The 144,179-nt window shown below is 40.2% G+C and overlaps 1 protein-coding gene across 1 annotated transcript; it reads right to left on the reverse strand.

Moving 5' to 3' along the window:
• Window positions 1-39,814: 39,814 nt before the first annotated feature.
• Window positions 39,815-41,134, reverse strand: PCED1B (PC-esterase domain containing 1B). The gene has a single exon (XM_060113787.1). It carries the CDS (start codon window positions 41,132-41,134, stop codon window positions 39,815-39,817), a length of 1,320 nt encoding a protein of 439 aa, XP_059969770.1.
• Window positions 41,135-144,179: the final 103,045 nt, after the last annotated feature.

Consider the following 144,179-nt stretch of genomic DNA (forward strand, 5'->3'; position numbering starts at 1 on the left):
TCTAATACTTTTTCTTACTTATTTTTTGATTAAGTGAATTTTCTAGTTTTATACTTTTTCAATTAAAATGTTTCATTGTAGTTCTGGGTAAGGTGAAATAAGCATATTCCATCCTGTGCCTCCACTAAATGTAGCTACGGAACCTGGACAGAATGCATGGTACAGATAGTTGGTGATTCTCAAAAGTAAATAGTGGTAGGAGGATCAGGAAAGAAGACCAGGATTCAAAGTACCGTTGAATAGGCTGTCAGTTTGCTATTTTAACCCTGGTATCTCCTTGGACTCAAGTAAGCCTGAACTTGGAAGGACGTAAAGAGAGAGAGCTCTAGGAGCCTTCTAGCTCAGCTCAAAGAGCAAGCAAGGGGGTTTCTCATGCTCAGAAAGAGATGGGGAACTCATGGTGTTTTGTTTGTTTGTTTGGTTTTGGTTTTTTTTTTTCTCTTTTCTTCATTTTCTTTCTCCCCAGTTCCCCAGCAATCCTGCAGCAGTGACAGGCCCAGGGACCTAAACTCTGAGGAAGAGAGAACTTTCTCTCCAAGTGAAGGAACTGAGGTCTCAAGAAAGGGAAAACAAGCCCCTGTTGTTTTCTTCATTCTTTCTCTCCTTCCACTTCTGCCCCATCTGTGCCAAATGTGGTACAGTCATGGCAAGTGCACGGTAGAACAGAATAACTAAAGCCCCAGGTTTCTGGCCTAAAGACTGTAAGGGGGAAGCCCAATGAACTTAAAAGTATCAGGGAGATTGCAAAGAGAGGAATTTTGGAACATAAGTCTATAAAAGTTCTTTATGAAATCCTAGGCTTACCTCTGAAAGTGGATCCAATCGTAAACACCACTAAAGACTTTGTGAACTGAACTAAAGAGTAGACCTCTATCCAGATCCTGGACTGGCTGCTACATGGTGCATCCACAGGACATATCTGAACAGCACAGCAAAGGCTTTGAAAGGAAAACTGATTGTGAAACCACAACCAAAATAACTTTCCGTCATAACCATTGTTTGCTGAAATAAAAATAACATAATCCACAGGATTTGGAAAAGACCCAGAGTCTCATAGCACAACATTTAAAGCATCCAGTGTATAATCCAAAATTACTGAGCATATGAAGAATCAGGAAAATCTCAACTCAGATGGGAAAATAATGATGAGTAGACATCAAAGCCAAGAAGGCCCAGATGTGGAAATTATCTGACAGACTTTAAAATGCTCCAAGCAATAAAGGCAAGTACTCATGAAATAGAAGATATAAAAAGAAAATTAAATGGAAATTTTAGAACTGAAAAATAGAATAACCATACAAGAAAATCTCACTGGATAGACTTAATAATGTAACAGGGGCAACGGAATAATGAGTCAAAATGTTAGTGGAATTGAAGATAGATCGATAGAAATTATCTATCTGTACAACAGAGGAAAAAGAAAAAGAACAGAGCCTCAGGGACTTGACTGTCCTGAGAGACAATACCAAAAGTTCTAACATTTATGTCATCAGAGTCCCAGAAGGAGAGGAGAGAGTATGGTGCAGAAAAATTGTTTGAAAAAATCATGGCTGAACACTTTCCAAATTTAGCAAATGACATAAACCTATAGGTTCAAGAAGCTCATAATTCCAAGTAGGATAAATTCAATGAAGTCTATACTCAGACATCATAATAAAACTAGTTGAAAGCGGACAGAGAGAAAAGATGCCTTACTTATGGAGGAACAGTAATTTGAACGACTGTGGATTTCTCATCAGAAATCATGAAGGCTAAAAGGAAGTATCACATTTTTTAAATGCTGAAACTAAAGAACCTAGAATTCTATATGTAGGTAAAATATCCTCCAGAAATGAAGGTGAAATAAAGACATTCTCAGATGAAGGAAAATTAAGAGAATTTATTGTTGGCAAACTGACTCTGATACCTGAAAGAAACTTGGAACATCAGTACTTTAAAAAGAGCAACATAGGGCTTCCCTGGTGGCGCTGTGGTTAAGAATCCGCCTGCCAATGCAGGAGACACGGGTTCGAGCCCTAGTCCAGGAAGATCCCACATGCCATGGAGCAACTAAGCCCGTGTGCCACAACTACTGAGCCTGTGCTCCAGAGCCAACAAGCCACAACTCCTGACGCCCACACGCCTAGAGCCCGTGCTCCGCAACAAGAGAAGCCACCGCAACAAGAAGCCCGCGCACCGCAACGAAGAGTAGCCCCCGCTTGCCGCAACTAGAGAAAGCCCGCGCACAGCAATGAAGACCCAACGCAGCCAAAAATAAATAAATAAAATAAATCTATGAAAAAAAAGAGCAACATAAATGAAAATTAACTGGGTATACATAATAGACTGAATTCTTTAAAAAGTGTTTGAAGTTCGAAAGCAAAAATTATGAAATTGTCTGATTAGTGTGAATGTATGTTGATATAATATGTAATAAAGTGCCAACGTAAAAGACGGGGGAGACAAAGGGACCTAAAAGATGGTAAGATTTCTACGTTCCATAAGAAGTGGTAAAATAATAATTCTAAGTAGACTGTCAAAAGTTAAGTATGTATATTGTAAGCCCTAAAGCAACACTTAAAAGCTATACAAAGAAGTATAGAAAAAATCAGAGTAGACAAATTAAAATGGAATACTATAAAATATTCAAATAGCTCAAGAGAATGCAGAAAAAGAGAAAGAGAAAAACAACAACAACAACAAAAAACAGAAGGAATAAACAGAAAATAAATATTAAACATATGTCTTAGGGGTGCATGTTTAGGTGGTGAAACTCTAAAGCAAAGTAAGGAACTGATTATTATTCAAGCCAGGATAGTGCTTACTCTGGGAAAGGAGGAAGAGAGGCGGTTGCAGTTGAGAAGGGGCACACAGGGGTCTTCTGGATACTGGAAATTGTCTGTTTTTTGACCTAATGGTGATTTCATGGGTGTTTACATCACAACAATTTGTTAAGTTGTATATTCGTCTTAGGCACTTTCCTGTATTTGCATATTTCTCAGTAAAATGTCATAGAAAAAGTGAATATTTAGATAATTTTAAATGCTACTTTCTTTAGAGAGAATTCTTTCTTTAGAAAGAATACTTTAATACCTTACTCCTCGTAACTTCTTATATTTTTAATATTAACACTAACAATTAATAAATAGGTGAAGTAAAGAATTGCCCTCTGGAGTTTTATTGTAATCAAACCAAAATCATGGTTTTAGCTACTCAGCATGGAACTTACTTAACTCCTGAGTTTTGGTTTTCTCATCTGCACAGTGAGGGGTGGGCTAGATAGTCTCTTCTAGCTGTGGATGGGGCCCTAGCACAGGGAATAACACAGGGCATCAGCCAGCAATCTCCTTAGTCTGTTCTCAGTTTCAATCCAAACACTTTCTGATTTAAAAAGTGTCAGAAATTGGCCTTAATTACCTAAAAGCTTTTTATATAAGTTCATTAGAAGATTATTTATAGTAAAGCCATTTAATATCATTAAGATAATTCCATGTGCGTTTTTTTTAAACTTATTTTAATTGCAGTGTCTTTTTTTTTTTAACATCTTTATTGGAGTATAATTGCTTCACAATGGTGTGCTAGTTTCTGCTTTATAACAGAGTGAATCAGCTATACGTATATGTATATCCCCATATCTCTTCTCTCTTTCATCTCCCTCCCACCCTCGCTATCCCACCCCTCTAGGTAGTCACAAAGCACCGAGCTGATCTCCCTGTGCTATGCGGCTGCTTCCCACTAGCTATCTATTTGACACTTGGTAGTATATGTAAGTCCATGTCACTCTCTCACTTCATCTCAGCTTACCCTTCCCCCTCCCCATGTCCTCAAGTTCATTCTTTACATCTGCATGTTTATTCTTGTTCTGCCCATAGGGTCTCAAAATGTCTTTCCTACATTTTTAGGTTTCATCTGCTTAAAATCGTGTTTAAAATAAAAATTTAAATCAAAGGGCCAATAAGAATTTGGATAAACAAGCGTGGATAGAAAATTAAAAGTGTGTAAATGTCCCATAACTAAATCCTTATTTATATCAGTACTGCGGAGAAAACATAAAGCTATGTAGACAGCCTTCAGCAAAAGTGAGTATAATCACCTCAACTCTTTTTTTCTAGAATTGGAAAAAATGACTTAAAGTTTGAATTTTTATTATAAGTACTCATGTATTCTAAAATTTTAAAAGGTCTTACTTTGGGAGAGATATGAGGTTTTTCTAAAATATATAGTATAGTAGCCTTTCTTTGTGTTCTATTATACATGATAAAGTTTTAAATTTGTATGTAGTACAATGTAGAATTCCCTACATTGTGATTTCTTTTAATCTTTTCTGTGCTTAGAAAGTAGTTCCTTATTCATTTCTCATTCACCTAATTATTCTCTTTCATTTATTTAATAAATGTTGAGCATCTAATATGTGAGACAATGTTCTAAGTATACATCAGAAAACAAAACAGACAATATTTCCTGCCCTCATGGATCTTACTTGTAGGGGTAGTAGACAGAAAACATAATTAATAAGTATATTATATGATGTATTAGAGGGTAATAAGGGCCATGGGGTAAAAACCAGAGTGGGGTTATGGAAACCAATAGTGTCGGGACAAGGACTGGGAGGTGGGAGCTTGTAATTATAAACAAGGTGATCAGAGTAGAACTCATTAGAAGAGGTGACATTTGAAGAAGATGCTTAAAGGAGGCCATGAATAAGCCATGTAGATATTTGAGGGAAGAACATTCTAGGTGAACGGAACAGCATGTGCAAAGGCTCTGAGGTCAGAGGGTGCCTGGAGTGTTCAAGGAACAGCATGGAGTCCACCATGGCTGGAGGAGAGTGAGAATGTGGGAGATTAACCAGAGATGTGGTCAGAGAGGTAGGGGGTCTCTTATGTGACATTGTAAGGACTCTGACATTTACTCTGAATAAAATGGGAGCCAATGGAAGGTTCATGATCTAAGTTGGGTTTTGACAAGGTCACTCTAGCTGTTCTTCTGGAAATAGACTGTAGGGAGACAAGATTAGAAGCAGACTGACCTGTTAAGAGGCTATTACAATAATCCTTGCAAGATGTGTTGTTGGCCCGGACCACAGTTAACAGTGGAAATGGTAACAAGTGGACAGATTTTGGATATATGGTCAAGGTAGGATTCCAATAGAAGAATGGATTTTTTTTTATCAACTGAGATGAAGAAGAGTATGGGTGGAGGAGGGATGGATAAGATTAGTTCAGTTTTTGACATCTTAATTTAGATGCCCATTTGATATTAAATGACAATGCTGAGTAGTATACTGGGCTGAATAGCAAAATCATGTCCACTCAGAACCTCAGAATATGGCCTAATTTGGAAATAGGACCTTTACAGGTTTAATTATTTAGATTAAATTAATCATACTGGTTTAGGACGAGTTCTAAGTCCAGTGACTGTTGTCCTTATAAGAAGGCCATGTGAACACACAGGGACACACAAGGAAGGATGCAATGTGAGGACAGAAGCAGAGATTGGAGTGATGTGTCTATAAACTAAGATATGACAAGGATTTTCTGCCACTACCAGATGCCTTGGGAGAGACATGGAACAGCTTCTCCCTCAACGCCTCCAGAAGGAACCAACCCTGCTGACACCTTGATTTCAGATGTCTGGCCTCTGAACTGTGAGAGAATAAATTTCAGTTTTATGCCACCCAGTTTGTGGTAATTTGCTAGGGTAGCCCTAAGAAACTAATAGAAGCAGGCAGGTGAAAACATGAGTGAAGTTTAGGGGAAAATACTTGGACTGGAGATATACATTTGTGTGTAGAGACCATATGGATAATATTTAGAGCCACAAAATTCAATTTCAAGCAAAATGATATAAATAGGCTGGAGAAGAGGACCAAATACTGAGCCCTGGGACACTCAATACTCAGTTTGAGAAGATGAGGATGAACCAGGTAAGGAAAGTGACCAATGCAGTAGGAAGAAAAGCATGAGTGTGGTATCCTCAAGTTAAATAGTCTTTTTAGATGGAGTGCCATCAGCTAAATCAAGCAAGACGAAAAACTGGAAATTAGCATTGAACTGGTTAATACAGTGGTCATTTGGAAAATTTAATGAAGAGAGTTTTGTTGGAGTTTTGGCAGATAAAGCTTGATTTGGAGTGGATTTAGGGGAGAATGTGGGAAAGAAATTGTAAACAATGATTGTAAACAAGACAAGTAGCAAAACAATGTCATTTTGCTTTAAAAAAGAGCAGTCAAAATAGGGTTTATGGAAAAATAAGTGGGGTCATGAGAGGGCTATTTTAAAATGGGAAAACTAACAGCATATTTATATGAAAAAGGGAGTGATCCAGGTGAGAGATGAAAACCGATCCGTGTAGGAGATTCAGGGTATGAGTGATGTCCTTGGATAGGGAAGAAGGGATGAGATCTGGGGCTACACTGTCCAGTATGGGAACCACAGGTGGCTTCTGAGCACTTGAAATGTGGCGAGTCCAAAGCACAAAATATACACCAGATTTCACAGACTTAGTATGAGCAAATGAATGTAAAATATCAGAGGCATTGTGACATCAACATGCGACAATATGCACAGAGTATTGCCAACCAGGGAAGCTCAGGTGTTTGGCTTTTACTGAGGTCCATTACATAGACGTGATTGATCAATTGCCCACGTGGTCGATCTCGGTGTTCAGGCCCCTGATCCCGGGAGACCCAAAGCCTCGGCCCTGAGCTCTGTGGTTGGTCTTTCTGGCGTGGCCTGCCCTACCCGAAATCACATTGTCAGACTATCTACTGCCCCAGGAGAAGAAAGACAACAGAGATCACCTCCCAGCAGCTGGGGACAAAGGTCAGACCTCTTGTGATGGAGGTTAATTCTTCACTACACAGGGCTGCTGACATCTCTTTGCTTCCTGTGCAGTGAAGAAGAGAACTCAAGAGTTTCAGCTCAGGGGATCAGACATTTTGCAGAGAGAGTTCACTTTGGCGGGGCCTGAAAGGCTCTGCTCTTCAGTTCTCCAAGGGGAAATGAACTCACCCCACATTGGAAAAGCCCTTAACCAATCAGTAGCACAAACAGCATACTCCAGGAGGCCTCAGTTCAACCTGAATCACACTGAGGAAATTGCTCTTAATGTGTCATCCAAATTTTATGTAGACCCAAATGTTTCATTTAAATGTAAAACAAAAATAACAGAGTGTATCTGAGTAAAATGTGCCTCTCTTCCAATCATGCTGTTCTTTCCCTAGCACTCAAAATTCAAACCCTGCTGAGAAGTTACCCTACATCACCTTCCCAGCCAGCAAAACTCCCATTAGAGAAAGCCAACTATTTTTGAATCATTTCTCCAGTACATTACAGATACAAAGACAATAAGTCAACGACCAAGAACTAACTTTGTGATAGGCACTAGACTAGCACGCTTGCAGGAAGGGGGACACCTTCCAGGGCCCGAGAGTGGGCTCTTGTCTAACACTCGGAAGTGAATTGTCCGAGGAGACACACATGCTGACAAAGCAAGAGACTTTATTGGGAAGGAGCACCCCGGTGGAGAGCAGCAGGGTGAGGGAACCCAGGAGGACTGCTCTGCCACGTGGTGGCTCACAGTCTCAGGTTTTATGGTGATGGGGTTAGTTTCCGGGTTGTCTCTGGCCAATCCCTCTGACTCAGGGTCCTTCCTGATGGCACGCACATCACTCAGCCAAGCTGGATTCCAGTGAGAAGCATTCCGGGAGGTGGGTAGGACATATGGACTGGGGTCTCCTCTCTCCTTTTGACCTTTCCTGAATTCTGCTGGTTGGTGGTAGCTTGTTAGTTCTGCATTCCTTACTAGTACCTCCTGTTTAAGATAATTCATGCAACTGGTTTCTATAAGGCCTGGCCAGGGTGGGCAGTTTGATTTAGTGATTCCCCTAACAGCACCATGAAAAACACAGGGGCAAATCAGTGCGGCATCCTGCCCTCTGGGATCTGACAGTCTAGAAAGGCAGGAAACACACACAAAAATAACCTGAGGGTAGAGGGAGAGGTGGTGCCACACAGACCTACAGGGAAGGGAAATGAGAATTTCTCCCTCAGAGCCTGGAACACAGGCCCATGCTTTGTCCTTTCCAAGCTGGAGAAGCCTTTCTCTCTGTGACCTAGTCCTAGAACATCTATTTTCCTTTTAAATTGAAACCAAGCCCAGGATGCTGCAGGGCCCTCCTGGGTACAAAAGCACCTAGGGGCCCTCCATTTCTGTTTGTATAAAAAGACTTTAGTCTCCTAGGTCTTTCCTGAGTTCTAAAGAGCAGACTTAAGCAGTTACTAACTAGGGACATGAGGGAATGCAGAAACAAAGGAAAAACAGGCAAGAAATAATAGTTCAGTGATAAAACAGAGTCCTAGTTCCTCCTCAAGGTGAAACCACACAGATTAGGACTTGAACCCACGGACTGGGACTCGAACCCAGACAGAACCCAGACTGGGACTTGAACCCACTGTCTTTTAATTGAGATCATACACCTAGTCTCTGGACTTAATGAAGCCCAGATTCTTTATGTCTCATCGCAGAAAGAATTCAGTGAGAGACAAAGTGATAGGTAAGAAGTGGATTTATTTAGAGAGATACACATTCCATTGACAGAATGCATTCCATCTCAAAAGATGAGAATGGCCTTGGGAGAGATATACTCCACAGGCAGAATATGGGCCATCTCAGAAGGCGAGAGGCCCTGAAATATGGGGTGGTTAGTTTTTATGGGCTGGGTAATTTCATACGCTGATGAGTAGAAGGATTATTCCAACTATTTTGGAGAAGGGGTGGGGATTTCCAGGATTTGGGCCACTGCCCACTTTTTGGCCTTTTATGGTCAGCCTTGGAACTGTCTTGGGGCCTGTGGGTGTGTCATTTAGCATATGCTAATGTATTACAACGAGCATATAATGAGGCTCAAGGTCTACTGGTAGTTGAATCTTCCACCATCTTGGACCTAGTTGATTCTAACCAGTTTATGTTGTATCCACAAGGGCTATGTCATTCTTTTAAAGGTTGTGCCCTGCCCGCTTCCCTCCTGTTTCAAAGGGATATACATAACACTCTGATACATATCTGAGTTGAGTTCCTGCGGAACTCAAAGATATATTATTATGCCTATCCCTTGAGGAGGAAATAGGACTCTGCTTTATCACTACACTATTGCTTGACTGCCTTTTTTTCCTGTTCTTGCATTCTTTTGTTCCCTTAAGATCATTAATTACTGAGACTTTTCAAGGGCAAGCATTGCAGCCAGGCTTAGATCACAAAAAGCCTTAGGCCAAAACACCTTCTCTTATGTCAAGAAAGCCATTCCTGGTTCTCTTTCTCCAGGGACCCGCTAACCTATCTGCTTACGGTTCTACTGTCCACCTTGCTTCTCTCCACCTTCAGCGGAAGCATTCTCACCTCTGTCAAACCCTGCCAGCGAGCACCACCAGCAACATCCTGCACAACTCAAGTGTGTTACTATTACTTTGAGCAGGTGAAACCGTGCAACTCAGATTGGGACTTGAACCTGCATGCCGCGACTGAGATCACACACCAGACCAGATACAGACACACTGAGACCGGTGATGGCATTCAGGACATGGACCTCAAAATATGGCTCCTTCTTATATTGAATCTTTTTTTTTTTTTCTTTTTGGGGGTGGTACGCGGGCCTCTCACTGTTATGGCCTCTCCCGTTGCGGAGCACAGGCTCCGGACGCGCAGGCTCAGCAGCCACGGCTCACGGGCCCAGCTGCTCCGCAGCATGTGGGATCTTCCCGCATCGGGGCACGAACCCGTGTCCCCTGCATCGGCAGGCGGACTCTCAACAACTGTGCCACCAGGGAAGCCCGTATACTGAATATTTTAAGGTGAAAGAGTTTGAGAAAATGGCAGAAACAGGAACGTTATTCTGAGCTCAGAGTAACATTCACCTCACCCTGCTTCCCTGAAACAGGTCATAAACCTCTCATGTGAAACATCCTCTCCCTGTACCTGGAGGAAAGGAACATCCTTATCTCTAAAACAAGACAAAAGGACGCCAAGAAGAATCCTAACAGATTGGTCTTGCTAAGTTGCCCCATTTACTACACTTACCTCATACTCCTTGCCCTATCGTACCCCCCATGACTGTCCAATCTTCTCAAACCTGGCGTTAAAATACTCAAGTCTAACTCTTTCTTCGGGTCTCCATTTCCTTACAAAGACCTCCGTGTCCCATAAAACTTATATTAAATACATTTGCATACTTTTCTCCTGTTAATCTGTCTTTGTCAGTTTAATTTTCAGACCCAACCAAGGACCCTAATAGGGTCCAGGAAAACTTTTCCTCTTCTACACCAGAGTCACTTGCTCCTATCTGACTGTGGGTGCTCCATGGTCATCATGGTCATCACCCCATAGTGTAGCCCCTAATTATTTGCTAATTGCTTCATGTGGATGTGGTTGGTTTCTCCAATTGCACTGTGTAGGTCTTAGCCTGACTAGTTCTTTCTCATCATTCATGTCTCCGCTTCAATGGGACCCTGAGGAAGGACTTCCCAGCCCACCCTAACTAAAATACACCCACCCCCAGGCATTCTCTCCCTTTAGCTTGTGACATTTTCTTCATTCATTGATCACTATCTGAAATGATTTTTATTTATTCATTTACATGTTATTTTCTGTCTTCACCAGCCACCCCAATGTTAGTTGTTTATAAAAAGCAACTATCTTGTCTGTCTTATTCATCCCTGTATCTCCAGGATCTCATCATGTTTTCAACAGTCCATATGCATACATTTCAAGTTCATGTATGAGATATAGTCAGTGCCCTGTGTGTATATGTTGGAGGAAAGGGAGGGGTGTTGGAATACAACAATGGGGTCCTCACCTCCATATGGTTTACTGCCCAAGTTTAACCCATACTTGAATGATTTTGGATTAAGCAAATAGGTGTTACAGATTAAAAGCACATGTTCCTATACACACTACCATATATAAAATAGATAACCAACAAGGACTTACTGTACAGCACAGGGAACTCTACTCAACATCTTGTAATAACCTATAAGGGAAAAGAATCTGGAAAGAATATATATATGTAAAAAAAAGCACATGTTCATATGTAAATAGTACTAAATGATGCCTTGATTGTTGATCATTTTAAAAGTCTCACAACCTTAATTAGAATACTTATAATTAGTAATTAAACTTTATTTATTTGTTTTTTAAAAATTTTTTTTAAAGAAATTGAGTATTTTTATATTATTCTTGGAAAGACATCGATAGTATGTAAAGTATTTTTTTTTAATTTATTTTTTGGTTGTGCTGGGTCTTCGTTGCTGCGTGAGGGGTTTCTCTAGTTGCAGCAAGCAGCGGCTACTCTTCGTTGCGGTGCGCAGGCTTCTTATTGCAGTGGCTTCTCCTGTTGTGGGGCGCGGGCTCTAGGCGCGTGGGCTTCAGTAGTTGTGGCACGCGGGCTCAGTAGTTGTGGCTCATGGGCTCTAGAGTGCAGGCTCAGTAGTTGTGGCACACGGGCTTAGTTGCTCCGCGGCATGTAGGATCTTCCCAGACAAGGGCTCGAGCCCATGTCTCCTGCATTGGCAGGTGGATTTTTAACCACTGTGCCACCAGGGAAGTCCCTATGGTTTTTTTTTAGCAACATTTTTTTTTAATTGGAGTAAAATTGCTTTACAATGTTGTGTTAGTTTCTGCTGTACAGTGAAGTGAATCAGCTATATGTATACATGTATCCCCTCCCTCTTGGACCTCCCTCCCACCCCCCACCACTCCATAAACTGCACTTTAGAAGAGAGAATTTTTATTTTTTAATTTTTATTTATTTTTTTAATTTTTGAACTTTATTTTTTTATACAGCAAGTCCTTATTAGTCATCAATTTTATACACATCAATGTATATATGTCAATCCCAATCAACCAATTGATCACACCACCACCACCACCTCCCCCTTGCTGTCCATACGTTTGTTCTAGAAGAGAGAATTTTTCAATTCTGGATTTTCTTTTCTAATTTTTCCAAATTCGTGAAGTTTTAAATCATAAATTGGTGAGAATTCTATGTAGGGTTAAATTCCTGATTCAACTCTCCTTTGAAGAATTTTATCTGATGAGGCTGGAATGGAAAAAACAACAATTGTGGGGAGAGGGAGGGCTATCAAATAAAATTTTCATTTGTTTATTTAGGTCTTCCCTTTCCTATTATCGTCTAGTGTGATTTTTTTATAGTTGTTTGTGTCCAGGAAGTTCCGTTTTCATCAGCTGACCCTGACCTCAATACTGGTTCAATTCAGCTGCTATTTATCAGGCAAATGTTTACAGAGTTCACAGCAGGAAACCAGGCAGGAGCCAAGCCATGGACAGAGAGTCTCTGCTCCTGAGATAAGGGGTCATATCATCCGGGTCATATCATCCGTGTGCCTTTTTACACTTTGACTAAATGATTCTTTTGGCCTTTGAATTATCTGCTTAATTGTTTAGCTTTTGCTGGCATTCAATATTTGTGAGTGGGGAATGGTTGCAGATATTTCTGAGATGTGAAAAATCTCACCTACCTACTTCAGTTTAAATGGGTCTAGATTGCACAGTACTAAATATGGCTGTTCATTCATACAAAACAATAAAATGGAACTCTCTATTCACATAGAAACAGGTCTGGAAGGATACCCAGAATGCTCTCTGGGGAAGAAGCAAGATTTGAAAAGGAGAGCGAAGGCTTTACCTTTGAAGTTTGAATTTTTCATAACTTTTGTATGTTATTTATATAATAATTTTAAATAATTTTAAAATAATATTTAAAAAATTTTAAATAATTTTAAAAAATATATTTTAAAATAATTTTAAAAAATAATTTTAAAAAATAAAATAATTTAAAAAATAAATTTGAGAGAGAAAAATACAAGATAAATGTCATATTCTCAGATTCTATACCAAGGTTGGAAATAAGAGAAAATCTCAACTCTCAATGAGATTGTACACATTTTCATGAAACTCAACAACCAGTAGAAAGGGGAGAAGTGATCCTGGCCGTCTTTAATGATTCCTTTGTAAGAAGCTGTCTGTTCCCAGCAGATGTTTTATTGATGACTCACAGTCTGCAGCTCATTCCCCAAGCACTCTCAATTCCCTACCGAGAGTCTTTCCATCTCTGCCTGACGCTGCCTGCCCCCTACTCTACGAAGCTAGCATCTGTGCCACTGAAAATTTGTGATCTTTCCTACGGCTGCTGACCCGATATTGATGGGAGATAAATTTTCATTCTTGCCAGTCACCCTGCCAGCCAAGCCCCTAGCCCCTCCTAAAGGAACTAGGTGTACTCACAACTCTTCTGGGGTGACTGGACCAGGCTGAATCCCTAACTCAAGGGCAGGCAAAACATATAGGCTGGTTCACTGTCCATGATATTCTGACATGAAAAGCCTTTCCAAACAAGGATCAGTTGGCTTCAGCCATCTAACTTTCAGGAGTTAGAATTAAGAAACACTGAGAAAAGGGGGCAGTTTGCAGTGAGAGTTGTTCAGATTACGTAAAAGAAAGAGGCCTTGAAGTAGAGCAGAGGCCATGAGGAGTCATGAGCAAGCTGAACTTGAGAGGAAGCAGAATCAATGTGCACATGGGTGCTTTAAGAAAATATTCTGAGTAAAATGTGGGAAAGGCCGTTGAGAGTGAAAGAGAATCAGAGATGCCTAGAGGAGCAAACCTGCTGAGAGTAAGCAGGGCACGTTCCAGAAGACCCAGAAACTCCACCACCTGAGCTCCCAGAAGATTCTCAGCATCTCAACGAGTTTCTCCTTGCAGTCCCCTTGAGCCTGGCTCTGACACCATTCTAACCTTCCTGAAACCTGGGTGTTCTGCTTTTCTGGGGCTCTCTGAGACTTGACCATGAGGCTGAGATCACTGTTTCCTCATTTCTGTAAGACTAGATATAGCACATTCTTCATTACTTGAGGTGACCTGAGTCTTTTTTTTTTGGCTGTGCCGCGCGGCATGTGGGATCTTAGTTCCCCAGCCGGGGATCAAACCCGCGTCCCCTGCATTGGAAGCATGGAATCTTAACCACTGGACAGCCAGGGAAGTCCCTGAGTCTTATTCTTAAAATTTAGAGAGCCTAACTCAAATGGTCCCCTCAGCACAGAAGGTGGAATGGACACAGCTGAGCATCATGGAAAAGGCATGGTCTTCCAAGCACACAAGTCTGAGCTGCAGGCCAGGATCTGCCACGTGTGTGTTGTGAAGCTTTGGGCAAGTTACTTACCTACTTACCTACTTCTGAGACTTGTCCTTCCTACCAGGAAATGCCTATTGTTCAGGACTGCTGTGAGGCCCAAGAATGGTTTGTGTCAACAGCTGGAGTAGTGCCCCCCGCAGCACTCAGTACAAGTTCATGCCCTTCCTTCTCTCTGGATGCTTCCTGTCTTGTGCAATAAAGCCTGACCTGCCCATCGCCCTTCAGGGACAAGAGCTATGGTTAAAATTGTCTGCTTCCTGTCTCCCTGGGCTCTGCTGTTTAACTCCTTTGTGCTCACACACTTAAAGGGTGAAAGTCAATCTGGTCTAAGCCATAAACATGGATTTGTGGTCAGAGTTTGGGCCCATTTCATTTGATAGCTACCAAGAGTTCATTAGAAGAATATGGTCAGGAGCCCACTATAATTCAATCAATTGCACAGGGCATAGGGGACCGGGAGTTACCTTTCTCATACCTACCTTCAGTCAGGCTGCCATCAAGAAATATTTCTGTGCAAGGTACTGCCAAGATCGGAGGACCACAGCATTGCATGTGATGAGTTGTGGCACAGTGATTGAGTCACAGTAAGTTTATTTCAAATTTCACTTATTTAGGATTTGCAAATGTATGCTGGTTATTTGAACAGTGTAATTAAACGTTGTAAAAATGGCACTTAACCCTCTTAACCAGATCTTAACTAGGACTAACTAAGATTTAATCTAAAAATGTCTCCTGCATGGGCCCATAGTGTCCTGCTCCTAGACAGGGCTCATTAAGGATTTATGGACAAGTGACTCAGTAGCTGCTCTGGCTGCTGCGGGAATCAGCAAACATCTGTAAAGCTTGCTGAGCTAAACAGGAGTATTACTATGTAGAAAAATATATGGTGGTATTGTGATTATGGTGGGACCAAATTGCCCTAAAATCATAACATTTAAGAGGCACCCAAACATATATTGTTCCTGAGAAACTAATCTGCTTATTTTCCCCGCTTGGACCTCTTTTTTCTGCAAGCCTTTAGACTATAATTTTTTTTAAGGGACATGTGTAAATCTCTCTGTATAAATCTCAGAGAAGTAGCTTTCTGTGCCCTGCTGACCTCTTTCTCTCAAAAACAAAACAAGCAAAAGAAAACACAGATCAGAAAACTGAGCATCCTCAATAATCTAACCAGGCAACATGAAATATGAACATTCCACAAACATCATCAATTATTTCTTAGGCATAAAAGACAAGTGCAAATGTAATTATTCCACCAACTTAAAGATCTGCCTTAAAAAAAAACAAACCACAGCATCAATAATTCTCTAACAACAATGTAATGAGGAAATCTTTTATGAAAAACCAATGAGCAAACTTGATAGATCATTCACCCTTGCACCCATGCACAGGTGCTGCTCCCAAATACATGTTAAGTAAGTCAGTATAAATCCCAATTTGAATAAAGAACAACATATCTTCTGCAGGAAGATCACTATGACTTTCTGTTCAGTAATGGAAAGTTAGATAAGATAGAGATAAATCTAGAACCTAAAATAATATTTACATCCTCTGGGAGCCCTTGTCATCTGTAATGTAATATACACATATGTTCTGTGCCTTTGTCTAGAGAGCTGTGCAGAACCTGTTTAAATCAGTAAAAGTGTTGTTAATTTAAAAAATAAAAGGATGGACTGACTTTTCAAATTGAAACCCTTCATATGAGAAGTTCCATATCAAGGAACAATCCATAAGAGCTTGCTTAGGTGGCATCCAAACGCCAGTACTCAAGGGGAGAAAAATGCACCATCAAGAAAAGGTCAAGTTAAACTTGAAGAATAGGAAGAAGAAGATATGGCATATAAATACCATCTCCCAACTTGATATTTAGTTGTTAGGTAAGTACCATCAGAGAAGATAATAGATGGAAAGGAACACCTTAAAGGGGAAGAATCAATATTACTAAAATTGTTCAAGAAAGAGAATGACTAGGAAACCGCCCTTAGAATCCATACCATGAATTTGGTGTCATTATAATGTTATGTTAAATAAAATCCAGTTATTTCTCATGATTAAATGACTTGGGATGGGGAACAAGATGCACCATTTTCTCAGATTTCCATTTTTAAGACATTTTTCTTCCATCACCATCGTCATCACCATCATTATCCAACACTGAAGAAATAACTGTGTGTTTCATAAGAGGAGGGGCCAGGAGGGCTACCTGCTAGCACAGTAAGGCTCTTTCCCTGCTGCTTCAGCTCATAGTGTTCTTTCTTTTCTTTGAGAAAAGACCCATTCTGTTCCCTTTGGCAATCCGTCCCGTCCTGTCCTAGTTTTGGCGTGCTTCATGGGACTGTCATGCCTAAAGCAATTCCCAGCCTTACACATACTTTCTACTTTTCTCAATTCCTCCAGGACAGCACTGAGCAGGTCTCAGACATTGATGGAAGTGAAATCAATCAAACATCCCAGTCACTCATGTTCTCCTTTCATGATAAGGATGTTTTCTGTCCAGAATCTCACTCTTCCCTCTCTGTGTCTCAGGCAATGGTAATGCCATCTTTCCCATCAAGAATCATTACAATGAACATTACAGATTTTTTTTCAGACAAATCATCCTGAGTTTTTCTCTGAAGTCCCTTTGTTTTCTTAGAATTCTTTTGGTTTCCTTCAAGTAGACTTAAATAACTGGTGGTGTGTGTGCCTGTTTATTGTGCTGTCTCTATGGCAACCATCTTGATGCTTCTTGGAGCTCCTTCTGAGCTGAACAGTGTCTCTATACAGAAAGAGTCATTGTGTGTGGACAGACACCCTGCCTAGCATGATGAAGAGCTCCTGGAAAAGGCAGCCTTTATTTTTACTCAGAGATTAATCTGATTAATTATAATGCCATCATTTTCAAACAGCATCTCAAGGAGACAAGCAGAATGAAATAAGTACCACTTTATGGAATTTTAGAGCTGCACAACATATTCATGGTACTAATTATAATCTCCAGAAAACTAAAGTTCAGAAAGCAGTCCTTTGCCTCCAAATTGCTGGATTTCCCCTCCATCAGACCATGTAGAACTTGCCCATTCCTCCCAAGTGTTCTTGGCAAATCTTGTTCATTAGTCTCTGCCTAGCTGTGGTTAGTAATTAACAAATTAGTTCCGTGATTTGTTCATTTATTCATTCAATACTATACCTGCTCCCAAATCCCACTGCTCATTCCAAAAAGGATTTAAGGTAGATTGCCATCCTTCTTGTGGAAAAACAAGGGGGGTGTCTTGTTCCTCAGCATTTTTTCACAAAGCCCTTTGTCTCCAAGCTGGACTTCTGCTCCTTAACTCTCTCAACCAAGAACCAAAGCCCGTTCTTTGGAGATGGGTCCCACTTTTCTCTTCTAGGACAGGTTTGAAGTATCTGGTTGAAACAGTGGCTGGGTTATGCCCCCCTCTCCATCTAGTACTTCACTCTGAAGAGAAATGGTTTGTAAGTATCTCCTCTGAGCTTAAAACCCACATACACAAAACATCTGATTAAAAAAAAAAAGGAAGAAATTTTAAGCGGCTTCCCTTGAAAAGAAACAGATTAATTGTCCATGCATTTAAAATGAATCCAAATCATGACAGGAAGTATCATGAGCTGGGCCCATGAGAGCTTGTTCACAGAAAGTGATAAATAAAAATGTATCCATACATTTTCCACTTATGCTTGTTCATTTCACGTGTGATGCTTCTAGAATGACTGATCTTACAGAAATAGGTGGCATTTTTTTACTTCACCCCTTTCAATTGCCATAGTGAGTTTTAAATTCCTCCCATCTGTGATCCAGCCATACCGTACAACTTTTTCTCATGTCCTCCTGTCTGCTTTAGGAAAATGCCTCTAGTTTTCCTGGGGATGTTTTTCCTATAGGAAGAATTCAAAGAAAGAAAATAACTCAGTTGATAAACGTGACCATCTTCCACTTCAAAATGGACATACTCTTTGCCATATGGTGGGAATTATGGAGAGATTCTTTATCATCCCATTATACTCAGCTGTTGTTTACTTTTTGTGAATTGAATGTTGACAATTATAGTTTGAGGGATTTTTTTAAACAGCATATGCTGAACAAGATAAAATATTTAGAACAACTTACTTTGGACTTAGTAATTACGCTACATTCTTCCAGCCTATTTATGACTAAATTAGAACATTTAGTAATGTTTGGAGACAACTCCCACACTTTGTAAGCACTAAGGGAAAAAAATATAATTTATTTAATTGGTTTTCATTTGAAAGGGAAATAACCCCATTTCAAGCGTCTTAGTGTTAGAAAAGGCACTGTGTATTCCCCATGAAAATACACAGATGCTCATACATTTGGGACATTAACATATATCTTCCACAAGGAAACGTATGAAGGCTATTTCATTACATTACAACCATTCCTTTCACGCACATGTTTTTGCAGAATCACTACCAGTCACCTCATCTTCCCCTCATATACTCTTTACAGAAGCCCTAAACTTCAGACCAGAGATGAGGCTATTAAATTATCATTGGTCTACAGTGTCACCATAGACAGGCATCATTCATTCGATATGCACTTAAGGAATGCCTCGCCTATTATGCCAAGCCTGTGCTGGGCACTGGGATTCTGAGATGAACTAAATATGGTCCCTTCTTCAAAGACCTCATGACTTAAAGGCAGAGTCAAGGAAGAAAATGCACAATTACAACTCTGTAGTGGAGAGGGGGTAGAGAGGGGGTAGAGAGGGGCACCTAAATCAGCCAGAATGGGAAGGAGTGGCAACAGGGCAGCTGAGAAATATTACCAAGAGCAGGCAACATCTGAGTGAGTGAGGGGGAGAGAGGAGCTTCATGCAGGGATGATCCCCGACTCAAAGGCTCAGAGACAGGAGAGAGTGCCCTTGAGTCAGTGATAGCTATGATTAGTTCATTGGCGAGCTGGGGGGAGAGGGGAATCAGACTGAAAAGTTAGGTGCAGAGCAAATGGTGCTGGGCTTTGCACTTGAACTTGACCCTGAAGGCAGTGGGGAGCCCATGAAGGATTCTGCATTTTCTCGGGTGTACCATCTGGGAGGGTGGAGGGGAGCTGGACAGAGGGCAGTCTATGCTGTATGAACCTGAACTAGGACTGTGGCAAAGGGGTGCAGACTTGAGTGAGCTCTCAGGGTGGATCGAATGTGTTTGAAGTGTGGGAAATCTTGTTTGCAGGAAAGCCTAGTCAGAAAAACTGGAGGAAAGAAAAAAATGCTTTGTCCCCTTTCCATGCTGCTATGGCTAGGCTCCAGGACTACAGTGGAAGGACACATTTTGCTCTAATAACAGGTAATTATCCAGCACTTACTGTGACCAGACCTCGTGCTAAGCACTTTACACTGAAGGGGACCAGAAAATGCCACTTTGGCATAAGGATTACTTTGAGCTGAAAGCAAATGAGAAGCAGCAGATATGGAAAGGGTTCTCTGCTCTCCCTTGTCTGCCTAAAAGCAGGGCATCAATTTCCCTTTATGAAGGTGTCCTCCCCCACCCCTCCCCCATCAGGAAGGGAAAAGCGACTCTGATCTCTGGAGCTGGAGAGTTAAAACCGAGATGAGTCTGCATAAACAGACCTTACTAAAATAACCCTTTCTCTTCCATTAGTTCCCCCATATATTTCCTAGTCACTTCCTCACAATTTATCGTCACTTGAAGCCCAAACCTCCTTTCCTTTCTTAAAATGGTATATAAGCCCTTGAGTCTAACCAATTCTTTGAGTTTCACTCCTTTTCTGTGAACTCATATACATGTAAATATTAATAAAAATTGTCTGTTTTTTCTCCTTTTAAACTACCTTCCTTTAATTGAACTTGCAGGGCCCCAAAGAGTAAACCTAAGAGAGTAGAAGAAAAGTTTTTCCTCTCTGACAATATACATCATCATCTCATTGAACCCTCATCCCTCTCAGTAAAGCAAGTCCTACTCTTATCCCACTATATCAATGCAGAAACTAAACTAAGAGATGTTAAGGAGCTGATTCAAGGTCAAGTAGCTGATAGGTAGCAGGTCTGGAATTAGGGCTCATGCCTATATGACTGCACTGCCTGATCATCAAACAATTATGCTGTAATCCCAGCATAATGGGAAGCCAGTCTAACAGAGCCAGCAGACACGGAATAGTGTTCCAGGAAATCTGTAACCTGCAACTATCAACAGTAAAGTTAACTGTGTAAATATTTGTGTTGTTCTCTGTAGTTCAGATGTTAATGTCGTGGTGTGAGATACAGTGTGACTTTGGATTATGTGCTGAATTTTGTTCCCCCCAAATTCATATGCTGAGGTCTTAACCCTGAGTACCTTAGGATGTCACCTTATTTGGAGATAAGCTCTTTAAAGAGGTAATTGAATTGAAAGAAAGTAATTGCGTGGGTCCTAATCTAATCTGACTGGTGTCCCTAGAAGAAGAGGAAATCAGGACACAGATTTACACAGAGGGAAGACCGTGTGAAGACACAGGGAGAGGACAACCATCTGCACACCAAAAGGAGAGGCCTCAGAACAAATTACCCCTGTGATACCTTGATCTCAGACTTCTAGCCTCCAGAATTGCGGGAAATAAATTCCTGTTATCTAAACCACTTTGTTAAAACAGCCTTAGTAAATGAATACAATCATATAATCTATCTGTGTCTTATCAACACACAGTTTTAAAATTCCTATTATGGGGCTTCCCTGGTGGCGCAGTGGTCGAGAGTCTGCCTGCTGATGCAGGGGACACGGGTTCGTGCCCCAGTCCAGGAAGATCCCACATGCCGCGGAGCGGCTGGGCCCGTGAGCCATGGCTGCTGAGCCTGCACGTCCGGAGCCTGTGCTCCTCAACGGGAGAGGCCACAACAGTGAGAGGCCCGCGTACTGCAAAAAATAAATAAATAAATAAATAAACCGTAACCACAATATAACTATCACACTAAAAAGAAAAAAAAAATTATTTTAATGACATAAGATATCTAGTCAATGTTTGTCTCTCCAAATTTTATTTTTAGAGGTATTTGATCAAATCAGTATATGTGCTGCCGAAGCGAGCACTAGAGGTATTTGATCAAATCAGGATCCAAATATGATGCATTACATTGCAATTAGTTTATACGAATCTTTTAATCTATAGGTTCCATCTCTCTTTTTCTTTCTCTCTCTCTCTCTTCTTTCTCTTAACTTACATGTGAAAGAAATGGTCTTTTTTTAAAATTTCCCCAGTCTGGATTTTGCTCATTGTGACCCCAAGGTGTCATGTGACATGTTTTTCAGATCTCCTGTTTTTTATCTCAAAGTGGTATTTGATTCAAGAATCCTGAAGAGATTTGATTCTTCTAGCAAAGAACACTTCATAAGAAGTAATAATGTGTACTTCTTTTAGGAAAAGTCTGGACATCCCTTTTTGAGAAGTTTTATCCTTTGATAATCATGGATTAGATTATTTCCTTGAGGGTGTCAAAATGAGAATATTCTAATTCTATCCCTCATTCATTTATTAGTTGAAATTCTCCTAAAATGAGAGATTTCCCCTCATAGTTATCCTGAGGTACAGTTTATACATATAAAGGCAGGATAAATGCTTGATTCTTTCTCTTTATTTGCCATTTAAAAAAAATAGATGCATGATTCTCTAGGATCGCGTCCAGAGGTTACCAGTGAAGGTGTTCATTGTGATTGTTATATTTGTTTGATTTTTGTTTTCTGAGAGCAGACTCTGAAGCCCAGTTTTGCCGCATGACTCTGAGCTAAGCATTTACCCTCACCTTCCTCGTTTGTCAATTGTAAACGTAATGGTGTCTTCATAACGGGGTTGTTCTGAGGATTAAATGAGAATATATACAGCACTTGGAAAAATGCTTGGCATACCCAAGTATAGGTGTTCCTGATCATTAGTGTTATCGTTGTTGTATTTAAATAGGCTGGAGTGGATTCTAGGCAATGGTATTTTGTTTGTGTGTGTGTTTGCTTTATTCTATGAACACAGAGACTGGTCCTTGGTATAAAAAAATGTATCATGGGGGCTTCCCTGGTGGCGCAGTGGTCGAGAGTCCGCCTGCCGATGCAGGGGACACGGGTTCATGCCCCATTCCGGGAAGATCCCACATGCCGCAGAGCGGCTGGGTCCGTGAGCCATGGCCACTGAGCCTGCGCATCCGGAGCCTGTGCTCCGCAACGGGAGAGGCCACAACAGTGAGAGGCCCGCGTACCGCAAAAAAAAAAAAAAAAAAAGGTAACATGGCTCAGAGTATCGAGCGGCATGTCAAATTTTTTTTTTCCTATTCTTTTTTTTCTATTTTTTTTATTAGTTTCTGCTTTATAACAAATTTAATCAGTTATACATATACATATGTTTCCATATCCCCTCCCTTTTGCGTCTCCCTCCCACCCTCCCCATCCCACCCCTCCAGGCGGTCACAAAGCACCGAGCTGATCTCCCTGTGCTCTGCGGCTACTTCCCACTAGCTATCTACCTTACGTTTGGTAGTGTATATATGTCCATGCCTCTCTTTCGCTTTACCTTACCCTTCCCCCTCCCCATATCCTCAAGTCCATTCTCAAGTAGGTCTGTGTCTTTATTCCCGTTTTACCCCTAGGTTCTTCATGACATTTTTTTTTCTTAGATTCCATATATATGTGTTAGCATACAGTATTTGTCTTTCTCTTTCTGACTTACTTCACTCTGTATGACAGACTCTAGGTCTATCCACCTCATTACAAATAGCTCAGTTTCGTTTCTTTTTATGGCTGAGTAATATTCCATTGTATATATGTGCCACATCTTCTTTATCCATTCATCTGTCAATAAACAGTTAGGTTGTTTCCATGTCCTGGCTATTGTAAATAGAGCTGCAATGAACATTTTGGTACATGTCTCTTTTTGAATTATGGTTTTCTCAGGGTATATGCCTAGTAGTGGGATTGCTGGGTCATATGGTAGTTCTATTTGTAGTTTTTAAAGAAACCTCCATACTGTTCTCCATAGTGGCTGTACCAATTCACATTCCCACCAGCAGTGCAAGAGTGTTCCCTTTTTTCCACAGCCTCTCCAGCATTTATTGTTTCTAGATTTTTTGATGATGGCCATTCTGACTGGTGTGAGATGATATCTCATTGTAGTTTTGATTTGCATTTCTCTAATGATTAATGATGTTGAGCATGCTTTCATGTGTTTGTTGGCAGTCTGTATATCTTCTGTGGAGAAATGTCTATTTAGGTCTTCTGCCCATTTTTGTATTGGGTTGTTTGTTTTTTTGCTATTGAGCTGCATGAGCTGCTTATAAATTTTGGAGATTAATCCTTTGTCAGTTGCTTCATTTGCACGTATTTTCTCCCGTTCTGAGGGTTGTTTTTGGTCTTGTTTATGGTTTCCTTTGCTGTGCAAAAGCTTTGAAGTTTCATTAGGTCCCATTTGTTTATTTTTGTTTTTATTTCCATTTCTCTAAGAGGTGGGTCAAAAAGGATCTTGCTGTGATTTATGTCATAGAGTGTTCTGCCTATGTTTTCCTCTAAGAGTTTGATAGTTTCTGGCCTTACATTTAGGTCTTTAATCCATTTTGAGCTTATTTTTGTGTATGGTGTTAGGGAGTGATCTAATCTCATACTTTTACATGTACCTGTCTAGTTTTCCCAGCACCACTTATTGAAGAGGCTGTCCTTTCTCCACTATACATTCCTGCCTCCTTTATCAAAGATAAGGTGACCATATATGTGTGGGTTTATCTCTGGGCTTTCTATCCTGTTCCATTGATCTATCTTTCTGTTTTTGTGCCAGTACCATACTGTCTTGATTACTGTAGCTTTGTAGCATAGTCTGAAGTCAGGGAGCCTGATTTCTCCAGCTGTTTTTCTTTCTCAAGATTGCTTTGGCTATTCGGGGTCTTTTGTGTTTCCACACAAATTGTGAAATTTTTTGTTCTAGTTCTGTGAAAAATGCCATTGGTAGTTTGATAGGGATTGCATTGAATCTGTAGATTGCTTTGGGTAGTAGAGTCATTTTCACAATGTTGATTCTTCCAATCAAGGTATATCTCTCCATCTATTTGTATCATCTTTAATTTCTTTCATCAGTGTCTTATAATTTTCTGCATACAGGTCTTTTGTCTCCTTAGGTAGGTTTATTCCTAGATATTTTATTCTTTTTGTTGCAATGGTAAATGGGAGTGTTTCCTTGATTTCACTTTCAGATTTTTCATCATTAGTATATAGGAATGCCAGAGATTTCTGTGCATTAATTTTGTATCCTGCAACTTTACCAAATTCATTGATTAGCTCTAGTAGTTTTCTGGTAGCATCTTTAGGATTCTCTATGTATAGTATCATGTCATCTGCAAACAGTGACAGCTTTACTTCTTCTTTTCCCATTTGGATTCCTTTTATTTCCTTTTCTTCTCTGATTGCTGTGGCTAAAACTTCCAAAACTAGGTTGACTAATAGTGGTGAGAGTGGGCAACCTTGTCATGTTCCTGATCTTAGTGGAAATGCTTTCAGTTTTTCACCATTGAGGACGATGTTGGCTGTGGGTTTGTCATATATGGCCTTTATTATGTTGAGGAAAGTTCCCTCTATGCCTACTTTCTGCAGGGTTTTTATCATAAATCGGTGTTGAATTTTGTTGAAAGCTTTCTCTGCATCTATTGAGATGACCATATGGTTTTTCTCCTTCAATTTGTTAATATGGTGTATCACGTTGATTGATTTGTTTATATTGAAGAATCCTTGCATTCCTGGAATAAACCCCACTTGACCATGGTGTATGATCCTTTTAATGTGCTGTTGGATTCTGTTTGCTAGTATTTTGTTGAGGATTTTTGCATCTATGTTCATCAGTGATATTGGCCTGTAGTTTTCTTTCTTTGTGACATCCTTGTCTGGTTTTGGTATCAAGGTGATGGTGGCCTCGTAGAATGAGTTTGGGAGTGTTCCTCCCTCTGCTATATTTTGGAAGAGTTTCAGAAGGATAGGTGTTAGCTCTTCTCTAAATGCTTGATAGAATTCGCCTGTGAAGCCATCTGGTCCTGGGCTTTTGTTTGTTGGAAGATTTTTAATCACAGTTTCAATTTCAGTGCTTCTGATTGGTCTGTTCATATTTTCTATTTCTTCCTGATTCAGTCTTGGCAGGTTGTATCACAGAATATTGAGTAGAGTTCCCTGTGCTATACAGTAGGTCTTTGTTGATTATCTATTTTATATAGTAGTGTGATATGTTAATCCCAAACTCCTAATTTATCCCTCCCCCCAGCAATGTTATTTTGTAACAGGTCCCCAAGTGAAGCCAAGGTAGAGAACCACAACACAGTGAAGTTTAAAGAAATAATGTTTACAAAGCAGGGTAGTGAAACAACTGCGTTTACATATGTATATATATTTTTCACGTTAGGGTTAAGGTTCTAAATTTGTATTTTTAAAAGACAGCCTGGGGTTGATACCCTGCTCCTTCACTCACCGACAGTGTGAGGTCTGACAAGCAAATTCATGTCTCCAAGCCTCAGTGTCTTCATCAGAAATAAGATTAATGGTAGTGCAGGGCTCATGGAGTGGCCATGAAGATCAGTAATCGTGCACAATGCCAGGTGCATAGGAAGTATTAGCTGTGATGAGTCAAAAAACTGCACCACAAACCACTGTCTGTGCCCAACTGACACTCCTCTCCCTGCCTAGATGTGTCTCTCCATAGAACTAGTTTGTTCTGCCTTCTCATCATTTCTTTATTCAAATCAAAAAGACAAGCACTAAAATTCTGAGAAAAATATATTCCACACAAACAGCTATACTAGAAAGGTGTTAATGTTCAGGGCAATGAACAGCTATATAAACTTATACTCCAGTAGTTCATAGTAGAACTTTTTTTTTTTCTTTAACATCTTTATTGGAGTATAATTGCTTCACAGTGGTGTGTTAGCTTCTGTTTTATAACAAAGTGAATCAGTTATACATATACATGTATCCCCATATCTCCTCCCTTCCCGCGTCTCCCTCCCACCCTCCCTATCCCACCCCTCTAGGTGGTCACAAAGTACCGAGCTGATCTCCCTGTGCTATGTGGCTGCTTCCCACTAGCTATCTATTTTACATTTGGTAGTGTATATATGTCCATGCCACTCTCTCACTTCGTCCCAGCTTACCCTTCCCACTTCCTGTGTCCTCAAGTCCATTCTCTACATCTGCGTCTTTATTCCTGTCCTGCCCCTACCCCTAGGTTCATAGTAGAACATTTTATTTTATTTTTATTTTTATTTTTTTTGCGGTACACAGGCCTCTCACTGTTGTGGCCTCTCCCGTTGCAGAGCACAGGCTCCGGACGCTTAGGCTCAGCAGCCATGGCTCACGGGCCCAGCCGCTCTGCGGCATGTGGGATCCTCCCGGACTGGGGCACAAACCCATGTCCCCTCCATCGGCAGGTGGACTCCCAACCACTGCGCCACCAGGGAAGCCCAGAACATTTTAATTTAAATGATATTTTTAAAGAGAGAATCTTCAGATTGGCTAAACACATAAATAAAGGCCCTTTGAACTGTTCAGTGCCCATGTCCAGATGGATCTTCTGTTATCTTATTTGTACTTCCTGCCTTATCAGATCTTTCTTCCCTCTGCCTGTTGCACAGTTTTAAGTCATTTGTTTTTGTAATTTACACACTATAAATTTCGGGCATTTCATTTGAGACGTTGCGTACTTTAAAAAAAAGACCTTTTGTTTCCCCAATATCCTAATTTTTCATCCATAAAGACAACAGACAAGATAGTCTTTTAGAGACAGATGTTAAGGGATGAATTATTGATCAAGCCATAAACAAGTTGGAAGATGAAATGTATTTGCTAAATCAGTTTTAATCTTTTCCAAACTTTTCATCCTCCAACCCTAGAGATGTGTCAATAATAGAGAAAAATGCCATATACACAGCGGAACCAACTGGAATAATCAGAGGCCATAATTTTTAAAGCAGTGGTTTCCAATACTGAGATCCTCTTTTATGACTTCCCATCCCCACGGGCCCTGTGTTTTGAAAAATCGAACACACCAAACTGCATTTACCAATATTTAATTTATCTTCCCATTTTTTTATTAATCAAAGTCATCTATAACTGCCAACCAGAACATCCAATCAGTATGAGACAACCTGGGTTACTACACAGAATTGCTATAATTCCAGTTAAAAGCAAGAAAATATCTGAAAGGAAAACATCTTTAATCTGAAAACAAGACATTGTGTTTTCTCCTTCAGCAGGAAGAATGGAGATGAGAATCTTACACTCAGGACCCTTTAGTCTTTGGTCCCAACTGTTGATGGGCAGAAAGCCTCCGCTCCCATCCCCACCAAATGTCCACGTACTATTCCCTGGAACTTGTGAATATGTTCGGTTTCATGGCAAAGGAAAATTAAGGTTGCAGATGGAATTATGGTTGCTAGTCAGTTGATTTGGAGATGGGCAGATTATCCTGAATTATCCAAGTGGGCCCAGTATAATCACAAGGCTCCTTAAATGTGGAAGAGAGAGGCAGAAGAGTCAGTGTAAGACTGATGTGATGTGATATGGTGTGAGAAAGACTCAATTGGCCATTGCTGGTTTTGAAGACGTATGGGGCCAGGAGCCAAAAAATGTGAGCAGCTTCTTGCTGGAAAAGGCAAGAAACTAGATTCTCCTCTAGAGCCTCCAGAGAGGAATGCAGCCTTGCCGACACCTTAATTTTTCCCCGTGAGAACAATTTCAGGCTTCTTGCCTCCAGAATTGTAAGATAACACATTTATGTTATCTGGACCCACCAGTTTGTGGCAATTTGTTACAGCAGCCAAGAAAACTACTGCACATCTCTTTCCTCAAGTCATTGACCTCTACTCTCCTTATGAGTCCTGTGTTCTGGGCAAACTGACCTTGTCCGTGGTGCCTGGCATGCTCTTCCAAATCCTCTGGATCCGTGTTTATCCTCTTCCTCATGAGGGCGTCATGCCACCTCGTTTCAGCGGAGTCAAATCCTGTCCCTCTTTCAGGATGCAGCTCAGATGCCTCCTCTGCCTCAACCTCCATTGTTACTGCAACTGCCAGTTGCCTGCAATCTCTCCTCCTTTGAACTCCTGCAGTGCTGTGTCTGTCTCTCCCTGTCCTGGGTTTACTGCATTTTCTGCTGAAAGAGTTATTCATTCACGTATTATATCTTCTTTACAAGATTTTAAGTTCCTTGATGACAGGTCTAGTGTTTGACTCATCTCTAAATCTTCTATAATGTTTAGCCCAATAGGTTTATGTCCTATGAACTTAACATATAATCACAGTCCTTTATATGTGTGTACATGTACATATATGCACGTGTGTATATGCATGTATGTGTGTACGTACATATGTGCATATATGTAAATGACATTATAGTATGTCATATAGAATCATATGCCCTCATAAGAATAAAGGGAAAAAGAAAACTAAGGTTTTTCACTAGCTGCCACACAAATGTCAAGCATCCCAGACCCATCTTTAAGACTAGACTGAGCACTCCTCCCTTCACAAGACGGCTATCGAAGCATGGAAGACTATGGTAAGTTTATCCCTTGGTGGAGGAGATGTGCAGTAAAAGTGGAGAGCTGTGCCTGAGATACCCGTGCATTCAGGCACAGGATATGAACAAATAGAGGAAGGTGAGGTCCATGAGCAGCAGTAAGGTCTTGGGCCAACAGCTTAATTTTTTATTTTATTTTGGATCCAGCTACCCACCAGAAAAGAATGCAAAACGCTTTTTTTTATGCAGATGTTGATCAATATCTTTCTCGAAAGAAAGAAACTAAGAATGAAACTAAACAAGCCACAACATCAAAGAGCTGATGGCACACTTGGCTTGTGCGTCTGTGAGACAGGGCCATTCTTTTTTTTTTTTTTACTTACGTGCAAAAGATTTATGAACATTACATCGTTTGACATATACATTATACCATTATGCAGTGAACAGTCTTTTACTTTTTTCCAGGAACTGAATCAGAGTCCCAATAAAATGGGGAAAGAGGGCCATTCTTTAAAAAAAAAAAATTAATGTTTTGTCTCTAAGATAAGCAGGTAGCTTTGTGGCACCATAATTTCCAGTTCTGTGAAAATAGAAAATTGTTGTTGTTCATATTTTGCATATTAAAGCAATTACTTTAGCTATTTTTTAGCTTTTGTCCTTCTAAAAGAAACATTAGACCCAAGAATACACATCCCTCCAAAGACTATTCTAATCCTGGTATATTTTTAGTTCTTTCCTCTTAGAGTCAGGAAATGATAGATCACAAATGCAGTTTTAATTGTCTGTATTTATTATTACTATATGCCAGACATTATGCTAAGTGTTTATAGATATTCTGCCATTTAAAACTAACAGTCCTCCCCAATGTTCCTAGCAGCACTTTTTTCAATTGCCAAGATATGGAAGCAACCTAACAGTCCATCAACAGATGGATGGATAAAGAAGATGTGCTATATATACACAATGGAATACTACTCAGTCATAAAAAAGAACAAAATTTTGCCATTTGCAGCAACATGGAGGGACTTGGAGAGCATTATGCTAAGTGAAATAAGTCAGACAGAGAAAGAAAAATACTGTATGATATCACTTATATGTGGAATCTAAAAAGTACAACAGACTAATGAATATAACAAAAAAAGAAGCAGACTCACAGACATAGAGAACAAACTAGTGGTTACCAGTGGGGAAGGGGGAGTGGGAGGTACAAACAATTGGCTGTAAGAGAGGCTACAAGGATGTATTATACAATATGGGGAATATAGCCAATATTTTGTAATAACTGGAAATGGAGTGTAACCTTTAAAAATTAAATAAAAAATAAAATTTTTTAAAATTAAAAAAAACAAAACTAACAATCCTGTGAGGTAGATATTATTATTTTTATTTTAAAGTTTAGGTAGCTGAGCCATAAAGAGTTTAGGTTCTTATACAAGCTCTCATCACCAGTAAGGGGCATAAGATGCCATTTACCCCAAGGTGTTTGCTTCCTTAATCCCATGTTCTTGACCTCAGTGCCATCCAGAACTTCCCTGTGGGCTACTTACCAGGCAGAGGAAGGAGCTACATCCCTCCTGTACACAGATGTCAGCTTCTAACCTTAGATATTAGAATTTAAAGAAACTCCAGGGCAGGACTTTCCAACTTTTTTGACAATAACCCATAATAAGAATCACGTTTAACATCTAATCATAGAACACACACACACACACACACACACACACACACACCCCATAATATCATTTCTACTCTATGTGTGCTCTGATATATTTTATTCTACTCTATTTCATTTTTTAAAATTCTGGTCAGGAACCACTAGATTGTTATCAGAATTCACTTATAGGTTATTATCTTTATTTTGAAAATCATGACACCAATACATAGCTAGTCTATCTTACACAATTACTTTTGGAAGAGAGGTCTACCATCTTAAGTAAGTTATTTCTGAGTCTCCAGTTTCCTCATCTGCAAAATGAGGAGGCTGGACCAGATTTGTGATTCTTAATCTTGGCTGCAAATTAGAAATATTTAAGAGCTTTTAAATACACTTTTGTCCAGGTTTTTGCCCCCAGAATCTCTGATTTAATTGTCTTCGGGTAGGGCCTGTGCCCTGGCTTTTGTTGTTGTCTTATTTTTTTGTTTTTGTTTTTGTTTTTTTCACTCCCCAGATTACACTAACAAGCCACCAGGGATAGGAATTACTGGATTAAATGATTGCTAAATTTTCTTCCAGCGAAAAATTCTAGGCTATTTTGACTGGTGAGTGGGTTGTATTTTTTAAAATTATTTTAAAATTTTATTTTTGTAAGAAGAAAAGGTCATTAACCCTGAGCAATATCCCTTACAAGAGTGCTTTTCACATTCTAGTTACAGAGGGATTGGGTTTGTTTAAAATCCTGATCCCTGGGCCCAGCCCCAGCAGTTCTGACCATGTACATCAGGGTGGTGCCACAAACGTTGTACATTTTTCACAAACACCTTAGTGATTCTGATGGAAGTGATCTCAGAAACACTGTTCTGCATCATTGTCTCACCAACTGCTTATAGTTTCCTCAGTCCAGTACTTAGCACCGGGCCTGTGGCCAGTGCTCTGAAATGTTTGCTAAGTGGCTGACCCACTAACCTGGCTGGCTGCTCCACTGCCCTCCACCAGCTGCATGGCTCCATGCCCATTTTCCTCTGTTCTTTGATCCCTTTTCTCTCTTAGCCCAAATAAATAACCACCTTCTCCTATTTATCCTACTCCAACCATACTTATGTCTTTCAATATTAAAAACACACTCAGGGGCTTACCTGGTGGCGCAGTGGTTGAGAGTCCGCCTGCCGATGCAGGGGACATGGGTTCATGCCCCGGTCCAAGAAGATCCCACATGCCACAGAGCGGCTGGGCCCGTGAGCCATGGCCGTTGAGCCTGCACGTCCAGAGCCTGTGCTCCTCAACGGGAGAGGCCACAACAGTGAGAGGCCCGTGTACCGCAAAAAACCCCAAAAAAACAAAAAAGAAAAAAAAAAACCCACACCATGAACTATACTCAATATTTTGTAATAACCTATTAGGGAAAAGAATCTGAAAAAAAAGTATATATATATATATATATATATATATGTGTGTGTGTGTAACTGAATCACTTTGCTGTACACCAGAAACTAACACAACATTGTAAATCAACTATACTTCAGTTAAAAATAAATAACTAAATAAGTAAAAAGAAAAATATACCAAACTAGGTTACTCATACCCTGAAGGTGATTATACAGTGGTAGCTAGAACAGTAGGATGAACTTGGAACAAATCTTTAATTTTATCTAACAAATATTTTCATAGTGCTAAGTATGTGCCAGTCACAGCTGTAAGGCTTTATAAACATTAACTTGGTTGATGTCCATCCATAATCATCCTATGAGGTAGGTGCTACCATCCTAATTTTACAAATTAGGACCCTAAATTCCACTGTATTTTTGTAGCACTGATACTACCCAGTTTTGAAGAGCATTATTTTTTAAATTAAACTGTACAGAGTTGAACATAGAATTTCAATTAATATTTAATTTTTTAATTTTTATTGAAGTATAGTTGATTTACAATGTTATGTTAGTTTCAGGTGTACAGCAAAGTGATTCAGTTATATATATATATATATTGATATTAACCCTGAGCAATATAATATATATTAACCCTGAGAATATATATATATGTGTGTGTGTGTGTATACATATATATATATTTTAATTTTCATACAAGGGTAACTTTATTAAAGCAAAGAACTGAACATAATTTTAATGGACATTTTTCAAAGGACTCCACTTGCATCATATCTTCTCCTAACTTTTATCTTCATTGAGAAATTGTGCAAGGTTAAGTTTACTTTTTTCTAGTGCTGCTGTTTGGCTTACTTTGGTAATCTCATCTGCATTTCTGGTCTGGCTCTGGAACTTCACGATAACTTTCAGAGTCAACTTCGGCCTCAATGCTTTGACATCTCCTGTTCGTTCTAACTGATATATATATTCTTCTTCAGATTCTTTTCCATGATAGGTTATTACAAGATACTGAATATAGTTCCCTGTGCTATACAGTAGGTCCTTGTTGTTTTTCCTATTTTATTTATAGTAGTGTGAATCTGTTAATCCCAAACTCCTAATTTATCTACCCACCCTCTTTCCCCTTTGGTAACCATAAGTTTGTTTTCTATGTCTGTGAGTCTATTTCTGTTTTGTAAATAAGTTCATTTGTATCATTTTTTTTAGATTCCATCCATTAATATTTTAATATGAGGCATGAAATAAATTTAATTTGGGGGGTAGGCTGCTGCAGGGAGACCTCCTGTAGATAAAGTTTCAGCCTCCTCCACCATTAGAGGTATTCCAGTGGAAAAGTGAGAACATGGTGTTAAGGAATTACTTAGTAAAGCATTCTTAAGTTAATTCACCCAGTAGTAATTTCCTCGAATAACCTTATATAATATGATTTCTTATCTAAATTTTATCTCTAGCCATGAAAATTTAATGTATTGCCTAATAAATATTTTTATTGAGTTAACAAATATGTATTTGTCAATAAACTAATTAGAGGCTAGTATATCATTTGCAAATTGACATAGACACATAAATACTCTCACTCTGATGTGTAATCATTTATTTATTGGTCAATTAAGAAAGATATAATACCAAAACGAAGATCACTTGACATGCAAAGGAGTTTTTCCACTTTATTGTCCCTTTATTAACTAACCCATTGGGTAGATTTTATAGAGTCTAAGCTAATCCCCAGACTTTGATTCTTTCCTATCTGCAAAATCAGGACAATTTGTCCACTGTTTGCAGGTTCATCTCCATCTGGTCTATATCTTTGGTATTGTTCTAGCTCCGAGCTTATTTCCCAGTGTTAATATTGGGTCTCTTTATGCTCTTTATGGGGTTGTTTCAAAAACCTGGCTTCTGTCTAGAATCACATTTCAGATGATCAGTGTTATGCCTTTCTCCCTGTGTCTGGGTCTGTGTCAGTAGAGCCCTAGATGATTGATGGGGGGCAGAGTGGATGAGGGGGTCTGAGAATAGAGTCCACCTGTATCCATTACCATATCTCATGGTGACCAGGCTTTTCTGTAGGAAGTGTATCTCAGAGTAAGCAAACAACTCCCGTAAATGAAGAAAATCTCTTCTTTACAAAAGAATGCCAAGCTAAGAAATGTGCAAGCAGTGGTAAAATCAGAAAATCACCATTTTTCCACCCCAGTGAAATCTCTGTTTCAAGCAAGAATCATCAATGTGTGTTAAAACCATTAAGTGAAAGATTGATGAGGAACGGGAATATTGACTTGGTACCAATGTACCACCCACAAGACACTTGCTGGTTACAAGTAGGAAAACATAACTTTGAAGTTGAGGAGTTCGACTGTCACCCTTTACTTGGTGATCAATCTTGTCATAGAATACTGGGAACCAGCTTATATGCCCTCTCCTGTGGTACAGTTGAAGCTCACTGCCTTGTCTGTGACGTGTTCTATCGAAAACATTTAACTTGCCTCTAAACCAAACCTTTGGATCTATCATTCACTTTATAGGAAACACAGGGGATAAAGTAAAAGTTAAATGACATTATGAAGAAATCATTAGACAAGCTCAGAAAGTGGAACATTCTGCAGGACAAATGTTTTCAAAGAGTCAATGCCATGAAAAAAAGAAGGGAGTGCTTTGGGTTCTCTTCTAGATTAAAAGAAATCCAGAGACATAATAAGCAATGCAATGTGTGATTCTTTAGTGGATCCCAATCTGAACAGGTGTCAAAAACATTTTGGGGACTGAATATCTGTCTTATTTCGGCTTCTGTATCAAGTCCAGTAGTTCACCCCTGTCTGCAGGTCATGTGTTCCAAGACCTCCAGTGGATACCCAAAACTTTGATTATTACTGAACCCTATATATACTATGTTTTTCCCTACACATACATACCTATGATGGAGTTTAATTTATAAATTAGGCACAGTAAGAGAATATCCAAATTGCCAGAATAGTTACTTTTGTGCTTTGGGTCTTTATTAAGTAAAATAAGAGATACTTGAACACAAGCACTGTGACAGAGTGACAGTGATCTGATAATCCAGACCTCTACTTAGTGACCAATGGGTGGGATCCACTGGACAAATGGACGATTCACATCCTGGGTCGGGTGGAGTGGGGGTAGGTGGGTGAGAGACTTCATTACATTACTCAGAGTGGTGCACAATTTAAAATTTATGACTTGTTTATTTCTGGAATTTTCCATTTAATATTTTTGGGCCACAATTGGCCACAGGTAACTGAAATCATGGAATGTGAAACTGTGGATAAGGGAGTCTACTGTACTGTAGACTGAGTGGCTTCTAAACAATAGAAATTTATTTCTCACAGTGCTGGATCCTGGATGTCTGAGATCAGGGTGTCAGCATGGCTGGATTCTGGCGAGGCCCCTCTTTTTCCAACTTCTTGTTGTGTCCTCACACGGCGAGGAGCAGAGAGAGGAAGCAAGCTCTCTTGTGAACCTTACAAGTGTACTAATGCCACTCATGAGGGATCCATCCTCATGCCCTCATCAAATCCTAATTATCTCCCCAAAGCCTCACCTCCTAATACCATGATATGGTGGGATAGGGTTTCAACATATGATTTGGGGTGGTGGGGGACACAAACATTCAGTCCATAACAGAAGCAGATGATTTCAACAAGCTGTCAGAGCAGCTTCTGCTGGTGCTCTTGTTCTTCACAGACAGACCTTTTCCTAGAGATTTAGTCTTGTTCTTAACCACGGTGTTGGCAGAGGGTGCTGTGTTGAATGACTATCTCTGCTCAGTTTCAGAATATTGTTTATTCTCCACTTCCCATTACCATGCTCCACTGGGATGTGTCTTAGGATGTTCTGTGACCCTGTGCTGGGCATCAAATACCTGGGGTGTGATACCTCCACTCCACGCCATACTCTGCAGGCTGGAGTAGACCCGCCCCCATGCTTGTTATCAAGGAAGGCTGTCCTGATGCCTCCCCCATCTTGGGGGAAGAAGAGGGCAACCATTCCTTGTACATTTCATCCCACTTTGATTAACTAGTTAATCTCGGACTTGTTCCAGGTTTACCTGATAAATTTTAGCTCATATTTGGGCACAGATTATTATAATGCTCCATTAAAAAAGGGCTTCATATATAAAGTGTCACCAACAAACCTTCTCTCTTCACTTAGCCCAATTATTTTATCTGGCCTTCTCTAGCATAATATTTCCCCAAACATGCTTTTAAAAGATGCTACATATGAAAGTGGTCTGTGGTTAAATAAATCTTGGAAATACTAGGTTAAATACATTTAATAAAGTTTATTTCATACAGAACTTCTCAGAGCCTCTAATCCGTTAAAAGCCATTGTGAGTTTCCATGTGGGGTGACTGTAGAGTGAATCCTTTTGTAAGCATCCTTACCCACAGAATGCATGAGGAGTAAAGATTATGGCTTAAAGGACATGTTTTAGAACATGTTTCTTTAAAGATTAATGGGTAAAGTCTCATGAAAAATTATATCTATAAATTAAGCATGCAGTGATAAAGGCTTTTCTTAAACTTGTGACAATGAGAATACTGTTTCTAGTTTATAGCAACAAACATACAGTAGCTGAAAACAATGGTAAGCCCTTTCTCTGACATGATCTAAGTTTTCAAAACAACTTACCTTTGCGGAATTCGTGAACTGAAAGCTCCAGAGATGGAGCTGCTGCTACATACAACTCCAGAATTTAAAATGAAAATTGTCCCTGGCTGTTATGCAATGCAGATGCGGGGGAGGGGTTGGGAGTGGGAAGTTGGAGGGGGGCACATGCAAACAAACAAGAGCTCTGTGGCTGACCAGGGATGGGGCTGATCCTGATCCTGTGGGAGGATGTAAGTTTCCATTTGTTTCCAAATGTTGGGCCTTGCTTTGCTTGTACTAAGGGAAAAAAAAAAAAAAAAGTTACAGCTTTAAAGTTTTGGCTTTTGGTATAACATAGTATACCTTACTATAGAATCTTGTGAGAAATATGCTGCACGGATGTTAATTTAATCATCAATTTTCCTCTTTTTTTTTTTTCCCCAGAAAACTGCAGACAAGAGTTAAATATAAAAAAGCTGTCATTTCTTGAGGCTGGAGAGAATAGGCCAAATGAACCCTGAATTCTAAGTCTTAACAATAGAGCAATAATTTCTCTCATAAAGGTTGAATAATTTTGGCTCTTTTTACCAGACAATAGCTTGATTGCATTGCTAGGTTTCTTGACTTAAGGAGCAAGAAGACAATAGCAAAAAAATTGGGCACAGAAGAAAGCTCTAGGCTGGAAGATAAGGCCAGGATATGTAGGAAATTAACAGGAAGGCCACTGAAGGTGCCCTCAGGCTCTAACTCCCAGTGGGGGTGGGGAGGTCCAGGGGGTGTTAGCTTCCCTGAATGACTGAGGTAAAGTTATAGGAGAGTTCTGTAGACAGTTTGGAAAGAAAAGTAAACAAATACAGCTCAATTCAGATATAAATTGCATTCTTACTTAAGGATAGAGTGTGAAGTAATTGTATTCTTGAACATTTAACTAAAGTAAACATGCTTGAACACCTTCTTTGCCAGGCACCATGCTAGTAGGCACTGGGAATTCAACAGAGAGCAAAACTCCTGGAGAAGCTAACAAACAAGCAGCCGTTGATGCCGCTGAGTGGGGAGCAACACAAAGGAAATAAAGAGTGTGTTATGATGATCCTAACAGCACTCTTAGATGGTCATGGAAGGCCACTTAGGAGATGACTTGGAAGGTGTGAGGGGAAGGATGAAGAGTTAGATATCCAAAGAACTAGGGAGTAGAGGATGTTGAACATTCCAGGCAGAGGGAATAGCAAGTGCATAGACCCAAGTTCTACAACAGTCTGACATCTTGCAAAAATAGAAAAGTCCTGTGGGGTTGAAAGTGTAAAGAACAACGAAGAGAGTTCCAAAAGGTAACACTGCAGGGACAAGCAGAAGCCTGATCACGTAGGACAGCATAAGACATAGGAAGGATTTTACTCTGGGCTAATGGATTTGGACTTTTGAGCTCCAGAACTGTAAGAGAATAAATATGTGTTGTTTTAAGCCACCGTGTTTGTAGTATTTGGTACAGCAGCCATAGGAAATTAATACATGTGGGAAGAAGATTATCTGAGTTTACCCGTACTCCTAAACAGCTAAGAGAAACAGGACTGTTAAGTGATGGCTGCCACTTAATCCACACCATAGTGGATTCATCATCTAGTCAGTGTCTGGTGCTCAGCACTGTATGTCTAAGAACTCATTCTCCTTGGTTCATTAGGCATGAACAGATTAAGGTGGATGAATACATACTAACTTAACTCACAAGAGAGAGATATACACCACAACACAATTAATTGGCTTATTCATGGAAGTAGAAATACTAAATGGGTCAACTTACTTAGATCAACAGCTAAATGTTGCTTGATCTTGCTTGGGAATTGTAAAGCCAGATTGATGGCAACGGGCTCATCTTGATGTCTAATCATAGCCTGCTACACTCATCCCCATGGGATGAGAACATTTACACTGGTCAGACGGGTCCCTTCCCTCCTGATTATGTTGGGACCTTCTGGCAAATTTTGACTTGTAGGCACTACCTTTCTAGAGTCCTCAAAGATCATCATGACCCTATTTTGGCAAGATTCCCTCCAAGGTACCGCAAAGATTAAATGTCAGTTTACCTCATCTTCTGTTGTCTCACATACTCCACCTCATCATTCACTCACTGATTCATTCAAGAAATATTATTCATTACTTACTAAGTTCCAGACATTGTGCTAGGGTTTCAGACACAAAGATAAGTAAGATAAAAGCCCCATTTTCTTACGGTGTTTTAGTGGATTAAAAGTTTCCGCGTATTTCTTCTGCAAATAGCTGATCTCATCCATGTCTTGTGATTTCATGGACTCCATTTTTGCGGAATAACACTTCCTTACCCTCATTGCCAAATTTAGGGATGGTCCAACTGAGGACCTGTAAAACAGTCAAATCAATTCCATGAAAAATCCTGTTATCTGGACAATTTTAGTCATGTCCTATTTTGACTGTTTTATCTAGGCATTAACATTTCACTAGTCTAGTGTAACAAAGGGCCTAACATTAAAAAATCTCAATGATGTTAACATTCCTATGAAACAGAGAAGAGATGGTGGTGTCCACCTGTCCAATTTGCAAGGAAGGGATTTGTGCACTGTGTGGTCCCTTCCAATTCATAGTTTTACTCTATGATGATTCATATTGTCATTGAGTGCAACTTAATTTTCTCAAGCCCCAAACTCAAGACTATTAAAGAAATCATAAAGTCATAAGCATGCCATTCACTCTAGTTTACATAACCAATAAACCTCTGGTTATGGAGCTATAAGAGTTTTTCATCATCACTTCCATAGAAAGACCATGTTTGGTAAACTTCCCTTCTTGGTTTGTTGCAGTATAAATCAAGTTTGAAAGTTAATATAAACTGGATACTAGTATAAATTGTGAAAGACTAGTGGAGGAGTGATTTTTCTGTGTGATCTAGAACAAGTCACTCACCTCTTGACCTCAGATTCCCTGTTTGTAAATGTTAGTTAAATTTTATGTTTTTAGTTTTCTCAGTTCTAAAATTCCATGATTCTTCGAGAATCTCTGGAAAATATCACCATAAAAAGTTAAAGTTCTTTTGTTTATTTGTAAGGAATCAGATCCATTTTATGGAAACCCTTTAGAGAAATTCCATTTTGAGTAGTTTGTCAAGAGGCCGTAACTCTACAGCAGATACTGTCCCTGCTCTTATGAAGCTAAGTGTTCAATGGAAGGGAGAGGCACCATTAAATACAGACTCACAAAACTCACAACGACTTTTATGAAACAACTTGTTAATTTCAATTTTATATTTACAAAAAGACAGAGAGAATAGGCAGTGGGGAGGCAGGAATGATGCCTGGTCCCCCCTCGCAGAGTGCAGTGAGAGGCCACAGCCAGCGAGAATAGGTCAGACTGCCCTTCCCTGCCATTATTGATAACAGCAATGGACCAAAGGCTTCAGTTAACAAGGTCAGTCTGTCTGGGGAGAGTCAGACGATCTGTCCAGTCCATGTGCATGAGGAGGAAGGCACCCAAGTCAGTCTATTGAGGGCTTGGCTCTCTATAGGCTGGGGCCCTTCTCTTGGAAGTTCTGGGCCGCCCTCTCCAGGGCATGTAGGGGCCACGGGGACAATACCGGGGAAAACCCCTGTGGACCACAGGGTCCCGCTGCTGGTAACAGGGTTGGGGGAAGGGGGGCCCAGGCGGCTGGGGACTAAACATAAAGTCACCATCGAAGGCAAATTCTGTCTGGGTAGATGGGGGAATATCTGAATGGAAATGATTAAAGGAGAACTGATCCGATTGGAAAGGACGGTCTGAAGAAAAATGGGCATCTTGGGGACAGACTAGGAACGGGGGTGTCACCTGCTGAAGGGGGACGGGACGGGGTTTTGGGGGCAGGAGTGGGAACTGGGGTGGGCGGGGAGATGGCGTGGGGAGCAGGGGGCAGCACCCAGGCAGAGGCAGGGGTCGGGGCAGAGGAGGGAAGGCCGGTTGATCTCTGCAGGCCGGGAGCTGCCTCTCAAGTCTCCTGCCAGGTCCTTCCCTCGCGGGGCCATCCTTGATGCACTTGCCCACTGGGTCGCGCTGGGGCAGCTCCACCCCCCAGGCGTCGGCCACGTGGGCCAGCAGAAGCTGGGAGAGATGCCGGTGCGCTCGCTCGTTCCAGTGCACTCCGTCGGGCTGCAGGTACTTCCCTGTGTGGCGGCGGAAGTGGAAGTGCAAGTCCAGCACATCGAAGCCGTGCTTTTGGGCCTCGTTAGAGCTGTAGAAGTTGGCCTCAATCACGTTGGTTTTCAGTATGGAGGCCGCGGGTCGGAGCTCGGGCGGGAGGAAGCCGCTAGTGATGTTGTTGCCCACGGGCATGGCCGTGTTCCAAACCAGGAGGCACGACTCGGGCAGCACCTGGCGCAGGCGCCCAAACAGGCTCTCCAGGTTCTGCAGGTAGCTCGGCCAGGGGTCCTCCCGGTACCTGGTGAGGTCCCAGAGGCAGGAGTTCATGATGACCAGGTCCGGGTCGTGCTCACCCGAATGCAGCTCCTCCAGGATGGCTTCCAGGTAGTCGGAGTACACGCGCGTCAGGAAGTAGAAGCGCACCAGGTGCTGGCCAGAGCAGAACTGGCGCACCTCGCGGTAGTGGATGCCATTATGCATGCGGCCCTGCTTGCCCCCCTGCAGCAGCTCGTCCTGCTCGAAGCTGTACTCTCCCTTGGCCTTGAGCTGGCTGAGTGTGAGCAGGCAGTCCTTCTGCAGCAGGAGCACCAGGTCCTTGTACACGGCCCTCTGGACCGAGTCCCCCAGGATGACCACGAACTTGTTGTGGAGTAGCTGCTGTACTTCGGAGGCGAGCAGGTGGACCATGATGCCCGGGACGCGCCGTCTAGCTCCTTCCTTTCACTCGGTGTGTCTGCGGAAGGCTAGGACAGAAGGAGAGAGCATATGGGAAGGACCCACCTCGGGCAGGACGGTTTGGGAGGGCCTGGGGACGGGGATGGAACGTCAGCCCGGAAAGAAGGGAGTCTGGAGCCAGAAGCCCTGGTTGGCCTGGACACAGTTTCTGCCTGAGACATAACTCTGAACACCCAGGAAACCCAGGTTCTACCTGGCCAGGGTGGTGGTGGGGGGCCCTGCCCTCCCGGGCTGGAGGTACAACCACCACAAGATGCCCCACCACCGGCCTGGAGGCAGCCCAGAAGTCTGACAACTGCAGAATGGTTAGGCAAATTTTGCAGCTGTTAAATACTGAGGATTATGATCAAGCAAGAACATGGAGAGTGTGATATATACTGTTAAGTTGAGGAAGTTACCATATGTGTGCCCCATTTCCCTGAAATGGTATAAAATAGATATGCATAGATATCACACTGAAAGAAAATAGGCAAAAAACAGTTTTTAATAGGACAGCAGGATTATGGGTGACTTGCCTCCCCCTCCCCTTTTTGTAAATATACTTTATATAGTCTTAAATCAATTTTAATAACTTAAAAGGAATTTAATGAAATGCAACAGGCCACAGAAAGGAAGAGCACATATGCAAGGTCAGAAAACATTATAAAAACAGATTTCTTTTACAAGCGAGCAACTGTTTCTTATTAATGGGACTTGTAAGAAATAAATAAAATTGGAAATAATTCACATGTGTTTCAGCTGTAATATTCTTTGTGTTTCATTTGAAGGAGATCAGAATATGCCACCCCAAACATGCTTTGGCATAAGAAATATTTTAGCTAAAGGCCACTGAGAATCAATAGATACAGAAAGAGGTCTCTGCCCTCCCACTATGAACCTAAAAGCAGGGCATACATTTCCTTTTGAGGAAGGTGCCCCTTCCCCCAGCAAGAAGAGAAGAGCCAAGGAAGAAGACAGTGAATTGTCAACCCCGAGATGAGTCTGCATAAACAAACCTTACTAAAAGAGCCCTTATTTTCCATTAGTACCCCCAGAAATCCCTTCCCCACAATTTATCATCCCTTGAAACTCATACCCTTTGTTCTTTGTTAAAATGGTATATAAGCCCGGGCTATCCTGGTGGCACAGTGGTTGAGAGTCCGCCTGCCATTGCAGGGGACAGGCATTCGTGCCCTGGTCCGGGAAGATCCCACATGTCGCGGAGCGGCTGGGTCTGTGAGCCATGGCCACTGAGCCTGCGTGTCCGGAGCCTGTGCTCCGCAATGGGAGAGGCCACAACAGTGAGAGGCCCGCGTACCGCAAAAAAAAAAAAAATTGGTATATAAGCCCAAGTCTCACCACTTCTTTGAGTTTCATTCCTTTTCTGTGAACTTTTGTGCACATAAATATTAACAAAACTTGTGTGCCTTTTCTCCTGTTAATCGATCTTTTGTTAGTTTTATTCACAGGGCCCCAGACACTGAACCTAAAAGTGTAGAGGAAAAGTTTTTTCTTCCCCAGTACACTGAATAAAACGTTGGAAGTTGTGAAACTTGTCTTCAGAACTTCAGATCGAGTTATTTCAAGCTGCCATTTACAGCCATATCCACTAATGAATAAAAGGTGGAAACACACTAAAATACTACTGGCAAATCTCACATGGGGCGGAACATGGCATCCACTTCACACACTTACACAGAAGCTGTTAAAATCTGCTGTGGCTTGATATTCGTAGGCTTTCATGTATTAATAAACATTTTAATAGGTGTGGTGGATAGCTATTATTAAGTTACACATCTGGTTTTTAAAAGCTATACTATTTGTGGTTTTAAATGGGTATGAGTACAAAAATAAAAACATGAAGATGGATGGAGTACAAAAGTGCTCCACTAAGAGAACAGTTTAAAATACTGGCTTATATGAATCTTCATTTAAATGTTTTTACTATCAGATAAAAAGCTTAAAACTAGGATTTTGCTCATTGTGTTACAACAAAATAAAACATAATTAAGCCAACTCCAGATCCCCTTGGGGCTCAGGCATGTTCACTTCTTTATATTCATTTATTCATCCAACTCACACTTACTAAGCACTGACTAAATGCTCCACATGGAGCATATAAAAATGAGTAAAACCTGGTCTCGCCCTTCAGGAGCAGATCAGATATATTCACTGATAACTGTAATAAAAAGTTGAAAGTGCTAAGTGACATGAAAATAGAATGAGCAGGTGCAGTGGACTTTCAGGGGTCTTTGTGAACAGGATTACTCTACCCCAGACCCAAGTCTCCAAAGTGCAAAGTGAAGGGGAAAACCTTTCCCAGTGTTTTCAGGGCTCCCATGCCACCCCAGCTATATGTGCCCTCTCTGGGCTGGACTCTTGTCATATTCTGTTCTAGTCCCCTAGAGCAGCGGTCCCCAACCTTTTTTGGCACCAGGGACTGGTTTCATGGAAGACAATTTTTCCATGGACAGGGCGGGGGTGGGGAGATGGCATAGGCGGTAATGCGAGCAATGGGAAGCAACAGGGGAGCAGCAGATGAAGTTTCGCTCACTCGCCCGTCACTCACCTCCTGCTGTGTGGTCCAGTTCCTAACAGGCCTCGGACCCGTACAGTCCACAGCCTGGGGGTTGGGGACCCCTACCCTAGAGTAGAGGACATCATCCCCTTCCACTGGAGTTCCCTCCCCTAGGCTGGCAGATGTGATAACTCAGCGCTCTCTCCTTCAGTGGTACTGTGCTTACACGGCCCAATGCATTCCTTCTCTGAGTATGAAGTCCCTAGATCTCAACTCACAATGTGAGTCAAATCCGCTACTTAAAAGCTGTGGAAAACGGAGGCTCTTAAATATACTGGTGAAGAGCATTGCTTTTAGAGCCACACTATCTGGGTTTGAATCTCAGCTCTTCTATTTGCTAGTTCTTTATCCCTGGGCAACTTATTTAGCCTTTCTCTGCCTTAATTTTCCTCATCTGTAAAATGGGACTTTTAGCACCCACTTCAGAGATTTGATCTGAAGATTAAATATAAAGTGGTTAAAACAATGCCCTAACAAATAGCATGAATGACTATTTCTAATAGTCATAATTATAATTATATATATAAAATATATAATATATATATTATACTATTATATAGTATATATAATATATAATATATAAAAATAATATTATTATATTATATATATTATATAATTATATACACAATATATACAATATATAATATATATTATATATATAATTATAATTATTATAATCAATAATAATTCATTGAGTAAGTTTCAGAACATCCGGTTAATCATCTGTAAAAGGGGATTACAATATTTGTGCCATTTGTCTAGTAGGGTTCTGTGAAGATAAAATGAGAAGAAGCAAGTGAAAATTTTTGAATAAAGCAAAATTAACATTTATTGAACAGCTACCAGATGCCAAGTGCTTTGTAAATGTTATCCGATTTGTGAGAAGGTTCTTATTCTTTCCATGTTACAGGGAAGGATCTTGATGTGATGGAGCTAAGATTTAAAACTACTGATGGCAAAGGCTGTCCCTGTAGGAGACATCCCTTAGAGCAGAACCCCTGCAGGTGAGTCTGAATCCAAAAGCTTGGCTCATGTCAGGGAAATATTTGGGGGCAAGATGGGAGAAGAGTGTTTCAGTGTGCCTTTAAGCATAGGCAGGTAATCCTTTACTCTGCCTGCTTGGGAGAGGGGTCCATGTGTATTTAGGGGGTTGGGGGTCAAGTGAGGATATATAGATATATCTCATCCCATACCTTGATCTCAAGCAAGAGACATGCAAAAATTAAAAGACCTGGATTTTAGAATAACCAAAACAAACTTCTACAGATTTCAGAGTCTCACAGTGTTTGAGAAATTCTGGCTGCCCTATATCCTGACCAGTGAACCTAATCCACCCAGATGCTGTTCCAAGGGCTTGGAGCCAAAACCGGGCAAAAATGTCCACCTAAGATTTCTTATTGTTCTTCTGCAATGGAACAGGCAGATTGGACTGTAGGAAAGAAGGGAGGGGGAAACGACTGGAAAGAAGCTTTCCAGTTAGAAGCTGAAACTGAAATGCATGAAATTCTTGATAAACTTCCTGTCACAACAGAATTAACAAATCAGACATCCTCAGGACTATCACTGTGGGGGAAAAAATCATTTAAAGACTAAGATGCCAAGCATTAAAAACAAAACCTAATAAAAACAAAGTGATTTTTTTCAGAGGTGTGAGTGAAGAATAATTTGGAGAGCTGAATCTTCTCTGGTCTGGGAAAAAAAAAGTTGGTAAGTTCCGTTTTCAAAGCTTTTATTTATAAAAATGAAATAAAAAAGGGATTTGAAAACAGATCAGTGATCTTTTTGGCTTAAGAGTTTTTCTTTGCTTCAAATTTGCAAAACTTATCAGTTTTGGTAGCTATTTTATAGATCAATTGACGCATTCATTCATCATTAAGGAATTCATTGAGAACTAGATATTGTGCTACGTGCAAGGAGTAGGTATAAAAAGGCAGTCTCTTCTCTCAAGAGGAGGGGTAAGAAAATGGACATATACAAATATCAAAGGAGCTAACAGCTAGAAGTGATGTATGTAAATGAAATATCAAAGCCAGTAGGAAGAGTCAAAGGGGAGGGAGGAGATAGACAGATGATCCAATGCAATCTGTGATTCCAGCCTCAAATTAAAATCGATTTTTAAAAGAGTTTTATGATGATTCCTTAAATCATAATTACAAGTAGTTCCATGTTTTTCTGTTTTCAAAGTAAAATTTGGGCTTTGGCTAAAGCTCTGACAGAAATATACATTAATAATGGCTACTACTATAATAAATTACTTTTAGGCATCTTGCTTAGATTTCCATTTGGCGATAATTGCTTTTTTTTTTTTTTTTTTTTTTGGCGGTACGCGGGTCTCTCACTGTTGTGGCCTCTTCCGTTGCGGAGCACAGGCTTCAGACGCGCAGGCTCAGCGGCCATGGCTCACGGACCCAGCCGCTCCGTGGCATGTGGGATCTTGCCGGACCGGGGCACGAACCCGTGTCCCCTGCATCGGCAGGCGGACTCTCAACCACTGCGCCACCAGGGAAGACCGATAATTGCTTTTTTAATAGCTTCATAAACCGTCACTTGTAAATCACTGACTATTGCTTTATAACTATCACAAACCAAACACATAGCATTGTTTTTTATTAATCAATGTGTTGTAGAAATTAGGTTAGTTTTTTTCTTTTCCTATTATCTTTAGTTAAAGGAAGAGTGGCAAAGATATAGAGGCCAGTTACTGCGGAGACCCTGCAAAGAAGTCTTAAATCACAGAGGTAATCACTAACAATTAAGACGTTTTGATTAGTTGTAGGAATTACTTCTAACTAGTTTAGAGGTTTCTTGCATATGACTAACCGTCTTAATGCAACACTGTACTAGGAACATAAATAGTTCATTTCCTTCTAACTGCATTTTTGGTGATCAGATCTATGTTTGAACTATCCAAGATCCCCTTAAATGTTAATGGAATAGATGTTACAAATAAGAAAATGATTTTTCGTGAACTCACCTATACAGCTTACCAGTTCTCGGTATTTGTTTAGTTTTCTATGTGGAATTTAAACTGGTCAAAAATTAAATTGCGTATCATGTAAAGTCTCCAAAGGAAAGAGAAAAGCAAAAGATTCCAACTTCTCTTTAGGAAAGCAAACTTCTCTTTTCTGCAGATGGGGATTCTCAAGAGATTGACCTTTTGATTTGGGGCAAGTCAGTTAACATTCTACTCCTCTGTAAACACAAAAATGGGAAAATAATGCAGGCCTATTATTTTAAAAAGTGGTTTTAGGAGAAATTGTTAAAGATACATGAAAGTACTGTGAGATACCGTGATAAATAAAGCAATAGAAAGATAATTTCCAAATATTAGCCATTGGAAAGACCGATTTTAATCCCACACCCCTCACCTCTAATATACGCCTCAGCTCTGCAGCCCATTAATTAATTCAGTAAAAATTTAGAAAACACCGTGTATACCTGGGGCTGTGACAGGTGTCATTCTGCAAGTTTGGCTCACATCCCCCCACAACTCTCATGGTTTCTCTACCCCATCCCAACACATATGTCATATGGCCTATATTTCTCACTTGGTTATTCAGTTAGTTCTTATACACCACAGCTAAAATCTCAGAAACATGTGGCATAAATGGAAAATTGAATTTAGATTAATGATCTTCGAACATTTAGATTAATGTAACCACAAGTTTTCCTTGTGGAGGCAGGAATCACTGTGGACATAATTCCGTTTGTATCCATACCATCCTCACCAGGCCACAATCTTAATTTGTGATTCTTTTGTAATAAAGTATCAACAGAAGAATTTCACACATTTGAAGAATTTGAAAATTACCAAGTTTAAAAATCCTAAGGCAGAATATTTTCCCCATAGTAATAGTCCAATATAAAAATTTCTTATGGATTATACAAAGAAACGCAGGGGACATCCTTTATGAATGACGTGCAGGTTCATAATACCTGATATGCAGGTAACTTCTATAAAAACAAAGATAAACTATGGAGCCTTTATCCAAAGAGCCCCATTAAAAAAAACCCAACCAACCAACCAACCAACCAAACAAACAAAAACCTTGTATTTTACAAAAGGACCTCCTAAAGTAAAAAAATCAAAGCAATTCATATAAACAAAATATGATTTCAATCATGTACAGCCTATGATGAACTTCCACATTCTGGTCTCGAACCATTATTTAAACTACACTTGTGGGAATTCCCTGGCGGTCCAGTGGTTAGGACTCCAAGCTCTCACTGCCAAGGGCAGGGTTCGGTCCCTGCTCGGGAACTATAAAATCCCATAAGCCACGTGGTGAGGCCAAACACAACAACAACAAAAAAAACTACATTTGCTAACTCCCTACCTGTTACTCCTCTAACAGGAATGAAAGATACTGGAAGGCAGTGACCTGGCTTTCACTTCCAGGAGACGACATAGTCAGATGTGGACTCTGGCCTTGAACAGCCGTGTGCTCTTGGGCTGCCTGCCCACTGCCCTGAGCCACGGTTTTTTTTTTGGTGTCAAACAGGGGTAATATCCCCCATGTCAGTCAATAATAGTGAAGATGAAAAGAGATCAAGGTCAGCGTCCATCAGAGGCCTAGGCCAGTGCCTAAGTGCATTAGGCACCTTTAAACCCCCCCGCACAGCAACCCCTCCCTGTGGGGAGAATGCTGAGCCAGCAGAAGGCAGCTCGTTCTGGTTGCCTCCCTCAAACTTCAAACCCACAGCTCCCCATTCCTCCCTCCCGAAGGGGCAGAGCTGTACCTCCTCAGGTGTAAAGGTGATCCCTCAGCTCAGGTGGCTTGGTCCTCCTACATCCTCAGGCACTTTGCTCCAGGAGGTCCCCCGGAGAGGGGAGAATTATGCTTTCTACGTTTCCTTCAATCTCCTGGGGCTGGCTCCTTTCTTTAAACCTTAAACACATTCTAGTTTCTTGCTTTAAAAAAGAAAGGAAACGTCTTTGACTCCACCTCCAAGACAGTCCTATCTTGTGCTTCCCCTTCAAGGCCACTTTTTGCAAAGTTGTTTGAACTGGCTGTGTCTGGGTCCTCACCTCCCACTCACTCCTCCTTTTACTTGATTCTGGCTTCCAACTGCACCAAAGCAAAGAAACGTTTGTCAGTAAATCCCCAGCGATTTCCTTGTTGCTCCTTTCAGCGACTACTTCTCGGTCGTTATCACATATGTAGCATTCCTAGCTCCCTGGGGCTGGGGCACGATGGTGATTCCCTTCCATAACTCTGCCGGAGAGTCTGACACCCTGGTCTCCTGTCTCACCTCTCCCGGTATCCTGTGTGAGTTTCTCTTTCTCTGGCCATCCCCAAACGTCAGTCTTTCTCAAGGCCCACTCATTGGCTCCTTCCTTCTTTTCTTCAACATTCTTTCCTTCGGTGGATTCATCCACGCTCTTGGTGTCCATCCGTAAGGTGAACATACACTCCTATTTGCCCCAACTTTTCTGGTTTACCTCTGCTTTCCCAGCATAATCGTTAATAGCGATGCTCCCCCTAAATGTCCCATTCGGGAAGGAAACAAATGATACAGTCCCCATATCAATTACTATTTGTATGCAGATGACTCCGAATTGAGGCCATAGAGCACAGAGGCTGAGGGGATGGGCCCTCGAGTCAGCCCCCTGGGTTTATATCCTGCTCCACCACTTACTAGCCTCTGAGACCCTGGGTAGAGTAACACTTCAGAATTTTTACCTATAAAACAGGAATACTACTATAGATTTCTTAAGAAGTGAGGGTTAAATGAACACATGTAAAGTCCTTAACATGAGGTCTATCATATTTTTAAGTGCTCAGTAAATTTAGCTAGCCCAAACTTGTCTCCTGAGTGCCTGACATATTCTGGTGAGTAGAATAAGGTGAGTTCAGGTGAGTTCCAAGCGGGGGTGGGGGGCGGGGGCAAGGAGTGACTTAGTCTGCGTGGGCCTCTTATCACTTCTAAATTCTCTAGATGCCATTATCCTCCCATCAAACTGTGGCTGAATTCCAAACATAATTCTCTTGTGACCTTTGAACAATCTTCCTAAAGGTAAATATCGATCATCCGTGGGAATGATGGCATATTTTGATGTGCATTTTCAGAGAACTGCTATATAATTTATGCTTGCAACACTGGCTGGGGATAACTAGGTGGAAACAAACTCTGCTTCTAAAACGCTTGGGTCAAGTCATTTTATTTTTCATGACTGTGGCCATTTCCACTGTTCGTAAAACATCAAAATCCTTCAGTGACAGCCTGGGTATAGATCAGTTCAACTATTTCTTGGCAATAAAAAAATAAGATGTAATTTTTGAAAATACACTTTAGGGAGGAGAATGTTGCAATATATTTTAGGAGGCTGAGCACAGAAATCAATTTCACCTCTGTTTTAGACTTTATGGTTAAATTTTCTACTTCCCATACATTTCTCTTAATCCTTAAGGAAGTGCGTCTTATTTTGATTGAAATACTTTCTAAAATGGGAGAGTTTTTATTTTATACGTGTTTTCTCATATTTCTCAATTTCATATCTTCACTGTCAACTGATACGCTAGCGTAACTACAACATTTTGCATTTTTAAACTTTGTTTTTTAACCTAGGGTATGATCATTCCTTCTGTGCATCTCTCCAAAGCCTGTGGATGAATTATAGAGCTTGCGTATACCCAGAGGGCTTTTTCTTACTTCTTCATGTTTGCTCCGTGACTCAGCATTGAGCGTTCCCTAACCCTTTGTCCTACTGAAATTCTGTTCCTTCTTTAAGACCCAGTTTAGAGCACAATTCTGTCTGAGAGCCTTTCCTAGTCTCCCAGACAGAAAAATCTCCCCTTCCTCTGACAGATGCCTCTATTTAGCACTTAGTTCTGTTTTATTCTATAATTACCTGTCCATGTGTATTTCTACCCCAGTACATCCCAGTCCTGGGTGGCAGAAATGGGTCTCACCCATCCTTGTACCCCTCATGGACCAATGGTTATTATCCATTGAGCGTTTACCCTGTGCAAGGCCTATTCTATTCTCATGACCTCGTGAAGTAGAAACTATTATTATCTCCATTTTATGGGTGAGTAAAGTGAGGCTTGGAGAAGTTATGTCAATCATCCGAAGTTGTACAGCTAGTAAGAAGAGGCAGCACGGGTCCCGTATGGACAGTGAATCTACTGATTGATTAGATAAGCTTAAGATTTTGGTTTGCTTCTTTAGGAGGACATATGGCTCCAGAGCCCAGGCTTTTAACCTCAGCTATACAGATTTATGGAAATCAAGAGGAAAAAATAATCTTACCTAGGAAAAAATTTTGCATATAATTTTCCTTTCTACACTCTGTCGAAAAACAAAACAAAGCAATGCTGTGTGCACAGCTTTCAATTTTTCCATGTGAAAACAAGGCAGTTATGAAATCAACCTAGTTGTTTCCGTCACTGATAGTTAGCTCTTCTTCTGAGTGGGTCAGTGGGAAAGTCACTGCTGCACTAAAGCTACAATAATGTTTCAAAATGTTCTATCCTTACCTTGCCTACTCTAGATTCTAACTACTCTAGGTTCAATGGCTGAGTAAAAGTTTCCATGACTGAAAAGAGTGTGGGTTGGTGGTGCTAATAATGACTAAACTGCTTTCAACTGATTAACAGGTTGGATCCTGAAAATTCTGTCTTCAGGAATGGCCACAAAAGCCCATTTAACCAGCGATGCGAACCCTAGGCTGAGTCAGCAGGCTGAGGGTTTCTGCCACCGCCAGTGCTCACTTCATCTCTGTGTGTTCAACCTTGAAATGGAAGAAATGGCCCCTATATTCCTCTAGGGAGATTGCCAAGAAGAGCTTTTAAAATGAATATTATTTTATTATTGCTGTGGGTATTATTATTAACAATATTACATAGTATTGAGATACTAGGTGCAGTAGTGTTTCAAATGGGGAACAAAGCTCTTGAATGGAAGAATAGGATCCTCAGAGCCAGTCTCTGTCTGCCCTGCTGCCTACCGCCTCTCTTTGGTAGAGGGATCTGGAAGCCCTGGGTTCTCACTGCTTTCCGTGTAGATTTCCCCAGTTTCTTTATTTTTATTTTTATGTTTTTCTGGGTCATGAAAAGGTTTTGTTCTTACTTTCAGAAAGCATTTTTTTTTTTAAATTTTGTTTTTTATCGGGGTAGGTATAGTTGTTTTACAATGTTGTGTTAGTTTCTACTGTATAGCAAAGTGGAGTTCCCTGTACTATACAGCAAGTTCTTATTAGTTATCTATTTTATACGTATTAGTGTATATATGTCAAAGATTTCCCCAGTTTCAAGCCCAAGGCTGGGAACTGGAGGAGGGATGAGGTGCAGGAGGGGAGGGGGCTGAGGAAATGAGAATCTAGGCTGGAGAACTGAAGGCACCGGCTCACTTCTGACACCAGGCCTTTCCCAAGTCCTGCTTTCCTCCCTTGAGACCTGAGTTTGGACCGAAGAGTTTCTTCCTACCACACGCTCAGGAGAGCTCTCAGCTTCTCCCTTATCCCTCAGTAACAAAACTAAGCTAACAGCACTGCCTACCTCAGGGTGAATTGTGGAAATGAAAGGAAATGCTCTGAAAACTCCACGATGTTAATTGTTGTTATTCTGAGTCAGCTCAGCATATTTGGGGGATGGGATTTAGCAGTTAAGGGAGCCTTCCAATGAAATCTAGTCTTTAGCTTATTATTTACTAAGTTAACTTGTTATTTAGTCACGTTATTTAGTACCCACTCCGACAGTATGTTCAGTAGTTATTCCTCTTAAGACCCGTATGAAATTGGTACTTTATTCTCTCCATTTTACACGTTCGAAAATTAAAAGATTGAGTCATCTGCCCAAGGTCATCCATTTTATAAAAGGTGGAGCTGGGAGTCATAACTGATGCCAAGCCGTTGTGGTCAACCACAACATACAAGATTATACAGACAATAGACGTGTCACCTCCTTTCTCCAGTTCACAGCTGGCTGTTCCCTTGCACTGTACGCTTTTAGAGGTTTAGTAGCTTATCGGTCACAAATCCTTACTACAAAATAATATTACAATAATAATAGTTGTCTCTTTAGGGCTCTTCAGTTAAGTGGGGGTAGGGTGGAGTGGGCTAGGATGGTGATTTCTTCCTATACAAAGTGCCCAAGAAATGAGGATCCCGAGAAAGGCTGGTCAGAAATGCGAAATTAATGCTTAAAATAAAATGGAAAAACTGGAAAGTACTTACTCATTAAAGTAACTGGTGATTAAAAAATGTGCCTCTCAGTTGATTCTAGTTCTTTTCCTAGACAGACTCCTTTCTCAGCTGGAGGTTGACGTGTCAGGTTGGACAGCCCAGAGCCTGGGCTGCAAGGCAGATAAGTTCACCTCTGGGTGTTGCTCTGTTTGTGAGCCAGCGTCTGGGGAGAAGAGGCCATTCCTGGTGGCATCTAGGGCAAATGACACGAGTCAGCATTTACTTTCTTGCATTACAAAGTGGAAGACTAATGACCGAAGCTTAAGAACTGGGCAAATACGAAAACACAAAGTGGTAAGTAAATCAAAATACAGCATCTTCCTGGAATTTGGCTCTGAGCTAGTTTTCATTTCACATTTCTCAGTAATTTGGGTGTTATGACTCTTGCCTGGTTTCGTTCTAACAATTCAGACCCTGGGCTCTTGTCACCCTTACTTGTGTGGTTTGTTCGCAGCTGGGAAAGCTATTAGAGGGGGGGAAGGAAGGAGAGACAGCGAGGGGCCAGGAGGCAGAAGTGAGGAGACACAGGAAATGATGAGAGGAAGATTGCTCCCTTTCTAATTAGTTTTTTAAAGTCATAATCTTGCACTTTTGTGTGGGACATTACAGTTTACAAACCACTTTCAGATCGCTTCCTTTGCTCCTCCCACACACTGTGGGCGGAAGAATAGACCATTCCACAGCTGCAGAAAGCAAGGGGCCTCAGCCACAGGCCTCAGGTAAACACAGAAAATGGCAGAGCCAGGAAGCCTTCTCTCCCCCTCCATTTGAAACCAGCAGGTGACGAGGGGAAAAAGGGAAGTGGTCCTCTGATTGATTAGATAAGCTCAGAGCTTTGTTTTGTTTTGGAAGGACCTGATTTGGAAGAGGAGGAAAATCATATCACATCCCCTACAGATACCCAGACAAAAGAGACGAGGAAATAAATCATAAAAAAAGAGAAAATGAAGCTTTAAAAGTTCTCCCCAAATGGCAAACCCTCTAGAGGTGTGTCAAACACTTTAGGATAGAATGTGTCTCCACTACATTAAATGGTATAAAATACCTAATGAACAAGAGTAACAGATTCCAAAATGGTCCTGAAATACATGCCCTTCACGCCTACATTGTTTTTGTTTTTAATGCTATGTTTTAGGTAAACTGGCCGATAAAGCAACGCAGTTGTCTTTTCTTGAAAAATACCACTTTACTTCACTGACTGCTCAATGTATGGCTTAAAAATTAATCCTACACATTACCCATTGTTTTGATTCTCTTATCTATAGCCACAGATCAAATTACTTCACAGTTTTTCCATGAGTTTTTTTTTTTTTTTTTTTTTTTTTTTTTGCGATACGCAGGCCTCTCACTGTTGGGGCCTCTCCCGTTGCGGAGCACAGGCTCCGGACGCGCAGGCTCAGCGGCCACGGCTCACGGGCCCAGCCGCTCCGCGGCACGTGGGATCCTCCCGGACCGGGGCACGAACCCGTGTCCCCTGCATCGGCAAGCGGACTCTCAACCACTGCACCACCAGGGAAGCCCCATGAGTTTTAATACAATCATTATTGTGTCTCAAGGCAGGGCTGCATCTAGAACCCAGCTGATAACTTTAGTATTTTAAAACTCAGAGTAGTCTGTGACATCACTTTGAAAATGTGCCATTTATTTGATTCTAGCAATTCTATAAATGAGTTGCAAATCTAACTTTAGTATTTTAAAATTCAGAGTAATCTATGACATAATTTGAAAACTTGCCATTATTTGATTCTTGCAATTCTATAAATGAGTTGCAGATCTTTCCAGTTCTCTAAATTCCAGCTAGTGTGTACTTTGTGAGAATAAAAGAACAATTTAGAGGATGACTAAAATTCACATAATTATCCTAAGAGCAGAGAATAGAGGAGCTGTAATAATGCAAATGATAATCTTGCTTGTACTCTTTAAATTTAAAATGAATTTTTTTGAGACCAAGCAACAGATTTTCCACTGATTTTCTTACTTCCAAGAACTTATTATGATATATGGAGACAGTTATGATTGCTATTCTGGCCCCATTTCATGTTCCGTAGCTCAGTGAGCTGCCTTTCTCATCCACCAAACCTGGCTTTTTCCTAAAAAATAATGAGAACTATGCATGTATAATATTTTGCACTTAGAATGTGCTATCTCACAACAGATCCCAGTACATAAAGTAAGGCAAGCTCTAATTATTATCTTCACTTTGTAGATGGTGAAACTGAGGCCCTGGGAGGGCTTAAGTGACTTAAATCCCCTTGGTGGATCAGCGCAGGATGGAGTGCTTCTGTCTGCAGGGAGTCATCGTCACTGCCCTCTGGGGGCCTGGGGAGTTGGGGGGCGGAGAAGGCCAGACAGGGCACACTGCCCTCATTGTGATTCTTACATTTTGCTTATTTCTAGAAGCTATTTAATGCACATGGCACAAAACTTCAGAAGGTACAACTGGTATATGAGTGAGAAGTAAGTCCCCCTCCCTTTCTTGTTCCCTAATCCCTCATTTTTCTTTCTAGAAACAATACTGTCATCAGCTTCTTGTCTATTCTACCAGAAATATTCTATACAGATATTCTATATGTCTCTGAAATATTTTATTTTCTTTCTTCTTTCTGAAAGAGTCAACTTCCCTTTTCATTGAAGGCAGTTGTTTGGAAAGAATATGAACATCACTTAGAACCAATGTTAAACTGCAGAAACTGATCTTTGGTAAACCGATCATCCAGAATGTTCCAAACACTCAAATGTTTTCAAAAAACTCAAGACTCACAACAGCCTGTAAAAGGAGGTGGGCTGCTCTCCCTGTGGTGTGGTGTCCCATCTGGGGACTACTCAGAAACCCTGATCTTGATTTGTGATTTGGTGACTGCCTGTCTGTTGATGGTGAGGACTGGAGCCAGAGCTATGATGCTGTGAAATAAAGTGAACGTCAGATCACTGGCTTTGGGGCCAAACAGACTTGGGTTTGAAGCCTGACTCTGTCACTTGTAGCTGCATGTCTTTGGTAGTCACTTAACTCCTCTGTGACTCTGTAATTTTCTCATCTGAGAAACGGATAGAAATAAGCACTACAGAGATGCAAGGATTAAACGAGAAAAACAGACAAGAACCATGTACACGGTGGTGTATAATAAAATATATCTATATCATTAACCATGGCTCATTTATTCACTCTTTCACTCATTCATTCAAAATAATCGTGGTAGGCAGTATTAGAGGTGCTAGGGATATTGCTGTGAATAACACGGAAAAAAAAAAAAAAACACCTTGTCCTTATAGAGTTGACATTTGGGCTGAGGGGAAGCAATTAAAAAGTAAGTAGAATAATATGTTAGATAAAAGAAAAGAGGGGGGCTTCCCTGGTGGCACAGTGGTTGAGAGTCCGCCTGCCGATGCAGGGGACATGGGTTCGTGCCCTGGTCCGGGAAGATCCCACATGCCGCGGAGCGGCTGGGCCCGTGAGCCATGGCCGCTGAGCCTGCGCGTCCGGAGCCTGTGCTCCACAACCGGAGAGGCCACAGCAGTGAGGAACATGATTGCTGCATGGGGAGGACGTGGGGACTGTGGGTTGGAATTTTAAATGGTGTGGCCACAGGGTTCATAACACTGTACCCTAGAATACAGCACCTCGACATACTGAATATTTTAAGCTGAAAGAATGTGAGAAACAGCAGGTACTAGAAGGACTCTCTGATGCCCCCTGAAGCAGGTCCTAAGACCCTGTGTGGGAGGGGCCCTCTCTATACTCATAAAAAAGGAGCATCCTTATCTCTGAAGACAAAGGGACTCTGAGAGGAATTCCAACAAACAGGCCTTGTTAAGTTCCCTCTGTTCACCGCCCTTAGCTCTTACCCTTTGTCCTATCAATCTTCATCAAACCCAGTGTGAAAACACTCAGGCTGAACCTTCCTTTAGGTCTTCATTTCCTTTGGAAGGCTACTTCGTAGCCTTTCTCCTGTTAATCTGTCTTTTGTTACAGAGACCCAGCTGACAACCAGAAGGCAGAAGGGACCAACAGTATCCAGAGGGAGGTAACGGAGCAAACCATGTGGAAATCTGTGGGGAGAAAGCTCCAAGCAGAGAGAACAAGAAGGAGGTGAGGGTGACTAGGCTGAGTGAACAAGGGAGGGGGACACGGGAGACACAGGGAAGAAGGGAGACAGATCAAGGTCATTGAAAGGACTTGGGCTTTTATTTTGGGAGCCGTTGTGTAGGGTTTGAGCAGAAAATCAACACCACTTTAGTCTAGACTGTCTGGGTTAAGAGGGGAAGGAGGGGGACCAATTAGGAGGTTACTGAGTAAGGCAGGAGTTGAGCCTTAAGCCAGAATGACATTAGCCGAGGAATGAGAAAGGGTCAGATTCTGGAGATATATATATATGTATATATATATATATATATATATATATATATATACATATATATATATATATATTTTCAGTACACGGGCCTCTCACTGCTGTGGCCTCTCCCGTTGCGGAGCACAGGCTCCGGACGCGCAGGCTCAGCGGCCATGGCTCACGGGCCCAGCTGCTCCGCGGCATGTGGGATCTTCCCAGACCGGGGCACGAACCCGTGTCCTCTGCATCGGCAGGCGGACTCTCAACCACTGCGCCACCAGGGAAGCCCCTGGATATATTTTGAAAGTAGAGGTGGTAGGATTTGCCTGTGGAGATGAGATGGGGTGTGAGGAAAGGAGGGAAGACAAAGGCTAGCTCCATGGCTCTTGGCCTGAGCAACAGGAGGGATGAAGTTACTGGATGAAGTTACTGAGATGGAGAAACTTTGGGAGAAACAGGTTTGGGGGTGGAGGGCTTGTTCTGGTCGAGATTCCTTTTATGCATCCATAGTCATTTGTGGAATGGGGATCTGGAGCTGAGTGGAGAGGACCAGGCTGGAGATAGCAATTTGGTTTGGGTTTGGATGCTGTTGCCAATGGAGACGATGAAGCTAGAGAAGAAAAGCTGTCTGAGAATTGAGCCCTGGGGCGCTCCACACCTGGGAGGTCAGGAAGAGGAGAAGGAACCTGGAAAGGGACTGAGAAGGAAGAGTCGGTGAAGCAGGAAGAAGAATGTGTGAGGTCCCAGGAGCCAAGAGAAAAACATGTGTCAAGGGAGGACTCCAAGGAGGGACGGTCTGAGTCAGAGACAGCTGATAAGTCAAGTGGGGTGTTTGGCCATCGGCAGGACATTGGGAACCTAGACAGAGTGGTGGGGAAGACTGCGGGTTAGAGTGGTTAAGAGACAATGGGAGGAGAATTGGAGGCAGTGCCCCCCTCGAGAGGAGTTTTACTCTAAAGGGAAGCCAAGAGAGAGAAGTCAGCTGGAGGGAAAGTGGTGGTAAGAGAGTTTTTGTTTCTTTTAAGATGGGGAACAATGGTAGCATGTTTGGATGCTTAGAGGAATGATTCAGTAAACAGGGAAAAACAGATGCTGCAGGAGGAATGGGGAGAATTCTGGAGCCATGCCCTTGAGTTGGCGAAAGGGATGGGCTCTAGTGCCCAGGTGGAGGGCATGGCCTTGGGTAGGAGCATGGACAGTTCGACCAGAGAAATGCCAGGGAAGACGCGTTATGTGGAGGTGACAGCTGGTTGGGGTTTTCCCGATTGCTCTTTTCTTAGTGAAATAGGCAGCAAGGTCCAGGTCACCAGTTGAGAGTGAACCTGGGGAAGGTGGGATTAGAGGTTTGAGGATGGAGAAGAGGTATGAAATAGTTGTCTGGGGGATGAGGAGGCTGCCATTACTCAACAGTATGGAGGCCCACTTAAAGCTGGGAGCCCTTATTTCGACTGAGGATGCCCAGCAGGGGTGGTTGGTTTTCTCTAGTCTGTTTTCAGCCATGTGGGTGCAGGTGCAGAGTAGGCAAGAATGGTATTTAGTCAGATTGGGGTTTTGCCTTTCAGTTTCTATTTATGTTAGTGTGCCATTAGAAATTTATAATTTATTTTAAACCATGATTTATTTAAAAGCAAACTCACAAAAGTCAAATATAATTTAGTGAAAAAGTATTCTGAATATAAGGGCAGAAATGATGGTTCCTTTAATATTAACAACTTTTTAATAGTTCCAGCCACAGATTAATTTAGACTTATCTTTCTATGAGCCATTATCATTAGAGCCACATTTTCTATTTTAAGGAAAACTTATTTTTCTTATCTTCTTGGAACTGAGTGTTTCAAGCAGGCCAGAAATCAGCCCACTAAATATTTACTTATAAATGCACTTATTTCAGCCAGCTGGTGTGTGTTTGTGTTCAAATCAATGCCTGGTTACCTTAAAAAGAGGACCAAATTTGGCAAATCACAAAAAATATGTGTTTTCTTTGCTTGTATGACTTGAAACAGTACGTATTTTTGATCATTTCTCTTCAAAGCATTTGCATTTAGCACTTTCAAGCACATATGAATAATTTGTTTCTTTGGGGGCACAAAGTCTTCTCTGAGAGTATATTAAGAATTTTGAGGGCTTCCCTGGTGGCGCAATGGTTAAGAATCCACCTGCCAATGCAGGGGACACGGGTTCAAGCCCTGGTCTGGGAAGATCCCACATGCCGCAGAGCAGCTAAGCCCATGCGCCACAACTACTGAGCCCGTACTCCACAACTACTGAAACCTGTGCGCCTAGAGGCTGTGCTCTGCAACAAGAGAGGCCACCACAATGAGAAGCCTGCACACCGCAACAAAGAGTAGCCCCTGCTCACCACAGCTAGAGAAAGCCCGTGCACAGCAACAAAGACCCAATGCAGCCCCAAATCAATAAAAAATACATAAATAAAAAGAAAAAAATTAAAAAGAACTTTGAGACTGGATCAAGACTTCTCATGAGCTGAATTTAGTAACTGGACTCAATTCTGCACTAATTCGGTATATGCAAACTTCTGTGTTGTAGAGGAGCAAGGCTAGAGTTGCTAGAGTTTGGGAGGTTACAGGCTGGCAAAAGCCCAGGTCATGGTTTCACCAGGATGGATGGAATGAGAGGAACAGCATTTATTTATTTGTTTGTTTATTTATTAAATTTTTAAAACATCTTTATTGGAGTATAATTGCTTTACAATGGTGTGTTAGTCTGCTGTATAACAAAGTGAATCACCTATACGTATACATATATCCCCATATCTCCTCCCTCTTGCATCTCCCTCCCACATTCCCTATCCCACTCCTCTAGGTGGTCACAAAGCACCGAGCTGATCTCACTGTGCTACGCAGCTGCTTCCCACTAGCTATCTATTTGACATTTGGTAGTGTATATATGTCCACGCCACTCTCTCACTTCGTCCCAGCTTACCCTTCCCCCTCCCTGTGTCCTCAAGTCCATTCTCTACGTCTGCGTCTTTATTCCTGTCCTGCCCCTAGTTTCTTCAGAACCACTTTTTTTTCTTTTTTTTCTTTTTTTTTAGATTCCATATATATGTGTTAGCGTACGGTATTTGTTTTTCTCTTTCTGACTTACTGCACTCTGTATGACTGACTCTAGGTCCATCCACTTCACTACAAATGACTCAATTTTGGAGGAACAGAATTTATAGAGACCTCATTCTGTCAGGATTGCTTTAACTTTTCTGCAAACTTTCTTAGAATTTTTATGTTTCATGTGACTTCTCTATTCTGCTCCAGTGTAGCTTCATGGTTCTGAGCACTTCATGGTTCTTCTGCCTTTGCAGGCAGAAGAAATGAGTTCAGAGTCTGAAGTTTGTAACCTGCGAGCTGAGTGACTTTGGGAAAGTTACTTAAGCTCTCTGGTCCAATTCCACTTGTGGAGATTGAACAGGCCAAGTGCTATCAGAGTGCTTGGTACTTGGTCAATGTTCAATTTATTCTAGGAGTTAGTATACATACATCCATGCTTTAATAATATAAATAATTACTAAATTATCTTAGTAATTTAACAGTATAAAAATAGACTTTCAGTGGCTAACTACTGAGCTTGAACCAAGGACCAGGCCTCCTGAATCTTGGTCCCATAGTCCCAGAGCCACGGTTCATGAATTTCAGGAAAATCAGGAAAAATAAAAGCTTGTGAACCTTTTTCACAAAGAATAATTTAATACCCTAGGAGAATTGGGCCCTGAATTATTTAGCAATGTCCCTCACCTCTAAATAATATTACATTTTATTAGAAGACTCCAGACTACTGGCTTAGTTTTCTGATTCCAGTCTCTCTCTCTCTCTCTCTCTCTCTCTCTCTCTCTCTCTTATTAGCATCTTAACCATTTGCAAGTGTGCAGTTCAGCACTGTTAAGTATATTCACACTGCTGTGAAACAGACCATTTCATCTTACAAATCTGAAAAACTCTATCCATCAAACAATAACTCCCCTTTTGCTGCTCTCCACACCCCCTGGGAACCACCATTCTACTTTTCTGTTCCTGTGAATTTGGCTTCTATAGACACCTCACAAAAGTGGAATCACAAGTATTTGTCTTTTTGTGTCTGGCTCATTTCACTTAATATATTGTCCCCAAGGTTCATCCATGTTGATGTAGGTGACAGGATTTCCTTCTTTTTTCAGGCTGAATAACACTGAACATCCAGCTCTAAAATTCACCTGCTCACCATATCTGTAAGAACACAGCTTTGTCCAACCCCAGGCCAGTGCTCAAAGACACTCTTTTTGAGATGTTTTATGTTAAGGGTCAGTTGACTTAGTTATTTATTAGTGACAACAAATTTCCTATACACAATCCATGTTGGCATAAACTATGCAAACAAAGAAGCTCCATCCTAGACCTGCAAAAGGCTAGGAGAATCATTTTTCTCTCACCAAGAAAAGCTGGCAGAGAATCTCCCTTTACCTTTTACATTCATGATCTGTATTTGAAAAATTTCTCTTTAAAATGCCTTTTACTTTTCAACTTGTCATATTGGAGGGGGCTATTCACAACCCTGTCAGTTTTTTAAAATATGGGTATTTTGGGAATGTAAGCTGATGCAGCCACTACGGAAAACAGTATGGAGGTTCCTTAAAAAACTAAAAATAGAGCTACCATATGATCCCACTTCTGGGCATATATCTGGACAAAACTATAATTCAAAAAGATACAAGCACCCCAATGTTCATAGCAGCACTATTCACAATAGTCAAGACATGGAAACAACCTAAATGTCCATCGACAGATGAATGGATAAAGAAGATGTCGTACATGTGTACAATGGAATACTACTCAGCCATAAAAAGAACGAAATAATGCCATTTGCAGCAACATGGATGGACCTAGAGATTATCATACTAAGTGAAATAAGTCAAAGACAAATATCATATATCATTTATATGTGGAATCTAAAATAGGACACAAATAAACTTATCTATTAAATAGAAACAGATTCACAGACAGAGAGCAGACTTGTGGTTGCAGGGGGGAGGGAGGGAGGGGGAGGAATGGAGTGGGAGTTTGAGGTTAGCAGATGCAAACTATTATATATAAAATGGAAAAACAGGGCTTCCCTGGTGGCGCAGTGGTTGAGAGCCTGCCTGCTTATGCAGGGGACGTGAGTTCGTGCCCCGGTCCGGGAAGATCCCACATGCCGCGGAGCGGCTGGGCCCGTGAGCCATGGCCTCTGAGCCTGCGCGTCCGGAGCCTGTGCCACAACAGGAGAGGCCACAACAGTGAGAGGCCCGCATACTGCAAAAAAAAAAAAAAAAAAAAAAAAAAAAGAGTTCCCAGTCAGTCAGGGAGAAACACAGAAGCAGATGATTGTAATTCAGTGTTGGAAGTGCAGTTACAGCCTTATGTTAGGGCATCACTTCTATCACTGAAAAAGAATTTGAAAAATCTTACTGAAGATATGAGTATGATTGAAAATAGCATTGTGAAAAGTGGCTTCTGGTCAGACCCTCTTCAGAAGGACATTTGCTTTATAAAGGTAGATTGCCCCAAATGGCATCATTTGTTTTATAAATCAAATGTGTATCACTATTCCATTCTACCAGTAAAATAGTAGGCTTTTAAATATTTTTCCAAATTATTGTTTACAAAAATAATGTTACTGGCTATTTCTTATTGCCTTCCTTTCTTTCTCCTTTAGGACGTTCCTTTCCTTAACACATTTTATTGTCGAATCTCTGAAATACATTAAAAAAAATGAAGATGGAGAACTACAAATTACTTCCACTTCTCTGAATCTAGTGTTCACCAGTTTAATTAACCTATGACTATAAATCTTTGAAACATATGTTGATATTCTATTTTCTTAGACATGATTTCTAAGTGTTGCATAATTGTTGACTCAGTCACCTGATATACTGGTATCAGAACAAAAAACTTTGATTGTGTTTATGTTCCCTATATGCATTTATTCTTGGAGATGCAAGAATTTTGCATCTAACTAGAATTTTGCATTTAACTAGCAAATCACGGAGTAGTTTTAAAATACATGACAAAAATTCCTAAGAAGAAAGAAATGTCTCTTTGTTGCTGGTTGAATAAACTCTGCAACTATGCAAAGATCCAATTTAAAATCAGTTCTAAACTAATGAGCCTATTCCGCAAGCTTGTTCTTCTTCTCAGTAAGTGAAGCCAACATTTACTTAATTGCCACACGACAGAAATTACAAGGTCATCTGTGATTCCTCCCTTGCCTTCATCCACCTGGAGTAGAGTAGATTCTACCTGCTGAACCACTCTTGGATAAGCCCCTTTCTCTCCCTACAGCCTTGACCTCAGCTCAGATCTGCAGTCCTGCTGTGGCTTCTTAATTTATCTTCCCATGTATATGGTTTTCTTCCTCCACCCCATCTCTGACCTGCAGTCTTTGTTCCTCCTAAGACACAGATCATACAATTTCACTTCCCTTTCATAGGCTAAATTTAACCTGCTAAATCGTGTCAAAAATTTTCTGAAAATATCAGTCCTTCTGCCTTTTCTTAATCAGGCATGTTAGCCAAATACATAGCATTACCTCAGTGAGGCCTGCAGATCCCAAAGTGACAAAGCATCTGGGTTCCTTTAGATCACAAGAATAAATAATAACAAGCACTTATCGAGTATACTATTCTGAGCACTTTAAGTGTTTTAACTCTTTTTACAAAGTCAACAATAATAATTATTGCCACCATTTATTGGGAGTCTAATTTCCATCCAGACGTTAGGTGTCCATTAGTTGTTACCTTTTAAACCACCGTGCTGGGTTAGTGTTCCTGTCTCCAGGAGGAAGATGAAATGAGGGAAGGGATTTCTTAGGTCAGGGGTTGCCCCAGGCCAGTCAGCTAGGAAGTAGCAAGGTCCAGAGCCAGCCAACTCCCCCTGCCCCTGCTCTCTGCCCACCCTCAGTACTGGGCACCTCACCACTTACAGGCCTATAGTGGTGCCACATCAAGAAAGGTGATGGAAATCCACAAACAATAAATGTTGGAGAGGGTGTGGAGAAAAGGGAACCCTCTTGCACTGTTGGTGGGAATGTAAATTGATACAACCACTATGGAGAACAGTATGGAGCTTCCTTAAAAAACTTAGAGCTATCATATAATCCTGCAATCCCATTCCTGGGCATGTATCCAGAGAAAAACATGGTCTGAAAGGATACATGCACCCTAGTGTTCATTGCAGCACTGTTTACAATAGCCAGGACACGGAAGCAACCTAAATGTACATCAACAGAGGAATGGATAAAGAAGATGTGGCACATATATGCAATGGAATACTACTCAGCCATTAAAAAGAACGAAATAATGCCATTTGCGGCAAGATGGATGGACCTAGAGATTGTCATACTGAATGAAGTAAGTCAGAGAGAGAAAGAGAAATATTATATGATATTGCTTATTTTCAGAATCTAAAAAGAAATGATATAAATGAACTTATTTACAAAACAGAAACAGACTCACAGACTTAATGAACTTATGGTTATGGGGGGGAAGGGTTGGGGGGAAGGGAAAGTTAGGGAGTTTGGGATTGACGGGTATACGCTGCTATATTTAAAATGGATCACCAACAAGGACCTTCTGTACAGCACAGGGAACTCTGCTCAATATTATGTAACAAGCCTAAATGAGAAAAGAATTTGAAAAAGAATAGATGCATGTATACGTATAACTGAATCACTTTGCTGTACCCCTAGAACTATCACAATATTGTTAATCAACTATACTCCAATATAAAATAAAAAAGTTTAAAAAAAAAGAAAGGTGATGGAAATGGAAATGAAAATATTGTGGCCAAGTCAGGCAGACTGTTTTGACTTATGACTTCTGGGGAACAAAGCCTGGCGCTAAGCTGACTTCCCCAAGTCCATCACCTAAAGTGTTACTGTTTGGGTTTCGGGGTTGTGTCTGGTGACAGCAGGCTCAGCAGTCCTGGATATAAGGTGGAGTCACAGAATGTTAGCCCCCAGGCTGAAGGAGAAACTGTCTCTTGCAGAGCGTGATTAACCACAGACAAATTTTAGGAGGAAGTAGCCTAAGAAAAATCTGCAAACTTTGCCTGTCGTCTGCTGAGGCTGTCAAACAAAGCTAGATGAGGAGTTTCTTATTTCTTTAAGTGGGAAAGCCCTAAATAGAAAAAGCCCCCAAATGTTTTGTCTGAATAAGTTCTCTCGGTGGATGTCCTAAGAACAGGCGATGTATCGCTGATGGCCAGGGGCCAGGACCCAGCTCACCAGCCTGAGGCAAGTCCTTTACCTTGTGGCCGAGTCTGCTGATGAGGAAGGCATACTCACAGGGTCATGCAAGGACGATTTCCTTATTGTCCTGTCCCATCAGGGCTTAGTCCAGAGGAGGAAGGAAGAGAGGTCGGGGACATGCCACACTGTCACCCGTGCTCAGAGGAGAAGAAGGCTGTTGGGAGTTCCTCTTGGCCACCTGCCGATCTGCTGGGTCACTCTCGTCCTATCAGGAGAGAGATGGTACTGCCGTCAGAGGGCTTGGGTGGGAGCAGCAGCCTCAGCCAGCTGGAGGGCATGGCCCTGTGGCCTTAGGCTGCTCCAGGAGATGGCTCAGGGCTTCCTCTTTCCTGGAGCTAATTACAGAGTCTCAACTCTTATCTGTGCTCCCAGATGAGCCCAGCTGCCGGCTGGCTCTCCTTACTTCATCTCAACCAATCCCACACACTTTTTCAAGCCAACACTGAGATTTCCTAATCATTTCTTTTACATGTGGGGACAAAGATTTAAACTAATTTAGTCCTCACTCTGTCACTTTTGGGCTAAAGTCCCTTTTCTTGGTGGTTGTACCACAGATGCCTCTTAGGACCTGAAAAGATTTTATGCCCTGAAGGTCCTCAGCCAGAGACCACCAGGGTCACCTTGGGCTACACCTTCTCCTAATGAGCTTTTGGAGAAAAGATTTGTCAGCTTTGCTGACATCCCATTCAATGCCCCTGCCAATCTGAGCAGTGAGACATTTTATCTGGATGCCAATGAAGCTGGCTCCAGTTCTTCTGGATGAGTCTATCAAAGTCCCTGTCCATTCAGACAGCCATCTATTTATGGAGGGGGACACTGGCTAAGCAGTCTATTCCCCAGAGGTGTGCTGAGATTTGGGGGTGCAAAGTGGAAGGCGGATGATTACACGCAGATCTTTTTCTTCATTTTCCTTTCCAACATAACAGGTCCTTTAAAAACCTAGGATTTTAAAAATAATTAATTAATATAAAGAGAGAGTGCAGAAAATGGAAATACAGTTTTGCCTTGTCTCCAGTAGGCTGAAGGAATTACCAAGGAGAGAGGACTCAGAGTAAAACACACCAGTCCTGATACCAACTACTGATTATATTATGGTTCACATTTACTGAGCCCTGTTTGTGTTCCTCTTCCTGTCTCTGCTCCCTCCTCCCCTCCCTCCCTTTCCTTCATTTTCATAAAGAAAACTATGGGCTAAATGAATTGCTGGTTATTACAATCTACACATAACTTCAATTATAAGGAGACGAAATGATTAGGGAGGTAACTGAACTAGGGTGTTCAGATCCTTCTACACTAAGAACCACTGAATATATAGCATTAATGCTAAACTAGCAGGAAATATTATGGCTCAACTGTGGAAATCAGCTTATTTGTGGACAATGAGGCATGTAAATGAGGAGGAGAGTCAGAGCCACCAGAACCTTTACTTTTAGCTGTCTGACCTGCCTGTCCTGGTCTGTAGGCAGTGGGGGATTAAGGAAACTAGCAAGGACTGGGACTAATCCAGAACCTAAGACACACTCCAGGAACACCCAGATGCCTGAGAACAAGACCAGGAGTTGCAAGCTCCCGTGGCTGTAGGGATTAGACATGAGATGGAAGAGGGTACAGGAACAGGATCTGTTCGTTGTATGGACAATCATTTTGCATATTAAACATGTAGGAATAGTCTTTGTTAACTCTAAGACTTGTATAGCTGGCCCTCCGTTTCCATAGGTTCCATCTGCATCCATGGATTCAACCAACTAGGAACTGAAAATATTAAAAAAAAAAAATTCCTGAAAGTCCCAAAAAGTAAAACTTGAATTTGCCACGTGCTGGCAACTATTTACATTGCATTTGCATTGTTTTAGGTATTGTAAATAATCTAAAGTATTTAAAGTATACAAGAGGATGTGCATAGGTTATATGCAAATATATGCCATTTTATATGAGGGACCTTGGTATCCATGGACCTTGGTATCTTCTGGGGGTCCTGGAACCAATCGCCTGTGCATACCAAGGGATGACTATACTATACTTTAAAAAAAAAAATCTTAAACCTTTCATATCTCATGTTTTGCCACTTCTGATAAATATTATATATGGGAACAGAGAAATACCTCTCTACCATAAGGATAAAACAGAAGTGAAAGTATAGTGGTAAATAAAAACTTAATACTCAGCCTCAGAGTTGGAGACATTAAGGAATAGTGGGGATTGTGGCAAACTGGAGAACACATGTACCATTTAAGTGGGCAGGAGCCACTCTGCTCTAGCAGATTGCTTCAGGAGCCACTCTGCTCTAGCAGATTGCTTCAGGAGCCACTCTGCTCTAGCAGATTGCTTCATTAGAGAATATGGCTCCAGGATCCAGTTTTTTTTTACTTCTATCTAGACAGTGAGGGAGTCAAGTTAGAGCAAACATCTGGGAATGGGGACCCACATAGAATCCTATCAAATGGGAGCAGTGGGTAGAAGACAGGGAAGCAGTGAGGATTGCAGGAGCTACAGAAGGGCCAGAGAGAGACAGAATTCTGAAAACATTCTTGCCTTGGGAACACTTTCCCTTCTAGTTGTAGTAGAAACCAGTGACAGTTTCCCAGGCAACATCCAGGCTGGCATAGCCTGAAAACTCATGTACTTCTGCAGTGCAGCATAATTTCTTGATAGGCAAATTTTGGCACCACTTCTCAGAGTATAACCAACCCAAGAATGGAAGGTAAGATGGTGCTATTGGGTAGCAACTCCCTGTCATGGCAAATTTTAACCCTTCTGTGAAGTACAGAGTTCTTAATGAATTCTCATTTCTTTGTCTTTGTAGTTCATTGAAGTCAAGTTCTCAAAGCCTGACTGCCACATAAGAATCTTCTAGGGATTGTTTTTATTTTATCTGTGGTGCTTAAAACAAATATAGATAATTGGATATTTGTAACACCAATATGCTGATATTGTAGTTGATCTAAATGGATTTTAATATTTCTTCACAGTTGGGCACAGCTCAGTTAGAGGCTCAGTTTTACTCAAAGATGAACTTAAAAATATCTGCTTTTTGGGGGCTTCCCTGGTGGCGCAGTGGTTGGGAATCCGCCTGCCAATGCAGGGGACATGGGTTCGTGCCCCAGTCCAGGAAGATCCCACATGCCGCGGAGCGGCTGGGCCCGTGAGCCATGGCCGCTGAGCCTGCGCGTCCAGAGCCTGTGCTCCGCAACAGGAGAGGCCACAACAGTGAGAGGCCCATGTACCACAAAAAAAAAAAAAAAAAAAAAAAATCTGCTTTTTTTGTTAAGGAATAATAATGGTAATAAAATACTGTTTGGGCAGTATGAATAACCATACTGTCTAGAACTTCAAAAAGCCTTCCAAATAACTTCAAACAAATCTCTACTTTGTTTTTAAGAACACTGGGGAAATAGAATTTAAATGAACAACTGTGCCTTTTAATCCACATCTCATGGGCCCTTTACTGTTTAACTGTCCTTATTATTTTTTCCACATACTCTCTAATAAGCCAAATTGAGATGGATTAGAGTTAGTGGTCTGACACAGCAGGGGAAAGCTATAGTCACATTGTATCCAGATATCAGCAAGGCATTTGGCAATGCCTATCATTATAACATTAGAAATAAGATGGAGAAGTGTGTATGAGCTAGATGACAGCACATTTTAGTGCATTCATAGTTAGTCATCTACATTCAACATATTATTCAACATTGATTTAGCAAATATTTACTGGAAATCTACTATGGACTACGTACTGCTCTAGATTCTACAAGGATAGGAGTGAATATGAATTTTTTTTTTTTTGTAGAGAACACTGAGAAAAAAACAGAGGTTTTAAAAAAGGTATACACACACACACCTACACTATATGTATAAATACATATATAATTTAAAAAATGGATAACTCAGGCCTTGAGTGGAAAATAGATTTCATCCTCACTAACAGTGGATATTGCAATACAAAAACAATTTTGAAATGTCATGGGTGAAACATGTTATATCATTATATAAAATATATAAAATATATATTAATAGACTATTAAATATGGAGTTCTCATACATGTTCCTCCCACCCCCAAAGATTCCCCTATTATTAAATTTTGCATTAGTGTGGTACATTTGCTATAACTGATGAACCAATATTGATATATTATTTTAACTAAAGTCCTTACTTTACATTAGGGTTCACTCTGTGTTGTATATTCTATGAGTTTGGACAAGTGTTTATTAGCATCCATTATGTTTCATGGTGTCATGTATTATCATGTTTCACCATATCATGTATCCACCATTACAGTATCATACAGAATAGTTTCACTGTCCTATAAATTCTCTGTACTGTACCTACTCATCTTCCCCTCCCCCAGAAGCCTTAGCAACCGCTACTGTTTTTATTATTTCTATAATATTCTTTTCCAGAATGCCATATAGCTGTAATCATTCAGTATATAGTCTTTTCTAGTTGGCTTCTTCCATTTAGCAATATGCATTTAAGGTTCATCCATGTCTTTTCATGGCTTGATGACTCATTTTATCACTGAATACTATTCCACTTTATAAATGTACCACAGTTTGTTTATCCATTCACCTACTAAAGGACATCTTGGTTGTTTCCAAGTTCAGGAAAGTGTGATAGAGCTGTTATAAACATTGAAATGCAGGGTTTCCTGTGGCCATAATTTTCAACTCATTTGGGTAAATACCAAGGAGTACAATTAATGGATTGTACAATAAGTCTAAGTTTAGCTTTGTAAGAAACTGTCTTCTGAAATGGCTGGACCATTTTGCATTCCCACCAGCAATGAATGAAAGTTCCTGTAGCTCCTCTTCAGCATTTGGTATTGTCATTGTTTTGGATTTTGGCCATTCTAATAGGTGTCTCATTTTTGTTTTAGTTTGTCATTCCCTAATGACATATGGTGTTGAGCATCTTTTCATATACTTATTTGCCATCTATAGCTTCTTAGTTAAGGTGTTAGATCTTTTGCCCATTTTTTTTTTTTTTTTTTTTTTTTTTTTTTTTTGCGGTATGTGGGCCTCTCGCTGTTGTGGCCTCTCCTGTTGCGGAGCACAGGCTCCAGACGCGCAGGCTCAACGGCCATGGCTCATGGGCCCAGGCGCTCCGTGGCATGTGGGATCTTCCCGGACCGGGGCACGAACCGGTGTCCCCTGCATCGGCAGGCGGACTCTCAACCACTGCGCCACCAGGGAAGCCCTTTTTGCCCATTTTTAAAGTGAGGTTGTTTGTTTTCTTATTGTTGATTTTTGAGAATTCTTTGTACATTTCAGATATAAGTTCTTAATCAGATACGTGTTTTGTAAATATTTTCTCCTAGTCTATGGCTTGTCTTTTCATTCATTTAACAGTGTCTTTTGTAGAGCAGAAGTTTTTAATTTTAATGAAGTTCCACTTAATTTTTCTTTCATGGATTGCACTTTTGATATTGAATCTAAAAACTCATTGCCAAACACAAGATTACCTAGACTTTCTCCTTTTATATTTTCTTAGAATTTTAGTTTTGCATTTTACATTTAGGTCTGTGATCCATTTTGAGTTAATTTTTGTGAAAGGTGTAAGGTCTGTGTCAATTCCTTCTTTCCTTTTCTTTTTGCCTGTGGATATCCAGTTTTTCCAGCACCATTTGTTGAAAAGATTATCCTTTCTCCACTGAATTGCCTTTGCTCCTTTGTCAAAGATGAGTTGATTAGATTTGTGTAGGTCTATTTCTGAGCTATTTATTTTGTGCCATTGATATATTTGTCTATTCTTTTGCTAATTCCACATCACTATACCTTTAGAGTAAGAATTAAAGTCAGATAGTGGCAGTCCTCCATATTTATTCTTCTTCTTCAATATTGTGTTGGCTATTCTGGGTCTTTTGCTTCTCCATAAAAATTTCTTTTTTAAAAAATTTATTTTACTTAATTTTGGCTGTGTTGGGTCTTTATGGCTGCGTGCGGGCTTCCTCTAGTTTTGGTGAGTGAGGGCTACTCTTTGTTGTGGTGCGTGGGCTTCTCACTGCGGTGGCTTCTCTTGTCATGGAGCACAGGGTCTAGGTGCATGGGCTTCAGTGGTTGTGGTGCATGGGCTCAGTAGTTGTGACTCGCAGGCTCTAGAGAGCAGGCTCAGTGTTTGTTATGCACCGACTTAGTTGCTCCGTGGCATGTGGGATCTTCCCAGACCAGGGATCGAACCCATGTCCCCTGCATTGGCAGGTGGATTCTTAACCACTGCGCCACCAGGAAGGCCCTCCATGTAAACTTTAGAATCAATTTGTCAATAGCCACAAAATAACTTGCTGGTATTTTTATTAGAATTGAGTTAAATCTATAGATCCAATTGGAAAGAACTGGTATCTTGACAATATTGACTCTTGTTCTCCATGGAATACATCTCTATTGATTTAGATCTTTTGTTTCTTTCATCAGAATTTTGTAATTTTCATCAGCTAGATCTTGTATATATTTTTGGAGATTTTTCCTTAAGTATTTCTTTTTCTTTCTTTTGTAAATGGTGTTAATGTAGATGGTGTTGTGTTTTAAATTTCAAATTCCAATTGTTCGTTGCTGGTATATAAGAAAGCAATTACTTTGGTATCATTCATCTGTATCTTACAACCTGTCTACAATCATGTATCCGTTTCAGCAGGTTTTTTGTTCTCCCTTTGGGATTTTCTACACAAACAGTCATGTTATTTGTGAGTAAAGACAGTTTTATTTCTTTCTTCCCAAACTGTATACATTTTACTTCTTCTTTTAATCTTATTTCATTAGTTAGGATTTCCAGTGCAGTGTTGGAAAGGAGAGGTGAGAGTGGGTATCATTGCTTTGTTCCTAATCTTAGGCAGAAAGCATCTAGTTTCTATTAAGTATGAAGTTAGATGTAGGTATTTTGTAGACATTCTTTATCGGGTTGAGGAAGTTACCCTCTGTTCCTAGTCTGCTAAGGTTTCTTTTGTTTGTTTGAATTATGAATGGGTATTGGATTTTTTCAAATGCTTTTTCTACATTTATGGATATAATCATATGATCACCTTCAGCCTGTTGATGTGATGAATTACATTAATGGATTCTCAAATGTTGAATCAGCCTCATGTACCTTGAATAAATTCTACTTCATCATGTTGTATAATTCTTTTTATACATTGTTGGATTTGATTTGCTAATATTTTGTTGAGAATTTTCACATCCATGTTTATGAGAGACATTGGCTTGTTTTCCTTTCTTTAATGTTTTTGTTTGGTTTTGCTGTTAGGGTAATGCTGGACTCATAGAATGAGTTAGGAAGTATTCCCTCAGCTTCTATTTCTGGAAGAGATTGTAGAGAACTGGTATCATTTCTTCCTTAAATGTATGGTAGAATTCACCAGTGAATCCATCTGGGCCTGGTACTTTCTGTTTTGGAATATTATTAATTACTAATTCTATTTCCATAATAGATATAGGCTTTCCAGATTGTCTATTTCTCCTAGGTATGAGTTTTTGTAGATTGTGTCTTTCAAAGAAATGGTCCATTTCATCCAAGTTATCATATTTGTGGGCATAGAGTTGTTGATAACACTCCTTTATTATTCTTTTAATATCTGTGGGATCAGTAGTAATAACCCTTCTTTCATTTCTGATATTAGCAATTTGTCTTCTCTCTATTTTTGTATACATTATATTTTAATGTGCAATTTTTATTATAAGTGAAATAAGATATGTTTTCATATAGCCCCCCCTTTTTTTTCTGCACCATACAGCATGAGGGATCTTAGAGTCCAGACCAGGGATTGAACCCATGTCCCCTGCAGTGGAAGCACAGAGTCTTCACCGCTGGATCACTGGGAAGTCCCCATATAGTCCCCAGTTTTATTTTTTTAAATAAACCACAGGATTTATGTACCTTGCTTGTTTTTCTATTTTATCTAAGTCTTATGATATATGAAATGTTTACCTTTTGCTCTGTCACACATGCTGCAAAGGTTTTTATTCCAGCTTATTACTTTCCTCTTAATTTTGTGTTCATATTTTTCATACGTAAGCTTTAGATAAAGTCTTTCAGTATTTTAAATATTGTTTCTTCCTTTGCTATTGTGCTAAATAATACCTAACATTCACTAAGTGTTTACTGTGCATCAGGCATTATATAAAGTATATAATACTTTATATACTTTATATAGATATATAATCATATATAATATATATAACATAGTTATCTATAGTATATAGATAACTGTATATTATCTAGGTTAAACCTCCAAGAACCCTTGTGGTAAGTACTATTATCTCCATCTTAAGGATGAGGAAACTGAGGCACAAGACGGTGAGTCTCTAGTTGCAGGTGAGCACAGAGCCAGGATTTGAAGCTAGGCACTCTAATACCAGACACTCAGCCCCTAAGCTTTACTGCCTCCCAGAGAAGTGCTGCCACTTGAAGATGGTATGATTTATCAATATTTTTTAATGGTCCACATAGTTTTTAAAAAGGACACTCATAAACAATCTACTTTTAAAATGTCAAGATTTTCAAATTTTATAACATAGAGCTATATGCCATAGCCCTTGCAATTTTAAAAGAATTCATTTATTTTGGAATTGGAATTGATGCATTATGTACTTTGATCTTATGGAAAAGTGGACTGACAGAATATTGGAAGATGTGGGAGAAATTATGAGACAAGGAAAACTAAGCAATTTTAAAGAAAAGTCAATTATTAACTATAGGGAAAAAGCAAATGGTAAAGAGAAACCTCATGATTACAGGGTACACAACATTAAGTTGTGAATGCTATTTGCATGGACATAATAAAGTGAAAAATGAATGTTTAACTACACAAAACTAGTGAAAGAAAGGTGAGGAAGTGGAAAATGGAGAAAGTGGAACAGACAACTCTAGTTTTGGGGAGTTGCTATTTCTAAATGAATGTAGAACAATCAGAGGAAGAAGAAGGATTGGTAGAGCAAAAAAGGAATAGCCTTACAAGCATCAATTATTAGATGGAGTTGACGGTAAACATAATAAATATGGAGAGAGATTGTTTCATTTTCTCATGATCTCCATTTTCTCCCTTGAGACATAGCTCCAACTTTTAGAAATATTCCTAAGACTATTAAAAAAAGATTAAAACAAGTTTGTTTTCCTCTCATTCAAGAACAAGTCTTCACTTAACAAGTTAATACATAATGCTAACAAATAATTCACAGTACTCCAATGAAGACAATAACTTTAAATGAAATTACAAAACAGAATAAATGGACAGTGTTATTTTTCAAGAGAACAATTTCGTTTACTATCAAATTTTGCCACATTGTACCTTTCTCTGCTTCATTAAAACCCTGGCCATGTAGCGGCTTTCCCATCCAAGGGACATCTGATCTTTAAATAGCATGTGGAACTCCTACCAGAGTGACCTTTCTTTTTGGCAGGTCATCTGACAATATTAGCTAGAGTACTTTGTTCCCAGAAGAGCAGGAGACCTTAATATTCGGAGAAGCTTTATTGTTGAAACAGTCTGAGCCCACTGCCAAAAATGACTGACTTCCTTTGCTCTGAAGAAGTTTCTCTTGTGTTTGCAATAAGTAGATATCAAAGGGACATTTATGGGTCTAAACTAGTTCCGGTGCTTGTAAAGAGGGCCACCCCGAGATGAGGCAGGCAGTTGGGAGACAGATCTGTTTCAGGGGCATGAGAGGAAGTTTTCTGAAGGATGCTGGCAGCAAAGGGCGGGCAGCCAGTACTGCAGGGAGGTCTTAACACAACATGACCAAGTGTCCCTACAGGTGACAGAGCATAGCAATAGCATATCAGGAGCATATGATATTCAATGCCAAGGTAGGAAGGCAGGAAACCAGAAATGCGGCTTGGTGAAGGTAAGAGCAAGGCAAGGCCCCAGCCCCAGAGAGAAAGAGCAACGAAATGGGTTAAAAACAACGCAGGAAAACAAGTTTAATTATCACAATGTGGTCCCAAATGGCAGACTCTGAAATAAACTCGTAAATGCAATCAGCAAATGAGGTTAGAACCTTGGAAACTATCCAGTTGCTTCATATGATTTATAGGATTGGAGAAGTGTGTTAATCCTCATACCGAAATTTATGTCACAAGGTGTAAACACAATTCTAACTTCCCAGTGAACCATGATTTAAGCTACACAAGGCTGAGTGTGCGGACGTATGCCTTTGTCTCTAAGGGAGATAATAAGAAATGCTTGCAATTTATGAAAGTCCCCAATAATTTTTAATCTTTTTGTTTTCGAGGTCAGCCAAAATTCCAAATCTTTTACACTAACCATTGCAGTAATCCAGGTGAGTGAAGGCGGTGGTGATGGAGAGGATGGGGACAAGGTGATAGACTGAACAGTGACTGGAGGGGAGTGGGGGATGGGAGAGAATTACGAGCCGAGAAGTATTGTACAGAATGCTTCCTTGGTGTTAGAAGATAAACTGAGGCATATTAAAACTCTTTAGTTTCTTTGAGCAAAAATCAATTGGAATGGAGCAGCGCCAGATCAGAAGTTGTTAGGAGCCCTCCACCAACAGGAACTCTGGGAGAGACTTTATAGAAAGAAGGTGGAAGCAAAGCAAGGAATTATTGGTTGGCTACAGCTTAAAGCCTCGTTGGCTGTTTGTGACTGGTTGTCCTTAGGTTTGCATTTCGATTTGAGTTTGCTTACATAGGCTGCCATGGCATTAGTGCCACCTTTTTAAAAAAAAAAAAAATTAATTATTTATTTATTATTTTTGGCTGTGTTGGGTCTTCGTTGTTGTGCATGGGCTTTCTCTAGTTGTGGTGAGCAGGGGCTACTCTTTGTTGCGGTGCATGGGCTTCTCATTGCAGTGGCTTCTCTTGCTGTGGAGCATGGGCTCTAGGCGTGTGGGCTTCAGTAGTTGTAGCACGCAGGCTCAGTAGTTGTGGCTCATGGGCTTAGCTGCTCTGTGGCATGTGGGATCTTCCCAGACCAGGGCTCGAACTGTGTCCCCTGCGTTGGCAGGCAGATTCTTAACCACTGCACCACCAGGGAAGCCCGGTGCCACCCGTCTTAATGGTCTCCTTGTTGAGTTAACTTAACACTGGTTTCTGGATTGGCTCGGACACCTGAGTGTACAGGGATGCCGGCACAGAGTAGGCATAGTCTGATGTCTGGAGTCAAAACTTGACTCCAGTTTTTATGCTCTGTGTGAACTTGAGCCAATTACTTAACCTCTCTCAGCTTTATCTGTAAAAACAAGAAAAATTCTACTTACAAAGTTGTTGTGAGAGCTAAATGAGAGTTCATACCACTAACTTGACACATATACTGATAGTCTATTAATTGCCAAACCCCGAATTCAAAGTCCAGTATGCTGGGAGAGACATGCAAAAACAATCAACACACTACAAAGGGGCAAGTGATAAGCACAAAAATATCAGCCTCCCTAAAGTGTTCGAGGAGCCCAGAATCAGGTGCTCTGCTTACAGATGTGGGGAGAGGGGAATGGGTATTTGAGCCAGGCTTGAATGAATACGTTTCCACTAAAATGCATCTCCCCTGTGACCTTGGACAAATTAATCTCCGAGAGCCTCTGTTTCCTCAGTTAGGGATAATAATAACAATCAACCCCAGGGGTGATTGTGAGGGTGCCGGAGTCCAGCTCCAGCGAGTCCAGGGATACCCAAGGGATGGATAGCGTCAGTGAAGGAAATAAATCTATTACACTTCTTAAAGTATCAGTATCGCATGTCTCTCTTTTATTGTTTACAATCACAGGTTTATATATTGTAGTTGATTACATTGCCAGGTACGTGACCAAACAATCTTAGCACAATCTGACCTCAAAATGTTCTATAAAGATTTTTTAAGAATATCCCCTAGTTTCTAGATGTCCCATTAAGATATTTCCCCAAGTTCCCATTAAGCACAGGTTATTTCTTAGTAATCAAGCCAAGCAGTTATATAATTATTTTAATTGCAGAAGTTGGATCTATTTGTTCTTATTTCTCTTCTTGTATGGGCAACCTTTTACAATGGTTCCACGAAAATATTTACAATATACCCTGCATGCCCTTTCTTGTTGTTTCCTCCAACTGAGACAGTGTTTTCTCCCTATCCTAACATCCAATTCTGCTCTAGGCATTTGCTTTTCTATAATTAATCTTCCTTTATAATAGAACCGTAAATTTCCTACGTCATCAGGAACTCTGGTCCATGGCCATAACTCCATACTAGAGGGTGTTTTCCATAAAAACATCCCCTTATTTCCAGTCTCTTAATTCTTTACCCATTTCCCCGGGGCTTTAGTGGGTACTTCCCATTCTGTGGTAGTTTCAGGAGGGGAGTCCTTAGAGGAATTTTTCTCTCATGTGGAGCAAAATCCCCCTAAAATTGCCCCTATATGTAAATTTATTATCATAAAACATAACAACAGAGCTGTAGTCCACCCTCCTGGCATGGCGCTGCCTTGCAGTTTCACCTTCTGTTGCTTCATGACTTTGTCGTGGTGCAATGGCTCCAGGGTGGCTTCCGACATGATGGTTGAGTGAAATGATCCCTGAAAAATGCCCAGTACAGTGCCTGGTACATAGCAAGTACTCCATCAACGTTGGCTAATTTTTTTTTTTTTTTTTTTTTTGCGGTACGCGGGCCTCTCACTGTTGTGGCCTCTCCCGTTGCAGAGCACAGGCTCCAGACGCGCAGGCTCAGTGGCCATGGCTCATGGGTCCAGCCGCTCCGCGGCATGTGGGATCTTCCCAGACCGGGGCACGAACCCGTGTCCTCTGCATCGGCAGGCGGACTCTCAACCACTGTGCCACCAGGGAAGCCCAACGTTGGCTATTTTTATTAACATTATTACTATGGTGATCTCTGGGACTAAAGAGCTCTGATGAACTCAATGACATATCAAGGTCACAGCTAGTTAATAGCAGAGACTAGACTAGGATCCAGGCCACAATTTTATGCTCAAAATAAAAGTAGAGCTCTGGACTCATCCATCCTCCTGGAGATTCTAAAGAGAGTGTTGGATCTTTTTGTGTAACATGGAAACTTAGCAACTTTTCCCAAATGAAGTTCTGAATGAAATCATTTAACATTTGAATGAGCTCATATGTAAAAGGATTAACCACTTTGACAGGTACTAAGTCTGCAGTACATATAAATTTACTTTGTCTCACTGGACGTCTTGGTTTTGCTTTTTTTTTTCTCCAGGTTACATATTTCTCTAATTTCAACCCTCTAACCCCGTTCTCTGAAGCCTATTTGATTTTCATATCAAAGGAAAATGAAAGCAAATTGGATCGGTTCTACTTGTAATCAACATCCGTTTACTGTCTATTGTGGTTCAGAAGCTCTTTGCTAGCACTGTGGAAGGAGACAAAGAATAGAAAAGATAGCCTCCATCTTTGAGACAGTTGCCGTTTTGTTTGAATAAACCAGATCTACATGCAAAGAGAAAACAATAATTCTGCGATAATGTATAGATATTCCGTAGTCATATGGGGTAGGTTGGATATGTTCACACAGAGGAGACAAAGTCAGTTGGTGTATTGGGCGGGGGCTAATGAGGACGTATGGAGAGAAAAGAATCATCTCTTTGACCAGTGCTATGCTGGGTGTTCCGTATAGTATCTGGATAATTCTGAGCTCTAAAAATGGTAAAGACTTGCAAAGAGAAAGGCAGGCAGTGATTTTCATTAAGATCACCTGGTACTAAACAAACAAAGGAACCTGCACCCAGCCCCCACCCTCAGAGATTCTGTTTCCGTTTCCGGGGCAGGAAGCCTGGGTCTCCATGCTTTATGAAAGCTCCCAGGTGATTCTAAAGTGCAACAAAGGCTGAGAACCTCCACGTTGGGGCAAAGACCAGATGACAAATATTGGCAAGTCTGTGTAGAGAACTAATGCATATGAAAGGGTTTTCTAAATAACACACTACTGTGTGAATAAAGACTTACCATTGTTTTTCTGTGTGGAGTTTGTACCTAGAGATCCCCTCAAATGACGTAGTGCACTTCAAGTGCGGTGCTTATGCACTTCAAGCAGGATTCTGAGCACATTGTATTGAAGCGGGCTTGTGGGTTTGTGGGGAGGAGGGTGAGGGTGACCAAGAGAAATGCCAGGCAGGGCTGGAGGAACAGACCCATGAGTTCTCTTCTGTGGATTCCAGGTCTGAAACAGCAGAAAGTTACGCCCAGCACTTGCCAAACAGCTCAGGAGCCTTCTGTTTGGAGATTTCAAGGATGCCTATTTTGTCGTAGGGCTAGTTGAAGTGAAAATGCCAAGCTGGAGAGGAACAAACGATGGGATTCAAGAGTTTGACTCATAGTCCATGCTCTTAATTGTTTGCTGAAATGAAGACAAAATGTGGGATGATGATGTAGCACTAAAAAGAAGAGGTGGCCTAGCAAATTAGACCATGGTGTTTGGATTTGATGCTACTGGCGTCAGAAAGCCATGATATAACCTTGAGTAGTGTTTAGGGACCTGTAAACTACTGAAAATTGAAGAAATAAATCTGTGTCCAAGGTTATTCATCCCTTAAGAGGACTTTAAAGAAGAGTATTTTCATCATGAGAATAATAGTCGCTATAATGGTTTATTTAAGCAAGATTATGGACTCTTCTTTTCTGAACAGGGTTGCATCTTCCGGTAGGGCTGGTTGTTCATGTCACACGAGTGAACAATAGAGTTGGTCCTGAAATCTGTCTGTCCTGTGCTCACTAAGCCGTGCACCCGAGTGGGCTGCATCAGCCCAGATGAAGGGATGCCTTTTCCCACCTCACACAAAGGCACCCCATGGAGTAATGGCAGCCCACCTCTGAAAGTCTGAAGACACGGTGCATGCTCTTCTGCTTAGGTAGCCTCTTAAGGTCACTTCCAGACTTGTGTAGGAAACCAATGATGTGAGCAATAAAGTGGAAGAAAGAAGAGAAGATAAAAATGATCAAATATAAGAAGAAATGTAAAAGAACAGCAGAGTGAGTTCCCACGATAAGTGGAGTCTCCCCCCATGTCTTTCTGATATTGTGAGTAAACATGGAGAGAAAGTTCAGTGACCTAATAAATGGCAGAAATGAAAACGAGGCAAAATGCAACACAGAGGTATTTTGCAATAAGAAGCAACATGAATCTGGCATCTAAATCCAGCAATTGTATAACCGGGGCTAGAAAAAGTCCATTTTACCAGCAGCAAATCTATTTCTACAGAGAGAATATAAAATGAGTATGTTTCCAATGGTCCTCTGCACTTCTTTTCACTTTCATCCAAAATCCCTTCCTCCTCAGCCCATTCCAACACCTCAGTGGAACTGGATGGCTACTGCTAATGTTTGATGTTTCAATTTGGATGATGAGTTTCCATATTATGTTCATATCGGCAAGGCTCTGCCACTCTCACCTCTAACTGCTAACTTTTCTAGTACACAGTCAGAAAAGGAAGTCCTTAACTCTCACAAGTGGTTTCGTCTTGAAACTACCTAAGAAATGTCTCAAGCCCCTTTCAATTTCTGAGGAAAGCAGAATTTGCACATTAGAAACAGAGCTCACAACACCTAAGCAAAGAATTTCATAGAAATAAATCAGATTAGTTCAAAGGATATTTGTCTTTAGGCTCACAGTATATCCCACACTTTTCAACAGACCAAGGAGACCTGTGGTCAACACTCTGGATTCCTATCCCTATAAGGCTTTTGCATGGAACATCACTGATTCCTATGGGTTCCAGCTGAGGAATTTATAACATGATCTGTTTCCCTTGGGATTAGCCTTTGAAAATTTATTTATTCATCCAACATTTAATAGATCCCCCACTGTGTTAGATGCTGGGAACACAAAGATCACTAAGGCATGGCTACTGCTTCCAAAGTCCTTATTTAGTAAGGGAAGACAGACATTTAATTTAATAAATGCCACAGAATACTCTGGTGCTATGACATGTATGTCTGGGGAAGAGAGGGGACACAAAGGACAAAGAGGTGCTCCAAGGCAGAGCAAACTGTGGGAATAAATAAAGCAGCCGTGCATCAAAGAGTTTGGGATAGTCAGGAAGATGCAGGTAGATCCAGTTGACCAATTGAAATCCTATCCTTGGAGCAGGTGGGATAAAGGATAGGTCCAGCAGGTAGGATAAAGGATAGGTCCAGGTAGAAGAGGTGGCCGATGGGGCCAGTGGGAGTGTAACCCATAAAGCCACAGTCTTTAGAAGACTTGGCCTCCATATGATGGTCTATGGTTCCCAGATATGCCTTCAATGAAGCCAATTTAATGTTTAAGAGCAATTCCAGAACGTGTAGAGTTGGGGGTTGCCTGGGAGACGGAAAGCTCAGACAGCTACTTCCCTATTGCCTCTGGTTCTCAGAGCTGAATTCCTGAGCATCTTTAGTCTTTGTCTTAACTGTGAAAAAATAGATTTTAAAACATGGATTTTTGGGCTTCCCTGGTGGCACAGTGGTTGAGAGTCTGCCTGCCGATGCAGGGAACACGGGTTCGTGCCCCGGTCCGGGAGGATCCCACATGCTGCGGAGCGGCTGGACCCGTGAGCCATGGCCGCTGAGCCTGCGCGTCCGGAGCCTGTGCTCCGCAACGGGAGAGGCCACAACAGTGAGAGGCCCGAGTACCGCAAAAAAAAACCCACAAAAAGCAAAAAACAAAAACATGGATTTTTAAACATTTTACTATTTAGTGCTGGGTTTAACCCTTTAAACCTGTCACTGAATGAAGATGAAAAATTTGTTTCACTATAAGATACTTCCTACAGTTAAAATGACATCTCTGTTTCTCTCTTTCTCCTTTATTCTCTCTCTTTTTGAAACTGGCTTAATAATTCCCTTGGAGTAGGGATAGGGGATTTTCATTAGTACCAGATCATTTCACCTGCCTTTTCTCCCTGAGATTTCCAGTTTCCTGACACTCGCTTTTCTTTAAAATTTCCATCCCTCTCTTGGTTTTCCATGAGCTTCCATGGTCTCTCCCTGTGAACACTGCCCCTCACTTTTCTAACTTCTTACCTGGAACCATATAACTGGATCCCTTACCTAAATTTTCTTCCTTCCATCCTCCCTTCCTTTCTTTTTTTTTTTTTTTTTTTTGCGGTACGCGGGCCTCTCACTGTTGTGGCCTCTCCCATTGCGGAGCACAGGCTCCAGACGTGCAGGCTCAGCGGCCATGGCTCACGGGCCCAGCCGCTCCGCGGCATGTGGGATCTTCCCGGACCGGGGCACGAACCCGTGTCCCCTGCATCGGCAGGTGGACTCTCAACCACTGTGCCACCAGGGAAGCCCCTCCCTTCCTTTCTTATTGAAATACAGTTGATATACAGTATTATGTTAGTTTCAGGGTACGACATAGTGATTTGACATTTAAATACATTATGAGATGATCACCACGGTACGTCTAGTAAACATCTGTCCCCACAAAAAGCTATTATAGTACCATTGACGACATTCTCTATGCCGTACGATATATCCCCGTGACATTTATTTTACAACTGAAAGTTTGTACCTCTTAATTCCTTTCACCTATTTAGCTCCCCATCCTCAACCTCCCCTCTGGCAAAACCACCTCCCCTCTGTTTTCTTATGAGTCTGTTTTCATTTTGTTTTGTTTTTTAGATTCCACATCTAAGTGAGATCACATGGTGTTGGTCTTTCTCTGAGTTATTTCACTTACCATAATACCCTCTAGATTCATCCATGTTGTTGCAAATGGCAAAATTTTATTCTTTTTTATAGCTAAGATTCCATTGTGTGTGTGTGTGTGTGTGTGTGTGTGTCACATCTTCTTTATCCATTCACCTATTCACGACACTTAGGTTGCTTCCATATGTTGGCAATTGTAAATAATGCTGCAAGGAACATAGGGGTGCATGTATCTTTTTTAATTAGGGTTTTGATTTCTTCAGAGAATATGCAGAAGTGAAAATGGATAGTTGGATCATAGGATAGTTGTATTTTTAAGTTTCTGAGGAATCTCCATACTATTTTCCATAGTGGCTGCACCAACTTACAATCCCACCAACAGTGAGAGTTCCCTTTTCTCCACATCTTCACCAATACTTGTTATTTGTTGTCTTTTTGATGATAGCTATTCTGACAGGTGTGAGGTGATATCTCATCATGATTTTGATTTGCATTTCCCTCATGATTAGTGATGTTGACTATCTTTTCATGTGCCTGTTGTCCATCTATATGCCTTCTTTGGAAAAATGTCTATCCTTTGCCCATTTAAAAATTATATTTCTTGTTTATTTGTTGTTGAGTTGTATGAGTTCTTTCTATATTCTGGATATTAACTCCTTTTCAGATATGGGTGCATACCTTTTTTCAAGTGTTATATGTTCTTGTTGGATTGATCCCTTTGTCATTATGTAATACCCTTCTTTCTCTCTTGTTACAGTCTTTGTTTTAAAGTCTATTCTGTATGATATAAGTATTGCTACCCCAGGTTTCTTTTCATTTTTATTTACATGGAATATCTTTCTGCATCTCCTCACTTTCTGTCTGTGTGTATTCAGATCTGAAGTGAGTCTCTTACAGGCAGCATATATATGGATCTCATTTTTTTCTAATTTTTTAGCCATTCTATGTCTTTTGATTGGAGCATTTATTCCAGTTACATTTAAAGTAATTATTGATATATATGTACTTTTTGCCATTTTATTAATTGGTTTTTGGCTGTTTTTGTAGTTCTTCTTTGTTCCTTTAGTCTTTTCTAGTTCTCTTTCCTTATGATTTGATAACTATCTTTAGTGTTACATTTGGATTCTGTTCTCTTTATTGTTTTGTTTATCTTTGTAGGTTTTTTTTCTTTTTTTCTTTTTGCGGTATGTGGGCCTCTCACTGTTGTGGCCTCTCCCGTTGCGGAGCACAGGCTCCGGACGCGCAGGCCCAGCGGCCATGGCTCACGGGCCCAGCCGCTCCGCGGCATATGGGATCCTCCCAGACCGGGGCACGAACCCGTATCCCCTGCATCGGCAGGTGGACTCTCAACCACTGCGCCACCAGGGAGGCCCTCTTTGTAGGTTTTTGATTTGTGGTTGCCATGAGGTTCATGTATAAGAACCTAGATAGTTAGATAGATAGATAGATAGATGATAGATATATAGATAGATGATAGATAGATGATAAATAGATAGATAATCTACTTTAAATTGATAATCTCTTAAATTGAACACATTCTAACAGCTCTACATTTTTAGTCCTTCCCACCATGCCTTGTTTCTGACATCATATTTTACGTCTTTTTATTTTTCTGTATCCCTTAACTTATTGCAGATATTGATGATTTTACTACTTTTGTCTTTTAACCTTCCTATTAGCTTTATAAGTCATTGATCCACTATCTTTACTATATGTTTGCCTTTACCAATGAGGTTTTTCCTTTCATAATTTTTTTTACTTCTAATTGTGTCCTTTTCTTTTGTGCCTAGAGAAGTTCCTTTAACACTTTTTATAAGGCTGGTTTAGTGGTGCTGAACTCTTTTAGCTTTTGCTTGTTGATAAAACTCTTTACCTCTCCTTCGACTCTGAAGGATAACCTTTCTGGGTAGAGTATTATTGGTTTAGACTCTTTCCTCTCATCACTTTGAATGTATTGTGCCACTCTCTTCTGGCCTACAATGTTTCTGCTGAAAGGCCAGCCAATGGTCTTACAGGAGTTCCCTTGTTTGAAACTTGTTGCTTTCTCTTGCTGCTTTTAAAAGTCTCTCTTATTTTTAATATGACATTTTAATTACAAAGTGTCTTGGTGTGGTCCTCTTTGGGCTCATCTTATTTGGGACTCTTGCTTCCTGGACCTCATTGTCTGTTTCTTTCCCCAGATTAGGGAAGTTTTCAGCTATTATTTCTTCAAATAAATTCTCTGCCTTTTTATGTTTCTCTTCTCCTTCTGGGACCCCCATAATGCAAATGTTACTATGCCTGATGTTGTCCCAGAGGACCCTTCAAGTACCCTTATTTTTTAAATTTCTCTTATTTCTTTTCAGCTTGGTTGATTTCCACTACTCTGTCTTCCAGATCACCGATCCATTCTTCTGTATAATCTAATCTACTTTGATTCCCTCTAGTTTTTTTTGTTTTGTTTTAGTTATTGTATTCTTCAGCTCTGATTTGTTCTTTTTTATATTTTGTAACTCTTCTTTGAAGTTTTTACTGTGTTCATCCATTCTTCTCCTGAAAATGGTGAGCATCTTTATGATCATTACCCTTAATATATTGGGTAGATTTCTTGTCTCCATTTCACCTAGTTCTTTTTCTGAGGTTTTGTCTTATTACTTTGTTTGAAACGTATTCCTCTGTCTCCCCATTTTTCCTAGTCTCTTATTTTATTTCTGTGTATTAGGTAGGTCCATTTCATCCCTTGATCTTGAAGAAGGGGACTTATGTATGAGAGGTCCTATTGGGCCCAGCAGCACACTCCCCTTGTCCAATGGAGCTAGATGCTCCATGGGTATCCCCTTTGTGGGCTGCGTGTGCCCTTCTGTTGTGGTGGCACTGATTGCTGGCCTGCCTGGCTGTGTGGCCTGACTACACACAGCTACTGTGGGTTTGCTAGCGGATGGGCTCATTCCCTAGGTGGCTTACTGTGTGGCTTGACAGTGCTGCTGCAGGCCTGCTGGTGAGCAGGGCAAGTCCTTAGTGCTAGTAGGCTAGAGGGAGGATTCCAAAATGGTCCTTGCCAGCACTGGTGTCAGCACAGAACAAGAGGTCAAAAATGGCTGCTACCAGAGTCTCAGTCTCCAGGAGGAGTCCCAGCTGCCGCCTGCCTCTCCAAGATGCTCGCCAAGATCAGCAAGGTCTGATCCAGGTGCCTTTCAAACTACTCCCTCTGTGCTGGGACTCAGAGCATGTAAGATTTTGCATACACTAAGAGTGAAGTTTCCTATAGCCCTGTAGTTCTTCCAAAGCAAGCTCAGTTTGTTTTCAAAGCCTGACTTTCTGGGGGGCTTATCTTCCAAGTGCCAGATTCCTGGGCTGAGATGCCCAATGTGGCACTTGGGTCTCTTGGTCCTTGGGGAGAACTTCTACAGTCATGATTTTCCTCCTAATTGTGGGTAAATGACCTGGGGGCATGGGTCCTGACTAGATCATGTCTCTGCCTCTCCTACTCATCTTGTTGTGGCTCCCTCTTTATATGTTTAGCTGTGGAAAATCTTTTCTGCTAGTCTTCCAGTTGTTCTCACAGACAGTTGCTCTGTAAGAGGTTGTAATTTTGGTTTGCTCTTGGGAGGATGTGAGCTCAGGGTCTTCCTACTCCACCATCTTGACTCCCCCCTCCTTTACCTAAATTTCTGAGGGCTTCTGTAGAATGTGAATGTGCCCCAGTAATTAGGGTAGCACTGCTAACATGCCAGCTGCAGAGCAACAACGCAGTCCATCTTCATATTTGCTGCCCATTGCCTCCCCTAGGCCATTTCCCCTTCTTCCAGTGTGTTTAGATGGTGGGTAGAGATCCCTTGGTCACAGGGAGAATTGTCCCTACCCCAGGCCCAAGGGTGAATTAGGTCCAAACCAGTCATGGAAATCTCCTTCTCCTTGGCCACTGATTGTTCTAAGTTTAGACATCTGACCCACATCTGGCCAATGGAATATAAAAGGAAATTTGGAGACCACCTAAAATAAGGTTTTGTGATGATGTTTGTGACAAGTTTCCTAGAGCTACTATAACAAAATGCCACAAACTGGGCAGCTTAAAACAACTTATACATATCCCCGCACAGTTCTGGAAGTTATCAGTCTGAAATCAAGGCTCTAAGGAAGAATTCTTCCTTGTCTTTTTCTCATCTCTGATGGTTGCCATTCCTTGGTTTGTAGCTTCCTCTGCCTCCATCTTCAAGTGAGCATCTTCTTTCCATGTATTCTTTGCATTTCCTCTCTGAGTCTGTCTCTGTTTTCTCTTCTTACAAGGTCACCAGTTATTGGATTGGGACCACCCTAATTCAGTATGACCTCTCAATTAATTACATCTTCAAAGGCCCTATTTCCAAATGTGGTCATATCCACAGGGTTAGGACTTCATCACACTTTTTGGTGGACACAATTCAAACCACAAGGCCTTTTGCCCTTTTCACTTTACCTTCTTGGAAGAACAGTAGCCATCTGATGACTATAAGGTTATAGGCATGAAAAGAGTCTACAATTTGAAGATGGTGGAAAGGAAAGCTAAGGAAAGAGTAGGTGCCTAATAGCATCACAGCACAATTGAATTACTGCCAGCAGCCATTTACTTCTAGACCTCTTGATTTGTCAGAAAGTGACCCTGAACTATTAAGTCACTGCCAGGTTTTCTGTCACTTGTAGTTAAAAAATCCTAATGGATACACCAAAATCTCCCTAGTTCATAACAAAATTAGAAAAATAAGTAAGGTAGTAAAATTTTCATAGAGTAAGATTCATTAAATTTAAAGGCTATTTTAAAATTCTGAAGTTATGTCATTCTCACTTTTTTGTTACTAAAATATGCTTTCTTTTATGAAATGATGGTGATTGTAGAAGGTCATTTGTTTTTTAGCATCCTTACTTGGAGAAGGAAGGGAGGAAGGAAGGAAAAAATGAATGAGTGAATGAATGAAGGACAGAGGAAAAATTTTGGAAAGTCAGTTTTTCTCTAATTTTCAAAAATTTTTTCTTTTAGCTTGTGAAATCCAGAAGTCTATGATGATAAAAATGCTGCTGAATTTGCCTTGAAACCTAGAATTAGTGATATGCTGCAGCTTCGGGCACCAGCTCATGAGAGTAGGTGGTTAAATTTCCAGGAAGTGGCTTGACATCACCTTGGTAACTTGAAATCTGACATGGTGGGAGTATTTACATCATGGAAATCTGCAGATGCTATAAATCCAATCCCTTCTCCCCCAGCTGGTTGTTTTCCAGCACAACACTGCCCCATACCTGCCTCTTGCAGGTGTCCAGGGGGTAAGCATGCAAGGGACAACTCATACGGACTAAAACATACATGAGATTGAGACAGACCTGATTTAGTAACTTAAAATTTTACAATGTAAAGTATTCTCTCTCATTGCTTGTTGAGTTATCTGACAGTCCATTTCCCTCATGAAAATATTAGCTCTGCCTCAGCAGGAACCACATCTGTTCTATTCACACAATATCCTCACTGCCTGCCACAGCATGTAGTGGGCTCTGGGGTCCTCATTTTCTTAGGAGTCATTATCAGAGATTCCACAGTCATCAGGATGCTTAGGGAAGCAAAAGTTATTGTAACATAAGAATATTTACCAGTGAGGGATCTGTAGACAAACGAATCCCTGTCCTCACGGGGTAATACATTCTAAGACGGCTAGGTGGAAAATGCAAGTAACAAAAGTACCATGTAATTTCAAGTAGTGAAAATCACAAGAGTGTGAGTTTTCAACAATCTACTGTAGTATGTTCAGTTAAACACTGGTTCAATGGGAGGTTTATAGGCGTTGAAAAAAATTTAAATGGTTCTGTAGGCAATACATTTGGGGAATGTTGGTTAAACCAAGTTAAATTGGTGTCTTTATTGCTAAACTGCTCAGAGCCTTTAATATGATACTGTGAACCTTTAATTTGTGCTAGTGAATCTTTACTTTGACCATGGAATCCATTTTTCAATGCATCACCTATAATTAGTGTTCCACAGAGCATATTTTAGGAAACACGAGCACATTGTCATCTTAGATTTCTTGAAAGGCTTCTGTCGATTTCCTTGAGGGGCTTTTCTATGAGGCATTAAAGCAAAATATATTTAGGAATTCCACCCTCAGACAAACCAGAGAAGTTTTTATAGGTATATTCTGCCCACCTTTTTACAGATACGGAATCACCAAGACATGAACATTTACCTATTATAATTTTAGAATACAGCGGTTACAGGTATTCCACATTTCCTTAATTGGGAAAATGTTCACTCTTCTCTTTAATTGGATAATTAACACTCCCAATATATCAGATATGTTAGTTAATCAAAATGTTAATTTTCTTTATGTCAACTGTTTCTCAAATGGTATAATGAGTAAAAACCATCTTTTCAATCATGACGAGAAAGAAAGAGACCTCAAAGCCATTTTAACTTAGCATTTGGTTTTCAGGCAGACCTGAACGCCCTCCATCCCAATAAGACATTCCATTTCCATTTACAATCTCTGGAGTGGTAAGTATCAAAATCTCATTTGTTTATATGGCCTCGTTTTTTTCACATCCTTTCAGACAACTGAATGTTTCTGCTCGTAAGGCAGTGTGGTGTACTGATGAAGAGCTGAGGCTCTGGAGGCAGCTTGCGTTCAAGTTCCAGCTCTTCCATTACTAGCTGTAATGGCTGTGTGCAAGTTACTTAAGCCTCGGTTTTCCTCAACTGTGCGATGGAAATAATAGCAGTAACATCTGCCTCCTGAGTGACTGAAAGGCTTAAAAAAGATAACATGTATAAAGCACTCAAGGTAGTATTACTGTAGCTATAGCTCTCTTAACAAGCACTTAGATCTATTGTTATAGTGACTCACTACCATGCACCTTTGAATTCCAAGCCCTCTCTTTCTTACTCAGCTAAGTCAAAGAAATAAATTCATTTCCTCTAACAGGTTCCTCACTAGGAGGCTCTCCCAAGCTTTCAGTCATTTCAGCTGCTCTTTTCTGAACGAGCTTCAAGTTTCACTGGCTCTCTTTAGTTTTAGGATTTCTAACTGAGCTCAGTGCTCTGAAAAATGCCTGCATAGAGAAACAGAACCATTTGTGACTTCAAAATTACATCAAACTGTTCTCTGAAAAGGTTTGTGAAGCCTTCAGCCTTTCTGTTGTCAGTGGGAGTGGACTATTATTAGCATCCAGTTCTTCACGGATCTTCTTGGATTCAGTTCTGATTTTGAAGGGGGGAAATTACAGGATGTTTCTTGTGACAGGTCTAAGATCGCAGAAGGGTTGGAATGATTGGTAATGATGGTCTGTCTTCTGTTTAGCACTGACAAAAAGTTGAGTTGTTTTACTTTTTTTTTTTTTCTTCAGGAGAGGGGACAAATTAAGCTGAAGAAGTTAAAAAAGTTCTAGGTTTAAAAGAATTTAGAGATTCAACATTCTTTCTACTATATATGATTTTTCTATGTCATTGTACTCAATCAAGAGAATACAGTGGAAAATACCTTCACTAGCCAGAACTCAACTCCTTGAAACCATGATTTAAATAGATTAGAGGGGTTTCCCTGGTGGCGCAGTGGTTGAGAGTCCACCTGCCAAGGCAGGGGACGCGGGTTCGTGCCCCCGTCCAGGAGGATCCCACATGCCGTGGAGCGGCTGGGCCCGTGAGCCATGGCTGCTGAACCTGCGTGTCTGGAGCCTGTGCTCCGCAGCGGGAGAGGTCACAAGGGTGAGAGGCCCACGTACCGCAAAAAAAAAAAAAAAAAAAAAAAAAAAAGATTAGAAATATAAACTTCCTGAGAAAACATCAAATAACATAAAGCTAGCTGACCTCAGTGATTAATCAAAAATCAACTACAAGGGTATGTCCATGTATAAGTTAAGTCAACCCAACCTCCTATTCCTTATACATATAACATTGTATTAAAATTTAATCTCCATGGAAGAAGAGATTTTTGTCTGTTTTGTTCTCTGTTATGCCCGCAGCCTCTAGAAGAACACTTGGCACATAGTAGGCATTCAGTTGATATTTATCAAATGGATTGGTGAATGAATGAAAACAGTATGTTTGGTACTGGAAGGATGGGAAGTGATAGTTCAGAATTATGAAGCAGAGGCATTGCAAGGTCTGTAATAGTCAACATAATATCAGTAATGCTGGAATGGAATTGGCCCTCTTCAAGCAGAGCAGTTGACTTGTAAAGTATTAGGAAAAATACTGATGAAGTACTGACTTTTTAAAAGAAATGATTGATTAACCAGAAATATTATTTCATCTGAACGGTCTACTGATTCCAATTAATTGAGGCTTCAAGTTGAAGAATAAAGGTGCAGACCTTGCACTTAGTAATAAAACTTTATGAAAATCCATCCTTCAGCTAAGCATTCCCAGATGTTCTGATGAGTTTGATGGTCTCTTGTTTTATCTTTGAGAAGCAACCACCCCAATTTAAACTCCTTATTAATTTTCTGTCACTTAATTGTGACTAGTTAACATTGGCACAGAAGGTCCTGTCTGAGCCTTTCAGAGAAGCAGGGAAGGGAAGATGGAGATTAGGTGTTAGGATCTAAACTGTGGTTGCAACCTCATGGTAGCTGACTGGACTCTTCATAAAGCAAATTATGGCAATGCTTCCATTTGCAATTTGTATTGTCTGGGTACAACTTTGTATCATTAATCCTTCTTTACTTTTCAAAACCAAAAATGATAGGCAATTGCCTCGGGGGCTTTTGTAAACAATGGTATTTGCATTTTTATGTCATTCAGCATGAAGAGAGTTAATCTTACATTAACTTCATGAGTACATTTGAGGTGCCTTCCCCCTCTTCTATTTTTTTCCTTTAGTTTTTGAAATGGTGGCAGAGCTATATGGGATATTTGACTGCTGTTCCATTATTTGAAAGTAAAGCTGATCTAATCTGGCCTCACCAGTCCGTGGAAGTTCCTGTGGCAGTACTCCATCTTCTCAAACAGTAACTTAGCATCCCCTCTCTCAAATTGTCCCTATTTATTTTGGAGACCCTCCCCGAAGATGTGCTTCACATTTGCCTACAGACCCGTCTGTCAGACACAGTTACCACATGGCGTCCACCACGACCTTCTGTTGTCTGCACTCATTCATGTCTTTGCCTTGCTGCCATTTGATTTGCCTACCACTGCCAGGAACCACTGTCTGAGGTGAGGACGTCAGTGTTCATGCCCAAAGTGCTATATTCTTGGGGTGTGGGTGTGGTTTATGCAGAGGAGGGGAGAAAGGCCCTTTCTCTAATTCCCTGTAACACTTGGTCACTGGGCCCTTAAGCTGATCTGATTACATCCAGAGTCCTTTCTACGCTTCCAGCTTCTGACTTCTACCCTCACTCAGAATCTTACAAATTCTGTCAACACAATAATTCTGTCAGTACCTGGCACTCATTCCTTGGCCAAAATTGTTTTGGAAACATTCTCTAAGTTTCTAGTTACCACTCCTCCCCCAACCCCACCCCCAGGCTGGGCTAAGGCATCAGCTGGGGCAAAGATGCCACAATCGTCATCTCTCCCCTCTCCTCTGGCGCTCTCTCTCCAGCTGAAGTCAGTCACAAGCAGAAGCTCCACGGACATCCCTGGTACAGAGAGGTTTTGTGTGTGACAGGAGCACAGCGAGGGGATGGAATGAATGTGCGCTTTAGCAGTGGGTTAAATGCTCTCTTACAGAAGGAATCCTTTTTCTCTTATTTCTGAAGTGATGAAACAAAACCTAACCACCTTGGGCTCCACACACCATTTCCTTCAGGGCACCGGTCAGGTGTGCTGCCCACCAGCCCTTCCAGGGCCTGGGGCTTAGTCATCCCTTTGTTGAATATAAAGGGTCTTTGTGGAAATTTTTCTTAGGGACAAGGAGTTCTTCACATGCTCCCAGGCTAGAATTTGTGTTTGTTGGGAGCCTTGGAACTGGTAGCATTCCTTTTCCTCTCCTCCAGAGCCGTGAAACAGGCAGCCTAAGCTGCTCACTCCGTTCTGAGTCTTCTCAGAGTTCACAGCTGACACTGAATCCCAGATTGCACCAAAGGAACAGTCTTTCATCTTTTTATTTGTTTTCTCCCCTCTGCCTGTTTCTTTACTTAGCTTCAATTCCATCTTCTTGCTGTCCTCACTGGGGGACAATTTTGACTTCTCTTCCTCATGTTTTCCTGATTTTAGCTGGTCTGAAATCCAGACACTTTTTAAGAAGGAAAAGTACTGAGCAATAATATTATTTAAAGAGCCATTGGCTAGGACACACCAATATTAAAAGGAACAGATAGGTTTCTGAATTCCCAAATGGAATTTCTATACATTAGAAATGTCTGTGACCCAACATTTAAAAACCATCATATTCTAGATAATGCCCAAATAAAATTAATTATGAGGTTTGGTTCCTTTGGAAAAAAGCCTTGAACTAATTCAATTCATGTCTATGAGGATACTGTGCAAGTTAATATCGAATTACTAACTCAAATAATACAAAGGTCCAGGAGTGAATAAATTTTCATTGAACTTGGTTTTGTTGCCCAGATATTATGGGCAGTTGGCCCACTTTGCTTCTAGGATAATGTAATGTAAAAAAAAAAATCAAATTTAATTTCTAAGATCAGATTCCTAAGCTAAAGCCAGTACCATATGTTAACTGTAAATATTCCACTTGACTAGCAATTTAATTTTTCTATAATTTGTTATTCAATCTCCTAATAAACATCAACAATGCAGAACTGGAGAAATTTGAGGAGGAATGTTAAAGGGGTATTTTTAAATAATTCTAAGTGTTATAGTACCTAGACATATAAAATTATATGGTATACAGTAATAAGTGCTATAAGCAACAATAATAAATTTCATTTTTGAGGCTTACTATATACCAGATAACTTGTGAGACCTTTACCTACATTATCTCATTTAATCTATGCAGTAGATAGGTTTAAAAAAAATTTTTATTGGAGTATAGTTGATTTACAAAGTTGTATTAGTTTCTACTGTACAGCAAAGAGAATCAGTTATGCATATACATATATCCACTCTTTTTAAGATTCTTTTCCCATATAGGCCATTACAGAGTGTTGAGAAGACTTCCCTGTGCTATACAGCAGGTCCTTATTAGTTATCTATTTTTTATATAGTAGTGTGTATATGTCAATCCCAATCTCCCAATTTATCCCTCCCCCTTACCCCGTTTTCCCCTGGTAACCATAAGTTTGTTTTTATGCAGTAGATGGTTTTAATTCCCATTTTACAGATTAAGACACTAATGCTCAGTGATTTTTTTTTTTTTTTTTTTTTTTTTTTTGCGGTATGCGGGCCTCTCACTGTTGTGGCCTCCCCCGTTGCGGAGCACAGGCTCCGGACGCGCAGGCTCCGGACGCGCAGGCTCAGCGGCCATGGCTCACGGGCCCAGCCGCTCCGCGGCATATGGGATCCTCCCAGACCGGGGCACGAACCCGTATCCCCTGCATCGGCAGGCGGACTCTCAACCACTTGCACCACCAGGGAGGCCCTTGCTCAGTGATATTAAGAACTTCCCCAAGTTAGTATAGTCTGTTAGAGGCAGGCTCAGGATTCGAACCTACACATGTCTGACCCCAGAGATTATGCATTTAACCCTGGGGCTATGAGGCAGGAAGGAGGAAGCCACTTTAAAAAAAAAGATTAAATTTCAGTGTGAAAAGTATATAGAAGTTATTTTTCTATCCCCTCATAAAATTGTCACATTCATTCAAATTAGCTAAGGATCTGAGAAAGTAAATGCTGGAAAAGATGAGAAGCCAAGAGCAAGAGGGTTGGATGTTTGCCAAAACCAGTGGGTAACGTAAGCCAAAGGGCAACCAACAGAGAGCACAGAGGAAGCAGAAGTTTGAGGGAGCCAGGAATCAGCACACGAGGGTGAGCGGGGTAGAAAGACACTGCTGCTGGACATCACACAGAAGATTGGGGCTGGGGGACAGGGATGAGAGGGCAACAGGAGTACCCAGAGCAGAAGCATGTACCAAGGCAGCTTGATTGTGGCTGTTCACATCACTGTTTCTACATTTTCTAATTCTCCATGTCAATAGCCAGTCCCAACAGAATCTATCTAGGCTTATGGCACTGGAGTGGGATCAGGCAGTTGGAGGCGCTAAGCTGAGGCAGAAGGAGAATCCACAGCACCTGTGCAGGAGAAAAGAGTGCCTAAAGGCTGTATTTAGTTTAATTTAATTTAATTTATTTAGGCCGCGCTGTGCATACAGCATGCGGGATCTTAGTCCCCTGACCAGGGATCGAACTTGTGCCCCCTGCATTGGGAGCACAGAGTCTTTACCACTGGACCTCTGGGGAGGTCCCTAAAGGCTGCGTTTTAAAGACCCCAGGTAGTTAAGTACCAGGACGTATGACCTTCAGTGGGCTTTGCTTCTTCAACCCCATGATCCTCACTGCTTCTAAGAGAGTTCTACTAGATTATGCCCACGTCTCCCAAGAGCAAAAATCAGCTCTTAGAGACAGCTCAGTCTGAGCCCACAAAGAAAAATTTTCTCAGTTACATTGCAAATGACAGGGCACCTCTCACTCATTAAATTCAGTGAGTTATAAATTATTCAGAGCCATGTACATATCATGGGTTAACCCTCATCTGTTTCCATCTTACAGGACATGTTCTAATTGCCAATTTTCCCCTTAGAATGTAGTACTGGAAATTGCATGTTTCATTCTATATGTGGCTTGACCAGTAGGAAGAACAATGGATGTACTACTTCCTTAAAGGCACCCTAAGCTTTTATTACTTGTCATTTAAATTGCATTATCATTGTAAGCTGCCACATCACACTGGTATTGAGTACATGGCCACTGAAAACTGCTGGATCTTTTTCACTTAAACAGCCACTACCAAGCCAGATATCCATCTTATATGTATGAAAACCCAGTTGAAAATAACTTTTACTTGGGTCTTTGCCTGTACTCCTGTTAATTTCTTTGTGGTTTTAGTGGCCCAACATTCCAAATTGCTGAAGGCAGGTTGAATTCCAGCCTGTTTGTGTCATCGAAATCAACAGCGTCAATACTTCAGGCTCTGCGGTATCTGCAGATATGATAAAATGCCTTATATCTCTTCAGTGAATTAAGTAATTTTCAATCGAAGTCAACAAATATTTTATTGAGCACATGTTATGAATTAGCCACTTTTCTAAATGCGAGGATGAATGAGATGTATTGATGATGTCTGGGTGAACTAGACAGAACTAGTGCCCAAGAGGCTCACGGTACCTGGAGGACCAGGCATGAATATGGCTAAGTACAATATGATATGAGTAGAAGTTCCCTGGTGACACGAGAGATAAGAATCCGCTTGCCAATGCAGGGGATACAGGTTCTATCCTTGGTCCGGGAAGATCCCACATGCTGCAGAGCAACTAAGCCCACGCGCTCCACAACTACTGAGCCTGTGCTCTAGAGCCTGCGAGCCACAACTACTGAGCCCGCACACCTAGACCCCATGCTCCGCAACAAGAGAAGCCACCGTGATGAGAAGCCCGTGCGCCTTACTGAAGAGTAGCCCCCGCTCGCCACAACTAGAGAAAGCCTGTGCACAGTAACGAAGACCCAACGCAGCCAAAAATAAAAAATTAAATCTTTTTTAAAAAATGGTATGAGTAAAGTCCTATGAAAACATTTAAAATTAGCAATTTACTGAATTGCTTTAGCCATTATTTCAGTTTCTTTTTTTTTTCAATTAACAAATCTTTATTGAACATGTATGATAAACAGGGCAACTTAATGGGTTCTTGGGATTAAAATAGAAAAAAATATTGTGGTCACTGCCTTACAGAGAATATCTCAGAGGCATATATGCAAAAATAATTACATCATAGTGATATCAGTTTCTCATATACAGTCGTCCATTGGTATTCATGGGGGACTAGTTCCAGGACCCCCACGACTACCACAATTTGTGGATGCTCAAGTTTCTTATATAAAATGTTACAGTCAGGTCCTCTGTATTTGCAGGTTCTGCATCTGCAGATACGGGAGAGCCGACTGAAGGTCATCTTCACTGAACCTGTCGGTTTTCAAATTTCCAAGTGGTGGGTGTGGTACTAATTCAACCTGAAGCTGGGTCTGCATAAAGCAGCTAGATCAAGTGATTGAGGACATTGTTGCACCTGAGCTGAGCACAGTAGAATGTGTGAATTCGATTATATTAAGAATGCTGATGCACGTGACCAATACATTAGAAACATACAAATATCTCATCATACCAGCACTTTCTGTGATTTTAACTTTAAGACAACAACAATGTGAAAGATAGTGCACAAGACAGATTCATCTCACATATTGCTGCCTCTTCTAGAACGCAAAGATAGCAAGAAAGCAACAGAAAACAGACCCTCTCCTGCAACAATGAATGTAATCCTGGCCGGGGCTCACTAACCACTTTACAGGCCCAATAACAGTTCAGATGTGCCACATCCCTGCATCTTGTAGCCAGCCACCAAGCATGACCACACAATATTTGGTAGCTGCAGCTAAAAGAATTATTTGGGTGGTTGACTAATTGTTCCTTTACCTTGCCTTCCAGATAGAAGGAGGAAGAGGAGGAGGAGGAAACCTTTCTGTCCATAGTTTTTACTAGGCTGCCAAATCTACATTGGCCCTGTTCACATTTACTAATCTGAGTCTCAGCAGGAACAAGAGATTACCTATTCAGATGTGAGGGCTCTTGGCATTTTACATGAAAAACAATAACTCAAACCTGAATATAATTGAAAGAAGGGTGATTGGTTCCATAGCATCTAGTCTCCATTCAGAGCTTTCTTTTCTCCCTTGACACCATCTGCCCTAAGAGAGACTTATGCAGCCCTACTCGGGCTGTCCTGGCCCCTGGTCCTGAGGCAGGCACCTAACTATGCCTTCCCCAGCAGGGACCCCAGGCTCAGACCTTTCCTTAAACCTGGACTGTGTGTGAGGCTGGTGCTCCTTCAGCCAGGAAGCAGGCCAGGGCCAGCAGCCCAAGGATTTTCAATTGACTTTCTGTTTGTTTTGCTTTTTATTTCCTTCCATCCCTCCTTTGCTTCCTTCCCAAGTCATTTGAGTATTTTATTACTAAATTTCAAAACTCAGTTCTTGGCCAATGCAAGTATGAAATACAATTTTTGAAAGATTTAATAAAGATGAAATAAACTGTTCATAGAGAGCCAGTGGAGCAAATCGAGTCAGGGAGTTGAAAAATGGTGCTGGAACAGTTGGACATTCATATGTGGGGAAAAAAAAAAAAAGAACATTGTTCCTTGAACAACATGTAAAAATAAACTGAAAATATACCATAGACCTGAATGTTTGATGTAAAACTGTAAAAGTTCTAAAATAAAACCTAGGAAAAAAAATCTTTGTGACCTTGGATTAGTCAAAGATTTCTTAGATATGACACAAAAGCACTAACCAGAAAGCAAACAATGATAAATTGGACTTTATCACAATTAAAACCTTCCTCTCTTTGAAAGACACTTAAGAAAATAAAAAGACTAGCTACAGAGTGAGAGAAAATATTTGCAGAACACATATCTAATCAAGGACTTGTAGACAGAGTATATAACTAACTTTCTAAAACTCAGCAATAAAGAAACAAACAACCCAGTTTAAAAAAAAAGGGGGGGTTTTAAAGATTTGAAAATCTTTCACCAAAGATGACATACAGATGGAAAATAATCACATAAAAAGATTCACATAAAAAGATGCTCAACATTGTCAGTGATTAGAGAAATACAAACTAAAACCACAATAGAGATACCACCTATTAGAATGGCTAAAATAAAATGAAACCAAAAATACCAAGTGCTAAGAGGTTGCAAAGCAACTGAATTCATGCACTGTTGTGGAAATGTAAAATGGTATAGCACTTTGAAAAACAATTTGGCAGTTCCTTACAGTATTAAACATATACTGACCTTATAATTCAGTAATCCTCTTCCTAGGGATTTACTCTGGATGAATGAAAATCATATTCACACAAAAAATTGCACCCTACTTTTATATCAGCTCTATCTAAAATTGCCAGAAACAACCCAGGTATCTTTAGGGGTAAATGGATAAACAAGCTGTAGTATATCCATACAATGGAATACTATGCAGCAATGGAAAGGAATGGACTGTGGATACAGGCAATGACTTGGATCAATCTTAAGTGCATTGTGCTAAGTGAAAGAAGCCAGACTCCAAAGAGTACATATCGTATGAGTCTATTTAGATGACCTTTTTTTTTTTTTTTTTTGTGGTACGCGGGCCTCTCACTGTTGTGGCCTCTCCCGTTGCGGAGCACAGGCTCCGGATGCGCAGGCCCAGCGGCCATGGCCCACGGGCCCAGCCGCTCCGCGGCATATGGGATCCTTCCGGACCGGGGCACGAACCCGTATCCCCTGCACCGGCAGGCGGACTCTCAACCACTGCGCCACCAGGGAGGCCCTAGATGACCTTTTGAAAAAGGCAAAATGATAGCAACTGAGAACAGGTTAGTGATTGTCAAGGTCTGGGGGATGGGGAAGGAAACTGACTACAAAGGGGCACTGGGGAATTTTCTGGGTGGCAGAAATGTTTATATCTTTATTGGGGTGATAGTTACATGGGTGTATACATACATAAAAATTCATTAAGCTGTACATTAAGATTTGTGTATTTTACTGAAGTAAAATTGTATCTCAATTAAAGCATTTAAGAAATGAAGATGAAACAAAAACATCTTCAGGTAAAGGGAAACAGAAAGAATTTATTGCCAAAAGACCTGCATTAAAAGATGCTACTAGATGGGAACTTGGATCTTCAGGAAGAGAACAAGCTCATTAGAAATGGTGAATATGAAGATAAATATAATATAAATACATTTCCTCAGGTTTCCCTTCATTTATCTTTAGGTGAGGGCAGATAGAATACAAAACACTTACATTATGTAGGGAGATGGTGGGGGTAGGATTTTTAAGGAAACAAAGAGAAAGCCACCTAATCAATTAGGGATTCCTAGCTCCTGAAAATTTGGTTCTAGCTTAATGCCATGGTGCAGAGTAGATTCAAGCTAGGTCTTCATGATGCCAAACAACCTGGTGAATACAACAAATTTGAGTCAACTATTCCCAAACATTACAAGTCGGGCATTTGGTGTCCATGACTTGCTGTTAGCAGATATTAAAAAATGTTTGTTAGGTAATTATAACATAACTTCTAATTCGAATATTTTAAGAATCATTCTACAAAAGACAGAATTAGTAAGTTGAGGCCCACTATGGGTAGGAAATACCAAAGTCATGGACCAAGATTTAAACTGAGGTAAGTTTGACTCCAAATTCTACTTCACTATCAACACTGCACTGATTTTAATCCTGTGTTTCCTATATGTAAAATGAAGATAGTGATAAAACCTATCTCACAGTGTTGTTATGGGGATTAAATGAGAAAATGTCTGCAAAGTACCTGGGATATAATAAGAACTCAATAAATGGGAATGTGTCCACAAAAATATATGACCTATAGTTGTTTTTTTTTTAAATAGATCTTTATTGGAGTATAATTGCTTCACAATACATATGTTCCCATATCTCCTCCCTCTTGAGCCTCCCTCCCATCTTTCCTATCCCACCCCTCTAGGTCATCTCAAAGCACCAAGCTGATCTCCCTGTGCTATACAGCTGCTTCCCACTAGCTAACTATTTTACATTAGGTAGTTTATATGTCAGTGCTACTCTCCTTTTGCCCCAGTTTCCCCCTCCCACCTTGTGTCCTCAAGTCCATTCTCTATGTCTACATCTTTATTCCTGCCCTGCAACTAGGTTCATCAGTACCATTTTTTTTTACATTCCATATACATGTGTTAGCATACGGTATTTGTTTTTATCTTTCTGACTTACTTCACTCTGAATAACAGTCTCTAGGTACATCCACCTCACTACAAATAACTCAATTTCGTTTCTTTTTATGGCTGAGTAATATTCCGTTGTATATATGTGCCACATCTTCTTTATCTATTCATCTGTCGATGGACATTTAGGTTGGTTCCATGTCCTGGCTATTGTAAATAGTGCTGCAATGAACACTGTGGTACATGACTTTTTTTGAATTATGGTTTTCTCAGGGTATATGCCCAGTAGTGGGATTGCTGGGTCATATGGTAGTTCTATTTTTAGTTTTTTAAGGAACATCCATACTATTCTCCATAGTGGTATTTCAATTTATATTACCAATTTATACCAACAGTGCAGGAGGGTTCCCTTTTCACCACACCCTCTCCAGCATTTATTGTTTCTAGATATCTTGATAATGGCCATTCTGACTGGCATGAGGTGATACCTCATTGTAGTTTTTTTTGTGTGTGTGGTACGTGGGCCTCTCACTGTCGTGGCCTCTCCCGTTGCGGAGCACAGGCTCCAGACATGCAGGCTCAGCGGCCATGGCTCACGGGCCTAGCTGCTCCGCGGCATGTGGGATCTTCCCGGACTGGGGCATGAACCCGCGTCCCCTGTATCGGCAGGCAGACTCTCAACCACTGAGCCACCAGGGAAGCCCCTCGTTGTAGTTTTGATTTGCATTTCTCTAATAATTAGTGATGTTGAGCATCTTTTCATGTGCTTCTTGGCCATCTGTATGTCTTCCTTGGTGAAATTGGTCTATTTAGGTCTTCCACCCAGTTTTTAATTGGGTTGTTTGTTTTTTTGATATTGAGCTCCATGAGCTGTTTGTATATTTTGGAGATTAATCCTTTGTTGGTTGTTTCATTTGCAAATATTTTCCCCATTCTGAGGGTTGTCCTTTTGTCTTGTTTATAGTTTCCTTTTTTTTTTTTTTTTTTTTTTTGCAGTACACGGGCCTCTCACTGTTGTGGCCTCTCCCACTGCGGAGCACAGGCTCTGGACGCGCAGGCCCAGTGGCCATGGCTCATGGGTCTAGCCGCTCCACGGCACGTGGGATCTTCCTGGACTGGGGCACGAACCCATGTCCCCTGCATCAGCAGGCGGACTCTCAACCACTGCGCCACCAGGGAAGCCCTTTTTAATTTCATTTTATTTATTTTTTATACAGCAGGTTCTTATTAGTCAACCATTTTATACACATCAGTGTATACATGTCAATCCCAATCTCCCAATTCATCACACTACCACCCTCACCAGCCACTGCTTTCCCCCCTTGGTGTCCATACGTTTCTTCTCTACATCTGTGTCTAAATTTCTGCCCTGCAAACCGGTTCATATGTACCATTTTTCTAGGTTCCACATATATGCGTTAATATGCGATATTTGTTTTGCTCTGCAAAAGCTTTTAAGTTTAATTAAGTCCCATTTGTTTATTTTTGTTTTTATTTCCGTTACTCTAGGAGGTGGATCAAAAAAGACCTTGCTATGGTTTATGTCAAAGAGTGTTTTTCCTATGTTTTCCTCTAAGAGTTTTACAGTGTCTGGTCTTACATTTAAGTCTTTAATCCATTTGGAGTTTATTTTTTGTGTATTGTGTTAGGTAGTGTTCTAATTTCATTCTTTTACATGTAGCTGTCCTGTTTTCCCAGAATCACTTATTGAAGAGGCTGTCTTTTCTCCATTGTATGTTCTTGCCTCCTTTGTCATAAATTAGGTGCCCATATGTGCGTGGATGTATCTCTGGGCATTCTATCCTGTACCATTGATCTGTATTTCTGTTTTTGTGCCAGTACCATACTGTCTTGATTACTGTAGCTTTGTGGTATAGTTTGAAGTCAGGAGCCTGATTCCTCCAACTCTGTTTTTCTTTCTCAAGATTGCTTTGGGGCTTCCCTGGTGGCGCAGTGGTTGAGAGTCCGCCTGCCGATGCAGGGGACACGGGTTCGTGCCCTGGTCCGGGAGGATCCCACATGCCGCGGAGCGGCTGGGCCCGTGAGCCATGGCCACTGAGCCTGCGCGTTCGGAGCCTGTGCTCCGCAATGGGAGAGGCCACGACAGTGAGAGGCCCGCGTACCACAAAAAAAAAAAAAAAAAGATTGCTTTGGCTCTTCGGGGTCTTTTGTGTTCCCATACAACTTGTAAAATTTTTTGTTCTAATTCTGTGAAGAATGCCATTGGGAGTTTGATAGGGATTGCATTGAATCTGTAGATTACTTTGGGTAGTATAGTCATTTTCACAAGATTAATTCTTCCAATCCAAGAACATGGATTTTCTTGTTTCTCCATCTGTTTATGTCATTTTTTATTTCTTTCATCAGTGTTTTATAGTTTTCTGAGTACAAATCTTTCATCTCCTGAGGCAGGTTTATTGCTAGGTATTTTATTCTTTTTGTTGCAGTGGTATATGGGACTGTTTCCTTAATTTCTCTTTCTGATTTTTCATTGTTAGTGTATAGGAATGCCAGAGATTTCTGTGTATTAATTTTTTATCCTGCAACATACCAAATTCATTGATTAGCTCTAGTAGTTTTCTGGTGGCATCTTTAGGATTTTCTATGTATAGTATCATGTCATCTGCAAACAGTGACAGTTTTACTTCTTTTCCAATTTGTATTCCTTTTATTTCTTTTTCTTCTCTGGTTATTGTGGCTAGGACTTCCAAAACTATGTTGAATAAGAGTGGTGAGAGTGGACATCCTTGTCTTGTTCCTGATCTTAGTGGAAATGCTTTCAGTTTTTCACCATTGAGTATGATGCTTGCTGTAGGTTTGTCATATATGGCCTTTATTATGTTGAGGTAGGTTCCCTCTATGTGCACTTTCTGGAGAGTTTTTATTCATAAATGGGTGTTGAATTTTGTCAAAAGCTTTTTCTGCATCTACTGAGATGATCACGTTTTTTATTCCTTACTTTGTTAATGCGGTATATCACATTGATTGATTTGCATATATTGAAAAGAATCCTTGCATCCCTGGGATAAATCCTACTTGATCATGTGTATGATACCTTTAATATGTTGTTGGATTCTGTTTGCTAGTATTTTGTTCAGGATTTTTGCATTTATGTTCATCAGTAATATTGGTCTATAATTTTCTTTTTTTGTGATATCTTTTTCTAGTTTTGGTATCAGGGTGATGGTGGCTTCACGAACGAATTTGGGAGTGTTTCTCCCTCTGCAATTTTTTGAAAGGGTTTGAGAAGGATGGGTGTTAGACATTCTCTAAATGTTTGATAGAATTCACCTGTGAAGCCATCTGGTACTGGACTTTCATTTGTTGGGAGATTTTTAATTACGGTTTCAATTTCATTACTTGTGATTGGTCTGTTTGTATTTTCTAATTCTTCCTTGTTCTGTCTTGAAAAATTGTACCTTTCCAAGAATTTGTCCGTTTTTTCATGGTTGTGCAGTTTATTGGCATATAGTTGTTTGTAGTAGTCTCTTATAATCCTTTGTATTTCTGTGGTGTCAGTTGTGATTTCTCCTTTTTCATTTCTAATTTTATTGATTTGCATCCTCTCCCTTTATTTCTTGATGAGTCTGGCTAAGGGTTTATCAATTTTGTTTAGCATCTCAAAGAACAAGCTTTTAGTTTTATTCATCTTTGCTATTGTTTTCTTTGTTTCTATTTCATTTGTTTCTGCTCTGATCTTTATGATTTCTTTCCTTCTACCAACTTTGGGTTTTCTTTGTTCTTCTTTCTCTAGTTGTTTTTAAGTGTAGGGTTAGATTGTTTATTTGAGATTTTTCTTGTTTCTTGAGGTGAGAATGAATTGCTATAAACTTCCTTCTTAGAACTGCTTTTGCTGTGTCCCATAGGTTTTGGGTTTTCGTGTTTTCATTGTCATTTGTTTCTATGTATTTTTTTATTTCTTCTTTGATTTCTTCAGTGATCTCTTGGTTATTTAGAAATGCACTGTTTAGCCTCTATGTATTTGAGTTTTTTAGTTTTTTTCTTGTAATTGATTTCCAATCTCATAGCCTTGTGGTCAGAAAAGATGGTTGATACAATTTCAGTTTTCTTAAACTTTCCAAAACTTGATTTGTGACCCAAGATGTGATCTATCCTGGAGAATGTTCCATGTGCACTTGAGAAGAAAGTGTATTCTGCCACTTTTGGGTGGAATGTTCTATAAATATCAATTAAATCTATCTGGTCTATTGTGTCATTTAAAGCCTGTGTTTCCTTATTTATCTTCTGTTTGGATGATCTGTCCATTAGTTTAAGTGGGGTGTTAAAATCCCCTACTATTATTGTGTTATTGTCAATTTCTCGTTTCATGGTTGTTAGCATTTGCCTTATGTATTGAGGTCCTCCTATGTTGGGTGCATAAAGATTTATAATTGTTATATCTTCTTCTTGGATTGATCCTTTGATCATTATGTACTGTCCCTCTTTATTTTAAAGTCTATTTTATCTGATATGTGTATTGCTATTCCAGCTTTCTTTTGATTTCCATTTACATGGAATATCTTTTTCCATCCCTTCACTTTCAGTCTATATGTGTCCCTAAGTCTGAAGTGGGTCTCTTGTAGACAGGATATATATGGATCTTGTTTTTGTATCCATTCAGCCAGTCTGTGTCTTTTGGTAGGGGCATTTAATCCATTTACATTCAAGGTTATTATTGATATGTATACTCCTATTATCATTTTCTTAACTGTTTTGGGTTTGTGTTTGTAGGTCCTTTTCTTCTCTTGTGCTTCCTTCCTAGAGAAGTTTCTTAAGCATGTGTTGTAAAGCTCGTTTGGTGGTGCTGAATTCTCTTAGCTTTCACTTGTCTGAAAAGCTTTTGATTTCTCCATCGAATCTGAATTAGATCCTTGCTGGGTAGAGTAATCTTGGTTGTAGGTTTTTGTCTTTCATCATTTTAAGTACATCCTGGCACTCCCTTCTGGCCTGCAGAGTTTCTGCTTGAAAAGCAGCTGATAACCTTATGGGGATTCCTTTGTATGTTATTTTTTGTTTTTCCCTTGCTGCTTTTAATATGTTTTCTTTCAATTTAATTTTTGTTACTTTGATTAATATGTGTCTTGGTGTGTTTTTCTAGGATTTATCCTGTATGGGAGTCTTTGTGCTTCCGGACTTGGGTGACTATTTCCTTTTCCATGTTAGGGAAGTTTTTGACTGTAATCTCTTCAAATATTTTCTCAGACCCTTTCTTTTTCTCTTCTTCTGGGACCCCTGTAATTTGAATGTTGGTGTGTTTAGTGTTGTCCCAGAGGTCTCTGAAATTGTCTTCAATTCTTTTATTCTTTTTTCTTTATTCTGCTCCTTGTCAGTTATTTCCACCATTTTGTCTTCCAGCTCAATTATTCATTCTTCTGCCTCAGTTATTGATTCCTTCTAGTGTATTTTTCATTTCAGTTATTGTGTTGTTCATCTCTGTTTGTTTGTTCTTTAGTTCTTCTAGAACTTTGTTTACCATTTCTTGTATTTTCTCAATCCGTGCCTCCATTCTATATCTGAGTTTCTGGATCATCTTTACTATCATTACTCTGAATTCTTTTTCAGGTAGACTGTCTATTTCCTCTTCATTTATTTGGTCTTGTAGGTTTTTACCTTACTCCTTCATCTGTGATGTATTTTTCTGCCCTCTCTCTTTTTTTTTTTTTTTATGAGTCAGATTGTGTTCCTGTCTTACTGGTTGTTTAGCCTGAGGCTTCCAACACTGCAGTTTGTAAGCTGCTGGGTAGAGCTGTATCTTGGTGCTGAGATGAGGACCTCCATGAGACCTCAGTCTGAAGAATATTTCCTAGGGTCTGAGGTTCTCTGTTAGTCCAGTGGTTTGGACTCAGAGCTCCAACCATAGGAGCTTCAGCCTGACCCCCAGCTCATGAACAAAGATCCCACAAGCTGCGTGGGGTGGTGGTTCACTTGGGGGTTCTCCCATCTCCTTGGGCATCAGAGTCCCCACCAGTGTCTGGCAGGCACCCTAGTTGTGGGGAGACTCTAACTCGGCATCTCCCCACACTGCCATCTTGACTCTGTTCTTAAATATGATTCTTGACCTCTAGTTAATACATCTTATAGTTGACGAAGACTTCAGTGAGGGGGAGGGTGTGGAACACCCTCTTTTTTGGACTGATCACTGAACCATCCTATGACCAGAAACACCTTCTTAATCCTGAGAGCCTTCTAATCATGCATTCAGGTAATCATAGGCTTTTTAAAGGAGCAACAGAAATGTTCTCCCTGTAACCCATGACACTACATATTGGAAAGTGGAGTGAATTTCAAAGAATCCTCGGGTTGTCTCTGGGTGCTTTGAATTAGCAATGATTACCTCTGAGGCCTACCCCAGCCACATTTTTGGACCGAAACCTACTCTGAAGCAAAGGGTTGTCTGATACTACTTTGGATTAAATACGGACTAAAGGATTTCATTGGATTCCCCTAATATTTGTTGAGCTTCTCTTTTTTTTTTTTTTTTTTTTTTGCGGTATGCGGGCCTCTCACTGTTGTGGCCTCCCCCGTTGCGGAGCACAGGCTCCGGACGCACAGGCTCCGGACGCACAGGCTCAGCGGCCATGGCTCACGGGCCCAGCCGCTCCGCGGCATATGGGATCCTCCCAGACCGGGGCACGAACCCGTATCCCCTGCATCGGCAGGCGGACTCTCAACCACTTGCGCCACCAGGGAGGCCCTGTTGAGCTTCTCTTGTTTGCTGGACCCCATCCTAGACACTTTCTCATATATATTTATTTAGATTTATTTCAAGAAGAATACTCTTTAACGCGGTTGCTGCATTTCCTGCAGATGGTTTCCTCAGTGTTTCAAAATATATGAAAACTCGAGAAGTATCTGTGAGGCTCTTATGATCAATATTTAAACAATTGATGAAAATTGTGTCTCTTATTTGGGTATTACATTTTTCTTCTAGTATCTCAGAGATTAATCCTATTCATCCTAAAATAGTGATTGTGAATCTTCTTTGGAAGGATGGCTCAAATTCCATGATAAATACAGACATTCTGTTTTCTCCCCACCATGTTCAAGGGGGGGAAATTTATGTGTTTGTTTACAAAGCTAAAGAAATAATAAATAATTCTGAACTTCCCAAAGGGTATTGTAAATTATATATTAGCTTTGGGGGGAATCTATTTACAACTCTTCCGACGGTTGGCTTCATCCTTGTATGACTTGCCATAGTTTAAATCATCCATTTTAATGCCTGATGGGTCATTCTGAGCCCCGCTCTCTTTTCCACATGGCTCACCCTGAGTCAGAACTTCAAAGGAAATTTTTAGTGTTCTCTTACTTCACTCCCTTAGTTGCTTTTCCTCTCTTCACTATCTTTTCTTCCCCACTGCCTCTTTTAACTTATTTCTCCCAAAATTGCCCCCTACAGACACACAAATACAATTCAGTACCTTCTCAGCCTTGTCTGTTTCAAACTGATTTCCTATTGCCACCTCCTCAGTCCCTTTCCCACAGTGACACATCTGTGTCCTCTGGGGTCTCAGGAGAAAATTCCTCCCTTCCTCAATATCACCAAGAAAGGGAGGAGAGAAGCTCACCATGTGCCAGTCCTTACCTTTCCCAGACATGATCTCCTAGCAAGAGTTCTGCAAGAAGGCATTGTCATCTCCATTTTACAGGATGAGGGTCAGAAAGTGTAAGCAATTTGCCCAAGTTTACAAAGCCAACAAATGTAGAACTGAGACTTACATCCAGGTCTTTCTCACCACAAAGGTCACACTATTTCACCATGTTATCCTATTTTCTATGACATACAGGATCACACTCAAAATTGATCAGTCTAGCACTCAGAGATTTCCTTGATCAGGTTCCAGTTTTGTACAACCAGTTTCATATTAGCCCCAAACTCCATCCAGGCTCTCCTGATATATGTCTTAAGGTAAGAGGTATTGATACCCACTAGCCTGGAATACCCTTCTCTTCTGTCCCAAGTCTACCCATTCCTCAAGATTCACCACGTTCATTTTCCATAGGACCTTTCTAACACCTTGCCCCCAGTTATATTTGGGGGGATCTCTTTAAAATATAGATTCAAACTCAGACAAACTGGAGTGTGGCCGGAGTCTCTGCATTTCTAACAAGGTGATGTCAATGCACCACTGGGTACACTTGCATCCTTGTCCATGTACAGGATGCAAAGACAACTGGCTCTTTCCTAGGACAACTCTGGCAAACCAAACCTCACAGCTCAGGAGCCCAATCACAGGTAAGGGGCAGAGCTGGCTGGTTTGGATGAATCACCTGAAGAGAAACTGTTAGAGAGCCAGCCACAATGTCCACTTCAGTTCCCCAGTAGGGCAGTGAGAAAATCCAGCACAAACCCCCCAGGAATGCCCGAGAGACATAAAAGTAATAACCAGCAGAAAAATCAACCGTTTTGATAGGGGAGATGATTTTATTTTTGACTACAGCTCATCTCGATTAGTTACTTGTTTGCAAAAAGACTGCCCTCTTGGATCCTTTCATTTTATGGAAGAATAATTGAGACGAGCAGAGCATTATTTCAAATTCTCTTACTAGAATGGATTGTGAATCACCCTCTGTCATGACTGTGGCCAGTGGCCATTCGACCATACTTAATTCAGAGACTATTGCCATGACATGTTTCTGAGGTCAGCTAAAAGTTTCTAGGCATCCATATTTTAATTGGTTTCCTTCCAGTTTTGGGCTGTATGTGCTAAAGAAAAACAATGCTGGACATTAGTTAAAGGTACTAAAAACAGATTTTCTTCAGTAACTACTGCAGTAGGGTAAAAGGACTTCATTACAAAACCAAACTCAACTCTGATCCATGTAGAGGTGCAGAGATGGAATCAGGGCTTGAGCAAAGTCAGGAAAGTGGAAAATTACAAAAAGCAAGTAGGGGAGGGTGGTGGTGTCAATGTGATTAGGTCACCTGGGATTATTAACTGGCCCTTATGGAAGTGAGGCTTTTACCCTCCCACAGAGACTGGGGAAAAGGGGCCCTGTCTTCAGGTGTTGGTTGGAACAAACAGTAAATTCTTTAGTCAGCCTTGACTCTTCCCAGACAGGAACTTAAGAGGGGCTGGGTCATCCCAGGGACACAGCCTTGAGCTGTTAGAAGCCATGTTAGTGTTTGTTCAAAGTCTTAGTGTTGGGGGTAGACAAATCATTCATGATGAGACAAACTCAACAGTTCTCAGATGTAACCTAAAGAAATCATGCTAATAATAATCTTAATATATACAGCTGTTACCATGATTCCTCTTTGTCACTAAATTTATAATTTCATTTACTAATATAAAGTCAAATGAATACTACATATGAACTTTTTAATTGAGTAGAAGACTAATTGCACATTATGCCCCAGTAATCCCTGAAAATATTCCTAAGTAAGAGCATAATATGTATAGAACCAGCTCTAAAGGATAGCCATCTGGAACCATCTTTTTAAATGGAGGAGCAAGGTTTGGTGGATGCATAACTCAAATAGACAACTTTTGCCCACCAATTTTAAGTGGTGATAGGAAATCAAGGAGTTAGTCATAAAAGCCTATAAATAGGCACTTGAACAAGTGAATATAGGATGGAACTTTTTATCATTCCTTTCACTGTAGAAATATTATTGAAACAACTGAAATAAATGATCTCTGTTCTCTCTGGAGCTGTTAAAAGAATATGTGCCCAGTTAGTTATCAGAATGTTTTTCCAGTATACATATACTCTATGGAAATATATATATATGTATATATTTCTATATAGAAATATATATATATATAGACACATATATACGAAAATGTGAAAACGTCCATAAAGCTGACAAAAATGAAAAGCAATTCTAGAAAAATTGCCCATCATTGATTCATTACTGGTTGTAAAATGGTCTTATGTTTGCAATAACAAGAAGCACTAGGTGGGAGAATATGTCATAGAAAAATAGAATAAATGTTTCACTAAATTCGGTATTCCCTTGGTGAAATTGGTTCTGCACTGTATGCTGAAGGTTCAACAGGAAAAACAAAAGCCTCATCTTACTACAGATTGCATTTGGGCCTAGATGATGGCAGCAGATCTGGGTGAAAGTTGAACAAAGCAAGTTTAGGTAGGAATTTGCAAACGTATAATTGAATACCTAGTGCCTGGCACACAGTAGGCATTTTGGAGATATATGTTAAGTGGAGTTTTCAAAATGCGCATTTTGGTCACACATAAATAAAGTATTTGAGATACTGAGTAATATTTATATTTCAAACTGTTGAATCAGCCCTAAATAAGCATCTTTTTCAAAGAAATGATAAAGGGAAAGAAGCTCAGATTGTTCAGTTACAAAGAAGCCATATTATTAATGTCATCCTTTCTCACTGTTACACAGAAGCATTGAATTTAATTGGATACTCCTGGCACCAAATCTTCCCTCTAAGAAGCATAGCTGAGATGGAAGAAAGAAGCCAGAATGGCCTCTGAAGAGCCAGCCAAAGCTCCTGGAGTGAGAGCCAGCAGGTTTAAAGCCCTTATCACAGAAGAAGCACCCTGAGCCCCAACCAAAGCTTATTTAATCTCATTTAGCACAGGATTTAAATAATTTTGTTTATCTGGTTTCTACACCACAACTTAGAAGGGTTTTACATAATGTTAATTTCCTGGGCTGGAATTATAGAGCATCATGCTTTAAGAAATACCAGGTCCCACTTTGGAACCTGTCTGTTTTTATCCCGAGTCCTAGTTCAGGACATCTGCCTCTCTCCCCAGTTGACTCCTTTGCATAATTGCTTACATCTCTAGCTCTTCTCCGATTAATGTTTGTATTCTTCTTTCCTTTAAAACCTTTCCCCAAACCTTGACGCTGCGGGTATACAATAAATGCTCGTTAAACACTATGAATCTAAAATAGAGCATGAGAAGATTTGATGTCCTGCTGGAAGCAGCAAGAAGTCACGTATGGCTGGTGACAGTGTAAGAAGAAACTAAAATCAAAGGGCTGATGCACGAGGAAGCCCAGTTATATGGGACTGACCCTTCGGTGTAGGGAGAAAGAGCTCTGCCCACGTGTACCTCAGGAGCCCTGGGGTACTGCGTGGAGATTCAGAGGAATACGGTACCTGGTGCTTAGAACCACCACACTGTCCTCTGAAGGTTTAAATGAGGAGCTATGTGCTGGGTTTACAGAAGCATGGGAAAAATGAGAGGCCATTTTTCTATCAAATTGGCAAAGATGTTTTCTTAAGATCAAACCCAGTGCCGCTAAGGGCACAGTAAAATAGGTATGCTTATAAACTGTTGGGTGGTGCAAACAGTTTTAAGTTTTAAAAAGTTGTATACTGTTTAAAAACAGTTTTTAAAAGTTTTAAGCACAATGCAAGATGCTTGCAAAAATGTATGACAGGATGTTTACTGCAGTATTAACACTTACTATGAAAAACTGCCCATCAATAGAGAAATATTGACCAACAAAGATTTGTAAAAATTAAATTAAAATATTTCAATATAATATAAATGTACACACGTGCATTAAAAGGATGCACGTGCGTGTGAAAAGATATAGATTAAGGTATAGATTAAGATATAGATTAGTGGTTGGTAGGGTCACAGATAGCTTTTATTTCCTTCTTTATAATTCCGTGTTTTCCAAATTTTCACCAATAGATATGAATTAATTTACTAATTAGAAACAAGAAGGAATTTTCTGTGTGTGTGTTCAGGGGTAAGCTTTAGCTATATGGAAGATTCATTTATGTAGAGAAACCAATTCCTTGACCATACTATTATAGACCCTTAGGAACTGTCTACTATGTGCCTGATATCTGCTAGGTCCTGAATATTCAAAGATAAAATACATGGTCCCTGCCCTCATGGAGCTTAGACTCTATAAGGAGACAAGTTTTCACTCTAACGTTTACTGAACATTCACTGGTGCTAGGCATTTTATTTAGTTTATCTCATTTAACCCCCATGATAATTCTTTGAAGTAAATATTATTTTTCTCTTCATAGCGAGAAGCTGAGGCTTAGAGAGGTCAAGTGACTTGCCCAAGATCACAGCCAGTAAGTAATAAAGGAGAGCTTCAAGCCCAGGCAGACCAGTTCTAGACGCTCTTCTTCAACAAGACTGTCTCAAACAACTGTAATTAAGGAGATATATGCTAGGATGGAGGTAAATACAGAGTGTTACTGGAGCACTTAGGACATGTTTCTAACCCATAGTTAGTGGAGAAAAGGATGGGGAAGGCTTCCTGGAGGAGGTGTTATTTTCACAGAATAGAATGTTTATAGGAGTTGGGGTTAGGATAGGAGCAAAAGGGGGTTCCAGGCAGAAGCCACATGCACCCATGATCAGAGGCTGGAGAGAAGGGGGCACACCCTCCAGCCACATACATGGTTCCCTTCTGTCTGGAGCAAGGGTGCGAGGGGGCGTGAGGATCAGAGAGCAAGACTGGGATCTCAGAGCAAAGGGACACACTTGCCTCATCCTACGCTATTGTGCAAAATGAAAATCTCTCTTAGTTTCCACTAGTGGGTAAGGAAAAGGGTTAAGCAGGCTTTAAAAATCTCATCCTTGTTTGACTGATTACTGCCATGGTAACCCAGCAGCAGCCAACACTTGTCAAGCCCTCTTCTCTGGATACAGTAATAAACAGTGATAAAACATTACCTCAAGGCTTTATATTTTTGCCATCAGTTAAAATTCTGTTCTTGGCTATGGTGAAGGCTTCTTCAAATCACAGCCAAAAAAAAAAAAAAGAGAGAGAGAGAGAGAGGAAAGAAAAGAAAGCAAGGGAGAGAAAGGTATATTTTTAAATAATGTACTGAAAATACTTTATGCATATGCTTTAAGAATTCAAAGCCCTTAACATCTTAGGCCCTTGAAAAGGCCAAAAACCTTAACAAGGTAGAGAGTTCTGAAAGGGCTTTCCCCCTCCTAAGAATAAAGACTTGACAGAAGGTAAACAATGACTCTGCGTTTTGTAGCTCCACGAAGCATTAGCTCCATTATGTCTGTAATGATTTCTGTGGAGGAGAACAGCCACTCCCTCACCCCTCCTTTCCCTGGTAACTCTCGCTGAAAGAAAGGAGCCCAGGCTCCCCATTATAGCTGTGTGACATCTGTGCGATGGGTGGGAACTTGTTTCTAAAACAGCCCACAAATATTTAGATTTGGTACCATTCTGAAAGCTACTCTCAGCTCAGGCAGCTACTCTTCTTCCAAGAGGCAATTCCTTAGGGTAACTGAAGGCTCTTCAGCTTTGAGAGGAATCTCAGCTGGGTCCAAGTCATGGCTCCCACTCCTTCTAGCATCTTCCCTTTCAAACCTTACCTAACCTCCAGGAGCTCAGTTTTCTGCTTTGTAAAACAGGCTTTATACCTCTTCTTTGCAGTAGAGCTGAAAGGACTGGGGCTAAGGAATGTAAATGCAGTGGGCGCACATATACTATATCTTCTACAATCAGTAGCTATTATTATGTATTTAGAGTCACAAACTCAAATGATAAGTTAGATAATAAAACACTGTGAAATAGCCTAGGCAAAAAGTTTTCAACCCCCAGTTTATGTATCATAGTTCATACATTCTTAGTCACGCTGTTTTTCATGTCTTAACGTTTCTGAAATTGGGATGTATCTTACAATTGGCAATGATTTTCCTTACTTAGTGGATCATAAAATAGTGGAGCATCTTACCGTGGAGGAAGTCTCAGATTAGATGAAATAGGGTAATCCCTTTCAGAATATGGAGCATGCGACTTTGGTTCCAGGCCACCAGATAAAAGAAGAAGCCAACCCCTACTCTTATTCAATAAATCTCTGACAGAGAAGATAAGATTCATGGCAAGGACCCATCTCATCTTTCTGAGCTGTTGCAACCTGGCAACACATCTGTTCCTAAGAGAAGACACATCAGAATCATCCATCTACTCAGTCTCCTATGTAATCCATACCATCTGGTGGCACCTTTCAGTATCTCCTCAACTGTCCTTCTCCCCACCACACGTGCTGCTGCTAAAACTAAACAAAACAGAAAAAGGCTTTAGTTTGAGATTTTCAAAGCTGTTTCTAAAGTGAAACCAGGCAAGAATGTGATGAATGTAATTTTCCAGCCTTGTAGAAACACGTTGATAACAGCAGCAAGGCCTACTGTTGGGGGAGGAAAGAGGAAGATGCTCGTGCAAACACACACATACACACACACACACACGCATCCCTCTGTCCCATATTATGGAGCTCTGCCTTGAGGCTTCAGGAACCCCCAAAACCAGAGCTCTAAGGGAATGTAGGTGGGTGGGACTCTAGAATAGCTGGTGTCACCTGCTTGGGAACAGGAGATGCACACACACACATGCGCGCGCACACACACACACTTTTATAGGTAACAGAACAAGACTGTGAAACGGGTTAGTAGATATTTGCCTGGGAAACCAACCTGCAAGGGCGCTAAAATATCATTGGCATAAATCAAAACTAGGAGACCTGCTAACTCAGGTGTTTGAGAGCACCTCTACATGGTGGCTGAAATGCAAGTTGGTTCCGTGCCCACTAAAGGAGATACTGACTTCTAGGAGAAATAGTTCAAAAGCAAAAACTCCCTACAGGTGCTAAACCTGTTTGAAATGAGTATTTGTGTGGTGCTCATGGGCAAGTCACATAGTGCAGTCATGGCATTGGCCACCAATCCTAACATCCTGGCCGCTGAAAGTAGGGCTTGGGGTCAGTAAGTTCAAACAACTGTCAAGAGTGGCCCTCCTTGTGAACGAATGAGTTAGCCTGCTACCGTTTCATGGTTTCTAGTTGATGATACCAGCCTAAGTGTGTCAGATGGTTTGGATCAAAGAGCAGTCAGTGCCTTGCTCACAAGAGGTATAGAAATGGGAGAGACCTTGGAGAACTGTCTCCCAGCAACAACATAGTAACATGGCATAGTGGAATACAGTAGAGTACCTTCCACCCCGCTAAACAAACATAGTGAACTACATATGAGAGCAAACATATACTGAAAGAATATCCGTATGAAGAGGCATAGATTATAGCCTGCATAGGAAGTCCACGTGGTCCAGCTGTGGACTGGAGCAGTGCAGGGTTAGTCTTTCCACGGGAATGAACGTGAATGAAAAGGTCAATTCACAGAGAAGGGAATAGGACAAAGGAAACAATGAATAGTTATTTTCCCTTTTTATTCAGAGACATACCTATTATATATTTCATAATTCAGCGGGGAGAATAAATCTGGATGCTTAAAAGTAGTTGGAAGAGGACTTCCCTGGTGGCGCAGTGGTTGAGAGTCCACCTGCCGATGCAGGGGACACGGGTTCGTGCCCCGGTCTGGGAAGATCCCACAGGCTGCGGAGCGGCTGGGCCCGTGAGCCATGGCCGCTGAGCCTGCGCGTCTGGAGCCTGTGCTCCGCAACGGGAGAGGCCACAACAGTGAGAGGCCCGCGTACCACAAAAATAAATAAATAAAGTAGTTGGAAGAATCTTAGCCTAAAGGCAGTGCAAGGGTTCACCATTCAGCTATGGAGAGCAAACTGTTTCTTCTTTCAGCACAGATGGCTTTTCCTTTCTTTTGGCTATATCTAGCAGTTCCTGGTCCTTGTACTTCAAGGACTTGAATTGGTAGATAAAGCCAGTTATCAGATTTGAGATGACTGGAACTCCAATCATTTTGAATTTATATATCAAATTATCTATAAGATGCACATGGAGAGAACATTTTCTGTCGTTTTAAAGTGTATAATTCAGCTATAACTTCAATTTCTAAATTCTAAGCATTTTCTCCTTTTTCTAGAATAAGTACATTTGATTTCAGTCCCCTATGTAATAATAATTTTCTTTATAACTTTTACTAATGGACAGTCTAATGCTATTTGAGAAGGTAACGTTGATATAATAGTCCTCCCTCAGTATCTGTGGGGGACTGGTGCCAGGATCCACCTGGGAGACCAAAATCTGTAGATGCTCAAGTCACTTATGTAAAATGGCATAGTATTTGCATATAACCTAAGCACATTCTCCTTATACCTAATACAATGTAACTGCTATGTAAGTAGTTGCTAATGCATGGCAAATTTTAGTTTTCCTTTTGGAATTTTCTGGAATTTTTTTCCAAAACATTTTAATGCACAGTTGATTAAATCCACCTGTAGATATGGAGAGTCAATTGTACAGTTAACTAATCTTCAGACCTTATTCCAATACTGTATCTCCAGTTGTTCTCTTTCAGGTCCAAAATTCAATTCAGGATCTCACACTGCAAGTAGTTTTCATGTTTCTTTAGCCCTCTCCAATCTGAAACAATTCTTCAGTTAAAAAAAATTACCATGACCTTGATATATTGATATCAAGAGTCCTTGATATATTGATATATATAGATATAGATATAGATATATTGAAGAGTCCTTCAGTTTGAGTTGGTTTAATGTTTTTTCATGATTATACAGAGATTACTCATTTTTGTCAAGAAGACTACAGAAGTGGTATTACGTCTTCTTAGTGCAGCATATGAGGACGGATATGATGTCAGTATGCTTCATAATTGGTGATGTTGACTTTGATCCTTTGGTTAAGGTTTCTCCACCATAAAGTTATGATTTTTCCCATGTAACTAATAAGTATCTTGCAGGGAGATACTTTGAGACTATGCAGATATCCTATTTCTCATCATGGTTTTGCCCACTAATTTCAGCATCTGTCAACATTGCTAGCCTGCAACACTTACTACTGTTTACTTTGGTGTTTACTAAAGAGTGATTTTCTATTTCCATTATTCTTTCAGCATTTATTAATTGGAATTCTACTGTAAAGAACAATTGAATAATTTATTTATATTAGTGCATACTCATGGATATTTATTTTATTTTCTTACTCAATTTGTTCCATATTTGGCCCTTGGTAGCTCCTTTAAATTGGCTCCTATATTCTTTTGAGACCACAAATAGCCCAGGCTCATCTTTTACTTCTCCCCTCCAGCCCTGGAATTGGCCATTTTTCCAAGGAGCCCTGGCTCCTTTTATTAGAGAATGATGATTAGAAACCAAAATCTTGTGGGTGTCAGGTGTGCTCATCATTACTGGGTGTCATCGCTTACAGGCCGTTTTGGCAAACAGAACTAGGATATATATGTATGTGTACACACACACACATGTCTATCTATCATCTATCTATCTATCTATCACCATGATTCTCATTGGTATCTCTGACTCTAGTACAACATGACAAGTTTCATTATAGTCTCCCCCCTTTCCTTATTTGTATCTTCTTTCTCCTCAGTTAAGATACCTGACTCTCATTATCCACAATCTAGTTATTTATTTGCACAATCCTATAATGCACATAAAGTAATTTCAGAGTTGCTTAACCCATACCTCTGTGAAAACAAATTTATCAATTCAAATAAAATATTTCTGTATAGTTCTTTTTGTTTTCAGCTTTATGGTGCATGATGGTTAATTTCATGTGTCAACTTGATTGGGCCATGCATGGGGTACCAAGATATGATTATATGTTATTTCTGGGTGTGTCCGTGAGGCTATTTCTGAAGGAGATTAACATTTGAGTCATTAGACTGAGCAAAGCAGATTGCCCTCCCCAGTGTGGGAGCCAGATGCAATCTATTGAAGGCCCAAATAGAATAAAGAGCTGAGAGAAAGAATTCTTTCTCCTTGCCTATCTTCGAGCTGGGACATCGGTTTTCTCTTGCCTTTGGACTGAGACTCAGACTAGAACTTACTGCATCAGCTCTCCTGGTTCTTAGGCCTTTGCACTCAGACTGGAAGTCTACCATCGGCTCTCCCAGGTCTCTAACTTGTGGACTACAGGTCCTGGACTTCTCAGCCTTTATAATCATGTGAGGCAAATCCTTATAATAAATCATAGATGGATAGATAGATAGATAGAGAGACCTCATGGTATATATTTCTACCTTTATATCTATCTATATCTTCTCCTATTGGTTCTGTTTCTCTGGAGAACCCAGATTACCAATCTTCCGTATATAGTCAAAATACTCTTTTCCAAAATCACTTAGGTTAATGCCTTCTTCTGTACTCCCTTCATTGTGGTTCTATTGTTCATCTGTAATTGTACATTTCTTACCCCTTACATTCCTTTTAAAAAGTAAGTGAGATCATATCTGCACAAAAACCTCCAGGACTTCTCCTCTCACTCTAAGTCAAATTAGAAGATATTCCCTAATGTAAGCCGTGCATGACCTGGCCTCCTTATGCCTCTCTGACCTCATCTCCTTAGCCCACAACCCTTTGCTCACTGCCGTCCAGTCACACTGGCCTCCTTGCTGTTCCGTCAACACCCCCCACCTCAGTGCCTTTGCACGTGCTCTCCGGCAGACATCAATATGGCTGAGGCCTCGCTTCCTTCAGGCTTCCTGAGGCCCCTTATTTACCGATTTCTCTGTCTGTCTTAGTTACAAGAATGTGAGTTCCACGAGGGCTTTGTTCTGTTCATTGCCATACTTCCTGACCTAGGACAGTACCTGGAACTTAGTAGGAACTTATATGTATATATATGTATATTTCTGTTGAATGTTTGTTGAATTAACCTGCTTCATATTTCTTTAAGAAAGTATCTTTGATGCTTTCGATGTCAATGACGAGTGTCAGCTGATGATACATTGCCAGCATAAGGACAGACAATCTGTATTTCTGCCTCACATGCATGTTCCAGTAACTGTGCCAGTGCAGTATGTGATTCAATCTTATTCATTAGAATGTTTGCTTTCAATATACTCCTCCACATCTCTTCTAATAGCTGCCTGTCCTTATACAAAGGAAATATGGGTTTTTCCTCCTAAATTCTCTGCAATATACTATTTTAAAATCCAAAAAAAGCACAAAAGCTATTAAAACAAGAAGCTCATATGTTAAAGTGTAACTCCTTGTCATAGAACTACTGTGATGCCTTCCTCCCTCCTCATCCTCCTGAGGAATCTTTCAGGCTGACAGGCTCCAGTATCACCTTTTTTTCTTTTTCTTTTTTTTTTGCTGTACACGGGCCTCTCACTGTTGTGGCCTCTCCCGTTGCGGAGCACAGGCTCCGGACGTGCAGGCTCAGTGGCCATGGCTCACGGGCCCAGCCGCTCCGCGGCATGTGGGATCTTCCCGGACCAGGGCACGAACCCGTGTCCCCTGCATCGGCGGGTGGACTCTCAACCACTGCGCCACCAGGGAAACCCACCCAGTATCAACTTTTGAAGCATCTGTCTGAGAAAATGATCATGAAGCATATTTGCTCCTACAGATAGGCCATCTACTATTGTGCAAGCCAGCCTATAAAAAGACAGTTATCCCCAATCATTCATCAGGGAGCGGCAGAATAAGGAAATAATAACAGGTAGAGAAAGTGTGAGGCTACTATTATGCCAGTTTTCAGGGAACCTGACAAAGGGAGAGAGAAGTGTGAAGAAAAAGGAATTGAGCTCTAATAGCAGGTGAGGATGTCAACGTCTTCCTGCGTTGTAACACAATGACTTTGGGCGGTATCACTCTTGAGGGGAAGCACTTAAGAAAAGTGAAATGTATTGTCAGTTCTAGGTTTAGGGTGTTTGGAAGCCAGATACAAAATACCAAATTATGAAAGCAATTGAGTAATGTCTAAACTGAGAAATAATAGCTGGAAAATTGTTTCCACCATTTGAGAGCACAGATTTATTTCTGTAAATTGAAAAGACCAGGAATAGCCAAAGGGATTGTTAGATTCATGGAATCTTCCACTGAGTTCCATGGGGGGAGATTCTCAGCAATCTCATTTCTGATGGAATGTTACCAAACCTGAAGGTATGTCGACAATGGAAAAATGAAATGGGGAAGGGGAAGACGAAAGGGGGACAGAAAGCCCTGATTTTGTAAATCTCACTGGATAAAGGAAAAGACTCTTAAGGGGGAGAAATGTTGAACACTGCTGTGGTCTGTCTGGTAACAGAGATATGTCTGAGATTTAAGGAACTCCAGTCAGCAGCACGAGAATCTGGCCAATGGGGTAGGCATATCTGAATTAATGATGAAGAAATATGTGAAAGAGAGGGCATGTTTCCTTCCTAAAGTAGAGGGCTTTCCTTTAGGGAGAACACCTGAACAAAAAGTGGGAAAATAGACCTTATATGAGCATCAAACATGGCTCTTCAAGACTTTTTTTTTTTTTTTCACCTAGGAATCAATTAGCTCCAGGAAACTGAGGCAACACAAATGACCTCTGGGGTCCCCCATGAGGACTAGAGATTTCAGAAGCTGCAGAGAATTGCCTCTGCTGTGCTCTTCTACCTGGGAATTTGCTGCAGCAGACAGCTTTGGTTGCCTACCCAATAGCAATTCCCTACTCAGTATTTTCTGACAGACCCTGAATTTGTTCTAGTGTCTATACTTTTCCAAGAATCCATAGGCTTTAGGGAACGCTGGTCCCATTCCCAGTCCTGTGTTTGATTATACAAACCCAGTGGGAAAATTTTTTTCATTGTTTGCTAGTGATTGGCTTTGGAAGAGGCAGTTTTGGCCAGCAGGACATAAAGGGAAACTGATAAGGGAGGCTTCTGGGAAGAGTTTCGTAACTCTTTAAAAGAGACACAAGGAAACGTCCCATTTTTGTGTCTGTGTAATGGATTGTGAAGATGTGATGCCTGAATCTGCTATAGCCATTTTTTCTTTAAAAATTTTTTAAAATTTTTATACAATTTTTAAAGGTTGCTTTCCATTTACAGTTATTACAAAATATTGGCTCTATTCCCCATGTTGTACAATACATCCTTGAGCCTATCTTACACCCAATAGTTTGTACCTCCCAGTGCCCCACCCCTATATTGCCCCTCTCCCCTCCCCACTGGTAACCACTAGTTTGTTCTTACTATAGCCATTTTTAAACCATGAGGAAATCTAACCAACATGCCCAGGATGGAAAAGCTGAAGAAAGAACTTGGGTTTTTGGTATTGTTGTCAAGGAGCTGAATCGAACAACCCTGGGGCTGTGCTCCCTTGGGGCTTCTTGTTATGTGAGATGATAAATCCATTAGCTGTTTCAGCCATGCTGAGTTGAGTTTTCTGTTGCCTGAGTCCTACCTCTTTCGTCTTCTTACTCTAACAATGAAATTTTGAACATGCTAGCAAGAAAAGCCTTACTTCAGAGTAGATTGCTGAGTAATATTAAGTCCTCTCTTCCTTTCACTCCGTGGGAGGTCTCCCAGAGTGGGGACAGAGTTGGGGGTGCTCAAACCTTGCACATTTTAAAGAATGGACTGGCCTTAACTGGCTCCAGGGAGATAACCTCTGAGCCCTTGGAATATCCTTCCTAATAAGAGTGCCTTTGTATAACTGAGACCTTGAGCCACACCAGATAATTTGTGTTAACAAGGTGATTTATGAAGAATGCCTGCTTTGTTGACCTGTGGCCTTGAACCATGAGGTACCAGTGTGACCTGTGGAGGCCTGAACACTGAGTAATTCAGGTCAGTCATTCAGGTGCTCCATGCCTATGTGACTGAACCCCAATAAAAACCTTGGACACCAAAACTTAACATTTCTTTTGGAATCTCTTATATTCTTTCCAGAGTCACAGATCAACTCAATATTATACTGGGTTAATTGGTTTACTGGAAAGAGCACTGGGACACAGCAGACTTGGATTCATATCCTGGTTCCATGACATGGTGGTGGGGGGCCTTGGGGCAGGCACAGATCTTCTCTAGTCTGCCCTCTTTTGCCAAATGGGACAATATCTGCTCCACTACAATGGGTTGTTGTGTGAAGCACATCAGATAATGCATGTGACAACACTTTGAAAATTGTAGGGACTTTTAATCGTTAGGTGGTCTATATACTTTTAATACTTGACACAAAAGTGGAATCTTAATAGCTAACACTGAGGTCTGAATTTGTGCCAGGCATTTTCATATAGTGGCTCATTTAATCCCCACTGGAGCATCTGCCTCATGTTATATGTGTAGGAAACTTTGTGAGGAGGAAATTAAACAACCTTCCCAAGGCTCTATAACTGGTAAAGAGCAAACAGGAACTCAAAACACAGTCTGCTGATTGCAGAGCTCGAGTGATCCACCATTTTATAGTGTAATTCCATCCTTTCAAGTACGTCCAGCAAATTCAGTTTCTTAAATATGAAACCCCTTAGACATGTGCAGTCTGTCATCTGAAAGTACCGAGAATGTCTTAGAAACCGCCCCTAAATCAAGGACACTTTATGAAATACACCACTCTTACCTAAGAACTTTCTGTTTTGTTTTGTTTTGGGTAAGGATATTTAGCAAGTAAACATATCTTGGCTCATATCTTAGGGACACACCAGCCAACAACACTACAGAAGAAGGGGAACTCGCTGTCTTTGCTCCCTTTTCCTGTTTATCCAGGTATTTTGGACAAATTTTCCTCTTTGCATACAACTGCCACCATCATGAGTGGAAAAATCTGTTATATCATCTGTCAAATATGTGAAGCATTTTCTACTGTTTTCTGACATAACTAAAAATCTCGATTGTGAAACACACCTTCAGTATTTCAGTCTTGGTTGTTTTTTCTATGTGGGTCAAGATGGAGACCGGATATCACTGCATTTCACTGACTAAATGAGGAGAGAGGTTTTGGGTACAGATATTAATGCGTAAAACAGAGTTGAACGTGACAACATATTTTGTTGTCCCTGACACTTTGCTACACATTTCTTGGCAGCCCAAGATGCCAGGGGCATAAGAGACTAGGTAATATAGGTCAAGAATCCTTGGGCTTTCAAACCCACATGTTAACCAGAACTACAAACAAATAGGTCTTAAAACTCTCTACTTATTTAAAATGTATTATGGATTTGTTTTGGAATCTTTGTTTGCTACATTATTTGTTGACAGTGTTGTCAGGCATTAAATTTAAATGATGATGATGATGTAGCAGAAACAAAACAGTGTTCTTTTTCAGAAAACATCAATGCACTATTGAAAATCTGGATTGTTCAATAAGTAAAATTCCTTGTTAGTATGCAGTAACATAGGCAAGGCAGTCTTTTAATCCTGTGAGTTTGTTCAGAGTCAGAAAAGGAATGTTTCTTTCCTTTTCAAGCTATGGTTTTCAAACACCCTGGCAGGATGAATTTTGACCAGCTTTTGTTGTAACAAGAGTAGTAAATTCAATACATGCATGTACCACCATGCACACGCAGGACCCCCATGTATACTCCCCTCTCATACCAAACACCCCTGCATACACGATACACACACCACACCACACACATGCATACACGATACACACACCACACCCCACACATACATACACAACATATATACACACATCACACAAACACAAGACATTTCTATACATGCACCAAAGGCACCATACCACACACACATTCCCTCTCACACAAAGCACACACCCCGCCGCACTTAACCCACACAAATGCGATCTAGCCACTGGCTACCTCCTGACCTACCTTCCAACCCTCTCTCTATTGTTTTCTGTACTTCAGCTACACCCTCCCCTTTGCCATTTCTTGAACAAGCCAAACACACTCCTGTCTTTGCGTCTGCAGTTTCCTCTGCTGAGTTTCTCTTTCCCAGACATGCACATGGCTTACTCAGCTTTCCTAAGAAAGCCCTTCCCTGACCTCGTAATCAGGGTAGCACACAGATCTCTGTGTTGTCTGCCTTTCCCCATCGATCTCCAGATTGGCCTTAACTTATCTACACTCTTAATCCCAACCACAAGATGTGAATGAGCCTTAGAAATAATTGAGTCTAGTATAACACTCTCATTTTCCAGACAACAAGATGGAAATCTCAAAAAGGAGAAGTAACTTGTCCAAAGTTACACAAATCATTCATTCATCCATACAGCAAATATTTAGTAAGCTCCTATGTGCCGACTCTGTTCTAAGTACTGGTTATCAGAAGGGTACAAAAAGGGCAAGGAAACTTACATTCTACTCAGGGAGATAGGTAATAAACAAATAAACACATCGGGTAATGTTAGGTAGTGATTAATGGTTAAAAAAAAAAAAATCCAGGAGGGAGGAAAAAGGAGCCAGAAGTAAGAAAGAGCCAGGAATAGTTGAGAAACATTATCCCAAAGGCACATGGAGATACAGTCTGTTGGAAATTCTCCAGATGTTAAAACATCTGCTCATTCAAGATGGTAGCCAGGTGGCAGGCTAGCTCATGAATACAGAAAGTTTAGCAAGGGGTTCCTGCACATTTGAAAAGGAGGCATAGTTTCTGAATCTAGGCTCAAGGCAAGAATCCTGTAAAAGACCCTTAGATGATCTAATGACTTTCACTGTAGCAATAATTGCAGTTAAGATAATGGTGGAATCTGGAGTGAATCCACTCAAAACACTGTGCAGAATGAACCATCATAGAGTTAGATACTCTTGTTAATGCCAATTACCGATAGTGACTAGAGCTGACTTGAAATCCAGCAACACAGATTCTTCTGAGAAAATAATCAACAGTCTGAAAGTGGGAGCCAAGTTACTGAAAGGGGGGACCTTTCATGCCTTGGTCATGCACAAGGCAAGACCAGAATCAGACTACTCATCTAGGAATGTCCTAACATATACTCATTCTGGAAGGTAAAAGTCCACTGGTGCCATCGTAAGATGTGGCCAAATGATTTAAAGGCTAAAAATCGCAGACCAGATCTGAAAAAAGAAGAGACCAAAAAGCAACAGAAAATAATTTCTTTCTCTTCTCATTCTTGAGGTTCTATACAGGAGGCAGGCACTGAATAGAAACATCTGAGCGTGTGAGTACACGTGCGGGCATGCATGTATATTTGTGTGCATGTGTGTGTGTGTGTGTGTGTAAAAGAGAGGACGGAACAGACATATTTTGGAGGAGCCCCTACATGTTTAATGATATGTCCTGTCTGCCATGTCTGGCACACTTCACCCAACTCATTATCTTTCAAAGGAAAGAATTCTCTTAGGAATGGTAGCCTGGGCTTTTATGCTACATGAACCTCCAGAATGAGGACTGCTTCTCAGTTCATCAGAACTGTTCACTGGCAATTTCAACAAAATAGGCCATTTGCACTTAAATTACAGGGCTCTCTTCAGTGACACGGTTTGAGGTTTCCTGAATGAAGTTTCAAATCTCTAAAGTGGCTCAAACCTCTCAGCTTCAGTATAAACATCTCTGGGTACAATATAGATTTTGGGGACTATATAATCCTTGTAATTTTAAGCATTAAAAAGATTCCTTTCTTGAAAGACAAAAAAATTTTCCCTAAATGTTTAGAAATTAGAATAGGAACATTTTAGAAATACTTTTTATATAGAAATCTATCTAATAGCATTATTGTAGAGCTTACTTTATATACATTAAATATTTTATTTCCTATAACAGATAAATCATTTTTGCAAAGGACTGCTTTGGATCTGTTGATGATTCCAATTTTGATCATTTCTATATTTGAAGATATATATTGAATATGATAACATAAGGAGCTAAAATGTGCACATTTAATCAAAATATGTCATTGTTTAAATATGAAGGAAATAAAGTGAAATTAAGGTAATGTTGATACCCACTTCATGAAAAAAATTTGTATTAGGTTTTGTAATCAGTACCACGATCTTTCACAAGCTGGAGAATAAACAGGAAGCCAATGAGACATTGCAGAATGTAATCTACAGATATGTTACTTTCCAACAGTTAAAGTAATTCAGAGGGTCATATGGATTACAAAATGTTTTACCATGAGTTCTTTTAATTCACAAAATAACCTATTTGGTAGGTAGAAAGTTATTATATTCATTTTATAGATGAGAAAACTGAAACAGAGAACCTGAGGGAGTTACTCAAGGTTCCATGGCAAGAAAGTGACAGAGACAGGTGCAGAATCCAAGTTTACTGACCCTAATCATGATGGCCATTCTTCAACCTGCCTGTCTTGCTGTACTATGCTCTACCTTCCAATATAAGTTGATACCATTTTAACTGAAGGAGTTGCTTAATACTATTTCACAATGATACTGAGATGCTCAAAACAGAACTTAAAAATTGTCAGAAACATCACTTAGAATTTGCAAGATTCAGGATTCTGAAAGATATTGAAGAGCTACATGAAAGACACTCTTTGAAGTTCTGGTGTGCAAGTTTTTGTTTTTTTAAAAATAAATTTATTTATTTATTTATTGGCTGTGTTGAGTCTTCCTTGCTGTGCGTGGGCTTTCTCTAGTTGCGGTGAGTGGTGTGCAAGTTTTATGCAGATTATAAAGGCATGAATATTTGGTTGCTTTCCCAACTCTGATGGATCAAATTTCCCTTGGGTACATCATGCTGCCTTCTTACTGTTTACTTATCCTTTAAAGTAAGTGATGGTCTGGCTTTTGTCATCTCCCATATCTCATTTTTAAATGGAATCAGGCTGAAATTCTTTTTTTAAAAGGGCTTAATAATTCCATCTGCTAAGAGGACGGAAGGGAATAATTTATTTTTACCATTCAATCTTTTGACAGATGGACAGCCTAATTTTCTTGATTTATAAAGAGCTCATTCAGATAAATTAAAAGGTGAGCAAACCAATAGAAAAATGGGCAAAAGATACGATCATGAATCTTATAGTACAAAAACACAAATGGCCAATAAATATATGAAAGATGCTTATAATGGAAGAAGTAAATAGCAAAACAATGAGGTACTTATCAACTTAGGAAAAAAAAATTGAATAGTACTCACTCCTGGTGAAGGTATGAGGGAAAAAAAGACTTTTTTGTCCTATTGGTGAAAGTGTAAATTTGAATGCCCTTCTGGTGAGCAATTTGGCATTGTCTATAAAAATTTTAATTGCATATATATATCTTTTAAAAGAACAATCCCTTTTTTAAAAACATCTTTATTGGAGTATAATTGCTTTACAATGTTGTGTTAGTTTCTGCTGTATAACAAATTGAATCAGTTATACATATACGTATATCCCCATATCTCCTCCTTCTTGCGTCTCCCTCCCACCCTCCCTACCCCACACCTCTAGGTGGTCACAAAGCACTGAGCTGATCTCCCTGTGCTATGCGGCTGCTTCCCACGAGCTATCTATTTTACACTTGGTAGTGTATATATGTCCATGCCACTCTCTCGCTTCGTCCCAGCTTACCCTTCCCCCTCTCCATGTCCTCAAGTCCATTAATCCCATTGTATGAATCTTACTATAAGGATATATTGATGGAGTGCACCTAGATCTATGTATATCAAACTTTATTAATTACAGCATTATTTGTAATGGCTAAAAACTCTAAACAACCAATTCCTATCAGTAGGGAATTGGTGAAATAAAAAACAGACAAATCCATAGAAGAAAATACTGATGACTAAAAAATAATGTAAATCTGTATATGGAATGATTTTCAATATTTGGTAATAAGTTGAAAAACATGTAAAGAGGTGTGTATAGTATGATCCCTATTCTATAGATTAAAAAAGAAAAATAAACAGAAAAATAGACATAAACGCATGTACATGTGTATACACATATGTGTATCCTTTTGTGTCATGGATGAATCATAAGACATTATTCCATAGCAGTTACTTTTAGGTCAAAGATTGGGTGGGATGGAGTCAATTTGGTGGGGGGAGGGGTTGCTTGTTTTTTTCATTTTGTACAGTTTTTGCCCTGTTTGAATTTCCTATTTTCTAACCAGACATTTGTATTATTTTCTGTTTGGTGTATTATTTAAGTTAATAAGAGATGTCTTCTCTACATTTCACTGAATTGAAAAAAAAAAGAAGAAGAAGGAAGAAAAAGAGAAAGGAAGGAAGGCATTCTATGTTGATAAGGAAACAAACACATAAAGCCCTGTCCACAAAGTAAATTCACATTACCTCCTGTCCTAATCTAATGAAGGCCTTGCATTCTAAATCTCCTCTTTATTTTCCCATGTGGCACAAAATGCCCATCATGTTATGGAATACTTCCTTGAGCATCTGAAGATGCTCTCACTTCTGGATTGACCATTCACGTCATGAAGCAGTCAGGGATCTCGGTCACTGGAAATTGTATCTTGAAAGTCACTATTAGGATTTTCTTTCTTTCCCTTGCCCTGGCAAGTAAGATACCTGATGTGAGGCGTCTTATGCTAGAACTGTGATACTGGTCTTCAGAGAACAGTGATGTACTTTATATGCAAAATGATTTTATTAGTGGAAACTCTGAGCTGTGACAAAGACGATCTCCTTGACCAACCTGTGCTCAGGCTCCTCTGAGCCCTCTTCTCGAACAGACTGCAACCTTGGCCTATAAAACTTGCAGGCTCTCAGAACAAGTGATTTTGTCCACTCCTGCCCTGTTCCCTCCACCACCAAGAGACTTAAACAAACACTAGCACAGTTTCTAACAGCTCAAATCTGCGCTCCTTTTCAAAGTATCTGCCTGAAAAAGCCTAGTGCTTCCAGGAGAATTTACTGTTTGTTCCTGGCCAAAACCTGGTAATTGGTAGACAGGCTCTTGCGCCCTCTCTTTGAGCAGACACTTTAGAAAGCTTGCAATTATAAATCCTTTCTCTGCCCTTTGAGATGTAATTCTACTACCCAAGACGGTTTCTTCAAGGGCCTGAGAGTCTTTGAAATGCAAACATCTGTGGAGATGACTCTCCCACAGGCCAGTGGGGGGATGAGGGCCAAAGTTGGTGGGGCCTTACTTTTACTTGCTTCACTTCTCCTGCCATTAAGATAGGAGACATCTGTTTCTCTTCCAGATAAGCACCAATAAACAAAGCCAGAAGATCCAGTCACAGAGACCAGCCCCCCTAACACTCCCCAGTTCCTTTTCTTTGGCCCACCCCTGATTTTTTAAAAAAATTTATTTATTTTTGGCTGCATTGGGTCTTCGTTGCTGCACGCGGGCTTTCTCTAGTTGCGGTGAGGGGGGGCTGCTCTTCGTTCCGGTGCGCAGACTTCTCATTGCGGTGGCGTCTCTTGTTGTGGAGCATGGGCTCTAGGCACGCGGGCTTCAGTAGTCGCAGCATGCGGGCTCAGTAGCTGTGGCTCGCGGGCTCTAGAGTGCAGGCTCGGTAGGTGCGGTGCACAGGCTCATTGCTCCGCGGCATGTGGGATCTGCCAGGACCAGGGCTTGAACCCCTGTCCCCTGCATTGGCAGGCGGATTCTTAACCACTGCATCACCATGGAAGCCCCCCACCCCTGCCTTTAAAAAGCCTCCTGCCTTTTGTTTTGGCAAAGTTGAGTTCAGTTCATGCTGGACCCCCTTCCCTATTGCAATAGTTTATTTCTGAGTAGAACCTATCTTCACTGTTTTAACTAGTGTCCAGCTTTATCTTTAACAACAGATCTCAGTGAATATCAGGTCTGAACCCAGAATGCCACTGGCATGATGTGTCCCCAGTTCCCACCAGTCCTCTCCCATAATTATACCTGTCTTTATTAGTGAACCAAGAATTATACAATTGCTTTTGGTCCAACCATCTAGCCATTTTGTCTCTGATGTTTCAGGGCCCCATATAAGGGGTGCCCCAGCAGGGCATCCATCAAAGCAAACTGTTTTAAGACAGGGGTAGACTTGTCTTTCTTCTCTTAGTACAATCCCTACTACAGAAATCATGGCCCTTGAGGTACCTGGAAAGCATGCTTGCTGATGTCATGTTACCTTACTCAGTTTAGCTTATCAAGGATGAATTCCAAACTTGTGCAGATCTATAAATAGGTGAAAATAGTCGGAAAATAATATTTGTGTCTTAGTAATTTAAATGAACTTGGTACTATTTTATGGAACTACACATAAAGAAAATATCCCCTAAAGTTTCCTTTATAAGAAAGATGGGAGAATTACTTTTAAGCTGTATTTTTAAGCTTTAAATATGAAAAATTTTAAACACATATAAAAGTAGAATAGTATATTGAACCACTGTCTACTCATTAGTGTTATGGGATTACAATATTGTCATATTTCTTTCATTTTTCCCCCTAAATGTACTATATTTCTAATGATAATTTTTAACAAAAGAACTTCTAACTTAAATTCCACAGATGTTGATTGTGCCCCAGCTGGGTGTGGTTCTCCTTTGGTAGTGATGCTGTTATTCAACTTCAAGAGGATGCTACTTGCCATCCTGAGGTCATGGTTTGGGTTTTATTCCAGTAATAGCAATCAATACCTTTAGGCTGAGTCACACGCAGTGTCCCCTCCAGTCTCCCTTTTAACTGACAGCACAGTTTCTGACGTAGTTGGGTAGCGTGAAGCGTGTAGTTAGGGCCATCTAGAAATCGACTTACAACACACTACAATGACTGAACTGACTTCACTGTGAGATGAAGCCTGCCCCTTAGCCTGCATGAGAATATTGTTTTCCTGATAATATAATGATGGCATTCAAGCTCTGAACTATGAACCCAAGTGTAAGCCATTTAATTCTTCCTTTGCACTGGGACTTTTTTTTTTTTTTTTGCGGTACGCAGGCCTCTCACTGTTGTGGCCTCTCCCGTTGCGGAGCACAGGCTCCGGATGCGCAGGCTCAACGGCCATGGCTCACGGGCCCAGCTGCTCCGCAGCATGTGGGATCCTCCCGCACCCGGGGCATGAACCCGTGTCCCCCGCATTGGCAGGTGGACTCTCAACCACTGCACCACCAGGGATGCCCTGCACTGGGACATTTTTACAGGGGCATTTATGTCAGAGGAAAAAGTCTTACTACAACTATATTAGGGTCATTTTTAGTTTGGGTAAACTGGGTCCAAGCTCCAGACTGCAGGATTAAGTACACATAGGAATAAAAATTAATTGATGCAATATGTTTATGACATGGTTATTTTCCCCATAAGAATGTTTATACAGATCCACTTCAATAAATCAAGGCTCCATCTCAACTGATTTTTTTAGAAGTTCATACGCAAATAAGAGTTCACAAAAAAAGGAAGGGGTGATTATTTATTAATATGAAGACTGGCAGCCAGTTATTGTTTTATTAAAAAAGAAAACACATTGGAAAAATCTCAAGGTTTCCACTGTTGTTAGCTGTCCTTGATGCCAATGACTTTCCATGTAAAGTCCATTACTGCCCAGGACACTTACTTTCACCCCAGCCTCCTCATTATTCATGTAAAGAGGAAGCAAAACATGACGACAGGTTCGGCACATTCAGGAAGTTGAAGAAAACTGAAAATGAGCCATGGAGGAAAAAATATGACCCACGCCCAGGTTGCTCGCTCCAACCTTCCTTCCCTTTTGCTCGTAGTGGTTTCTGAAGTGAGAATTTTCTGGTGTAATCCCAGCCAGGACAGATGATGCACAGAACAGAGAACCCATCTGGGTGTTTTTACACATTCACTCTAACAAGTTTCTAGGAAATGAGAGTAGTTGAATAGTTTTCTGCTTAAACTAGAGATGCACTAAGATTCTGAGAGGAAGTAAAGGAAGGCTGTTGTCTTGCATTGGTTAAAGAGGGCATTTGGAGGGCATTCGGAAGAATCTGGGGGTGCATTTGCTCAGCCTAAGGGGTGGAATGCTTAGAAGAGAGTTTCAGATAGTTTTGTCATTTCAACAAGTCACGGTGACATGAAATCTTTATTGGATGAGTCAGCCTTCTTTTAAATAAGTATTGGCATGTCCCAAGTCATAGAATAAGGATATGGTTCCTCATTTATAAGAGTAATTCATATTTATAAATACCAGCAAGATACCTTCAGTTAAAAACAAATGTTCTTGGAGATAACCATTGTATGATAAGACTAATAAATTGATCTAACATATAAGTAATGTGTGATTGCTGTGATGCATCCCATATGGCTGTTAGCATAACTGACTCCATCTTGCGCCCTTACAGTTTTTCCTGTCCTTCCGCTGACCCTACCCAGGACTGTACCGTGCAGTAAATCACTTCTCCAAAGTCAAGGGCTTTGTAGTTAATAGATATTGTTCAATAATCATTAGGACCAGGTAGCCTCTATGCTCTGTTGGTCCCCAAACAATGATGAAAACCTTTGCTGATGTATTACTGGTGCCCACGAGACTAGTGACCCATTCATGAATCTTGACATCCTGTTTCCAAGTTCCTACCCCCATACCCTAGGTTAACTACAAAACTGTCCTAATGGCCCCTTGGCTGTGTGGAACGCATTTGCAAATGCTTCCAGATCTTTGTCTGTCGGATCCTGCTCCCACCTTGTAAGTTACCCTATAAAAAAACCAATCCATTGATTATATAGAGCTGCCTGCCTCGTTTTTTTTTTTGGTTTCAAGATGCCTTCTCAGTTCAGTGGGCACTTTTATCATTCTCTCCGTCCTCCAATGCAGGGGTCCCCAACCCCCGGGCCTCGGACAGCTGTCAGTCCGCGGCCTGTTAGGAACCGGGCGGCACAGCAGGAGGTGAGCAGTGGCCGCTGAGCGAGGAGGGAAGCTTCATCTGCCGCTCCCCGTAGCTCCGCATCGCCTGCATTACCGCCTGAACCATCTCCCCCTACCGTCCCCCCACCCCATCCGTGGAAAATTGTCTTCAAAACGGTTGGGGACTGCTGCTCGAATGCGTCCCAGTTCATCATGAGTAGTTAACTGTCAATGTAACTAGCAATTAATATGGACTTTACAGTCCTGTATGTGTAAACTAAAGCAACAAAGACAGCTTTAATAATATGTTATTTTTAATCGTTTGAATTTGTAATCTGCTTGTTGGTATCAAAATTTTTATCCTACTCATCAAGTAAATATTTACAGTCGTAATTAAACACTTTCCCATGATAAGATCTGACATAAAAACAATTGTGATGAAGAAAGTAATGTTAAATAAACTTATTCTATTTTCCTGTTTACCCTTCTCAGAAGCATTTTATAGAAAACTGGGTAAAATGCATTCAGTGACATTTTATATTTCATTGTATACCTTTTTTTTCTTTTTTCAGTAATATGCTTGCTTATTTATTTATTTATTTATTTATTTTTGGCTGCTTTGGGTCTGTTGCTGCGCACGGGCTTTCTCCAGTTACTGTTCGTTGCAGTGCACAGGCTTCTCATCACGGTGGCTTCTCTCGTTGTGGAGCATGGACCTTAGGTGCCCAGGCTTCAGTAGTTGTGGCACGTGGGCTCTAGAGCGCAGGCTCAGTAGCTGTGGCGCATGGACTTAGTTGCTCCGCACCATGTGGGATCTTCTCAGACCAGGGCTTGAACCCGTGACCCCTGCTTTGGCAGGTGGATTCTTAACCACTGTGTCACCAGGGAAGTCCCATTGTATATCTTAATAACACTTACTCTTTAAAACTGAAAGCTTCACTACTTAAAAAAAATTATCCAAATGAAAGTTTTTCTACTACTCTAGCTCAGTGGCTCTCAGTTCACTATTTGTTAATAGAGGAATGTTAATTTCAAGTAAAATTTTACTTGAAAATCCAATATGTAAAAATGAATAATATGAAACTGCAGTGGTTGAAAAAGGGCATAGGGAGCTCAGGGTCCTACCTACTAAGTTTCTCCTTTGGGCAGAACTCAAGACTCCTGCCAAGCACAATTGGAAAACCAATGCTTTAGCCCATCATAAGGAAATTTATTCTTTCTGTGACAGCAAGCAAGTCCAGTTGGTGTTCACCATGCTGTGGGACATGGTTATGATGGACAGGCCACGTCTCATGCCTGCCAGGTAAAGCGCCTCCTGCTGGAATCCTTCAGAGTTCCTGACAGACACATGGCCCCTTCTCCATCCTTCGTATCTTGTGATTTAACCACTTTAACCACGAGTGATTGGGCTAGGAATGGGCACCAGATCAAAGGACAGCTATCTACAGGCGGCCCAGTGCCATGTAAGTAATCTGGCATGAGAATTCTGCCCAAGGGGACACTCCATTCTGGAGAGTCATTCGTTGACCTATCATTCTCTGTGGGGAATTTGAACTTGAAATGTACAGTGAGGAATGTGGCAAGGAGATATACAGAAAGAAGGCGGAGAGCAGAAGCCTTGAGGTAAAGAGAATTAGAGTTAGTTTGTTATGGCTGGAGCAGTGAAAGGAAAGGAGAGAGCAGCTAAGTCATCATGCTGCCAGAGCACTAAAGAAGGGGACAGCGGGCCCCTGGTTCAGAGTTCCCTTGACAGACTGGGACTTCTGACATGCTGTGAAGGAAATTCTGAGAGGCTGTCCTGTGCTTCCTCACCATCCCATGTAGCCTTACACAAATCTTTATCCTGCAAGGTTACTTAAGCATTCTTTGTCGATTTCAATTTGGAAAAGCCTGACAAATGTCACTGTATAGTTTTCCTAATTTGCCAAAACATATTATTCAGCTAGGAGATGTCATGTGAAACCAGGTTTGAACAGTAGATTTGTCAATATCTCAAGTCTAAGAATATCCAATGTGTGGCATGTGCTTTTCCAGTTCCCACACGTGTGCCCTGGCAGACATCAATAATTGAACATGACCCCTTAAGTTACTAATGAGACACTAATCAATTTCAGACATTTTTTCAGACAGTTCACTAGGCAGGTTACCAATCCCTATTGTTGATGTGAGAGTTGAAATCCATTTACAATATCACTTCAGTAAATGTTTTGAATGGGATCATCTTTTTTTTTTTTTTTTGGTTAGCAGAATATTTGGGTACGTCTACTGTTTTCAATACTCTCCATGGTGTCTGAAGTCTTCTGCTGAGGTACCAGAGGGGGTGCCTCTGGGGGAAGGAGAGTGAGGCCCACAGTGAGGCTGAACAACTGGAGTCCAGATAAAAGAGAAGCTATTTCACTTTTCTATCTGTATTGAATTTCTGGTAAAATTTTATGTGAGGGAAGCTTTTTTACAACTGAGAAAAAAATTTTGAAATCACTAAATTATACCCCATCATTTGGATCATAGTGTTCATACCACTGAATCATTTCATAGATCAATCTGACTTGAGGCTGTCAACTGCCATAATCAGCCAACTATTTAAACTTCTCATTTCAAGATCTAAATCTGTAGAACCACATTTTAAAGTACTTTATTAAAAAATGATAAATACTAAATAAATGATACCAAGATTTTCCATATGGCATTCACAATACTGTTCTCTTATTAGGTATTAATGAAACATAAAAAAGTATCAAGATGAGAAAAAATGTACATGCACTCTCAGTAATTGATAGATCAAATAGACAAAAAAATTAGTAAGTATATAGAAGACTTGACCACTCTATCAACCAATTTGATCTAATAGTAATTTATAGAACACTTCACCCAAGAAACAGCAGAATACACATTCTCTTCCAATATACATAGAAAATTTACCAAAATAGACAATATTCCGAGCCATAAGACATGTTTAAATAAATTTAAAAGGATTTAGTCATGCAAAGTATATTCTCTCAGCACAGTGGAATTTAATTAGAAGTCAATAACAGAAAGATAATTAGAAAGTCCCCAAATATTTGGGAAAATAACACATTTCTAAATAATCCCTGGGTGATAAAACAAATCAAAGGGAAATTAGAAAGCATTTTGCACTAAATGCCAATGCAATCAAAACATACCAAAATTTGTGGAATGCAGTGGAATTCAGTTGACACAGTTCTTAAAGGATAGTTCCTAAAACTAAAATGCCTGTATTCAAAAGGAAGGTTCTGAAATCACTGACTTCAGCTTCCACCTTAAGTATTAGAAAATAAACATTAAAGGAAACCAAAAAGGGAGCAGAAGAAATGAAATAATAAAGATCAGCGTGAAAATCAGTGAAAGAGAAAATATAAATAACTGAGAAAAGGAATGAAACCAAAAACTGGTTCTTTGAGAAAAATCATTAAAATTGATAAAAACTCTAGCCAGTCCAATCAAGAGGGAAAAAAAGAGAGAATAAACAAGATACTAACATCAGAGATGAGAAGCGACTCAATAGACAGTAACAAGGATAATGAGGGAATATTATGAAAAACCTTATGCAAATAAATTTGATAACATAGATGGAATGGATGAATTCTTTGAAAGACACAAACTATGAAAGTCCATTCATTCTACAAGAAATAAATAACTTAAGTAATCCTATATCTATTAAAGAAATTGAATTTGAAATTAAAAATTTCCCACAAAGAAAACTCCAGGTTCACATGATTTCTCTGGTGAATCTCAACAAACATTTAAGGAAGAAATAATACTAATTCTACAGAAAATTCTCCAAGGGAATTGAAGAGGTGTGTTACTTCCCAACACATTCTAGAAGGCCAGTATTATACTGAGACTGAAACCAAAGACACCATAACAAAAGAAATCTACACACCAATATCCTTCATGAAACTTAGTGCCAAGATTCTTAATAAAAGTTTAGCAAATTGAATTCAACATTACATAAATAGCATAATACATCTTGACAAGTGGGGTTTATCTTAGGAATGCACAGTTATTTTAACATTAGAAAACCAATCAATATAATTCACCGTATTAATAGACTAAAATGAAAAACATGTGATCATCTCAGCAGATACAGAGAAACCATTTGGCAAAACCCAACATATATTCCTTATAAAAACTCACAGTAAACTATACATAGAAGGGAAAATTCTCAACCTCAGGGGAAAAAAAAGGTTTTTTACAAAAAAACTTACAGCTAACATCATAGCTAATGATGAAAGATTGACTGAAATGTTTTCCCTATAAGAGTGAAAACAAGGCAAGGATGTTTACTCTCATTGCTTCCATTTAGCATTGTACTAGAGGTTTGATCAATGCAGTAAGAAAATAAAAAGAAATAGGAGACATTTTTGGAAAAGATTGGAAAGGAAAAAATAAAACTGCTTTTATCTGCGGATGACATGATTGTGTAGGTAGAAAATCAAAGGAAATCTATAAAAAAGCTACTAGAACTTATAAGTGAGTTCAGTGAAATTGTGAGATACAAGCCCAAAGTGCTAAAGTCAATTTTTTTCCTACATACTAGCTATAAGCAATAAGAAATTGAAATAAAAATGAAATTCCATTTATAATATTATCAAAGAATGTGAACTACTTAGGGATAAATCTTATAAAAGATGTGTAAGACCTGTACATTGAAAACTATAAAACACTGCTGAGAAAAATTAAAGACTTAAATAGATGGAGAGATATACTATGGTTATGAATCAGAAGACTCAATATTAGTAAGATTTCAATTATTGTCAAATCCATCTGTACATACTACACAATCTCAATCAAAATCTAAGCAGGATTTTTTGTCAATTGACAAGTTGATTCTAAATTTAATATGGAAATACGAAGGACCTAGAACAGCCAAAACAATTCAAAAAAGAACAAAAATGGAGGGTTAACACAATCTGATATTAAGACATTATAAAGCTACTGTAATCAAAGCTGCATGTCATTGCCCATCAGGATAGACAAATAGATCAATGGAACAGAATAGCAAGTCCAGAAAGTCCAGACCCACATATATATGAACAATTAATTTTTTTCAAAGATACAAAGGCAATTTACTAGAGAAAGGATAGTCTTTTCAACAAATAGTAGTGGAAAAATTTTCAATCCATATACCAAGAAAAAGAATAAGAACAACAACAACAACAAAATGCATTCCACGCTTTTTACAGTGTACAAAACTTAACCAAAAAAAAAAAAAAGATCATTGACCTAAATGTAAAACGCAACATTTTAAAACTTCTGAAAGATAACATAAGTGAAACCCTTTGTGACGTTGAGCTAGGCAAGTATTTCTCAAGTATGACACCAAAAAGACAATCTATACAATAAAACCTGATGAATTGGACTTCACCATATTCAAGAATATCTGCTATTTAAAAGACACTGCTTTATTTGGTTTGGTTTGGTTTGGTTGAAAAACCAAGCCAAAGACACGGAGAAAATACTTGGAAATCATCTATTGGATAAAGGATCTGTATCCAGAATATATAAAGAACTCCCCAAACTCAATAATATGAAAACAAACAATGCAATTAGAAAATGGGAAACAAATTTGTACAGGTACATCACCAAAGATGATATAGAGATGGCAAATAAGGGCATAAAAAGTTGCTCAGCATCATTAGCCATTAGTTAATGCAAATTTAAATTACAATATAGTAACACCATACCTTATTAAAATATCTTAAAAAGACTGAATATAACAATTATCAGTAAGCATCAGTAAGTGGAACAATTGGAACTCTCATGCACTGCTGTCAGACTTGTTAAAAAGATAAATATACACCTACCACATACCCAGCCATTTCACTCCCAGTTATCTACCCAAAAGAAACAAAAGCATATGTCTACACAAAGATTTGTTCATGAATGTTTATAGAAGCTTTGAATTTTTTGTAACAGCCTGAAATTGGAAACAACCCAAATGTTCATCAACAGGTGGATGAATAAACACATTATGGTATATCCATACAGTGGAACAGTGTTCAGCAATAAAAAGGAATAAACTCTTAATACTAAAACAACATGCATCAATCTCAAAATAATTATAATGTTGAGTGAAAAAAGCCAGACAAAAAGAGTATATACCATATGATTACATTAATATATAATTCTAGAAAATACAAACTGATCTATAGTGGCATAAAATAAATAAATCATTTCCTGGGGATGTGGATTAAGGAGGGGTTTAAGGAGCATGAGAGAACTTTTGGGGGTGATGTTCATTATCTTGATTATAGTGATAGCTTTATAGGGTGTATACATGTGAAAACATCAATTTATACACTTTATATTATTTATTGTATGTCAATTATATATCAGTAACTGTTCAAAATGTATGTATAAAGATGTTCATTGCACTGTTATTTATAGTAGCCCAAAATGGAAACAACAAAGTGTCTAACAGTAGGGAAATGGCTAAATAAATAATAATGTATTCATAAAATATAATTATCATGCAAGCACTAAAATATTTTCAGAAGAAAATAACATGATTAAAGGGTCATGTTACAAGGCAAATGTTAATAAAAAAGAGAATTCAAAATTATAGATAAGAATGATTGTGATACTCCGGATTTTGTAAGTTAAAATATAATAGAAACAAAATGGGAAGAAAAATCTTGTTTGTTTAATACCTGTGATTCATTGGGTCTATGGCATCTTACCACCTATATTCAACTTTTGTTCTTGTCTTCTTATATTCACCTAGTTTTCACTTGAATATAAAATATATTAAGGAAGGGGAAACAGAAATGTTAATTTTTTTTTGATATCCTGGTGGACTTATCATAGAATTTTGCTGCATTGTTTTATTGATTCTAATGAAAGTATATATATCTTAACCATAGATTAAATAAGCTCTTTAAAGGGCAATGCTTTTGCAATCTCTGTTCTCCAAAGATAATTGATGTCATAAAAATTAAGCATCTCTATATGACCTCTGCTTGGATAAAATCCAACTATGCATGGACAGATATATATGGATATACTGTTTGAGGCTGTGCTCACACACTGTTTAGAAGGAGCCATGCTAGAGCTCAGATAATGTCATTATACCTTCTAAAATAACTTTTAGTGTTCAGAAAGAGGAAAGTGTTATTACCTAACAAAAGTTGTAGGAAATCTCTTTGACCGCTAATTGTAACTGAATATGGATTTCTTTAGTGTGACTGCTCTCAAAGGTAGCACCTTGTTTTGTGGAAAACTATTTGGTCAAATAATCTAGGCTATGACATAACTGTATAGTTATACTAGAAAGTAAGATTTCTCAGTCAACAATGTTAAATTCTTCATTCTAATCTAATAACCTGATTTTCTATATTCTGCTTCCCATACTATGGTATGCTTCCCATGAAACTCAAATGTCCCCCACTAATGAGAAAATAGGGAAATAAAATGGGCATATGGCATTTGTTTTTGATTTAGGGGGTTATAATCTCCAGGAGGTCAGTGACTAATTCTTTTACAACTTCTCAAAAATGGACAGGACATTTCAGAGCTCTTAATAAATTTGTAAACATAGAACAGATTTTTGATAAGACTTGGCTCTGTAGGCCAAGCTCTTACAAAGGGACAAGATAAACTTGTAAATCATTGATCCAAGCACCAAGGATTGCAAGCATCTCCAGGTTCTCATTTTCCAGATCTGAGGGACTTAACTATAGGCTACAGAGAAGCTCCTTAATGCCTTGAGGACAATGTTCATTTTCTAAAAAAGAAGGGCAGATATTGAGAGCAGAGGTTGCCAGGAGAGAGGAACCATCAATCTAGTTTTCTATACTATATACCTTAACTAAAAGATTAAGGGGCTGCAAGATGTTTAATGACTTTCTATTACTGAGGACATAAGGAAAGCATTTGTTTTTCATACTTAACAAAATATGGTTTGAGCAACTATGATGTAAGTCACAGCCTGACAAAGTGAAATACCAACTTCTGGAACCAAGTATGCGTGGTTGGCTTTCTGCCCATCTTCAGGGAAACATCATGTTGGCTCCAATTACAAATGAAGCACATTTTCTGTGGTGTAAACACTTAAGTCAGTGGCAAATCGGCCATGGTGCTTTAAAAAAAAAAAGAGGGCCAGTGTGAATCACTAGATTATACGTCTCCCTCCAACAGAATGCTTATTAGGCCAAGTGATGAATGCCTAATTAAAAATAATAATGATGAGAAACATTTAAAGTGATTATTATATGCAAAGTGTACTCATTTTATTATTCCAATTAATTATAACATCAGTGAAGACTGAACTGTAATCATACCCGTTTTACAGATCAAGAAAGGGAAGTTGAGAGCATCTTTTCACAGCTTGTTTTTTTTTTTTTAATCTTTTTTTTTTTTGCGGTATGCGGGCCTCTCACTGTTGTGGCCTCTCCCATTGCGGAGCACAGGCTCCGGACGCGCAGGCTCAGTGGCCATGGCCCACGGGCCCAGCCGCTCCGCGGCATATGGGATCCTCCCGGACCGGGGCACGAACCCGTATCCCCTGCATCGGCAGGCGGACTCTCAACCACTGCGCCACCAGGGAGGCCCTCACAGCTTGTTTTGACAGAGCCAAGACAGATGCCTAAGGCCACAGTGCTCTTAACCACTTCTCTACTGCCCCCAATCAAAAGGAACTTCCTGAGGCAGCCTAGCCAACTTATCTAAAGTATTCTCTTTGGACATTTAATTAGACTAAATTGTTGTATTAGAAATTGTATTAGAACATGTTAAACATGCATTTTTGTACTTGCAGGTTAAGTAAAAATTACAAAGGAAGGTTTCTTAAAAAAATCTCCAATATTCTGCAGTAATTAAAAAACTCAAATGACTATATGGGCTTCAGTTTTTTATATATATATATACTTTTTCAGATTCTCTTCCATTGTAGGTTATTATAAGATATTGAGTATAGTTCCCTGTGCTATACAGTAGGCCCCTGTTGTTTACATATTTTATATTGAATATATAGCAGCGTGCATATGTTAATCTCCAACTCCTAAGTTACCCCCAACCCCTGGCCATTTGATGGTGTCCTTTGATGCACAAAAGGTTTTGGTTTTGATGAAGTCTGAGTTAGCTATTTTTTATTTTGTGGCTTGTGCTTTTGGTGCTATATCTAAGAATCCATTGCCAGATATGAGGTCGTAAAAATTTAACCCTATGTTTTCTTCTAAGAGTTTTATAGTTTTACCTTTTTAGTTTAGGTCTTTGATCAATTTTGAATTAATTTTTGTACATGGTGAGAGATGAGGGTCCAACTTCATTCTTTTTCATGTGGCTATGCAGGTGTTCCAGTACCATTGGCTGAAAAGATTATTCTTTCTTCTTGAATGGTTTTGGCACACTTGTCAAAAATAAGTTGATAATAGATGCATTGGTTTATTTCTCAACTCTCAATTCTATTCCATTGACCTATATGTCTGTCCTTATGCCAGTGCCAGTACTGTTGTTTTTCAAAGAATGAGGTTTTACAAACATTCATTGTTGACACAGTCCAGGACCTCACAACTCCAATATTTTTAATAAATGATTACCTAGCCCTGAGATTGGCAAATAATTTGGCTCAAATAATCCAATTATCTATTAAAACTTATACTGTATCAGTAGTGAACTGTTATAAAGTCACCTGCTATCTACTGTGTTTAGGATGAAATTTATATGACAAAAATAAGTCACATTTTCTTATCTGACTGTGCTTTTTGAAAATCAAACTCTCAAAATAAAGTACATTATACAATTTTGGAACTGAAAAAACTTAGACATCAGCTAGGCCAATCTATTTGTTTTTGTTTTACAGATTAAAAAATAAACCTTGGCTCTTTTCATAATAAAGATGTCACCTCTCCCAAACTGTGACCTAAAAAGCATCTCCTCCATTAAATTCATTTGCAGACTAGAAATAATTCGGGTGTTTTGACAGATGTGTATTTCTCTAAAGGGAACAAACAATTATTGGTGTGCACAGAACTTATCAACATCTCTTCTGTAGTCAAGGCCCATCATACAGAGGTTGTGTCAGTAAATATTTAGATGATAGAATTCTGTATTTGCCTTTTGGATACTTGGCACCATCTAGACCCAAGAAAAAAATTCTTATTAGTAAAGATTATTTTAACACAGAAACACACTGAGAGAATAATGTCATATTTTGAAACAAAATGCTAAAGAAATAAACTAATAAATCGTGGAGTGATTGATTCAGAAACATTTTTTGTGTTCTATATATCTTATATATTTAAATTTTTGTTAATCTAATTAATATAGATTTATAGTGTGTTACTTTACAGGAATATGGCTTTACTGATGTTTAACAAAAGCTCAAGCGCTCTGTTATGGACTGAATTGTGTCTCCCCAAAATTCACATGTTGAAGCCCTAACCCCCAATGTGATTATATTTGATGATACAGCCTGTGAGGAGGCGATAAAGGTTAAATGAGGTGGAGCCCTAATCCAGTAAGGCTGGAGTCCTTATAAGAAAAAGGACAGACGCCAAAACTCTCTCTTTCCACCACATGAGGACACAGCAAGAGGGCAGCCATCAGCAAGCCAGGAAGAGAGTCCTCACCAGAAAATAAATCAGCCAGCAACAAGATATGTACTTCTCTGCCTCCAGATTTGGAGAAATACATTTCTGTTGTTTAAGCCGTTCAGTCTATTGCACTTTTCTATGGCAGTCCAAGCTGACTAACACATGCTTTTACGTGCTGAAAACCAATCTATACCATTTCTTAGGATCAGAACCTAGCACAGCATTCACACTGTGTATACAATTGTTTTTCATTGTAGTTGCACATAAAAGGATTATATAAAGATGTAAGAGGTATCAATCTGAAAGGGGTCCTCCAATCTGCTGTAGATAATCATCACATCACTTAGACAATAAATGCTTGCACATTAGATGAATACCAAACTTGATCTCTAAGATGAATAAGGAGATTCAATCCATACCACATTTTTAACAGCAAAGAAACAGACTATTCCCTAATTGAAATCTTTCTGGAAGAAGGAGAG

This window comes from Mesoplodon densirostris, chromosome 11 (genome assembly GCF_025265405.1).
Source record: "Mesoplodon densirostris isolate mMesDen1 chromosome 11, mMesDen1 primary haplotype, whole genome shotgun sequence".
In the NCBI taxonomy this organism is placed as follows: domain Eukaryota; kingdom Metazoa; phylum Chordata; class Mammalia; order Artiodactyla; family Ziphiidae; genus Mesoplodon; species Mesoplodon densirostris.

Coding starts and splice junctions, on each gene's coding strand:
- PCED1B (XM_060113787.1), bottom strand. CDS start 41,134: ATGGTCCACCTGCTCGCCTCCGAAGTACAGCAGCTACTCCACAACAAG.